Below are 131,292 nucleotides of genomic sequence, written 5' to 3' on the forward strand. Positions count from 1 at the left end.
AAACAAGTTAAATGTCACTATACACTAAAAAGCAGGGGTGTTTCTTCCAAGGTAGCTAAAGACCTGATTTTGCAGCCAATTTTCTATGGCTCTCATTTCATAGAAGGTGATCTCGTTCAGAGAGGTAGGGAGTGACCCTTTCATTGATAGGGACAGAAGGCTCTAGTTTGCAAGAGATCAATGCTCATATATTGTTCGCAGATGAGTAGGACTTGTAGAGGTCATGCGAGGGGATTAGGTCCAAACACTACCCTTGTGTGGAATGGTACCACTATAAGTGCCCAAACTGAGTGTGAGTTAAAGACTGGTGTTGGACTAATGGGAGTCAAGAGAGAGAGGAACCTGAAGACGTTGGCTTCCTGAGTAAAAGGAAATAGTTCATATGCATTCTTCAAGCATTTCAGTTAAAGTTGTAAACAAGCAATTGCTAAGAAAACATTTGACTGCGTCAGAAGGTCATACATCAAACAAGGCACAAAGCTGAAATCTGCTACCTCACACTAGAAAACAACAATACCCTTCCTTGGGTTCATTTCAAGGACTATTTGCCTTCATCTTACTTCCCTGTCAAAGTAAAACTAAAATGAAACTAATTTTAGAAATGTAATTGCTGGAGCAAAAACTAGAATTCATGTAGTTATAGATATGCCAGCTCTTAGCAAATCTATAAAAACTTGAAAAATGTTCAGATAAATAATGATCTTCCTTCTTCAGTCCTTACTCTGCTCACTCCACCCCACCCCACTCCACTCCAGGTGGGGAAAGCAGGAGATGTAAGTACATTCCCTGCTCTTGCTATGCCAGCACTGGTAGCATCCCTCAGAGAGGCAGAATTACCTCTTGGTGTTCTGCAGAGTAAGAGGGAGCCCTTTCCCTTTGCAAAGGATGGCAAGAGCTCTGTCTGTTCAGCAGCATTCCTCTGCACACAGTGTGGCTGAAAAAAAAAATCTCACTGACAATGATTTAATGAAGGCTTTTATCAGCTTAAACCTCAGGCAGGTGAGGGTATTAAAAACATGACATATTGTCAATGTTTAAGTCACAGGCACACAAGAGGCTTGGGGTTTCTATAATGAATTGTCACTGAAGAGAAGGAAGGCGAGTGTGGTATCATAGGGGTAAAGCTGTGACCCAAAGCAGGCAACCAGGAATGATTGTCCATACAAACTGCCTGTAGTTAGGAAGATCTTATCTGCTAAAGAAATGTGGATAAACTCAGCTAAGAATAAGAAGCCTGGTTATCCAGTATTTTCCACCTAGTTCAAAGAGGTGAAGTAGCAGAGATAACTACTCCAGCCTCCTTACAGTATTGGAGAACTAAAGCCTGATGTCTGTTTGGTGCATTTCTAGCTATTTGCCATTCTAATAAAATAAAAATACAGGTTAGACCTGAATACTTAAACATTTACTACTAAATAGTTAAAAATACAGGTAAATGGGGAGAAAAAAATTGCGTCTCCTAATTAGGGACTCTTTTGGACTCAAAGCTCCTCAGCTCTGTATCTTAGTCATGCATTGCCCAAGGCCAAGGCTGTTAAAATATTCTTTTTATTGAATACCCACAACAAAAAAGATGTTGAGGTGTGACGTATTATTCACTGAATTCTGTCTGTCGTTCCTTTTGACTTACCAGCCTTTCACATTCAAACTTTGTTCCATTAAAGCAAGAAAACTTTCAACAGAAAACTTTGGAATTTATTATAGTACAGGTTAGGTGTGAGAATTTCATTACATTGGCTGCGATCCCACTTGCGTGAGGGATTAGCTGAGGCTGAGACATAACAATGCAGCCTCACCCCTGTTTAAATTACTGAAGTCTCCGATTCAAAATGTCAGTTTCACAAATGGAAAGAGTACTGCAAGGAGGTGAAAACTCGACATGGGGACTTGGAATTACCTTTGGCAATTCATTTTCTCGTTTATTCTGTGTAAGTTAAAATCTATTTGATTTTTTACTATTGCTATATATTTAGAGGATAGCCTTGAGATGCATTTGAAATGATAATCTAAGGAAGGGCTGGATGGCTAAAAAACAATGTAAAATGCAATAGCATGTAATATTTATGGTTAAAATTTATTTTTTTTTAATTTCTCTTGAATGTGTAGTTTTTCAGCAGTTACTTTAGTAGAAATATAAAGCTGTAAGTAGATAAAAGAATGAGAGCAAAGTATTTGGAAAACTCTTAGCTAAAAGATGAAACATGCAGTCTTTGACCAGATTTTATGAATCTTATAGCCTTGGGCTTGGTTATGAGACCAATGAATGATCTATTTTGCCAGTTTTCCTCCCCTGAGAGACTTTTTAGGAAAAGACTCATAAGAAAGCATGGACTAGGTTGTATTAATTGTGCTGTGTTCTCACTGTACTGCAAGAGTTTTTTGAAATAACATCTAGAAATTCAGAGGGCTGCATTATTTCATTCTTAGCGTCCAGTTTAATGCCATTCAACGCAGACAAGTATAAGTTTCTTGAGTGATCAGTATTTGCTCATATTAATCCAAAGGATACGAGCACAGGGTTTTACAATTCAAGCTGCACTGGGACACAGAAAATGTATTAGTTTGTAGGAGGAATTTTGCAAAATATGCATTGTTACATATTTTACAGGCTTTTATGTATACACCAGATGATATGAAAATACCACTTTGATTTTACAGGTAAATAGAGTCAAAAGAAGTTAATTAATGTGGTTCTTAAAAATTTGATAGAGCTACTCCAGTATACCCTCTCTGAGAATACTTTAAGTTTTATACAGCCAAAACCAAAGACCCAGGATAATAACTAAGGGTTGCTCAAGAGTAATATTAACATGAGACAGAAGACTATGGCTGTGTTTTAAGTAGAAGCAGAACCACTCCTCAAAATCAAGGTTAAATTACTCGAGCAAGTAAATGAAACGAGCCTGAATTAGCCTGAGTATTAAATCACACTGGAAAAAGGATTTGATTTTCTCTTTAACGAAATACCGGGATTGTTAGAGATGTTGTCATTGTTACACTTATGAACTAAAGTAGTTATGATTTATTCATAGAGATACAGGTAAACAAAGGAAAACAATGACTTTTTCCCATGTATGATTTATATCAACATAAAGATATGCACAGAAAAAGCTTTTGCTCCTGACTGACAGCCAGTAAATAAAAGACATAATTGCTTTGCAAAAAAAAAAAAAGAAAATAATAAAGCATACAAAAAAAAATGAGGAGAAAATGATGTAGTAAAAAGCGTTCAGTTCATTATTAACTTTCCTTGTTAATACTCTAGACATGTCAGTCTAGAGAGATCATCGAATCATAGAATCGTTTAGGTTGGAAAACACCTTTAAGATCATTGAGTCCAACCGTAAACCCAACACTGCCAAGTCCAGAAGTAAAACATGTCCCTAAGTCTGCAAGAAATTATACTTAGAGGAAGAAAAAATCATAAAAAATTGAAAACTGTGGAATAGAAACATCAAAGCATATAATAAAGCAGTGTAAATATCTAATATGATATAGAAAAAAATTATTACTGGGAAATAAGTAACGTAAAGAGCTACTTAAACCTCTGCAAATGAAGAGAGGAAATAGCACAGAAATCTCAACGTTACTTAAGGAGTAGCAAAGAAAGCATGTAACAGTAAAAAATGATGGAAAGGAAAAAAATGCAAATGAGAAATAGAAATGATAACGTAATCAAACAAAAAAAAAAATATCTGGTAAAGTATAGAAATACTTCATATAATTACAGGGCAATTAACGACAACGCAAAGTACTGAAATGGGAATTGGTAATCTCACAAAAAAACCCCTGCAAAACTCCTCAGCTGCCGCTCCCAGCCCGCAGCCAAGCAGCACCAGCGGCACCACTGAGGAAGCCTTGGCCGCCACATCCCACCCCTCCACGGTACTCGCGTCCTCCGCTCCGTCCTCCACTCCTGACGTTACGAGCGTTGGGTCAGGCGCTGTGACGGTAGCAACCACGAAGCACAGCCCATCTCCCAGCACGCCCAGCCCCAAGCCATCGGCTTCCGCCTCCGGCACGGCCCCGGCCTCAGACACCACCGAGGCCAGCCTTTGGTCCTCCAGAGCCCTCTCGCAGGGGCAGGGCATGGTGGAGGGAAGGACCACTTCATCTCCCACGGGGAGCTCCTCTCCTGCCACGGCGGCGGCCTCTGCGGCTAGCCATGCCACGACTGCTCTTGGCGAAGGGCAAAGTCCCATCACGACCAAGGGGAGCAGCCTGACGACAGAGCCCAATGCCGAGACGTCCCTTTCCCTATCATCTGCCACATCTATGGTGACCCCACCCGCAACAACGATGGCAGGCGGAGAAGGGCAGACGGAGACTGCGGCCACCACGCCAACTCGGGAAGGGGGCTCACTCGGGGTGTCGGCCCGGAGCGAGGCCACCAGCCCCACCTTCCTGACACAGAAGCCCCACGCCACGGCCACCAGCACGGGCACAGCCAGGAGCAGTGCTGCCTCCGTGTCTCCTGGGCCCAGCTTGGCAGCGAGCAGCCACTTCTCCTCGTCTCCTGCGGGCTCCTCAGCTGCCGCTCCCAGCCCGCAGCCAAGCAGCACCAGCGGCACCACTGAGGAAGCCTTGGCCGCCACATCCCACCCCTCCACGGTACTCGCGTCCTCCGCTCCGTCCTCCACTCCTGACGTTACGAGCGTTGGGTCAGGCGCTGTGACGGTAGCAACCACGAAGCACAGCCCATCTCCCAGCACGCCCAGCCCCAAGCCATCGGCTTCCGCCTCCGGCACGGCCCCGGCCTCAGACACCACCGAGGCCAGCCTTTGGTCCTCCAGAGCCCTCTCGCAGGGGCAGGGCATGGTGGAGGGAAGGACCACTTCATCTCCCACGGGGAGCTCCTCTCCTGCCACGGCGGCGGCCTCTGCGGCTAGCCATGCCACGACTGCTCTTGGCGAAGGGCAAAGTCCCATCACGACCAAGGGGAGCAGCCTGACGACAGAGCCCAATGCCGAGACGTCCCTTTCCCTATCATCTGCCACATCTATGGTGACCCCACCCGCAACAACGATGGCAGGCGGAGAAGGGCAGACGGAGACTGCGGCCACCACGCCAACTCGGGAAGGGGGCTCACTCGGGGTGTCGGCCCGGAGCGAGGCCACCAGCCCCACCTTCCTGACACAGAAGCCCCACGCCACGGCCACCAGCACGGGCACAGCCAGGAGCAGTGCTGCCTCCGTGTCTCCTGGGCCCAGCTTGGCAGCGAGCAGCCACTTCTCCTCGTCTCCTGCGGGCTCCTCAGCTGCCGCTCCCAGCCCGGGGCCAAGCAGCACCAGCGGCACCACTGAGGAAGCCTTGGCCGCCACATCCCACCCCTCCACGGTACTCGCGTCCTCCGCTCCGTCCTCCACTCCTGACGTTACGAGCGTTGGGTCAGGCGCTGTGACGGTAGCAACCACGAAGCACAGCCCATCTCCCAGCACGCCCAGCCCCAAGCCATCGGCTTCCGCCTCCGGCACGGCCCCGGCCTCAGACACCACCGAGGCCAGCCTTTGGTCCTCCAGAGCCCTCTCGCAGGGGCAGGGCATGGTGGAGGGAAGGACCACTTCATCTCCCACGGGGAGCTCCTCTCCTGCCACGGCGGCGGCCTCTGCGGCTAGCCATGCCACGACTGCTCTTGGCGAAGGGCAAAGTCCCATCACGACCAAGGGGAGCAGCCTGACGACAGAGCCCAATGCCGAGACGTCCCTTTCCCTATCATCTGCCACATCTATGGTGACCCCACCCGCAACAACGATGGCAGGCGGAGAAGGGCAGACGGAGACTGCGGCCACCACGCCAACTCGGGAAGGGGGCTCACTCGGGGTGTCGGCCCGGAGCGAGGCCACCAGCCCCACCTTCCTGACACAGAAGCCCCACGCCACGGCCACCAGCACGGGCACAGCCAGGAGCAGTGCTGCCTCCGTGTCTCCTGGGCCCAGCTTGGCAGCGAGCAGCCACTTCTCCTCGTCTCCTGCGGGCTCCTCAGCTGCCGCTCCCAGCCCGGGGCCAAGCAGCACCAGCGGCACCACTGAGGAAGCCTTGGCCGCCACATCCCACCCCTCCACGGTACTCGCGTCCTCCGCTCCGTCCTCCACTCCTGACGTTACGAGCGTTGGGTCAGGCGCTGTGACGGTAGCAACCACGAAGCACAGCCCATCTCCCAGCACGCCCAGCCCCAAGCCATCGGCTTCCGCCTCCGGCACGGCCCCGGCCTCAGACACCACCGAGGCCAGCCTTTGGTCCTCCAGAGCCCTCTCGCAGGGGCAGGGCATGGTGGAGGGAAGGACCACTTCATCTCCCACGGGGAGCTCCTCTCCTGCCACGGCGGCGGCCTCTGCGGCTAGCCATGCCACGACTGCTCTTGGCGAAGGGCAAAGTCCCATCACGACCAAGGGGAGCAGCCTGACGACAGAGCCCAATGCCGAGACGTCCCTTTCCCTATCATCTGCCACATCTATGGTGACCCCACCCGCAACAACGATGGCAGGCGGAGAAGGGCAGACGGAGACTGCGGCCACCACGCCAACTCGGGAAGGGGGCTCACTCGGGGTGTCGGCCCGGAGCGAGGCCACCAGCCCCACCTTCCTGACACAGAAGCCCCACGCCACGGCCACCAGCACGGGCACAGCCAGGAGCAGTGCTGCCTCCGTGTCTCCTGGGCCCAGCTTGGCAGCGAGCAGCCACTTCTCCTCGTCTCCTGCGGGCTCCTCAGCTGCCGCTCCCAGCCCGCAGCCAAGCAGCACCAGCGGCACCACTGAGGAAGCCTTGGCCGCCACATCCCACCCCTCCACGGTACTCGCGTCCTCCGCTCCGTCCTCCACTCCTGACGTTACGAGCGTTGGGTCAGGCGCTGTGACGGTAGCAACCACGAAGCACAGCCCATCTCCCAGCACGCCCAGCCCCAAGCCATCGGCTTCCGCCTCCGGCACGGCCCCGGCCTCAGACACCACCGAGGCCAGCCTTTGGTCCTCCAGAGCCCTCTCGCAGGGGCAGGGCATGGTGGAGGGAAGGACCACTTCATCTCCCACGGGGAGCTCCTCTCCTGCCACGGCGGCGGCCTCTGCGGCTAGCCATGCCACGACTGCTCTTGGCGAAGGGCAAAGTCCCATCACGACCAAGGGGAGCAGCCTGACGACAGAGCCCAATGCCGAGACGTCCCTTTCCCTATCATCTGCCACATCTATGGTGACCCCACCCGCAACAACGATGGCAGGCGGAGAAGGGCAGACGGAGACTGCGGCCACCACGCCAACTCGGGAAGGGGGCTCACTCGGGGTGTCGGCCCGGAGCGAGGCCACCAGCCCCACCTTCCTGACACAGAAGCCCCACGCCACGGCCACCAGCACGGGCACAGCCAGGAGCAGTGCTGCCTCCGTGTCTCCTGGGCCCAGCTTGGCAGCGAGCAGCCACTTCTCCTCGTCTCCTGCGGGCTCCTCAGCTGCCGCTCCCAGCCCGCAGCCAAGCAGCACCAGCGGCACCACTGAGGAAGCCTTGGCCGCCACATCCCACCCCTCCACGGTACTCGCGTCCTCCGCTCCGTCCTCCACTCCTGACGTTACGAGCGTTGGGTCAGGCGCTGTGACGGTAGCAACCACGAAGCACAGCCCATCTCCCAGCACGCCCAGCCCCAAGCCATCGGCTTCCGCCTCCGGCACGGCCCCGGCCTCAGACACCACCGAGGCCAGCCTTTGGTCCTCCAGAGCCCTCTCGCAGGGGCAGGGCATGGTGGAGGGAAGGACCACTTCATCTCCCACGGGGAGCTCCTCTCCTGCCACGGCGGCGGCCTCTGCGGCTAGCCATGCCACGACTGCTCTTGGCGAAGGGCAAAGTCCCATCACGACCAAGGGGAGCAGCCTGACGACAGAGCCCAATGCCGAGACGTCCCTTTCCCTATCATCTGCCACATCTATGGTGACCCCACCCGCAACAACGATGGCAGGCGGAGAAGGGCAGACGGAGACTGCGGCCACCACGCCAACTCGGGAAGGGGGCTCACTCGGGGTGTCGGCCCGGAGCGAGGCCACCAGCCCCACCTTCCTGACACAGAAGCCCCACGCCACGGCCACCAGCACGGGCACAGCCAGGAGCAGTGCTGCCTCCGTGTCTCCTGGGCCCAGCTTGGCAGCGAGCAGCCACTTCTCCTCGTCTCCTGCGGGCTCCTCAGCTGCCGCTCCCAGCCCGCAGCCAAGCAGCACCAGCGGCACCACTGAGGAAGCCTTGGCCGCCACATCCCACCCCTCCACGGTACTCGCGTCCTCCGCTCCGTCCTCCACTCCTGACGTTACGAGCGTTGGGTCAGGCGCTGTGACGGTAGCAACCACGAAGCACAGCCCATCTCCCAGCACGCCCAGCCCCAAGCCATCGGCTTCCGCCTCCGGCACGGCCCCGGCCTCAGACACCACCGAGGCCAGCCTTTGGTCCTCCAGAGCCCTCTCGCAGGGGCAGGGCATGGTGGAGGGAAGGACCACTTCATCTCCCACGGGGAGCTCCTCTCCTGCCACGGCGGCGGCCTCTGCGGCTAGCCATGCCACGACTGCTCTTGGCGAAGGGCAAAGTCCCATCACGACCAAGGGGAGCAGCCTGACGACAGAGCCCAATGCCGAGACGTCCCTTTCCCTATCATCTGCCACATCTATGGTGACCCCACCCGCAACAACGATGGCAGGCGGAGAAGGGCAGACGGAGACTGCGGCCACCACGCCAACTCGGGAAGGGGGCTCACTCGGGGTGTCGGCCCGGAGCGAGGCCACCAGCCCCACCTTCCTGACACAGAAGCCCCACGCCACGGCCACCAGCACGGGCACAGCCAGGAGCAGTGCTGCCTCCGTGTCTCCTGGGCCCAGCTTGGCAGCGAGCAGCCACTTCTCCTCGTCTCCTGCGGGCTCCTCAGCTGCCGCTCCCAGCCCGCAGCCAAGCAGCACCAGCGGCACCACTGAGGAAGCCTTGGCCGCCACATCCCACCCCTCCACGGTACTCGCGTCCTCCGCTCCGTCCTCCACTCCTGACGTTACGAGCGTTGGGTCAGGCGCTGTGACGGTAGCAACCACGAAGCACAGCCCATCTCCCAGCACGCCCAGCCCCAAGCCATCGGCTTCCGCCTCCGGCACGGCCCCGGCCTCAGACACCACCGAGGCCAGCCTTTGGTCCTCCAGAGCCCTCTCGCAGGGGCAGGGCATGGTGGAGGGAAGGACCACTTCATCTCCCACGGGGAGCTCCTCTCCTGCCACGGCGGCGGCCTCTGCGGCTAGCCATGCCACGACTGCTCTTGGCGAAGGGCAAAGTCCCATCACGACCAAGGGGAGCAGCCTGACGACAGAGCCCAATGCCGAGACGTCCCTTTCCCTATCATCTGCCACATCTATGGTGACCCCACCCGCAACAACGATGGCAGGCGGAGAAGGGCAGACGGAGACTGCGGCCACCACGCCAACTCGGGAAGGGGGCTCACTCGGGGTGTCGGCCCGGAGCGAGGCCACCAGCCCCACCTTCCTGACACAGAAGCCCCACGCCACGGCCACCAGCACGGGCACAGCCAGGAGCAGTGCTGCCTCCGTGTCTCCTGGGCCCAGCTTGGCAGCGAGCAGCCACTTCTCCTCGTCTCCTGCGGGCTCCTCAGCTGCCGCTCCCAGCCCGCAGCCAAGCAGCACCAGCGGCACCACTGAGGAAGCCTTGGCCGCCACATCCCACCCCTCCACGGTACTCGCGTCCTCCGCTCCGTCCTCCACTCCTGACGTTACGAGCGTTGGGTCAGGCGCTGTGACGGTAGCAACCACGAAGCACAGCCCATCTCCCAGCACGCCCAGCCCCAAGCCATCGGCTTCCGCCTCCGGCACGGCCCCGGCCTCAGACACCACCGAGGCCAGCCTTTGGTCCTCCAGAGCCCTCTCGCAGGGGCAGGGCATGGTGGAGGGAAGGACCACTTCATCTCCCACGGGGAGCTCCTCTCCTGCCACGGCGGCGGCCTCTGCGGCTAGCCATGCCACGACTGCTCTTGGCGAAGGGCAAAGTCCCATCACGACCAAGGGGAGCAGCCTGACGACAGAGCCCAATGCCGAGACGTCCCTTTCCCTATCATCTGCCACATCTATGGTGACCCCACCCGCAACAACGATGGCAGGCGGAGAAGGGCAGACGGAGACTGCGGCCACCACGCCAACTCGGGAAGGGGGCTCACTCGGGGTGTCGGCCCGGAGCGAGGCCACCAGCCCCACCTTCCTGACACAGAAGCCCCACGCCACGGCCACCAGCACGGGCACAGCCAGGAGCAGTGCTGCCTCCGTGTCTCCTGGGCCCAGCTTGGCAGCGAGCAGCCACTTCTCCTCGTCTCCTGCGGGCTCCTCAGCTGCCGCTCCCAGCCCGGGGCCAAGCAGCACCAGCGGCACCACTGAGGAAGCCTTGGCCGCCACATCCCACCCCTCCACGGTACTCGCGTCCTCCGCTCCGTCCTCCACTCCTGACGTTACGAGCGTTGGGTCAGGCGCTGTGACGGTAGCAACCACGAAGCACAGCCCATCTCCCAGCACGCCCAGCCCCAAGCCATCGGCTTCCGCCTCCGGCACGGCCCCGGCCTCAGACACCACCGAGGCCAGCCTTTGGTCCTCCAGAGCCCTCTCGCAGGGGCAGGGCATGGTGGAGGGAAGGACCACTTCATCTCCCACGGGGAGCTCCTCTCCTGCCACGGCGGCGGCCTCTGCGGCTAGCCATGCCACGACTGCTCTTGGCGAAGGGCAAAGTCCCATCACGACCAAGGGGAGCAGCCTGACGACAGAGCCCAATGCCGAGACGTCCCTTTCCCTATCATCTGCCACATCTATGGTGACCCCACCCGCAACAACGATGGCAGGCGGAGAAGGGCAGACGGAGACTGCGGCCACCACGCCAACTCGGGAAGGGGGCTCACTCGGGGTGTCGGCCCGGAGCGAGGCCACCAGCCCCACCTTCCTGACACAGAAGCCCCACGCCACGGCCACCAGCACGGGCACAGCCAGGAGCAGTGCTGCCTCCGTGTCTCCTGGGCCCAGCTTGGCAGCGAGCAGCCACTTCTCCTCGTCTCCTGCGGGCTCCTCAGCTGCCGCTCCCAGCCCGCAGCCAAGCAGCACCAGCGGCACCACTGAGGAAGCCTTGGCCGCCACATCCCACCCCTCCACGGTACTCGCGTCCTCCGCTCCGTCCTCCACTCCTGACGTTACGAGCGTTGGGTCAGGCGCTGTGACGGTAGCAACCACGAAGCACAGCCCATCTCCCAGCACGCCCAGCCCCAAGCCATCGGCTTCCGCCTCCGGCACGGCCCCGGCCTCAGACACCACCGAGGCCAGCCTTTGGTCCTCCAGAGCCCTCTCGCAGGGGCAGGGCATGGTGGAGGGAAGGACCACTTCATCTCCCACGGGGAGCTCCTCTCCTGCCACGGCGGCGGCCTCTGCGGCTAGCCATGCCACGACTGCTCTTGGCGAAGGGCAAAGTCCCATCACGACCAAGGGGAGCAGCCTGACGACAGAGCCCAATGCCGAGACGTCCCTTTCCCTATCATCTGCCACATCTATGGTGACCCCACCCGCAACAACGATGGCAGGCGGAGAAGGGCAGACGGAGACTGCGGCCACCACGCCAACTCGGGAAGGGGGCTCACTCGGGGTGTCGGCCCGGAGCGAGGCCACCAGCCCCACCTTCCTGACACAGAAGCCCCACGCCACAGCCACCAGCACGGGCACAGCCAGGAGCAGTGCTGCCTCCGTGTCTCCTGGGCCCAGCTTGGCAGCGAGCAGCCACTTCTCCTCGTCTCCTGCGGGCTCCTCAGCTGCCGCTCCCAGCCCGCAGCCAAGCAGCACCAGCGGCACCACTGAGGAAGCCTTGGCCGCCACATCCCACCCCTCCACGGTACTCGCGTCCTCCGCTCCGTCCTCCACTCCTGACGTTACGAGCGTTGGGTCAGGCGCTGTGACGGTAGCAACCACGAAGCACAGCCCATCTCCCAGCACGCCCAGCCCCAAGCCATCGGCTTCCGCCTCCGGCACGGCCCCGGCCTCAGACACCACCGAGGCCAGCCTTTGGTCCTCCAGAGCCCTCTCGCAGGGGCAGGGCATGGTGGAGGGAAGGACCACTTCATCTCCCACGGGGAGCTCCTCTCCTGCCACGGCGGCGGCCTCTGCGGCTAGCCATGCCACGACTGCTCTTGGCGAAGGGCAAAGTCCCATCACGACCAAGGGGAGCAGCCTGACGACAGAGCCCAATGCCGAGACGTCCCTTTCCCTATCATCTGCCACATCTATGGTGACCCCACCCGCAACAACGATGGCAGGCGGAGAAGGGCAGACGGAGACTGCGGCCACCACGCCAACTCGGGAAGGGGGCTCACTCGGGGTGTCGGCCCGGAGCGAGGCCACCAGCCCCACCTTCCTGACACAGAAGCCCCACGCCACGGCCACCAGCACGGGCACAGCCAGGAGCAGTGCTGCCTCCGTGTCTCCTGGGCCCAGCTTGGCAGCGAGCAGCCACTTCTCCTCGTCTCCTGCGGGCTCCTCAGCTGCCGCTCCCAGCCCGCAGCCAAGCAGCACCAGCGGCACCACTGAGGAAGCCTTGGCCGCCACATCCCACCCCTCCACGGTACTCGCGTCCTCCGCTCCGTCCTCCACTCCTGACGTTACGAGCGTTGGGTCAGGCGCTGTGACGGTAGCAACCACGAAGCACAGCCCATCTCCCAGCACGCCCAGCCCCAAGCCATCGGCTTCCGCCTCCGGCACGGCCCCGGCCTCAGACACCACCGAGGCCAGCCTTTGGTCCTCCAGAGCCCTCTCGCAGGGGCAGGGCATGGTGGAGGGAAGGACCACTTCATCTCCCACGGGGAGCTCCTCTCCTGCCACGGCGGCGGCCTCTGCGGCTAGCCATGCCACGACTGCTCTTGGCGAAGGGCAAAGTCCCATCACGACCAAGGGGAGCAGCCTGACGACAGAGCCCAATGCCGAGACGTCCCTTTCCCTATCATCTGCCACATCTATGGTGACCCCACCCGCAACAACGATGGCAGGCGGAGAAGGGCAGACGGAGACTGCGGCCACCACGCCAACTCGGGAAGGGGGCTCACTCGGGGTGTCGGCCCGGAGCGAGGCCACCAGCCCCACCTTCCTGACACAGAAGCCCCACGCCACGGCCACCAGCACGGGCACAGCCAGGAGCAGTGCTGCCTCCGTGTCTCCTGGGCCCAGCTTGGCAGCGAGCAGCCACTTCTCCTCGTCTCCTGCGGGCTCCTCAGCTGCCGCTCCCAGCCCGCAGCCAAGCAGCACCAGCGGCACCACTGAGGAAGCCTTGGCCGCCACATCCCACCCCTCCACGGTACTCGCGTCCTCCGCTCCGTCCTCCACTCCTGACGTTACGAGCGTTGGGTCAGGCGCTGTGACGGTAGCAACCACGAAGCACAGCCCATCTCACAGCACGCCCAGCCCCAAGCCATCGGCTTCCGCCTCCGGCACGGCCCCGGCCTCAGACACCACCGAGGCCAGCCTTTGGTCCTCCAGAGCCCTCTCGCAGGGGCAGGGCATGGTGGAGGGAAGGACCACTTCATCTCCCACGGGGAGCTCCTCTCCTGCCACGGCGGCGGCCTCTGCGGCTAGCCATGCCACGACTGCTCTTGGCGAAGGGCAAAGTCCCATCACGACCAAGGGGAGCAGCCTGACGACAGAGCCCAATGCCGAGACGTCCCTTTCCCTATCATCTGCCACATCTATGGTGACCCCACCCGCAACAACGATGGCAGGCGGAGAAGGGCAGACGGAGACTGCGGCCACCACGCCAACTCGGGAAGGGGGCTCACTCGGGGTGTCGGCCCGGAGCGAGGCCACCAGCCCCACCTTCCTGACACAGAAGCCCCACGCCACGGCCACCAGCACGGGCACAGCCAGGAGCAGTGCTGCCTCCGTGTCTCCTGGGCCCAGCTTGGCAGCGAGCAGCCACTTCTCCTCGTCTCCTGCGGGCTCCTCAGCTGCCGCTCCCAGCCCGCAGCCAAGCAGCACCAGCGGCACCACTGAGGAAGCCTTGGCCGCCACATCCCACCCCTCCACGGTACTCGCGTCCTCCGCTCCGTCCTCCACTCCTGACGTTACGAGCGTTGGGTCAGGCGCTGTGACGGTAGCAACCACGAAGCACAGCCCATCTCCCAGCACGCCCAGCCCCAAGCCATCGGCTTCCGCCTCCGGCACGGCCCTGGCCTCAGACACCACCGAGGCCAGCCTTTGGTCCTCCAGAGCCCTCTCGCAGGGGCAGGGCATGGTGGAGGGAAGGACCACTTCATCTCCCACGGGGAGCTCCTCTCCTGCCACGGCGGCGGCCTCTGCGGCTAGCCATGCCACGACTGCTCTTGGCGAAGGGCAAAGTCCCATCACGACCAAGGGGAGCAGCCTGACGACAGAGCCCAATGCCGAGACGTCCCTTTCCCTATCATCTGCCACATCTATGGTGACCCCACCCGCAACAACGATGGCAGGCGGAGAAGGGCAGACGGAGACTGCGGCCACCACGCCAACTCGGGAAGGGGGCTCACTCGGGGTGTCGGCCCGGAGCGAGGCCACCAGCCCCACCTTCCTGACACAGAAGCCCCACGCCACGGCCACCAGCACGGGCACAGCCAGGAGCAGTGCTGCCTCCGTGTCTCCTGGGCCCAGCTTGGCAGCGAGCAGCCACTTCTCCTCGTCTCCTGCGGGCTCCTCAGCTGCCGCTCCCAGCCCGCAGCCAAGCAGCACCAGCGGCACCACTGAGGAAGCCTTGGCCGCCACATCCCACCCCTCCACGGTACTCGCGTCCTCCGCTCCGTCCTCCACTCCTGACGTTACGAGCGTTGGGTCAGGCGCTGTGACGGTAGCAACCACGAAGCACAGCCCATCTCCCAGCACGCCCAGCCCCAAGCCATCGGCTTCCGCCTCCGGCACGGCCCCGGCCTCAGACACCACCGAGGCCAGCCTTTGGTCCTCCAGAGCCCTCTCGCAGGGGCAGGGCATGGTGGAGGGAAGGACCACTTCATCTCCCACGGGGAGCTCCTCTCCTGCCACGGCGGCGGCCTCTGCGGCTAGCCATGCCACGACTGCTCTTGGCGAAGGGCAAAGTCCCATCACGACCAAGGGGAGCAGCCTGACGACAGAGCCCAATGCCGAGACGTCCCTTTCCCTATCATCTGCCACATCTATGGTGACCCCACCCGCAACAACGATGGCAGGCGGAGAAGGGCAGACGGAGACTGCGGCCACCACGCCAACTCGGGAAGGGGGCTCACTCGGGGTGTCGGCCCGGAGCGAGGCCACCAGCCCCACCTTCCTGACACAGAAGCCCCACGCCACGGCCACCAGCACGGGCACAGCCAGGAGCAGTGCTGCCTCCGTGTCTCCTGGGCCCAGCTTGGCAGCGAGCAGCCACTTCTCCTCGTCTCCTGCGGGCTCCTCAGCTGCCGCTCCCAGCCCGCAGCCAAGCAGCACCAGCGGCACCACTGAGGAAGCCTTGGCCGCCACATCCCACCCCTCCACGGTACTCGCGTCCTCCGCTCCGTCCTCCACTCCTGACGTTACGAGCGTTGGGTCAGGCGCTGTGACGGTAGCAACCACGAAGCACAGCCCATCTCCCAGCACGCCCAGCCCCAAGCCATCGGCTTCCGCCTCCGGCACGGCCCCGGCCTCAGACACCACCGAGGCCAGCCTTTGGTCCTCCAGAGCCCTCTCGCAGGGGCAGGGCATGGTGGAGGGAAGGACCACTTCATCTCCCACGGGGAGCTCCTCTCCTGCCACGGCGGCGGCCTCTGCGGCTAGCCATGCCACGACTGCTCTTGGCGAAGGGCAAAGTCCCATCACGACCAAGGGGAGCAGCCTGACGACAGAGCCCAATGCCGAGACGTCCCTTTCCCTATCATCTGCCACATCTATGGTGACCCCACCCGCAACAACGATGGCAGGCGGAGAAGGGCAGACGGAGACTGCGGCCACCACGCCAACTCGGGAAGGGGGCTCACTCGGGGTGTCGGCCCGGAGCGAGGCCACCAGCCCCACCTTCCTGACACAGAAGCCCCACGCCACGGCCACCAGCACGGGCACAGCCAGGAGCAGTGCTGCCTCCGTGTCTCCTGGGCCCAGCTTGGCAGCGAGCAGCCACTTCTCCTCGTCTCCTGCGGGCTCCTCAGCTGCCGCTCCCAGCCCGCAGCCAAGCAGCACCAGCGGCACCACTGAGGAAGCCTTGGCCGCCACATCCCACCCCTCCACGGTACTCGCGTCCTCCGCTCCGTCCTCCACTCCTGACGTTACGAGCGTTGGGTCAGGCGCTGTGACGGTAGCAACCACGAAGCACAGCCCATCTCCCAGCACGCCCAGCCCCAAGCCATCGGCTTCCGCCTCCGGCACGGCCCCGGCCTCAGACACCACCGAGGCCAGCCTTTGGTCCTCCAGAGCCCTCTCGCAGGGGCAGGGCATGGTGGAGGGAAGGACCACTTCATCTCCCACGGGGAGCTCGTCTCCTGCCACGGCGGCGGCCTCTGCGGCTAGCCATGCCACGACTGCTCTTGGCGAAGGGCAAAGTCCCATCACGACCAAGGGGAGCAGCCTGACGACAGAGCCCAATGCCGAGACGTCCCTTTCCCTATCATCTGCCACATCTATGGTGACCCCACCCGCAACAACGATGGCAGGCGGAGAAGGGCAGACGGAGACTGCGGCCACCACGCCAACTCGGGAAGGGGGCTCACTCGGGGTGTCGGCCCGGAGCGAGGCCACCAGCCCCACCTTCCTGACACAGAAGCCCCACGCCACAGCCACCAGCACGGGCACAGCCAGGAGCAGTGCTGCCTCCGTGTCTCCTGGGCCCAGCTTGGCAGCGAGCAGCCACTTCTCCTCGTCTCCTGCGGGCTCCTCAGCTGCCGCTCCCAGCCCGCAGCCAAGCAGCACCAGCGGCACCACTGAGGAAGCCTTGGCCGCCACATCCCACCCCTCCACGGTACTCGCGTCCTCCGCTCCGTCCTCCACTCCTGACGTTACGAGCGTTGGGTCAGGCGCTGTGACGGTAGCAACCACGAAGCACAGCCCATCTCCCAGCACGCCCAGCCCCAAGCCATCGGCTTCCGCCTCCGGCACGGCCCCGGCCTCAGACACCACCGAGGCCAGCCTTTGGTCCTCCAGAGCCCTCTCGCAGGGGCAGGGCATGGTGGAGGGAAGGACCACTTCATCTCCCACGGGGAGCTCCTCTCCTGCCACGGCGGCGGCCTCTGCGGCTAGCCATGCCACGACTGCTCTTGGCGAAGGGCAAAGTCCCATCACGACCAAGGGGAGCAGCCTGACGACAGAGCCCAATGCCGAGACGTCCCTTTCCCTATCATCTGCCACATCTATGGTGACCCCACCCGCAACAACGATGGCAGGCGGAGAAGGGCAGACGGAGACTGCGGCCACCACGCCAACTCGGGAAGGGGGCTCACTCGGGGTGTCGGCCCGGAGCGAGGCCACCAGCCCCACCTTCCTGACACAGAAGCCCCACGCCACGGCCACCAGCACGGGCACAGCCAGGAGCAGTGCTGCCTCCGTGTCTCCTGGGCCCAGCTTGGCAGCGAGCAGCCACTTCTCCTCGTCTCCTGCGGGCTCCTCAGCTGCCGCTCCCAGCCCGCAGCCAAGCAGCACCAGCGGCACCACTGAGGAAGCCTTGGCCGCCACATCCCACCCCTCCACGGTACTCGCGTCCTCCGCTCCGTCCTCCACTCCTGACGTTACGAGCGTTGGGTCAGGCGCTGTGACGGTAGCAACCACGAAGCACAGCCCATCTCACAGCACGCCCAGCCCCAAGCCATCGGCTTCCGCCTCCGGCACGGCCCCGGCCTCAGACACCACCGAGGCCAGCCTTTGGTCCTCCAGAGCCCTCTCGCAGGGGCAGGGCATGGTGGAGGGAAGGACCACTTCATCTCCCACGGGGAGCTCCTCTCCTGCCACGGCGGCGGCCTCTGCGGCTAGCCATGCCACGACTGCTCTTGGCGAAGGGCAAAGTCCCATCACGACCAAGGGGAGCAGCCTGACGACAGAGCCCAATGCCGAGACGTCCCTTTCCCTATCATCTGCCACATCTATGGTGACCCCACCCGCAACAACGATGGCAGGCGGAGAAGGGCAGACGGAGACTGCGGCCACCACGCCAACTCGGGAAGGGGGCTCACTCGGGGTGTCGGCCCGGAGCGAGGCCACCAGCCCCACCTTCCTGACACAGAAGCCCCACGCCACGGCCACCAGCACGGGCACAGCCAGGAGCAGTGCTGCCTCCGTGTCTCCTGGGCCCAGCTTGGCAGCGAGCAGCCACTTCTCCTCGTCTCCTGCGGGCTCCTCAGCTGCCGCTCCCAGCCCGCAGCCAAGCAGCACCAGCGGCACCACTGAGGAAGCCTTGGCCGCCACATCCCACCCCTCCACGGTACTCGCGTCCTCCGCTCCGTCCTCCACTCCTGACGTTACGAGCGTTGGGTCAGGCGCTGTGACGGTAGCAACCACGAAGCACAGCCCATCTCCCAGCACGCCCAGCCCCAAGCCATCGGCTTCCGCCTCCGGCACGGCCCCGGCCTCAGACACCACCGAGGCCAGCCTTTGGTCCTCCAGAGCCCTCTCGCAGGGGCAGGGCATGGTGGAGGGAAGGACCACTTCATCTCCCACGGGGAGCTCGTCTCCTGCCACGGCGGCGGCCTCTGCGGCTAGCCATGCCACGACTGCTCTTGGCGAAGGGCAAAGTCCCATCACGACCAAGGGGAGCAGCCTGACGACAGAGCCCAATGCCGAGACGTCCCTTTCCCTATCATCTGCCACATCTATGGTGACCCCACCCGCAACAACGATGGCAGGCGGAGAAGGGCGGACGGAGACTGCGGCCACCACGCCAACTCGGGAAGGGGGCTCACTCGGGGTGTCGGCCCGGAGCGAGGCCACCAGCCCCACCTTCCTGACACAGAAGCCCCACGCCACAGCCACCAGCACGGGCACAGCCAGGAGCAGTGCTGCCTCCGTGTCTCCTGGGCCCAGCTTGGCAGCGAGCAGCCACTTCTCCTCGTCTCCTGCGGGCTCCTCAGCTGCCGCTCCCAGCCCGCAGCCAAGCAGCACCAGCGGCACCACTGAGGAAGCCTTGGCCGCCACATCCCACCCCTCCACGGTACTCGCGTCCTCCGCTCCGTCCTCCACTCCTGACGTTACGAGCGTTGGGTCAGGCGCTGTGACGGTAGCAACCACGAAGCACAGCCCATCTCCCAGCACGCCCAGCCCCAAGCCATCGGCTTCCGCCTCCGGCACGGCCCCGGCCTCAGACACCACCGAGGCCAGCCTTTGGTCCTCCAGAGCCCTCTCGCAGGGGCAGGGCATGGTGGAGGGAAGGACCACTTCATCTCCCACGGGGAGCTCCTCTCCTGCCACGGCGGCGGCCTCTGCGGCTAGCCATGCCACGACTGCTCTTGGCGAAGGGCAAAGTCCCATCACGACCAAGGGGAGCAGCCTGACGACAGAGCCCAATGCCGAGACGTCCCTTTCCCTATCATCTGCCACATCTATGGTGACCCCACCCGCAACAACGATGGCAGGCGGAGAAGGGCAGACGGAGACTGCGGCCACCACGCCAACTCGGGAAGGGGGCTCACTCGGGGTGTCGGCCCGGAGCGAGGCCACCAGCCCCACCTTCCTGACACAGAAGCCCCACGCCACGGCCACCAGCACGGGCACAGCCAGGAGCAGTGCTGCCTCCGTGTCTCCTGGGCCCAGCTTGGCAGCGAGCAGCCACTTCTCCTCGTCTCCTGCGGGCTCCTCAGCTGCCGCTCCCAGCCCGCAGCCAAGCAGCACCAGCGGCACCACTGAGGAAGCCTTGGCCGCCACATCCCACCCCTCCACGGTACTCGCGTCCTCCGCTCCGTCCTCCACTCCTGACGTTACGAGCGTTGGGTCAGGCGCTGTGACGGTAGCAACCACGAAGCACAGCCCATCTCACAGCACGCCCAGCCCCAAGCCATCGGCTTCCGCCTCCGGCACGGCCCCGGCCTCAGACACCACCGAGGCCAGCCTTTGGTCCTCCAGAGCCCTCTCGCAGGGGCAGGGCATGGTGGAGGGAAGGACCACTTCATCTCCCACGGGGAGCTCCTCTCCTGCCACGGCGGCGGCCTCTGCGGCTAGCCATGCCACGACTGCTCTTGGCGAAGGGCAAAGTCCCATCACGACCAAGGGGAGCAGCCTGACGACAGAGCCCAATGCCGAGACGTCCCTTTCCCTATCATCTGCCACATCTATGGTGACCCCACCCGCAACAACGATGGCAGGCGGAGAAGGGCAGACGGAGACTGCGGCCACCACGCCAACTCGGGAAGGGGGCTCACTCGGGGTGTCGGCCCGGAGCGAGGCCACCAGCCCCACCTTCCTGACACAGAAGCCCCACGCCACGGCCACCAGCACGGGCACAGCCAGGAGCAGTGCTGCCTCCGTGTCTCCTGGGCCCAGCTTGGCAGCGAGCAGCCACTTCTCCTCGTCTCCTGCGGGCTCCTCAGCTGCCGCTCCCAGCCCGCAGCCAAGCAGCACCAGCGGCACCACTGAGGAAGCCTTGGCCGCCACATCCCACCCCTCCACGGTACTCGCGTCCTCCGCTCCGTCCTCCACTCCTGACGTTACGAGCGTTGGGTCAGGCGCTGTGACGGTAGCAACCACGAAGCACAGCCCATCTCCCAGCACGCCCAGCCCCAAGCCATCGGCTTCCGCCTCCGGCACGGCCCCTGCCTCATCTACAGTGACCCGATCTGTTACATTTTTTAAGAAATCTACAGCAGTTAATCATTTTACTACAAGTTGCTGTGAGTATTTTTAGACGTTGTACTTTGTTGTTTTTTTTATCGTTAGGGGAAGTGACTTTTTTTTACATTTATTCTTTTTTTCCTTTTGTAATTTTGACTGTTTAGTGCTTGAATTCTAATTTGGAATTTTATACAGGAATATGATTCACTGCTTCTACATACATTTCTCAAAATCTGCCTCTCTAATCTGCAGTTGTATTCCAAATGGCTCATCTTGTGTTTATGCATTGCGATTTTCTGCAGTAGTTATATGCTGTGAAGTTATGTTTCATACATGTAGTTATCTTATTGTGAACTGTAATTCTTCGTGTTGTTTATTTGAGTTTTTTTAATTTGATATGATGCAATAGTAATGGCTGTTCCTTCTATTGGAGAATTCTTTCAAATTTATTCATTCTAACTCAGTCCTTGATTTTTTCAGGTGTAATTATTTTCTAGTATATCTTTATTTTTTTCCAAGTGGCTATCTGCTGATTTCAAAGAATATGAGGCAGTGAGTTTTAATGATTTTTTGATGCTTAATAAAGTAGAGAAAAGACAAAAGGAGAATAATGCAACCTTTTTCTATTTTACACCAAAAAAAAAAAAAAATGAGGATATGCTTTCAATTTTTAGAGCATAATTGTATTCTTCTTGTTTTAATTCAAATCCGATTGGTTAAGTCTACACTGATTTGGAGTCGTAGTGCTCTTATGGAATTCAATAGGAGATATGCATATGCATGAAAAGGTGTAACTTTGTTTTTCACACTTTTATTAAAAAATTGTATAGGCTTCAAATTTTCCATGGGCAGTCAGTTTTGCATTAATACTTTATACCTTAAAGACACAGAAACTATAACTACATGCCTGACAGGAATTTCCTTTTTGCTTTTTAGTTCCTGTCACTTTCTCCATACAGCTGGAAGAGGTGACCAGCACAATGATACAGTTCAGCTGGAAACCTGAAGGTGGCACAAGAGATGGTCCTTACAGAGTGCGTCTGTGGGAAGGCTCTAGAGAGATGCAAAATAGAAGCCTAAATGAAACAAGCACTGCATTTGAAAATCTACTTTCTGATAATGAATATCAAATATCCGTGGATGTTTCAACTTGCTCTAAGAATGTCAGTACCTCCTTGACAGTTCGGACAGGTATTTCCTTGGGAACCTTTATTTTTTTCCATTAGCAGACTAACACATGCATGGCCTGAAGATGGAGACTTTTTCATTGAGCACCTACCTAGACATGAATAAGCTATATACTGAAACAAATAGGCAAAGGGAGGCCAAACTTTCATTTAAAGCCAGGCCTCAAATTTTTCTTGGGGCTGAGATCCAAAGCCTCCCTTGTCCTCCCGCCAAATTCAAAACTTTACTGAACCAAAACCACAGTGATTCAACATGCCAGTCTCTCCCAGCTCCACACTTTTGACTTCCCAAGCCTGCTGCTGCATCTTCACATGCAAGTTGCGCCCACTTTTGGGTTCCCAGTCACATACCAGCCAGTAGGTTTAAAGCCATAATCCTCCTGTAGACACTTACCCTAGGAAAGCTCAGAGTCCTGCACCTTTTACTGCCTGTTCATTTTGCAAATCCCAGCTTCTTTGTCAGTAGAAGCAGCATCTGCAGTATGGCAAATGCTTACAGTAGAATATACCAGTGTAGCTAAATTCACAAGTGAAATACCTATTCTATTATCTGGAGTCTTGCCCTGTCCTCCCATGGGACAGCATCTGTGATTCTGGGAGCAACTGTGTCTGGTACATGAAGTGACACGTTGGAAGGAGCAGCGTGAATGCACTGCAGGTCAAGGGCAGGCCTCTTGCAGGGACTGATGTTTGAAGCTGCCTTGCTGTGGGGCACATAGCCCAAGGTTACAGTGGTCCTTCCCGTCCACATCATGTAGCAGCTTGTCCTCTTCCTTCAGAGACACATCAAGTAAAAGGTGATGAATGCAGTGGTCAGTAATGGTACAGAGTATTTATGAGATATATTGTGGCCAGCTGTGGTGCAGGGAGTTAACCTGTCTGCATTCACCTGTGGTCTGCTCTTATCCTTAGAAGTACTTAGCTGAGGAACCATTTTTAAACAATACTTTGGTTGGTTACTCTGTCTTTAATATCTCCACAGCTGCTGAAGTCTTCAACGGAACCACTAGGATTACCAGTAAAGATTTCATACCTGAATATCAGAACAAATCAAGTACAGCATTTAAGGACTTTGAAACTAAGTTCATTAAGGAGGTATTTTTCTTCGGAATTCTAAACAAAATTTATTTTCTGTTGCATTCTTCATAATCTAAATAATCATGAGGGTCTGGGTATGAATAATCTTAAATGTGGGGAGGAAAGATTTTGTGATGGTTAGAAACAAAACAGTACTTATTTAGGCCTTACTTCTCAATATATTGTGGTCCTCTGAGGCCCTGGTTTAAATGAAATTCTGCCTGGGAGTTACACATGTTCCTCTACTATAAGAGGTGCTTCCAAATGAATTATGGCCAGCATATTGCCCTAACAACTCTTGATGTTGAAGGAGAAAAATAGATAACTTATACCTTTTACCTTGCAGATCGAAAAACATCTGCCACAGAAGATCCTAGAATTAATAAAGGGGAAAAAAATGCGTATTGTAATTAATAGCATCAAGAATGGCAGTGTGATTGTATTCTTCAACATTGTGTTGGATATAGGAGAAAATATAACAAAACCAGAGATTTCAGATGCTTTTACAGATGCCCTTAACACGAGTACAGTATTGCAAGTTGATCTTACAAAGACTGTTATAGAAGGTATGAATTTGTTCATCACTTTGAATTCAAGCAGTAGTGTATATTTCACTCATGGTAACATCCAGTGAAATGGGATTTAGGTGGGGAAAGGCAATTGCAAGTAGTATTCTGCATATCTCTTTTTCCAATGCTGATCTACACCCTTGTTCTTTTTCTGTTTTCTTTAACTTCACTGTAGCAAGGAACAGTTGTCAGCCAGGATTAAATGGCTGTTCCCAACATGCCACCTGCACTGCTGAAGGAGCCACTTATTCCTGTCAATGCAACAAAGGATTCACAGACAATAGTCCCCAAGTTCCAGGGAGAGTTTGTCAGCAAAAGCAGAATCTACCTTCACGTAACTGCGTTTTGTTTTTTGTTTTGTTTTGTTTTTCTTTAAAAGAAAAAAGTCTTAAAAATTTGCATATAAGGTCTTTTCTCTCCCCTGACCCTCCCTCAGCTAATAGTTCATTATGATTACTTACACTGGCATTTGATGGGTGAGACTGAATACTATAGTTAATTATTTAGGAAAACAATGGAAACATATTTTCTGGGCTTGTTTTTTCAAAGCTGTTTATGAAAATAAATAGCACAGACTTGGTGAAACTTTAAAAGAAATTCTATTCACTGACTCCAGATTGCTATTTTACAGAACAAATGACTACAGTCCTTCCAAAAAGTGCTACAGCTAGATTTACAAGATCCACAGCTAATTCTGTTTTCACTACCACATTTGCACCAGCGCCTTGCAGTAAGTAAATATTTGATATTGAATACTAGAATAAAAATTATCCAAGATGACATTAAAATCAGATACAATATTCTTGTGCATCAGTCATATCAGTTATGAAGTAAAATCTCTGAATAGAATTTCAGAAAGGGAAGCCTGAGAGAACCACTACATAATTCCACAAATATCAGTCAAGGCATTTTCTACACCTTGGTAAAGACCTCCTGGACCCAGTAAGATTCCACTGGGTGCCTGCCTCCAGTGATAAACCACTGTGATAGGTGATTTTTCTTAATGTTATTATGAAGTACATTTATTAAAAGCCTATCTACTGCTCTGAACTTAGGGTTTACTGGTGGTGTTTTAGTAATCCATCCTCCTGATCATATCAGTATGAGTCAAATAGGGGTCCACCTCAGACCAGTCTTCAGAGCAGCTGCCTTGCCTGTGGTGAGAAAAACTAGAAGCAAGTAGAATGTCACTCATTTGTGTTTTGGAGCCATTGAATGAAGTACATTAATGCATGATTTACATCTATAGAGCCAACAGTTTATTTCTGCTCTTGTGGAAGAATGAGGTGGAAGGCTGAAATCAGCTCTAAGGAAACTCAAAAAAATTTATATTGGTTTAATTTGTATTTTTTTTACTTCAATATTAAATGTGTAGAATTGCAAAAGTGAAATGAACCGCCCTCAGCTCTATGAAACTTTTCACTTTGCAGTGCCAGCGTCCATCAAAGTTCAGAATGTGACTGGCGAAGCAATACAATTCAGCTGGACCGGTGGCAGGAGAGGAAGCCTCTACACTGTCTCCCTCATGGATGGAAACCAGGAGATAAATAAAACAACTACAAAAGAGACAAAAACTGTATTTAAACATTTACTTCCCGGTCATGTATACACAGTGTCTGTGGCAGTATTATATTGTGCTGAGAACAGCTGGACTTCAGTTCGGGTCCGAACAGGTATTTCCTTGATCATGTTGTCATTTCTTTTTAAATAATATACTCTCAGAATACCTTTTTACAATATAATTTAGATTTGATTTCATAGACTATTCTTCCTGTAAGTTGTCTTTGTTTATCTGACTCATCTCCTTACTTGGATAGGACTACTTGGATTAAACAGGAGTTTGCAAGAGTAAGTGCATATTCTGTAAAATTTCTGACCATGCTGTATTGTTGAACCATATATTTCTATACAAAAGTCAGGATATTTTGGTTGTACATTTAACAGGAAATATTCTGGTAATGTGAAGTTTAGGTTGTACGTGCTTTTGCGAATGCAAGCAGTCCTTAATTGTCATTGTTAACTTTTTAATTTCATCTTAGCATATAGACATGAAGACAGACTGCTTAATTGTGTCACTGTACTAATGCATAAAAAGCAGAACACATACTTTATTTTTTCTCAAAATTTCAGGTAAACCTGGAAAGTATCTTTTGGGAAATACACACTCCTGGGTGCTTACATCCTTTCCCTCAGCCAAATGCTTTTGACTAAATTTTTCATATCGTGCCTCCGAGGTGACATTGTTTTCTTTACAAGCCATGTAGGGACTGCACATATAACCTAGATCCAACATTTTAGCATCCATGGCACTCAATAGGACCTTCTTAGTTGAAATGTCTGTGCATTTATAGTCATCGTGTCATGGGTATATCTGCAAAAAATGTTGCAAGTGGACAGGAACTTGCTTTTCTTGAAAAATCTTCCTCTGCCCACCTCTGCCCACACCAAAGCCCTTAGAGCAGTGCTGTGCCTGAGATCCATACCTGCCTCTTAACAAGGTTTACAATGAGTGGTCTGTGAAGTATAGCTATGTAGCCATAAGGTAAAAAATATGGAGGGTTCTTACCAACTCAACTTATAAGGCATCTTGAGAGGCCTTAGGCATTTTCCCTCCACTATTCCAAATGAAAAGCGGTTTCAGAATTGCAATGCTCAGATGTTCTGAAAACATTTATCAAATAGCCAGCCTAAAAGTATCTGTGGCAAATGCATATTCATTTGCTTTTGTGCTAACACTGTTCTCTTGTTTAAATACTCCCCTTTCTTCCTTTTCTCATATTTTTCTCTCTCTCCCTGATATAACTATAAACTTTTCTACAGGCAGTGCTCTCACCCTTTCTCTGCTAGACTAGACAAGCCATTCTTTCGTAATTTCCTTTCCTAAGAATTCTTCTTCTCTGCTTTGGAGGCCCCCACCACTCATCTCTAATAGAAGTCACCCTTCTTGAGTGTGGGTAACTGGGATTACACACAGCCATCCAGTCAAGGTTGTAAATGTGCGCATTAGTATTCTCATCTCTACTGGAAATGTGCGGAACTATGTATCATAGGACAACACATGCTTTTTTCATAGCTGCATCACAGCTGTGATCAGCTCAGGCACTGAAGTCCTTTTCTCTTTAATGCTTGTGCTGCTGGGTTAGAGAAGACATTTTTATTATTGATCCCCAAATGCACAACTTTCAGGGAATTTCATCCCAGTGCTAACTGCTTCAGCCTTAGCTTCATCCAGTTCTTTCTGGAGGATATCTCAATTCTCCCCTGTGTTAATGACTTGATAACTTCATGCCAGCAACAAATTTTATGAGGAAACTCCTGCATTTTCTGGCAAGATCTATAATGGAAATGTTGAACAAGTTCTACACCCAGACTGATGCTCAAGGAACACCACATGTAATATCCCTCTAAAGCAAGGTTTCTTCTTTTAAAGCTACCCATTGCCATCTCCACATTAGCCAATTCCTTTAGATGAATCTTTTCCAACTAAAAATTTACCATTTGGTGCTCTATAATACTGCTTTTCTATCATTGGAAGAGATCTGAAAGTCAACTTGTCAAAGGAATCTACTAGGTTATTTCAGCATGATTCACTTTTGAAAAAAATGTATTGCACTTTATCATGCTTTCTCAGTGGCTGAGAAAATTTTCATGATTTCATTTAATATTCTTTGAAAGATTCTACTTGCCTTTCGTCAATTATTACTTTCTTCCAGCATTTCTTGACCTCTAAAATATAACTGTCTTTCTTGCAATCCTTTTTTCAGTTCTCTAGGGGACTGTCTGATTATTTTCAAAACTCTTCTAGGGCAATTATTCTAGCAGTTAAATGTGGGGTTCCTTCTTATGGATTTACCATCTTTCTTAGGCTTTATGACCACAGACCCAAACAATTCTCATCATAATTTCCATTCAAATCTTTCAATACTTCCATCTACTGGTTTTCATTTATTAATTTCCATATTAAAAAAAAAATAATTGTTTCCTTTTGTAACCTGAAACCATCTGCCTTACCAGAAAAGTGCTTGTGAGCTAATTAAAAAGAGCAATAAAGTCCAAGTCATCTGGATTTTATGAAGAATTAAAGATTATGTTCAATTCTGTGAGGAGAACTAGAGTTATACCCAATGAACTAACCATATAAAAACTGTAGTACCACCCTTTACTACTGTTTTCACCCATTATAAATAATTCATATTAGCCAGTCCAGACAAGCATACTGAGATTTTGAGACTCCATGATGCATATTGCTTTCAAATGAAATTGTAAGTGACTTTTACCTCTGAAAACTCTATCTAGTTTACCTGACTTGGACAACCACGTAACAGCACAACCTGTATCTTTAACTCTTATAAGAAATTAGAGTTCTCAATATTATTTCAGTAAAGTTCTCAAATACCACCTACCCACCCACCACCTGCCCTGTTTCATATGCTCCATTTTTATAATCTGCAGTTCTAAATTCTCACTGGGCAAAAGGAACTGCTGCTTAGGTGATTCCTTGGCCATGATTAAATGCTTTCACCTATTTCATCATTTTCTAGAAACAAACATACATGCACAGAGGCAGTCATCTTGATTTTTTATTTATTTTGCAGATCCTGGTTCCTGCTTCAACAGAACTGAGTTTTGCTTACCACAAAATACTGGCTGTCCTGACTTAAAATACATTGTATGCTCATGTAAGTTTTATAGAATCTTAAAATTTGTTTATTCGTACGTATGGGGTATTATTTCTACAATATAGTGTCTTTCATAAGTATTTTGCCATCAGCTTTGCTATGTCAATTCACATAGCATCTGAAGTTCACGCTTCTTTGGTAAGGAAGCTGCCTTCCTCAAACTTCAGTGTCAGCTTCCAGCTCTATTTTTAGTCTGGAGTTTTCTATGCAAAGCAGACTTCTTTTGGCTCAGGGCTCAGCCACCTACTCGGGAGGATTTAAACATACTCAGTGCTCAGATACTTGCAGAATCTAACAGGCTGATCTTGCTTCTGCTGAAATCAATGGGAGAGTGGCTGTTGAATTAGGGAGTGGGATGCACCCTGAATAATGTAGGAATGATTAACAAGTTGTGAAGATTGTGATGGCTGACAGATTTGAAGAGGAAGAGATTCAACTCTGAAGGTTCAGAAGTTAGTGCACGAGACAAATGATACACTTTCTTATTATTTTATTAGTTTCTTTTTTTGTCAATTAGTGTTTTAAATACATGAGATAAAAAAGTCCAAAAAGCAATTGCGGAGTGACATCCTGGGATTCACCTAATTGTTTCACTTTTTTTTTTTTTTCCAGATTACCAAGCATTTGCCTGCAGTGTTTTGTTAAAAAGCCAGACATTTAATCATACACTTTATAACTCTGATAGTGAAGGCTACAAAACAATGTCTGAAAGTATCAAAACCGAAGTAAGTTGCTGCAATCTTCTTTGTCATCATGAATGAACTAAGAGAAGTTTTGCAATTAGCAACATCAGTCTCATAGATTCATTGTAAAATGAAGATTATGACAGGAGAAAATGATAATCCCTCCTTGATAAAACAGTACAGGAAGCACAAGAACTGTCTTGACTGGAGGACAGAAATCAAGTTGTCCAGTGAGAAGGGGTATCTTCCCTAACTCTTCCTTGAATGTAAGATATTTAGTGAAAGGCACTTTAAAATTCTCTTTTTATAAGCATGGTAGCGGTTGCAGGAGTGCAGAAAGTATCAAGGGGTCCATATCAGGGAGGAATTGAGGAGAAAAACTGGAAGCTTAGAGACAGTGGGTGAGCCTAGTAAAGCTGACATGCAGAAGCAGCATTCTGCCACTCAGCTGTCTTTAGCAGGATGTTAAAAAAAAGACTAATAATTTACACACCTCTCAGGAATCCTGATATATATAGGCCTGTTGAAAATGTAAAACTATTGTAAGATTGGGGTAGAACACTTTTAAATAACATAGAAAATTATTTTTAGTGTGATTATCATACCTTTTAGCTAGGAAGCTCCACAGATTTCATAAGCAGTAATTAATTTGTTCTCGCAACACCAACTCAGAGGCAACCTTGTCTTATGACTGCTACCATCTCCATTTCATGGACAGAAAATTTACTGTAGTGAATTTAAAAGGCTTCCTCCAATCCGACTGAATGCAACAGGAACCCTATTACTGTCTTTTAATAAGCTTTCACTCAGGCCTTGTGCAACATTCCGGCATGACTGTTACCACACTTTTCTTTAAAAAATGGCAAAATCAAAAAGAGTCTGTACAAACATGACTGAAAATGTAGTCAATTTCTGTGTTGGTTTTTTTATATTCAAATTGAATATTGAACTATTTATTTTAAATTCTACAGTACTACTACACTGTGGTTATAGTTTTGAAATTTTACATTTCCACCTGCATAGGCCAGGTTTCCTATTTAGACTGCTCATTGTGGTGCTTGGAGTCTCTGGCCAGAGAACTCAATGCAACATGTAGTTTGGGGTGGGGGGTTGTTCCATAGAGAAAGATGGAAGTAGACAACTGAGCAGTGATTCAGAACAAGGTTCATTATTATCTATGAAAAATAGTATTCTTTCAGACTTTTCTAGTAAAATATCATATTAGCCACAGTAAGAAGATACCTTTTCCTTAGTGGGTTGAATCAAACACCTAATTTTCTGTAAAGATTAGTCTTGACAGAAATGTTTCAACCAGTCTTGCTTGGAAGGGAGGACTGCTTGTTCTTGCCGTATATCCACATGAAAACACTGGGCATGGCTGTAGTTTGGAGACATCTATGTAAACCTGAAATCATTCCAATTGGTGTAATGGGATTACATTTAATTTATGCCAGAATGATTGAGAGACAAACCAGATCATTATCTTTCTTTGCATATGTATTCTGTAACATCATGATTTTGATAATCTCATGATAGAAACATTTTATCTGTTCTAAACCTCTAAGGTCAAGTTCTGTGCTGGTAGGGGGTGTGTGACCATGCTTGAGGTTTAGTTGTACATGTTAAAAAAGCTAGAAGACACTGAAGATAACTTTAGAACTGTGAGGTGCACTTTGTATATTCCAAATTTTGTACAGCTGGGGTCCCATATGAGTTTGTAGCCTGTGGATGAGGATAACTGGTTTCAATGCATTATTCATTGATAACTAGCTAAACAGATTACTGCTTTGGAAGTCAAGCTTTGATTTCATATTTTCAGTCACAGACCATGCATTGTTCTGGAATCTTCCTTCAGTAAGTTTTTTAGTAGTATAGACAAAAATTACTGTCATTATTCATTTATTTGTTATTCCAAAATAATTACCCTGAAAAAATAAGTGCAGAAAATTAATATCCTAATGTGTTTATGCTGATATGTGTATGATGTGTGCATTCCTGCTCTGCCTCAGTTGACTGACACATGGAACAAATATCAATTCCAATTTACACAGGTTGTTAGAGAAATGCGCATTAAACTGAAAGATGACCACTTCGATATCATTATGCTTGGATTCAGACCTGGGAGTGTGATTGCTTATTTTATTTCTCTACTGCAAAACCAAGAGCCCATTGATGTGAATATTATTCAGTCACACTTAAGTCAAATATTGAAGAGCAAGTTTGGTGACGAAACTGAAGTAACTGTAAAATGTAAGTGATGTTGAAACAGCTTCTGTGTCATGGCATGGGGGTTAAAGGGTCAGATCTCCTGCTCTTCACAAAAACTGATAAATTAACTTCTCTCTTTTAAGAAATTCAAGTATTTCAGACAACCTATTTAAACATTCACAAAATGCATAGTCCAGATATCATGTAGATTATGGATCTATTTTAAAGAGCCATTACACATACCAAGTTCCAAACTCAAAGGATGGGTTCTGTTCACAGAAAAGGAGGGCTAGATGAGCTTGTTGCAGCATGCATCACCTTTGTACCCACCACCCTGATCCTAAAAGATTTGCTTTCACTGGAGAAGGGGACGAGACGACTTTTTCTGTTGTGGTATCTGCAATACTTCTCTATGGACAGAGATGTGATGGAAGGGTTTACCTCTTCTGTTGGACAACCCTCGAAAACATTTGGCCCCTGCTTCCTTGGCCAGAGGTCGTGGGGATTTAGCAACCCAAAGTACTGCAGAGATGTGGAGAGGCTGAGAGGAAAAGTAGAAATTGTGCAGAAGGATATTAATCCAAAATATGTATTAATACCCTCTCTTTGTGGGTACTGGCTAGCACTATAATTTAGTCTGTGTGCCTTTCCACCATTACTACAATGCATCTTTACCACAGAGATGAGGTATGCTTTCATGTGCTACAAGCCTTTTTTTGACTTTATCTGTCAATCAGGGAGCTTTCTGGTTTTGGCCCATCAGTTTAGAGACTCTGATTTCAGTGGACTGTCTCATGGAGCAACACATGGGTAGGCGTGAGTACAGCTGGCAGACCAGGTCCCAATTAATTTCACAAAGTTGCTTGTGCAAGTATAAGGAGGACTGTGAAGGTTAAATTATAAACAGCTCCATTTCATGGCCCTTTTTCACACTTTGGAATGACTCTTTGTTGAGGTACAGGCCAGAGTTCTCTCCTCCTAGAACCTTCCAGATACTTTCCACAGAGAAAATCCTCAGAGCTACTGATTATGGATGTCACCAGTATATCACAAGGACCTTCAGAGAGAGAGGGGCCCATAAAATTTTCTAGTTAACAAACCTTTACTACATACAAAAACATTGTTAATATTATTCAGAAGTTTTGAAGCTTCCAAACAGTAAAATGCATCTGTCACTTAGGGCACCAAGCTTTCTTATTACTGTTTCTAGTTCACATTTCTAAAGTGTGTTTTAAATTTCCAGCTCTGACTGCTCAGTCATCAACTGGAAAAAGTTCCAGCTGGAAAGTGGCAGTGATTGTCCTTGGAGTTTTACTCGGAGTTGCATTAGTGCTGATTCTTCTGGTATCATTGGTTTACATCTACATGAAGAAAAGATCAGGTAAATATTTGGTTGAAACCAAAGGACTCCTGGGAAATTTCTTCTACAAGCAATTATAATATAGGCTATCAGTTTCATTTACGTATTTTGGGTAAGGAGAAAAATTAATATATATGTCTTAGAATTCTATGTTAATTGTTTAGGTTAACTTCAGATAACTCTACCCTCTCCTTCCCAATGTCCATCACAAAATTCCTGAGCTCCTGAAAACCTCTGATGAATCATCCTTTTAATATTGCTCTCAGGTGTGGAGTAGGAAGTTTTTCCCATTGTACATGTGGTCGAGTAAGGCACTGAGAAACTTCTGTTCCGACTGTCCTTTATAGGTATTGCAATGATTTTTAACTATAAAGAGAGACAGCATCTGAACTCTTTTATAAGTTGACACAGTAAATGGAGTGACTGCTATAGGTAGCAGGTCACCTGTACGCACAGCTCAGCCCAGAGTCATCCTGTTGGGCTTTATGCACTTCGCCAAGGGTGATTCACCTCACCTGAGATTTTTATCACCATATGAAGATGCCTCTTTTTCTCCAGTGACTGCAGAATGACCCCAGGGTAATTAGTGTTTTAGCACCGACAAAAGGTTAATTTGGCCTGAAGTATTTTACTCATCTATGTATGCCTGTCAAAAACGGTTGGTTGGGCAAGGGCGTGTCATATAGTGCCATTTGCCTTTGGTAATCACAAAGCAGAGTCTGCTAAAAGCAACCTGAAGAATCCTGTGGCATTGACCAGACCTTTGCTTTAAAGCAATGAAAAGAAATGGCTTTCGTGGCTCTTAGCTGCAGTCCTGCTGAAGTTACAGTCTGCTTCTCCTGTGGTGTATTTATTCTGCTTGGAACATGTTGTTGAACAAATGATAAAGGTCAGTATATTGCTGTACATATTTTGAGCAGGATTTATGTATTTAATCTCAAACAAGTTCTCCCTGTGTCTGTATATGTTGTCTGTATGCCTATGCTCAGCATTCACGTTGAGGCACTGAATATCCTGTGACATTGACGACGCCCTGGCTCATGCCCCTCCCCAAACAGTTCAGGCCCTTTGTCTTTGCGGATTATGTTATGGTTAGTTGGCATGGGTTAGAGTAAGGACGTGTCCAGAACTGTAGCATGGTGTGGGACACCAGGAGACAAAGAATCTCAGCAGAGTGGTGGTGCACAAGCAACTCTCTTGTCCTCTGGGTGCAGCTAGTGTTATTTTTTTTATACTGCCTTTCCTGCACTAAAGTGTGGGTCCTGGAGGAACCCTGCCAATGACCATGGTTAAGCAGAAGGGTGAAGACATCTTATGTGCTGGCATTACTGCAGAAAGGCTGATTTAGTTCAGGTTGTATCATCACCCTGATGAGGGAAGTCCCATCCAGCCTTGCTCCTTTGTCCTTGGCCTAGCAGCAGTGTCACTGTGTGAGGCCAATGGGCTGTTCTGGTTGAGAAGGGAAGGCTGTGTGGGTACCTAGGGTGTCTTTGCACACAAAGTTGTGTCAGTGGTTTATGTTTTCTGTCTGGAATATTTATATTATTTTTGCAGGGACCTATGAAAGAGGGGTCTTGAGCATGCCTTGCTCTCCCTTTCCTTCCATGTAGTATCAGCTTGGTTGTCCTTCTGCTCAGATTTGGGTTATGGAGTTACAGCTCTCCTCACTGCTGGGAAGTCAGTGTGATTAATATTTGTTAAACCTACTTTATGTGGGTTTTAAACATAGCTAGTTCCTATATTCACTGAGCCCTCATTTGATAATATATTCTGTCAGTAAATGCAAGTTCTCCAGTGAGCTACGTGTTAAAAATACAAATGTGCGCTCTTGCTTATGTTAATTCTGTTTTCCTTCTTTTTTGGGGGGTCTACTTTGAATAGCAAACTCATTGTTAGTAAAACCTTTCTGATGTCCTTGCAAATAATGTTGAAATAAAGACCATGTACAGCAGGCTTGTACTATGGAATCCTGGGACTTGTTCATGTAGAATATATTTAAACTCTCTGAAAGAAAAGAAAAAGTGGTATTTTAAATGATTTTCTCAAAAATGCTTTACAAATAAAATCTCTATTTTTACAATTTTGCATTCTGAAGGCATCTGCTGTTCTTATTTTGTCATGTAATTTGGAGCCTCTTCTACCTGCAGGAGGGGAGGGTGGCCAGTACTATCAACAACAGAGCTAACTTTGGTCCAGTATACAGTTAGATAGAGGCATGGTGTCTTCGAGCTAGCTTAAATAAGAGAAGCTAGATCTAATGGATCTAGCCTTATTTTTTTCATATATTCCTGTTACGGTTTGAAGAACCCACAACAATTTGTTGTCCTTTAGACAAGAGAAACTTGAGCTGCTCTGGCTTCAAGACATAGGGATGAGCTGGTGTCTGAACAGCAGAACTGCACAAGTCTGGTCTCCTAGGGGCTGGCTTCCTGCATGCTCTATACCCCATCACCACAGTAACGCACCTTCCCACCTTCACGACCTCCCCTGCCCCCAGTGCATGGTCATTCCACGGTGCCAGCTTTTCTCTCACAGTGCCTCCAGTTTTGCCTCTTCCTCCTCAAAGTGTTTGGCTATGCAAGAGTTGGTATAGTCTGGGTAATGGTTGAGCTTTTCCTTAGTGCACGTAGTATTAAAAGCCTCTGACTTTCACCATTTTTCAGTGACCTCAGTACACTTGACACCTCTGAGCCTCTCTCTGGAGGCATCTGCATTGTTTCAAGTTTAGTCGCAATTGGCCAACGTTTGCAAAAGTTTTTTTTGGAAAGTCAACAGCTGAATAGACAGATGGGCTGGTAGACCGATTGTCAGCTCAGCCACACAAGTCTTGTCTCCTTAGACGCATAAACTAAACAACACCTTGCTAAACATTAGTTTGGGAGTTACACAGTGCCCCCAAAGTTTTCAAGCACATCTCCCATGCTGGGGATCTCTCATGCCATCGGCAGCAGGGCTGCTGTCGAGCCCGCTGGGCAGCCTGGATGTGAGAGGAACCGAGCCAACAAGGGTTACTGGGTATCATGGTTTTGACTGGATTGACCAATCAGAATGACATATGGCTCCTCCCTCCCCCCTCTAAGAAAAAGAGGAGAGGAAGAGATAAAAGAGATTTATGAGTTTAGAAAAAACTAAATTACTTTAATGAAAATATTAATAAATAATGAAATAATAAATAATAAGAAGAAAAGAAAAGAAAAAAAAGGAAAAAAAAAAGTATACAGTATATACAAAACCGTATCAAGCTCCCAGGATGACAATCACGTCACCAGCAGGCACAGGGAAGAGTCCCAGACTGGACTCAGTGATGGACAGGAGTTGGATTCTGGATTGGAGTCAGGAATGCTTGGATTGGGATCAACGGCAGACAAATAGACAGGGTCCTCCTCGGACGACGGCCATTGAAGAAAGAGAATTGACCCGTTGATCCCTCAGCTTTTATACTGAGCATGATGCAGATGGGATGGAATACCCTGTTGGTCACTTTTGGGTCACTTGTCCTGTCCGTTCCTCCCTACAGGTGTGACCCCTCTCTGCTTTTCCACTTCTGACCCTCCAAAGGGGCAAACAACAAAGTTACCTGACCTTGGTTGTTATAGCAATAAGTATAAGGAAGGGCCTCTCTGCATACCATTCCTTGGTATAATCAGGTCTTATCACTCTGAGAGTGAACAGTTTCTGAACAATATGCTTTAATTTCAGAGTTTAGTTAGTTGGAAGAGGCCCAGCTAAAAAAGTAAAATTACTGAACAGAAAATTAGTTCTGTTTTACCTCAAACCAGGACACTGGGGCCATCATCCTCTGGGATGTAGCACCATACTTGGCCCTTGAGTGCTATTGTTGTTTCCCATCTGAGAAGAAACCTGGAACTCTCCTGCCTCGTGTTTCACTAAAGCCTGATGTAAGCGCCTCAGCCCTCTATATAGGTTTTATCACCTCACTTTGATATAGGTGGTCAGAGTCTCTCATCAGTTATATGGTATATCACACAGGAAGAGAGAAAAGTGTTTTCAGACAGAAGGAATTTTGCAGATACTGGTGCAGAGGGGAGGAGGGTTCTGGGACAGCTCACCTGTGAGACTGATGGAATTTCCAGCCCAGGGGGATTCTCTACAACGCAGCAAAAATTAGAGGTAAATTGCTTAAGTTCACAAATGTGGAAGATAATAAACTAAGCAATAAGTGGAAATTTAAAAATGTTAGAAAGCATATATTGTAGAACAGCGTGAAACGTGTTAGTCTGAAAGTAGAACACTGACCGGGGCACACCAACCGTAGCTTAATAGATCACCCATTTTTTGTAGAGACAGGAGGAATGTAGCCAGATAATAAGTTTTGCTTATGTGAACCTCTGCAAGATGTGCCCTCCGAGTCTTTGAGCTGGCATTCAAATGAGAGTATCAGATAAGGTTCACCACATCTGTTAAACTTCTACCCTGTTTTGCAACAGTTCGAAGATTTGGATGTTCCCTTTCTTGGAAGCGTTAGCCTTCCTGCCTCTGGAGGGGCTCATGGTGTGCTATTTTTCCCATGAGTGTCAGTAGTATAAGCATCTAGAGAAACGTTTCCACTTGCTATGTAGAGAATTGCTATGTTGGTTCTGAAGACAAGACCCACCAACCCAGTATTCCAGCTCCAACACTTTTCAGATAACAGGAAATCTCTCCGTGGGTGTCATCCTATGGTGTGCTGTTCAAGTTTTCAGCTAGCTTTTAAGCGATAGTCACTTAAGCTACTGTTCCCCCCATGCATGTTGTGATCAAGGCCAAGGTCCTAGGAAATATTGTGTTCTGTTCTTGTTGATACCGATAGCAATCTGCCAGCTGACTTCCTGGTGAGATTGAGGCCCCAGCCAGCCTCTGGCCTCTGTCATGTCCTGTGATGGCCCTGGAACCAGTGAGGTGAGATTCAAGTCTTCCGGGGATTTTTAAATAACCTTCCTTTTCCACAATTTATTATTCCAGTTGCTGTCAATAACCAAAAGCTTTTCTCCAACTTCATGAGTAAGTTATTAGATGTTGTGATAAAAATGATGGTGCTACGAAACCAGGACTGGTGCATTGCATTGCTATGGTCACAGGCAGTTCAGGACTAGATCTAGCCATGCTGTGGGAGAGCAGTTTGTGCAGTCACCATCTTCTATCCAACCGGGATTATGTGGGCTATGCCAGGAATTTCTCTTAGTGCTCTTATCATTGTAGACGCATGAGAGAGGGTGGGAACTACACCTTCTTTAGGAGGGAGGAGCAAAGCAATAGGACATGCTCTCAGACTGAACTACAGAGGCCTAGGAAACACCAGGAATGTCATTTCTCTCCTCCAGCCTGTGATCCGGGTGCCAGAGGAACAGGAGGAACTGGCTGATGAACACAGGGAAGCAAGCCACCAGGCCAGAAGTTCCCTCTGCAGGGTCTCTAATTTGTGCTGAAACAGACACTGAAGCGAGACACTGAAAGATCTGAAGGCACTCAAGTTAGATAAAATAGCAACAAGAGGGGTCAAAGCTGCAGATGATCTAAGGCAATAGAATAGCAATGTGCCTTACCCAAGTTGACATGCTAGCTTACCTGTTCCCAAACAGCAAGAAAATGCGTAGGACTTCAGGATATCCTAAGTATATATTGACCTATAGACTAAGGAGTGCACGCATGCCCTCAGTATGGCCTGGGAAAATGAACTGCAGGATTTGGGTCTGGGTAGGACCTTGGCAGCTGGTGCCAGGGAGCACGCACAAAACATGCATGAGACATCAGACAGCCAGTCCCTCAGGCCCACATTACCCGCACACGATGTTGCCTGGCTTGACTAAGGACGGTGGCTAGTCCTTATGATTGACTTTGTAATAAAAAAACTGCTGACATCTGCTTTAAAGTGTAATAGTGTGGAAATAATCTAGCAATAGGAATACTACCATTGGTAATCCAAGCAGACCTGCATTACTCTTACTCATCTTTATGAGAGCTGCATTGTCCCAGCGCATTGCATTCTGGAGACCCAAATCAATAACATACCTGTTTAGCTACCATTAACCAGCTCAAGCTGGTGCATCTGCCTGCTGGAAACCCAGTTTCCACTTTAAGAGCAGAGCCAGACAGCACTGCTGCTGAAAAGGGGGTGGGTTTAAATATTTTTACTGTATAAACTTGCCCATCTGCCAGTTCTTTCCAGTGCTAACTGGTTCTCTTAAGAACTCAGTTTCCAAACGTTCCAGAAATTTAGGGCTCAACTTGTGGTTAGAAAGCTTGCAGAGAGAAACTGGGATGTGGCCAGCTCACATCCACTTGGCTGTCTCATGGCCCCAGTTAAAAATTTGCCCTGAGCAACTGAAGCTCTTTTGTGCTGCAGGTCGCATCTCCCTTCAATTACTCTTGCTGTCTGGGGGACACCTGATCTTTCGACAGTCATATATATGTGAATTTGTGCTAGAAATTATATCAATAATAGGTGTTTTAATTCAGAGAAATATAAATTTTTGTTACTGGTGTTGTAAATGGTCTTTTCCAAGCTCGCTGTGATCCTGTGCTGGCAGCAACGTTAGCACAGGTCAGGCAGGATGATAAACAACTCGGGATGCTTTTAGGAAGACTTGGTCCTGCCAGGGATTCACGACATTGCCTTCATGACCATCAAGTCACTGAAGACAAGTTCAGCTTGCTTTTCTGCAGTTCTTGTGCTCTTCCAGTTTGGCTTGAGTTATTGCAGTGAGCCAGCGCAGTGTGTGATCCCACAACAGATGTGTACAGTCAAGCAGAAAATCTAAAGGGTTAATTACGAAAGGGTAGGTGTGTGTGGGTAGACTTCAAAGCTACTTTAGTGGCAATTATTCCCTCTCCTACAATTCCAACTTCATAAATAAAGGGTATTTTTTAATGATGAGACTGAATGAGTATAATGCTACACCTGAGCTTCCAAAAGTCTTGTTGATACCTTGATTGGACATGAATGGAAAACTGTTCATAGAATCACAGAATCATAGAATTGTCTAGGTTGGAAGGGACCTTTAACATCATCTAGTCCAACCATCAACCTAACTCTGTTAAAAAAAGCCCATCCCTAAGGACGTATCAGATCAAGAAAATGCTGCACTGTGCAGCAGTAGCCACAAGATGGTGCTCCCTGTATTTGTATCAGCTGCTCCAAGCCCTAAATGCACTAAAATCTTCAATAATTCCTGAATTTTCGTCTCAGCCTGCAGGACAGGGCAACCTGGAAACTCACCTCCCTCTCAATGGCTTTTGCAGTTCTTAAGTGCACTTCAGTCCTGTCTTAAAACCACGCAAGTGTCTTCTTTTCTGGCACGTGAGATGGCATAAGAGTTGGAAAATGAATAAACTTCATCACTCTGAAGGTGTGACATGGAGCAAAGAGATGCTGGACAGGCAACGGGAGGTTCTGCTGTCTGCAGGTCACCTTGGCTGTGCCCTGGCAGCAGACTCTGTGGCCATGCTGTCACAGGCACGAAGAGCCATGCAGGTCTCTAGTTCCACATGCAGTTAAGCTCATGGGGGAATTACAGTCCAAAAAGGAAGGGATAAAGGTGTCTGTGGCAATCTCAGTGTGATCCTACCTCTCTCTTCGAGCACCTGAATACCAGCTTAAAGCATAGCCCTAAACCCTGTGAAAACACTCAGAGAAAAAAGGTTGGACTTGTTTCCTCCCCACATTCCTCTTCTGCTGGCTTTTGTGTCCTCTGGGTTGGTGCAAGGTGAAGTGGTAATGGAGGGTGGCACGTCAGGAACACACGAAGCCAGTGCAGCAGCCAGGGAGCAAGAAGCAGTCACTTGCAGCCTGAGGCAAGGGACTGATGTGTTCGCTGGACTTGGCCACTGCTGTTGTGGCAATGCAAATCACTAACTCGCTTGTCACTGTGGGCCAGCATTGACAGCAGCTCCTAAACTTTTATTTGTCTCATTGCAACAATAAGCATCCTATTCTTCTGATTAAAAGGTTAATTGGACATAAAGTACATTCAAAATCTTAATTTGATTTCTCTTCTCACATTCAGAAGGCTTATGTAGCGTATGGACTCTTCATCTTTTCAGCTGTTCCTCATGGAAATTTTACATCGGATGCACCAAATCAGCAACTTACGTAGATGAATATTAAAAAAGATATAATTTTACAAGCATGGCCAAATTATCTGTGTAAAAAACACCCTTTGAATCAAAACTTAATTAAATATTAACCCTCGGCTAATTAAAAAATGTGATATTCCAACTGTCATTTTCCTTAACTGCCACTATGATCATGTCACATGTCCAACCATTCCCCTTGTCTAAGGAAATGGACAGCTGCAGAGTGCCAGCTAGCAGTGAGCTTGCTTGCTCTTGAGTATCACAGCCTGAACATCGCGCCATTAGCTTTTAAATCCTAATTAGCATTTAAGGAAAAGATCTTTCTCCTTCACTTCTGCTGAATGGTGCCCAAATCTGTGACTGGTACTCACTGAAGTCACCCCTGGAAGAAGGAAATAAGAATGCATGATTGATAATACATGGCCACAGGAGGCTATCTGCTTGCCTCCAGTTTGTCTCTTGGCTTTTCTTTATGTCTTTCCAGAAGAAGTGGACTCGGGAAGAGCAGGTCACCCTTGGCCGGGGGGCGGGCTGGGGGTTGCCACTTAGTAGGGCTGCCTGGGAGGAGGAAGCCCTCCCTACAGGACCATGACTTTATCCCTTCCCAGAGATGCAGCTGTATTTGCTGTGTGACGTTGCGAGAGGGCCATTTGTCTTTCGTTGAGCTGGTCTCTGTTGTCAACAGAGAAAAATGAGCACTTTCAGGACATGATTCATCTGCCCTGTTTTAGGTGTCTACTTCAGATGAGATGAAACCACCCAGAAATGCCTGTTTCTCTCTGCTGACTCTGAAGGGAACCCAGAGCAACACTAACTCCTAGACACCTACACTATAAGACAGCTGTAGGTGCTCAGAAGAAAACTCCTCATAACTTTCATGCCTTGGAAGAAAGTGCCAGCTTCGTCCATCATGTCAACACCTGGTGAGGTGGGTCAGCAGATCTGGGGCATCATAGGCCTGGGCAGGGCATTATATTGGGTCATGGAGAAAGAACAGCAATTTTTGCAAGCATGGGGAGTTCCGCAGCAGCAGCACCTAACTGGGAGCCCGTGGCTCTACAGGCACACAGCTGGCACACGAATTTTTCTCTCTTTTCCCATAGGGTCTACTTACCACAGTGCCTTTCATGACTGGTGTCTTTCCCACCTCTTCCCTTCAACTGTAACTGGGATGTAATTCTCACTAACATGACTTTGGCCTTGGAGGAAGACCTGTGGGATAGGATATACATCCCTCGTGTCTTTCTACCCCATATCTCTCTCACCATGCCTGCCAGAACACATCTTCATCCCAACATGCACACACTGGAAAAGATGTGCAGTGGCACAAGCGCACTATTGCACCTGCCCTTGCCTCCATTGCAGAGCCGCTGCCTCCCGTCCTATGCAGCTTGCATGTAGACCTGCAGCCAGGTCATAGCATCATAGCCTGGTTAGAGCTGGAAGGGGCCTTAAAGATCATCTAGTTCCAACCACCTTGCCCTGGGCAAAAAATAAAAAAAAAAAGCCCCACCCAACCTGGCTTTGAACATGTGTATCAGCACTGACTGGGCAACCCAGGACCTAATGAAGGTATGTGTTTATGCAGATTACGTAGGAGGAGTGAGGAAGACAGCAAAAAAGGACTAAAGCGAAGACAAGCTGAACATTCCTTAAATGCTAACCTGTCAGTGTATACTGCTAGGGCTAAGGAAACTAGTTGAGGAGAGTTGTGACTGCTTCACTCCTTCATGACAGATCACTACCCATCCAGCCTTGCAAACTCGTTGCGCCTGATGCACGGGGTACCCCAGAGCAGTGAGGAAGCAGGGATGTGTTATTACCCTGCAAGCCTGACAGGAAACACCTGTTCTGATTCTCCCTGCTAGCAACCCGCCTGCCTCAGAAAAGCAAGCTGGCAGCGGTGGATGCCTCATCCGGTAGCGTGATGGGAAGCAGATAAACCCCTCCTCCTCTTCTTTTATATTTTGTATGGGCACGAAGCCTGGTGGTTGGCCTGTTACTAATAACGAGTGTGGTCACACTGCTCTGTGAACAGTTTCCTTAATTCTAGCAAAAAGCACTGAAATATTACGTTAGAAGAGAGAGTGGATTTGCAGCTTATGCCATACTTGAGAACTCCCTTTTCCTTGAGTTGCTCAGTCTCATGTTAGTAACTGGTTCCTGCTTCACTGTAACAATTCTGCATTTGCTGGGTTGTCCTTAGTGCCTTTTTGCAACACGACGGTGCAAATGTGTGCAAGGTGCATTTACAGTTCACTTAGAGGAAAATATGGTCTATGCTGTCACTGCCAAAAAAAAAAAAACCTAGCAAAGGAAGCTCTCAGGTCACTGTAAAGGGTAATCTGATTTTATTCCACTTGTGCAATGTCAGAAGTGATTGATATCTTACATATGAGGAAATGGAGTTTCCTGCTTTGTCCTACAGCTTGTGTTGCGATTGTCTCTGCCTCATTCTCTTTTATTAAATGATCTCTCCATGGGTAGCTGGGAACAGTCTCCCTTTTCATTCTCTACATTGTACAATGTGGTTTGTAATTATTTCATGATGACTTTCATCAGTCATTCTTACATTAAGGTTACGAACATCACATTTAGTGATTTATTTATTTTTTTAGTTGACTACTTAGCTCTTAATAGAGTTGAGAGGCTTAAAAGAGAGTGCAATGGCTATTCAATTTTGGAATTACCTCTGACAGAGTACACAAACAGTTGTCATTTTTTCAGATCAAAAGCATTATACGCTGGAAAACTGCCAAAGTCAAACAGCTCTGCAGGAACCTGCTTGTTTTCCTGTCAGCTCTTTCAGTCTCTGGCTGGGGAGGCTGCAAGTCTCGGCCTTCAACCCACTGTGCCAGCGAGGCTAGTGGGGAGCTAGGTGGTGAAAACTTCCATCCATGACTTGCCTGAAGGTTCTTTTTTCCCCAAACCCTCTTCTCCTCTTCACCTTTCTTTCCCAACAAAAAACTAGTAGACTGCTATAAAACTGGAAGTGTATCTTGAATAAAATGATGCTGAGGCATTTCCATCCACCCTGGGGTTACATTGTCATGTCCATCAGGCCTGACCTCTTCTACTCAGAAAAGTTACCTGAGACAAGTTTGAAGAATTCTTACGTTAGTTCGGGATGCCCAGGTGTATGGTCTTGCCCTTATGCCACTGAGCATAGGTTATACCATGAGCATACACATGCATGGTTGCAAGGAGCTCCTCACCAAGGGTGCTCTACACCTGGAAAGTCCAGATGTCCACAGTGCATACACAGGTGACCTGGAAAGTAGATCTGAATGATTCAAAATGGAAAAAGGAAACATAGGGATGCTTACTGTCCATGCACTACACAGAGTGCACCTTGGTGGAAATCAGAGTTAGAAAGATTCTAACATGGGAGACACGCTGTATTCTGCAGCTGTCAGTAGTGAGCCAAAGCTGGAATTTTTAAAAGTACCAATTTGGTAACATTTAAAAGCATTGTGTCCGAAATAGAGTAGCTAGGTACTTTCTGTCTCACTGGATTGGAAGCCAGTGGTTGCTGAGGGACCACTGATGCCAGTCTGCCTGTTTACAAACAAGGCAACAAGAGAAGAGTCCCAGTAGTGCTCTGTATATGGGACAGACCCACTATGAATCTGCCATGACTCATAGCACTGTAGAAAATAGCAGAGTAATTTAAAAAATTTGGAAAGGAGCTGCACGGGTGTGAGCAAATCCATGAAGACAAAGAAGTATTTTTTAGGCCCTTAGGACGGAAGATGATGCTGCATAGCACTTGCTGGCACTAAACTTGTAAATCATTGGCCTGGATAGTTTACAGCCATGATTCCTAAAAATATCTCTACAGAGGACTTTGATGACGTTGAATAAAACCTGGAGTCCCAGGGAAACTTCATTGTTCCTAAAAATGTTGCACCAGAATTCAGAAAAGCCTGGAGGAACGGCTGGATTAGGTTGGAGTCTGTGACACTAGCTTAAGGCAAAATAATAGAACGGCTTTAATAATGAACTATAATATCAAACATGATGCATAATGCCATGTGCTGAGATGACTGTCCTTTTCTGACTGCCCTAGCCAGATCAGCTCTTTTCTATGAGCAGGTACCAGCCTGATTTATGAAAACATATGCTACAGTTATGATATGATATAGTTACATTTTTGTGAGGTTTGACTTTGTAACCTACAAACCTAACAATCTGTCCGATACTGTACAATACTATAAAATAAGAGAAATAATTTAGCAACTGGTAAACTAACATACCTCAAGGTAGTCATCCCTGGGGAAGCTTCTAATGGGCATGTTTTGATTAAGATTCCACTGAAGATAGTGTTAGTCTTGAAATGATTAAATATTTGCATCGGTGATTCAGAAGTAAATATAACTCCTCTGCTGATTAAGGTGTGTGACTTATGCAGAATGGTAAACAAAGAGGCTAGAACTGTTGCATACAATCATCTTGACTTCTTGATAAGCTTGACCCACTTAAGCGAAATGTATTTAAGTAGTTGACTGCAGATACACTTTTAGGAATAAGGAATGAAGGTCATGCCTACAGAATAGGATGCTGTATCCCAGCAGGAATGGACTCAGAAAAGGATTTGGCAATCGAAGGATAAGCAAACCAGCATGAGCTCCCACAGTTGTGCTGTGGCCAAAAAGGTTAATGGGATGCTTGGATTAACAGCGCATAAGCAGGGCAGAAGTAAGGTAATGTTAGCTCTGAACATGGCATTAGTGGGATCAACGCTGGAATGCTACATGGAGTTTTGGCATCAACTGCTCTATAAAAAGAGGCTGAAAAGGTATAAAAAAGAGCCACAAATTATTAGATGGCAAGAGAAACTGCCTTATAGGGAGCCCTAAAGGGTTCAGTGTATTTAGCTTATCAAAAAGAAGACTGGATGCAACTTGTCTAAGTATCCACGTTCTTGGGACAGAGGGAGGGAGAAGTACCAAACCGTGAACAGCTTTTTAACCTGGTTAATTACACATGTAAACAAATAGTTTGAAAACTGGGGTAGACACATAAATACTCTACACATTATTTTACAGCAAATGACTAACTGGTGGAATAAACTATGAAAGGTAACTTTGCCCTTCTTTGATTTGGTACCTTCAAATAAAGCCCGAATACCTGCCCAGAAGAGAGCTGAACGTTACTGACTCCCATAGAGAGTAACTGAGCATGACTGAAGGACCAGTGACATACGAGGGACCAGACTAGCAGATATGACCTCTTAGTCTGACATGTATCAGTCTATCAATGGCCAAATATGTATGAATTAGAAAAGGCTCATCGGGAAAGGCTTTCATGTCAGGCCTGTGGACCGACCAAGGAAGTCAGGCACTACTGAATGCTGTGGCTGTGAGGTCTGTGAAGGTGCCAAATTATTTGCAGGGTTCTCAAGCCTCTATTAGCTGTGCCAGGGACTCCAAGGAGCTCCTCTCTCCAAACTGATAGGCCGTCACTCTGATAACCATGACAAATTGGAGTGTAGTTCAGGGCCTGCAGTTTGGCTCCCTCATGGGTAATGACAGCTCTGCTTCCTTGGGAGGCTTCCCGGTGACCAGGCACCTTTTGCAGAGTGCATCACACTTGTTTCTCATTTCTAGATGTAATTTTGGACAAAAGCATTACCAAGTACAAGTAACAAGCAAACAAGCATGTACTAAGCTTACCAGCTCCTGGGACGCTCCTTTCACGGAATCATGGAATCACGGAATTCTCACAGTTGGAAGGGACCTCTAGAGATCATCTAGTCCAACTCCCCTGCTAAAGCAGGATTGCCCAAAGCACATTACTCAGGACTGCATCCAGGCGGGTCTTGAAAATCTCCAGAGAAGGGGACTCCACAACCTCCCTGGGCAGCCTGTTCCAGTGCTCTGTCACCCTCACCGTAAAGAAGTTTCTCCTCATATTTAAATGGAACTTCCTATGTTCCAGCTTGTGCCCGTTGCCCCTCGTCCTATCACTGGAAACCACTGAAAAGAGTCCAGCTCCATCATCCTTCAACCCACCCTTTAGGTAATTGTAAACATAGATGAGGTCTCCCCTCAGCCTTCTCTGCTCCAGGCTAAAGAGTCCCAGCTCTTTGAGCCTTTCCTCATAAGGGAGATGCTCCAATCCCTTAATCATCTTAGTTGCCCTATGTTGGACTCTCTCCAGTAGTTCCCTGTCTCTCTTGAACTGGGGAGCCCAGAACTGGACACAATATTCCAGTTGTGGTCTCACCAGTGCAGAGTAGAGGGGGAGAATGACCTCCCTCGACCTACTGGCCACACTATTCCCTATGCAGCCCAGGATTCCATTGGCCCTCTTGGCAACAAGGGCACATTGCTGGCTCATGGAAAGTTTGCTGTCCACCAGGACTCCCAGATCCTTCTCCTCAATAGTGCCTTCCAGAAGATCTACCCCTAACTTATATTGGTGCCTGGGGTTCTTCCTCCCCAGGTGCAGGACTCCACATTTGCCCTTGTTGAACCTCATTAGGTTCTTTTCTGCCCAGCTCTCCAGCCTGTTCAGGTCACACTGGATGGTGGCACAGCCCTCTGGAGTGTCGGCCAGCCCTCCCAGTTTGGTATCATCAGTGAACTTGCTGAGGATACACTCTATCCCCTCATCCAGGTCATTGATTTCTCCATGTCGTCCTGGTAGGTGGCTGATACAAGTGTGTTGGTGCTTTGTTCTGCTGTCAGTCTCATGTGGGTACTGGAAGGAGTGAGTGGGACAACTTTTCCAATGCCTCGTTGATAACTATACTGTTTTGGGGACTTTTGTAACTTTCTTTGCCTGAGCTCAAGCAGAACACACAACTTCACTATGAGACTGAGACTCCAGAAGACTGTTTTTGTTTCCTAGGAATCTCCCAGGGATTTCTGTGCTGCAGGAAATAAATGTATACATCTGCAGGGAGCGTGGAGGGAGGATCATGTCATTTATAAAATTTATGTTTGAGATGTGCCAGGTGGCATGGCCATGTGGAATAACTGAAGTTTCTCTTGTGAGTCACACATCTCTCAGAAATAATCTAAAATCCCAAATCTTCTGCACTTCTGCTGCCAAGCATGTACAAAACCACCTGAAGTGGACAGGGTTGGGAAAAGGACTGGTTTTCCTTACGATGTGGACAGTTAAGAGTGCTTTCTGGCAGCACAGTAACTGCTCTGCCTGACCTGGAGCAGGGAGGTTGAATCAGAGACTTCTAGCCTTTGTAGAAGAGCTGTATATTCTGGGGAAAAACTCCTACCTTCATGAAGTTGTTCCACTTCGCACAGAAACCAAAGGGGAGGGGGCATTGACATCCCTTCCCCAGCTAGTGTTTAGTAGTGTTTTCAAAGCAGAACAACTGCAAGGGGAGAAACACCCAACTCTTTCCCCACAGAATACTTAATTTCAGTGGCTCAGATCTTGTCCTCTCCCCACGGGCCAGTCCAAAACCTTTCTTGAAACCAAGAAGAGGCTGAATTTGAAGTCTGCTTTTCAGCACTAGGGTGAGTGCTCGGTAGCAGGGCTATTGGGTCTTACAGGACAGGTTCTGTTTGCAGCTTTTGGTGAGAAAACAAAAACTGAGTTGGTGTCATGGCTGAGAATCCCCTTTGGAAAAAGCTTTCAGGGACTAAGTCCAAGTCCTCCAGGCATGAGCCTTTCCTTGGCATGTCCTTCTGCCTAACTTTTCCTGCTGATGCCTGTGTATCCCTTTCCCAGGTGCTTAAGTCTCTCCCTTGGCACTGTACAGGGAGCTTAAGCTGGCAAAGGATTTCAGAAGATTGGTGCCATGTCTAATTTTCAAGTTGCCTTGTGAAGTGAGACTCCAGTCTCTCCATCAGACTGTGAGAGTATTTTCTCCACCCAATCTGCTCACGATAGTGTTGCTAAAGTTTTCCCCACTGGCTATCGCTACATGAGTTCTACCACTTGCTCCCTTGTGCCCAGACCCTGAGGCTACAATCTGGGAAGGTGCAGTCTAGGGAGACATGACACCTAAAATCCAGCTGCTCTTAGCTGTGATTTCCAGCCGTTAGTCTGAGCAATGTGTCCACATGTCTGGTTATAACGAGGGCAGTATGATTTGAGAGGGGCTGCACTGTAGGAGTACAGAAATACATCTGAAACAGCCTCTGTGTTGGGGATCTTTTCCCTCGAGCCCTTGTCTGCTTCCAGCATGATATATGGGTGACAGAAAAATTTTCTATTTCTCCTCTCATGATAACTGAGGGAAAGTAAATTTACTGTAAGCATGCTATGTTGACATCAACTGAAAGTAGTGAGTTCATATAAATTATGCTCAGTCTCTCACAAAATAACTCTATTTGTTCACGCAGGAAGACTGATGATGTGTTTTCTTGCTCCCTCCTAGCATGTCCTGGGATCAGCTAGCTATGGCAACTGAGGGTTAATCAGATATAGACTAATGGACCACCATCTCTTGCAGAACTAATCCATCGCACTATTACTTCTTTCCAGTGTTCCCCCTCAGCTTTCTTGAGCCAAAATGCTCAGACAAATAACCCCTTTGCATCTAAGTGAGTGCTGCACACCCTACTGATTCCCACGAGTACAATAGAGAGTAGCCACAGAAATGAATTGCAGCTAAAACTGGTCAGAAATAGGTTGGCATATTGCTCTTGAATTTCTTGCCTTTGGATCTCAGAAGAGGGACATTTGAGTACCCAGACATAAACATATTGATAAACTCTCATGTAAAATAAACATGTGAAACCTCTTGTGTTATTCCTGGAAATGTTAGTTGAAGACAAAAGTGGCATAAGAACACAGCTTTGGTGGTATCTGTCTCCGTAACACTGGCCATGGAGATTCCAAGTTAGGTGGAGCCAGAATCCATCCCAAATCAAGGTAGATATTCAAGAAGGAAAGATTGAATTTTCTTTTGGGGATGCCCATTTCTCTCCACTGACTGAAAAAGAGTCTGCATGACTAGCTTAGACACCAATTTTCTAGGCAGCTAAAATTAGAGATGAATCCCACCCATTATACAGAGTATATCTAACCTGAAAGGAATGACTGATTATGTTCTTCAATATTAAATAGAGCTGAAGGCAGATCTGTTTAAACTGACTGATCATATTCTTCTCAAATAGCGTTATGTGAGTATTTCCAGTATAGATAGGGAAGTATTAATGTCATGTACAAAAAGACATGACAAAATTGAGAGGGGTTACAACTGTTGTTCCAATAAATAGGGAAGGGGAACAACAGGAAGAGAGAAGAAAAATGTGATCTAAGTCAGGGATTTATTGTATTTTATCATAGAATGGTTTGGGTTGGAAGGGACCTTAAAGATCATCTAGTTCCAACCCCCCTGGAACTAGTAAGATGCTTCTTCAAATTTCCAGCCCATTGCCAAAAAGTACTGGAATAGTCTTTTTAGTTGGAGACTGGGCACAAAGCTGCTAGTAACTTCCTAGTAGTAACGGAAAGTTTGATGTGCCACTGGTAGTTTGTTCGATGTATCACCTGAAAGTAATATGTATGTCGATGTCTTTCAAGTCCTAATACATGGGAACTTACACAGAGAACAATATCTCTTCAGTTAAAATGATTCTCTTCCAGTAAGATACTTATTTTTTCCCACACTATTCTTTCCTTTCCTCTGTCCTTTTTTTTACCAAGCACAATGAAGACTCACAGCTACTGGCTGCCAGAAACCCAGGCTCTCAGCCTTTCTCAGGATCAGACAGTAAGTTTTTTCTCACTTCATCTTTAGGCTGTTCAAACCTATCGATATTCTTCCCACTCTTATTTCACTAAACCTATGGAAATAATTGTGGTAGGGCATAAGAAGAGAGAAAACATATGTCAGAAACCATCCAAAACAGTGTGTGTTTTCAAATGGCAAAGCGACACTGTCTGGAATAAGCTGTTGTTGTTGTGTTTTTATTTAGGTCAATTATTGCGTGAGCATTTCACAGTGGGATATATTTCTTTGTGCTCTCAGCTCCTTTGACTTTTTAGGTAGATTTAGAAACATAATTCTGAAATGAAAACCCCAAGTGTTTTTCTTTGATAAATGTGTGGGGTTTTTTTTAAAAAAGGACATTTTTGTCAAAAGCTCCTTAAATCTTTTCCACAGAATTCCTTAAACTCTGCCCAGACGAGATTAAATTAACAGCAAGTTGCAAATAATTAAAGGCAAGGTATTTTTTAAATTAAAAATCCATCTAAAATATTTTGCCTTTTATAGTTAATACTTTATTTTTCTCATCTGCCTCTTCCATGCTTCTCAGTTGAACTTTTCCTATGTGTTGTATCTCAGCAGTTAAGTCCATGCCGGCCTCTGTATTTCCCCAGGCTATGCCACTTCTGTGTGTGAACTAGTTCTTGCACAGAGACACTGGAGCTATCAGTACTGCACTAAAATGCCTCCTGGGGCTGGGCTGTAAATCTGCCCTCTCCTGCCATTGGTGTGTTTCTACTTTGCCCTGCCCTTCTCAGTGCACTTCTGCTTGCGATGTCCTTTTTCTTTCCTGTGGGCTGTACCAGTCTACTGTCTGTAATGCTTACCCTGCTGCTACTACTATTCCCTTATCTATTTTAGGAGTCAGAGTTTTGTCCCTGCCTGCTTGTCCTCACCTTCATTTGTAGCTTCTGTAGCTTCCTTTTTTTTTTTTTTTTCTGTCCTGGATTTTTTTTAACACGGTTTTATATCTCTCTTTTCTTTTTTTTTTTTTTTTTTTCCCACAGAGTTGTGTTCTTGATCATTTTGTCTGCAGGGACCAGGGGATCACCTGTAACGTTAATGGAAGAGTTAATGAGGGAATGTAGGAATGCAGAAGACACTGCTATTTTTAGCATGCTTCATCTTATGTAATAATTTTTTCCCTGTGTGGTATCAAAATAGATACCAAATAGAAGTTGGTTTCTGAGAAGCCTGTTTTATGTCTCTGTGTTTTACACCGAGAAGATCATGAAGCTCCCTTAGATACTGACACCGTGGCCACCGTGAAAAAAAAAGTCCTTGGGATCAGGTTGTGTATTCTTGCTCAGGCAACACTCCTGCGGAAGGCGACAGGAGCAGTGCTTGAGGCTGCAAGGGTCAAGCCATCACTTGCCTTCGCATTCCACCTAACGCTTGTGTCTCCGTGCCGCCTCATACAGCCAAGGGTAGTTTTCATGTACATCATTAAAAGCCGTATGGCTAACGAGCGAGGGGCAATACCATAACGGGACGTGGTGGGCATCACGGGCAGCCCTGCAGCCCACAGGCAGCGCGTGCCTTCCTGCAAAGGGCTGGCTCCTGGAAGGCGCTGTTCAGCCCTTCGTCCCGTAAGCTGCTTACGGACGCAGCTCAAACTTTTGTTTGTGCAGCAGATTTCAGGGCTGTAAATTTAAGTTCCATTGCAACCTTTATGTTGTTTTCCTTGCTTTCCTCCGGAGCCTTTAAGAAGCTAAAACACAGGAGAATAAGCGCTGTGCTGAGTCTGTATGGCAACACTCACTGAGGTCAGGGCATCTCCTGCTGTCTCTCTGCATGTGATGTCTTTATGCAGTTTGGTTTACCCCTTAAACACCTTAAACATATACAGTAGTATTTCACCACCCTTTTCAGATCCTGTAGGGAGATAACGCAGCCTTCTCAGTGTTTTTAAGGGAAAATAAAGGAGACAAGCTTGAATAAATTGTAGGTGCTATAGACACATGCTCCGTATCAAGTTATTTGAAACCCTGGACCCACACTGGAAGAATGCTCCGTAATTTCTCTTTATTCCTAATATAAAGAGATAATGGTATTTCAAACTTCTCCTCAAACACAGTTCAAGCCTCCAACAAGGACTCCTGGATGGACACATCCATGTTTGGTCTCGTATTCCACAGCAGGTAGGCATTTCTTCCTCAATACATGAATTATAAGTAAATAATTTTCTGCTACGTCTAGAGACTGAATCCAAGGTCAAGCTCAGTGAATCTCCACACTCTATTCCTTGGCAATAGGATGTAGTGGATGGTAAAAGTTTGTATGTTTCCAAGGGGGGTGTCTTCTCTAATGGAGGAGATATCTACCAAGGGTTATTAGCACATTCAGGAGTGACAACTACGTCAGGAAGTCCTTAAGCCAAAACCAGCTGCTGGCTGGGAGAGCATCAGGGAGACATCTGATACAAGCCAGCCCTGTGCTTAAGCTCTTCTTTGAGCATCCATCTCCTGGCCACTGCCAGGAAGGAGGATACTGTGGGAGATGGGCCCCCATCTGACCCAGCACAGATGGTTCTGTGCAGCAGTTCCCTCTGCGGTGCTGTGCCGCCTGTGGTAAACAACCTTCCACAGCTCAGCAAGGATAAAATACTTACCTGCCTTCCAGGGGCTTTGTGAAGATTACCTCGGTGTCTGTAGAATGCTACGTGAGCACCAAGTGTTATGGCAAGGTCCCTGGGTAGAAGATTCCTCACGATTGCGAACTTGTGTATATAATGTTTGGTAGACGCTGTGAATCCAATTCTCAGGCCCTTGCTATAATTTATCCCCTCTTCCTGCTGCTTCCAGAGGAACAGAGAAGCCCCAGCACACGTTAAAGAGGCCCAGTGGGTACGTGACTGCAGAGGCACTTCAGATGGTTGGTAGGTCTTCTCGTATCTGGCTTCTTGGTGAGCTGGCTGGGTAGAACCTTCTGCTAGCAAGTAGCATGGATAGTGAAGGTAACTCAAAACTTAGTCACGGATCTAGATTCAAGTCAGCAATGCCAACACAACCCTAATGGCATGTGAACACCACCCACTGCACATCATGGGTGGCTCAGGCCCTGTCTTTGCAGGACCTCGCTGAAATCCAGGCTTGAGAAGACCAAAGATGGAAACGCAATGACAACCTTCCTTTCTCTCCATCTCGGAACCACAGCGGCTTGCTCACCTTATAAACTGATGGCATGCAAGTCCCAAGGCCAGAACAGCCATTTCCTACTTGTGCCGGTGGGATGGCACAAGGTGCAACCAGATGGTGCTTCGATTCCTCTTCTCCTGGGTGAACGCCATCCCTCTGGGAGCTCATCAGGAAGCCAGGCCGTGCCAGTCCGGAGTGTGGAGGCCATGTGTTATGGTTTGAGAAACCCGTAACAATTTATTGTCATTTAGACAATTACTCTATCACCTGATGACCCCTCCTCACCTGGGATGTGGAATCGGTAAAACAAGGAAACATGAGGGTTGAAATATAAATAGATTTAATAGGATAAGACTAAATAATTAACAATAATATTAAAGAACCAGTATTGATCCCGATACTAATATAAGATATACAAGAGTTATACTCAGCCAATTCTATCAGCAGGAAGCTGTGCTCCTCCAGCAGCAGACAGCAAATGTGAGATTCAGGAGGAAAGGAACGGCTCAGGGGGTCCAGCAAAAGGGCAAGAAGTTCTCTGGACCACCGCCATCAAGGGAGAGAGAACTACATAGAAAAATTTCTAATTTATATTAAATGTGATGGTCGTGGTATGAAATAACCCTGTTGGCCAGCTTGGGTCAAGTGCCGAGGTCTCGCTCCTCCTCATCCCCACACCTGGCAAGGCTCAAAACCACTGAGACCTTGAATCCCACATAGCCTAGCTGGCTATGAAGTAAATATTTTCACAAATTCAGACACTGGAGTCTCCCAAAAGTGCAGTTTTCGCCAGCATTAGAAGATAAATTAGTCCTGTGTGCTCAAACCAGGACACCACGCCCGGCAGCTCTCAGGGATGCTCCTACCTCCAGCGCCCGCTCCCCTGGAGAAGCGTCCGCCGCCTTGTTTCGGCGACAGGCAAAGAAACCCAGGGCCACCCCGGTGCCCACAGCGGGGGTCACGCTGCCCACGCCTCCCCCCGGCGTCCCGGTGGGCTGGGGTCCCCCGGCCGGCTCCCCTGAGCCGCTCGGCGGGGGCGGGCGGGGGCCGGCTGGGAGGCGGCCCCGGGGCGGCGGGAGGCCGCTCCCTCGCTCGCCCGCCTGCCTCCCGCAGCCAGTCTGAGCGGAGAGGCGGCTCTCGGGGGCTCGGCGCGGCGCCGGCGGAACGGGAGCCGCCGCCAGCAGCCGGGCGGGCAGCGGGGGCACATGGCATGTCTGATGGCGGCTTTCTCCCTGGGCACCGCTTTGGTAAGGCGGGGGTCGCGGCGAAGGTTGGTGGGGAGGGGGACACGGAACGGAGAGAGGGGTCCGCGGGACTCCTTCCCCGTCTCCCTGAGGGAAAACCGGGTCCGGTCGGTGGTGCCGGGGCAGATTCCCGCCGGGGGTGGTGGGGGTCAGCCCCCCCCCGCGCTGGGCGGCTGGGCTGTGTTGAGGGGGGCGGCGGGGCTTGACCGCTGGTTACCTCCGGGCTGTGGCTGATGCCGATGGGATTAGCGGCGGCTCCGAGCATGCTCCCTGCGCCGCTGCGCCCCGCCGCTTTCCAAACAGATTTGCGGAGAGAACCGTAACCTTTGCATAACGCCCGGGGAGGGGGCGGAGGGGGGGGGACGGCCGGGGACACGGCCGGGGAAGGAGCGGGCAGAGCCAGCGGGACCGTCCTGCCGGGGTGAGAGGGCGGCCGTGCCCGCTGGGAGCCCCGGGAGCGGTCCGGCTCCTCGCGGGGGGAATAATAGCGGCTCTAGGGGCAATAAAGCTGGGGGGGTGGTGGGGAGGCTGAAATGGAGAGGGGTTGGTTGGTGTTGGTGGACACAGGAAGGGAGTTGGGGGGGTGTTTGAGGAGCTGTTCCGCAGGGCTCTGGTAAGTCTGTGGCTGGGGTAGCCACGGGAGTTGCCCACCTCTTCGGGAGCAGGGGTGATCCCACGACTGGGAGCCATCTCCACCAGCCCGGGAGCTCTCCTTACCCCTGGGATGCGCCCCCTCCCTGGTCCCTGGTAGGGGTGACCTTGCCCACAGCAGGTGGCCCCTGCGGGGACATCCTTGTCCACAGCAGGTGGTCTGTGGGGAGGGGAATCCTTGTCCATAGCAGGTGGTCCCTGCGGGGACATCCTTGTCCATAGCAGGTGGTCCATGGGGAGGGGGATCCTTGCCCATAGCAGGTGGCCCCTGTAGCTGGCGGGGGGGGGGGTTCCTTGCCCATAGCAGGTGGCCCCTTTGGAAGGGGGCAGGAGGGGGGCATCTTCTCCCACAGCAGGTGGTCCCTGGGGGGAGGGAGACATGTGATGGAGAGCTGGGATGATTCTATCACCGTCTGCTGAGAACAGGCATTTCAGTCCACTGGGTGATTGAAATGGTTTGTTTAATGTCCCAGGAACAAAAGTCTCTGTAGTCCCAGATGATTAAGTAGGCAGAGACAAGGACCTTGTCCAAAGGATGTTTCTTTTCAAATTGATCTGAACTGGAGAAGCTCTGGCTGTCCCCTGGATACTCAAGGTGACCTGCTCGTTGAGAGTTAGTTTTTGGATTATACCCTCTGATGTGGGAAGGTGCTCAGTGGTTCCTCTGAACCACACAGTTTATGAGTGCCAAAGTAAGCTTTGGAAACATTCAGGAAAGAATGTTGTTAACTCACCTTCTCTTATTTTTTAGGGAAGAGGGAGGTTCCTTTACTGTAATTGTTCAGTTCCAAGGTGTTTTACATTACTCTTGTTATGTTCAAATTACATGCTGTTACAGGCAACTATTTAAGAAATGGGGAGTAAGTGTTACTGGATACCTGACCTCTGAGTAAGTTTAGAGCACAATTAAAATAGCTTTCTTGAGGAAATGTGGTAAGCAGAGCTGATTTTTACATCCAGAACTTGCTATGTAGTGGTTATGTAGGCCTTTAAAAAATGTTTTTCATCAGCATCCATAACAAGTGACTGATCTGAGCAGCATGGCTTTTGCAACATAAGTGGGAAGACCACTAACCATGACTGAGAGGGTGAAAATGGCGCAGTGAAAAGGGGGCAATGTGACTTCTTAGTTGCATTGGAGGGCAAGTAGAGGGAGACAGTGGCATGCCCTACAAGTCTTTATTTGAGGGTGTTCAACACTGATGCCTTGAAAATTAATGCAGCACATCTGGTTTCCAAGAGATACCTTTGGGGATGTGAACATTGTTGGGCAAATGTGACAGTATAGAAAGGCTAGCACATATGCAGCTACAGAAGTCTTTTCCAGTACAGATCTGCCTTAAAAATGCTACATTTTCTACTAGACAGCTCTGCAGATGTTTGGCCCTGCTTATGACATACAACAAACAGCCTCTGAACTGCTCAAAATTCTGTTTAGCTGAAGAAAACAGCTAAACAGTTTTGATTTTTTTACTGTTTGTAAACAGTTTTTGATTGTTTTACTTCTAGTTTTAAACACATCGTGTTGATCTTGGTGCAAGGTGCCCATGCAGGTAAAAAGAACGGAAAAAGTTTGGATTTTGTGTGCAGAATTAAAAAAGAAGAGAAGGGCAGGTGGCAGGCCATTGTCATGGAAGAGGAAGGGAAAGAGATTCAGTCCAAAAAATGACAAGTGGAATTGCACCGAGTGCTATGGTGAGCACAGTATAGTAAGAGGTATGGCTGTAGGCATCAAGTGTTGACCTTACAGTGTCAGCGGTGCAAGTCCTGGAGCAAGGTTTAATATGTTTATGTGGCTGATAAGATTTCCATTAGAATTCACTGTGAAGCAAGGAAAGCGTGCAAGGGTTTTGGGTGGAAATCGCTGTGCTTTCCTGACAGACCTCTCAGAAAGAAGCTGTACTGTTCCAGGTTGAAAAGTCTCCAGAACTATCAATGCAGGAGCAAATAAGGCACAAAATAGTACATTTCAGAATTTGCGGAAATATAACTTATGCGATTTCACATTTACAGAATTATATTCTGATCCAAAGGAGTAAGAGCTCTTAGACTTTTTGAGTGGTTGTCTTTTGAAATGTCTGCACAAATAATAGTTCAGCTATCTCCCTTCCCCCTTCAGCGCTGTCCCAATACAAGCACTGGAATTAGAGTAACTAGAACCAAATTCTTTCAGTGCATGAGAAACCAAATACAATGGGGACTGAACTTAAAAATGTTGTATTAATCTGGTGCAAGAGCTGCTCTGTTCTGAAGATAGTAATGTGCTGTGTATATACCCTTGGAGGGGAAAGTGGTACTAAAGGAACTGCCCTTTGTGGCCTGCAAGTGCAAGAGCTCTTTTACCTCTTCTGTCGAGGCACTGGCAGAGCAAACAAAAGGTTGTTTTATTTTTTTTCCCTTTCACCTTGCAGCGCATTACTGTGCTGGATTCTTGTGTTATTTAAATAATAATAATTCTTCTAGTGCAGAAGGTTTTGAAATTTGTTCCTAAACTAAAGTCTGTGAACTTTGTCCTTTCTCCAACTTTTCCCCTCTAGAACGGCAGCAATTCTGCTTGTACCATGGCTGAGCCAAAGTCAGTGTGTGTTTCAGTGGATGAAGTAGTCTCAAATGGCACAGATAACCAAGATGTTCGACTGATGAATGGACATTTAAAAAAGGTGGACAATACTCTGACAGAAGCTCATCGTTTCTCCTACCTACCCCGCAGACCAGCTGTGAATATCGAGTTTAAAGAACTGTCATACTCTATCCAAGAAGGACCATGGTGGAGGAAGAAGGGTGAGGAAAACTTAATGTTTTGGCTAATGTAGAAATGTTATTGCCCGTGTGAGTGGTCATGATAGTTGGAATGAGTCTGTTGTGGGTGGCGAAGCAAAGTGAGTAAAGGGACTGTGTTTCCACAGTTGCTTTTTGCTTGGCTTCTTGATACACCCACTGCCCCACAGTCGGCACTGGGGAACTTTCCTGGAGCCTGTTGCAGTGGGGTGTATGGCCCCTTGCACTCCAAGAAACTGTAGATGCAGTAGTTCGTACAACTGCTTATTTTTGCCTCCCGATTCTAAAGTATCTGAAGTAAATATAGTATTGCTGTGCTGCCAAATATCTGTCCTGTGATCTTGCGTGTCTACAATACATGGCTGAGGGTGGGTAGAGCATGCAGTAGTTTAAAGGTGGGGGTGGGGGGAAAGAGGATGCTTTTTTTACTTTTGTGATTGGTTGTTTTGTGAAATGTCTGGAATGGTATTTTTGCAGTAGCCTTTCAGAACAGTGAGCATCTCAGAATTTCAGAAGGCCTTTGAAACCAGGATAAAAATTACTCTCTTAAAATGTTGTGTTTGGAAATAAATACTGCGAGCTATAGGAATATCAGCCCATCCATGTATCTTGGTGTTCTACGATGCGTCTCTCTAAGCTTACCATTTCTTTTAATTGACGAAATCACTGGCTACTGCTAGGACTGAATCTTGAGGTTTAGTCAAGGACCAGGATGCTCTTGCTAGCTACTTGGCTAATAATACACAGGATGCTCTTGCTAGCTACTTGGCTAATAATACACAGCAAAGAGTTCGCAGCCTACAACACAGGGCACACCAAAATGATACAAATATTGAATGCCTCTCAAGGAAGTGAAGTGTTACCACTTTGCTGTCACAATCCAGTTTCACTTATAGCTGGTTCCGAGACAATGACAATTCTTCTGTTGCTGTTTTACTGATGGGAATAAGGAGGGCATATTCAGCTCTCTTCTTCATATGCTCTTGGTCTATTCCAGTTCTGAAAGGTGGGTGTAAAGTGGCTGTGTCCTTTTTCATCTGCTTTGCATCCATTCTTTTTATACCTTCATCTGCTTTGTGTAGCCTTGTGTTTCCTAGAGAGTTTTTGGTTTTTTTGTGTGTGTGTGACTATAGTCATCTCTGAAAGGAAAACTAGGTTGTGCAGTAAATTCCTGCTTGCGGAAAGAAGTAAGCCCAAGAGAAAATACTGAAATCTTCAGGAGAATTTTGTGTACTAAAGGACATAATTGCTTTTCCTCAAGGAATTCTTGCTTAGTATTGTAAATTGGTATGGTTGTGTGCTTTAGTTCTTTTAAGAGATAAGCCCATGCCAATGCACTGCTCACCTGAGCCATACTTGATACCCGCACTTGCTCCGAATCTGTAAATCCACTGGCTTAAAGGTTCCTCTTGAAATTGTTTCACAATGTACGTTGCTGCTGTCTGGAAATTGTGTTGTTATCACAACACCAAGGCTTCAATAGTCTAAAAATGCATGGTATGAAAAATACTGGATGTATGATCATGGAAGTGCTACTGTATGTGGACAGCCTGTGCATACAGTTATTCATTTGTTGAAGGATGTGCAAACTTAAGGCGCTAATGGGTTTTTCAACATCAAAACTGCATGTGCACACACCTGCATTCTTATAGTTCTTTATTAAAATTGCATTTAACCGTACTGTCCATAGGAGGACAACTTGGTTTGGCAGCAACTTTCAAAATTAATCTTTATCAGAATTATTTTTTATCTTATCAGAACAAACTAAAACATTGATGTCTTTTTTTTTTTTTCTCCCAAGAAATGGAACTGTGCCAGCATCTCATGTAAGGTTTAAGAACTTGAGGTTTTTAACCGAGTCTCTTTGTTGTTGGCCGAAAATGATCAAGGGGTTCTAGACCAAAAACCTCTGTCCACATTTGCTGACGTGTCTGAGTGACTTGGCTTGACAAAATGGCGCATCCTGACAAATGGACGTGATCTATCTGGACTTCAGTAAAGCCTTTGACATGGTCCCTCACAACATCCTGCTTGCCACACTGGAGGAATACGGATTTGATGGGTGGACTGTTCAGTGGATAAGGAATTGGCTGGATGGTTGCACCCAGAGGGTGGTACTCAATGGCTTGAAGTCCAGGACAAGTGGTGTCCCTCAAGGGTCCGTGCTGGGACTGGTACTGTTTAACATTTTTATCAATGACATAGAGGGATTGAGAGCACCATCAGCAAGTTTGCAGATGACACCAAGCTGTGTGGTGTTGTCGATACACCAGAGGGACGGGATGTCATTCAGAGGGACCTGGACAGGCTGGAGAGGTGGGCCCAGATGAACCTCATGAGGTTCAACAAAAGCAAGTGCAGGATTCTGCACCTGGGCCGAAACAATCCTCGGTATAAATACAGACTGAGGGATGAGGTATTAGAAAGCAGCCCTGAGGAAAGGGACTTGGGGGTGCTGATGGACGAGAAGCTGGACATGAGCAGGCAATGTGACTTGCAGCCCGGAAGGCCAATCACATCCTGGGCTGCATCAAAAGAAGTGTGCCAGCAGATCCAGAGAGGTGATTCTGCCACTTTACTCTGCTCTGGTGAGACCTCACCTGGAGTACTGTGTGCAGGTCTGGAGCCCTCAATATAGAAAGGACGTGGACCTGATGGAGCGGGTCCAGAGGAGGGCCACCAAAATGATCAGGGGGCTGGAGCACCTCTCTTATGAGGACAGGCTGAGGGAGCTGGGGTTGTTCAGCTTGGAGAAAAGGAGGCTCCGGGGAGACCTCATAGCAGCCTTCCAGTACCTGAGGGGGGCCTACAGGAAGGCTGGGGAGGGTCTGTTTACAAAGGCCTGCAGTGACAGGACGAGGGGCAATGGTTTTAAGTTGGAGAAGGGGAGATTTAGATTGGATATTAGGAAAAAGTTCTTTACTATGAGGGTGGTGGAACACTGGAACAGGTTGCCCAGGGAGGTGGTTGAGACCCCTTCCCTTGAGATATTCAAGGTGAAGCTCGACGAGGGCCTGGGCAACCTCATCTAGTTGGGGGTGTCCCCGCTGACTGCGGGGAGGTTGGACTAGATGACCTTTGGAGGTCCCTTCCGGCCTGGACCGATCTATGAATCTATGACTATGAAATTGCTCTGCTGCTGAAAAGGACCAGTTGCGGTATTTAGCTCTAGGGCATGGCTGGCTATGACTGTGTCACTGAGTTTGAAGGAGGAGATTAAACTTTTTTGGCTATCTCTGAGCAGTTTATATTCTCCTCACCTGGTCTTGCACCATATGTCTTTCCTTGGACCACTAAGGACAGCCTCTGAGTGGCCATGAGGCATGCTGTCTGCCAGCAGGTCTTGGCGCTCTTCTAGCCAAGGATCTTAAAAAAGACTTGGGGGGGTTTACAGTGGATGCCAAGCTGAATATGAGCCAAAGTGTACTCTCACTGCAAGTAAGGCAAACCACAAGATAAGCTACCTTTGGAGCACCTGGCCAGATGGATGCAAGTTGTTATCCTTCTCAACATCGGTAAGAGCACAGCTGGAATAGTGTATCCAGTTTTTGGCTCTCCAGATCAACAGAGAGATTGGGAAGCTGGAAAGGGTCTGTCAGAGGGGTAAAAAATTGGTCAGGGGACCAACGAGGAGAGGCTGAGGGAGCTGGGCTTGTTCCGTCTAGTAAAAGGGAAGCTGTGGGGTGATCTCAGTCTGGCGTAAAACTACTTAGAAGGCAGTTATAAAGGCAGTGGAGCCAAACTCTTGTTGGTAGTGCCAGATGATAGACTAAAGCCAATGGCCACATATTGCAGGTTGGGTGGCTTATGATGAACGTTAGAAAATATCTGTTCACCAGGAGGTTGGTGCAACACTGGGACAGATCAGCCAGAGACAGTTTTGCTTTCCCCATGTCAGGGGGTGTAGAAGATTTGGCTGGGCAGTACCACGGGTGACCTGATGTTGTGTAGGTGATCGTCTTGCTTTGAGCAGAAGGCTGGACTAAGCGACCTCCAAAGGTCCTTTCCAAGCAGCACTTCTATGATTCAGTGAATTGCTAGCCAGATTACAGAAACCTTCTATAAACAAACTTTCCTCCCAGTCATGTTCCCTACTCCAGGGACTGAGCCAATGTATTACTTTTAATAGAAAGGGTTTTCCATTAAAGAAATAGAAAACTGAATTGTCTAAATTGTCTCAAATGAAGGTAAGGACTGAACTGTCAGATTCCTTCAGTTGTTTTAGTGGTTCTGCAATAGAAGTGTTTGTGTCCAATTTGAGATATCTCTGTTTAAAACTGATGGGCTTGTAGATAAATATGTTACACTTAACTGCAATGGGTTTTAATCTGGCTCTGCTCAACAAAAGGGCAATACTGTGTCTTGAAACACTGGTGGTTGTTCCATCTCGACACTCCTTGTGGGTTCCCTGTGCTAAAAGGATCTGTCATCAACATAATGTGAAATTTTTAAATTGACTTTTTTATGAGAAGTGTAGCAGAAAACATATTCCTGAAGGTACAAAGTCCAGTGTAGGAAATGCAAGTGATTTTTTAAAAACAGTAAACTTGTATGCACAAGCTGAAAAAGAGTAATAAAATGGAAGGTGTTTCTCAGTGCTGGTCATGGCAATAAGGGATAAGGGATGCTGTTATGAAAATGTGCCTTTTAAATTAATGGTGTTTCTATTCTGAAACGGAGCTTGGAAAAAAAAATCTGCTATTTCTACATCTTTCTCCATGACTGTAATGAATTAGTTAAAACCTTTCATGAGTGTTGGATCACAAAGGGAGAAGTATAGTTTCCTTGCAAAGGCAATTTGTGGCAGAATGTTGAAGAGGAATTCAACTAAGGAGCAACAACAAAAATGTACTCCCTTCAGTAAAAATGGTATTGTGAAGTAATGTTAAGATTAGGCTCTAAATTAACAAAAGGAGGAGTAATTATTAATGCTGCCATTGTGTTCTGTACTTAGCTGTATTTTTCAGACAATGAAAGTCATGGTATGTAACACCATTTACTTTTAATTAAAAGCACAAAGCAACATGAATTTGCATTGCTTGTCAACAGCAAAGCAGCTAAATAAGCCATCACAGACTTCAAATTAGAATTTTTCATTGATTTGTGTCAGCCTTAAAGTGCCTAATTTATCTATTAAATCTCATTTTCTCTTTAAAAATAAAGATAGGATTTTCATTCTCAGATTTATATGATAAATGCTGTTCTACTCATTTTAATGAGGTTTTATCGAATTCATAGCAAAGATTGGTGTGACTCTGGACCTGATTCATTCATGGTGTAATTCCTTTTGAAGTCAATGGTAGTAACAGGGAAGGAATCTGGTAGGCGAGTCCTCGATCAAAGCAGCTGTATCTGACCCATTCCGTTCAGTAGGAGTTCTTCCAATATGGGAATTTGGAAAAGATTATAGAGATAAAAGTTTTAGAAGGTCTCAGATGACTTTGGCACTTTCCCCATATAGCTCCCCATAAAGCTTTTGGGGGATTAGTCAAATGGTAGAATTAACTTTTGGAGGAAAGAGATTGATAAGCGACTTAATCCAGATCTTGTGAGGGTAAGGATCTTCCAGAACCAAAAACGTGTCTTGATCTTTGAATCCAGCCTTTGTTCAAGGATGTTCCAGGGGTCTCCTGCAGTCAGCAAGGTTCCAGATTCACGTTAAGGGAATCCTGCCCCTGCAGGACTGCTGGGGCAGAGACAGTGGGTTGTAAGATTAAGACGAACTGGCAAAGCCAAAAAAAAGGAAACTTCAGAACACAAAGAAATAGTAGGGGCGCTTAGTCCGAGAATGCCTTCTCCTTTCTTTGAGGATGAGGGAGCTGGTTGGCTTGGAGGGGAAGAAAACGAGGAGAGTCCTTGGTTAGATCCAGTGTGGGCTTCTTAAATGAGGAAAAGCCATATCTACAGAGCTTCAGAACAAACTGTGGCAAAAATTTCAGTGTCTTGTCACGAAGCCATTTATCTAAGAGTTGAGAGAGAGAGATCTGAAAGTGGAACTTATCTTGGCTTTTGAGCTGTCTGTTTAAACTGCAGGTTGCAATGCAAACCACAAAAACGTCGTTTTACCAGTTTATAGAAAAAATTGGTTTTACCAGTTTATAGAAAAAATGTAGACACGTAGATTTTAATTCTAGGACTGCCTAAAAACTGCAAGAGGATTTCAGAGTAAAGTCGGTGCCTTAGCTTTCTGCCGTTTTTGCTGAAAGCACCATAAAGTAATCTGAATAGAATGAGTGGTCTGGGGATAAAATTATGGATAGTCCCAAATAGGAGAGGACACAAAATACTTTGGAGCCTTTTGTCTTGGTCAAATTCATTCAGCTTCACTTTGAAAAGATACATACATTTTATATATCCACCAAAGGACACTTGTCCTATTGTTTCTAGGTGGTTTTGTTATAACATAGGATAGAAATGGAAATGCTGTTCCAATATAACATCGCGTGCATTCAGGAAGAAAGTAGTAATAAATTTGCTTTCAAAACTCCAGAATAACTCAGGGATTACTTCTTTTTTTTTTTTTCTCATACTTTTCAGTATTCATGGTTAATTAGGCAACATTTTAGTTGGAAATTTCTCCGTTGTTATTTTTAGGACCATAATGACTCATTTGTGCTGCGTTCGAGTGTAAGTTCTGGTAGGATTTGGTCTTTAGTAACCTCTGAGGGAACGGGCTCCAGCCGGTCAAAATGTGGTGGGTATTTTTGTGGAGCAGTTTAGTAGCAATACAGAAATTCGTGCTCAGCAGAAAATGCGATATTTCTGTTATTTTGCGTTTGTTCTAATGGCTCAGGCCCTGTGGAAACAAACCAGCCAGAGAGGTACTTTCTTTTCTCACAAGACCGTTGCTTCGTAGCTTTGAGATTCAGCAGATTAAACAGCAGGAGTGGAAGGAGGAGAACGAAGGACCTTGCTTATTCTGGATGGCTCCCTCACGTCCGACAGGGAAATAAGGAGTCTTTGGGAGGTTGTTTGATATTCATGAAATGCAAAAAGTGCCTGTCGCAGTCCGAGATAGTGTCATCAGAACAGCTAGATACCCACATTTCAGCTAGGAGGTCTGTATATTATGTTAATACTGACCTCTGCATAAGATGGAAACAACCCACTGTCAAATCGTGGGCAGGGATTTAAACAGGCTGGGTTTCGCCAATTTGCTTTGCTGCTCTGTTACGAATTAGTTCTGGTTACCTGCGCTTGGACAGACCTGTTTCTTTCTTATTTAGTTCGGCTTTTTTTTTTTTTTCTTTTTTTTTTTTTTTTTTTTGGCTACATTCTTTCTGTGACTTGATTTGAAAGATTTCACACACACCCCCCACACCCCCCTCCTTCCCGCCGGAGATATCCAAAGACCCAAATGAAAAAGGGGGAGGGGAGCGGAGGGGAGGATTTGCCCTAAATTATTTGCTAATCCTGGCTAGAGGAGTCGGAAAAAAGCCTGTCCTCATCCCCAGCAGGTGCAGTGCGGTAGAGGTGCCGCAGGCAGAGCCCCGGCGCTGGCCCGGCGCGGTTACTGGCGGGCGATGCACTGCAGTAACCCCGCCGGTGATGGCGGTGCTCTGGCCCCGCCGCCCGGGCCCTGGTTGGCTGCTCCAGGCGCTGTTGTTGCTAAGATGGGAGGAAAAAGATGCAGAACAGTCAAGAGCAAAACCCACTTTGCGAGAGATTTGGGTTTTGGGTTTTTTTTTTGTTTTTTTTTTTTTTCTTTTTCCCGTTTTTTTTTTTTTTTTCTTTTGCCTTCCTCCGACAGATGGGTTGTATTGTTTTCCTTCGTGGTTGGTTTTTTTTTTTTTTTTTTTTTTTTTTTTTTGCCTGCTGTGTCTGAGAGCGTGTTTTCATCTCGGAGAGCAGGATGTATGCAAATTGAGATCCATATGTTAGAAAGAATAAACGAGTTAAGCTGGTTGGAGTGAAGGGCGATACTAGTAAAAAGCTCTTTAAGCAACCGGTTTGCGCATTCGCTTTCAGTGAGTTGAAATGTTAGCGAACTTAACGAAAATGAAACATGAGTTTGAGCAGAGGATTTCCAAATGTGTGTTTCAACCTTGATAAAATCCGTGCAGTTTTTCTTTTAACACTTAAGCTGTCTCAAGATGGTGAAAACATACTGAATAGTCACTGTTACTGGAATAGTTCAGAGTTCTATTAAGTGACTTATAACTCTTCCTAGCATCCTCTTGCATGGATTGTTATGAACTAGAGGTTATTTGGGATAAGTCTTGGTCAGCCCCTTTGTGCGATCTTTCTACTGTTTCCCAGCTGAATATGACAGCTGAACATGACTTTACTTCAGCGTTACTTATTTTCCTCCATGCGGAATCCAGTGTTATTGTTGTGGGTTTGTTTGGGGTTTTTTTTTGTGCCTGGAGCTCTTTTTTGGAAATGTGTCTGAGTTTGACTCAGTGTGTTTTGGTCACTGAGTCTTTGTGTGAGTAGAACACATTTTTCTTCTTTCTCTTTGCCATATTGTTTGTTAAAACTAAACATAGCAACGACCTGACTGTTTCTCATTCTAGGTAATGTTTTAATACAATAAATTTTATTAGTTCCTCTTGGGAAAACTTGTGGCCAAGGAAGGAAGTTTTAGAGAGATACCAATTAAAACATTTAAGAATTCATACGCCAGGGAAGCGGTGATGGCTGTGGTGCCAACGAGCCGTTGGGAGTTTGAGCTGTGGTCCCCACTGTTTCCATCTCACAGTAAGCATGTGTTGGGGGCTGGCTGTAACTCACCCTGACAGTCCTCCACTACAACCTTCTGTACACTGAGTGGGATTTGATGAAGTGCTTTGCTGTCCTCTGCCCATATACAGCCTTGTCTTGCTCAAGGTGTTGAGGGAGGTAGAGACAGCATGCACCAGCATATGGGGGTGCTTTTTTTGCATTTCAAAGTAGAATTCAGTTCACAGTCTGGAGATCTCTGAAGGAAGATGAAGCAAGAGTCATTTTGCAATTGAAGGCTTCAGCCATCAGATGGTTGATCAGGGTTCTCCATAGCCTCAGTAAAAGGAAAGAGGAATCTCAAAAGCAAGCAAGAATAGAAGGTAGTTCAAGAGTAAAAGTGCTGTTAGAGTCCATTTTCACTTGTGTATTTACATGCCATTTTGGGAGGTGCCTTCTGGAGGCCTGTGGGGTCTAAAGTTACCTGCTTACTAAGGCAGGTCTTTTGTTCTCAGGGGATTTAATATCTCAGAGTTCAGCTCTGTATTCTCTAAGAAATTAATTGCTTCACACTTCCCTGTAGCATTGTTCTTGTAGGTAAACTGGTTGGCTTTGGAAAGGCAGAGTTCAGGGCACATGATACTACTCAAAATGTGGCGGACCCTGACAAGGAATACTCAGCTGCATTATAATTTACAACTGTACCAGTTAAACTGATGGATACCTTTTTCCTCTATTAGAAAACAGTGTTTGGTTTTACTATTAAAATTAACATCTCAAGACTTACTCCAAACAACACGCAAGGAGAATCCCAGCAAAATTTAAATGATAGTTTAGCACATGGGAATGAACTGATCTGAATTTAAAATTAAAGCATTGCAAACTGAAGGGTGGGTGTTCAGTCTCGAGATGGATGTCCTTGAGGCAACCCTAAATGCATCAGCCAAGCCTTATCCCCAGAACCTCTGTGACTTGCACACTCTTGAGGTGCATAAGGATGTATGTCTAAAACAAGACTGAGTTTTTGACAAAAATAAGCTGGGAGTTTAGGTTAGTTTGCCATTATATGCAGTCAGAGAACCTGGCCCCGTGTCCCTTCTCTGACAGAAAGTAGAGCAGAGTGCTTGGGGAAGAGTTCAAGTGTAGGCAAGTGTATAGTAGTGTTTCCCTGCGTTTTTGCAGCTCAGAGGTTTCCTGAACTAGGTACGGTATCTTTGTGTTTACTAGTTCTCAGTGGATTTTTTTCTTTTGTAAAGTCATTCACTTGCTCTCTGAACCTAAGCAAGCTTTTGGTGTTCATGCTGTCACCTCACTATTTGCGTCCTTTTTCAAACCATTCAGGAGTTAGGTGAATGGCAAATAGCCCAATAAAGATTCCCTAAGACTCAGGGGTTAGCTTTCTTCATTGATTGACCACTGACCTCCTACTCTTTTGTTTCCTGTTGCTTTATCTGCTTTCTCACTTATTTGATAACCGGCCATTTATCTTCCTGTCAGATTCATTTATTTAAGAACTTTAATGTAAGACCTTGTTGAAACATGACATCCATGGCAAAAAAATGGCCCTCTTTTTTTAGGTATTACTTCAAAAAGACATCAGATGCGTTTTATATTACCAAGTTTTGTACCAGAGACTTCTGCACAAGATCTGTCTTTTTTCTCTATCAAAAGCATTGGAACAGTAACAAGATGAGATGGTGGTGGTTCAGGTTGCCTGCCCACTGTGCTGGCTTTGAACCTGGAAGCTAGCAATTTTTGTTTAAAAGCGTTGGTACAGAGGACAGCAAAACCACCAGAGCTTACTTAGACTATACCATGTGGAAAACTTAGTTCTCTAGTATGAAGGTAATTTCCAAGCACAGCTTTAGTGCTTAGGACTGGAAGAGTCCTCCTCATCAAGCCCAGGACCAAGCTGTAGCAGGCGCCACCTTCTTGATATCAAAGCCTATGTTAATGAGGAAATGGAAAGACTGAGGGTCCCCAAATCTGTCCAAATGTTGCCACATTTTCACCAACTTTTAAATACATGAAAAGAAGTTATGGTATAATAAAATATGTATGGAAGAACTGCTGCCCTTTTTAACCAATTCTTTAACTTATTCATCCCCAAAACAACATGTTAAGTATGATGGAAAAGGATCACAGCACATATGTAGAACACCAGGCAATTTTGGTTGTTTTCAGTAACTATTTGAATCTCAATAGCTTCTTACAAGTAGATGTTCTTATATATTTAATTTGTTCCTCAAATAATTATCAGGAGGTCTGTTGAAATATCCCATTGGTGATGATTCAGATGTTTGAAAATGGCTCCCTTGTGAATTATGTGCTTTAGTGCAGACGTTGGATTTAATTTGGCCTTTGGATGCTTTGTCTCTTAGAATTGAAGATTTTAGAATGGATATTTGACACAGAACGTAAGTGGTAGTATAAAATATAGAAGGACTAGTGCTGTGTAAGTGTCTCTGAAATAAGGAAAAAATAATTCTGCCTAGGAGATGGTGTCGCTGGAGATGCATGCTGCAATATGTCTTAAGTCACGCTGTGGGAACTTTTGTAGCTGCATTTCCCGATTGGACTTTCTTGTGGCCGTTAGGCTTGTATTCTCATTTACAGTTCATTTAGACTTTGCTGATTTCAGGGGGAGAAACAGATGCACTTTGAAGACTTAATTCTCTTTAGAGAGGATAGGGATGAAGCCATCCAAATTCTTATCAGAACGAAGTATGTGGAATTACATAATCGTCAAACTGAGTTAACCGCGTGTTTGTTTGTTCGTTTTTCGTTACGTATCTGTTCCAAAGAAAAATAAATGTCAAAGACCTTGGCTTTACAAGATAATTTACCATCTGCCTCTCATCTAGTATCTGCAGCCTACATCTTTTGTATAAGAATCATATTTCTTCCTGCTTTGCATATTTAGAATAATAACAAATGTTGTTTATAATTGCAGTACATCTGCTACAGGAGAGAGGAGAAGATGGAACATGCAGTGGTCAGGTTCCTGGGTAGATGAGGATAAGACCTCTGCTCTGTCTCTTGCTGATCTTCAGAGGGCAGCCTTTTATGCCAGACGAGAAGACGGGAATTTCAAATGAAGTGATGCACCTAGTTAATATGAAATTTGAAGAAAAAAAATATAAATCTGAAGATTATAATACTCTTGTTAAGCAATGGAGTTAAATTCTGCCCTGTTGCATCTGTTTTGTGCTTGTGGAAGTAGTCAGGTGGATGAGGCTGCACCAAGAAAGCATGGCTAGTATAATTTTTTTAGTCATGATCCAGTTATTACCTCAAGTGCTTTGGAAATTAAACACTCTAATAGCAGCAGCATGACAGGACGAGAATTGGTAAATGAATGCACAATTAAAAGGAAGGGGATTGAAGGTAAATATTTGCTATTAGAAGAAGGGCAGCTATTTTTTCTGGGTCAGAAAGCCATGAACTTCAACCAGCTTGTTGACTATGAATATTGAGGCCCAACTGTCTAAAATAACTATTTGAGGCTCATAAATCTCAAGCCTGTGGGTGGCTGTCTGGGACTGAGTTCCTCTTCCTTCTCCCTTGGAGAGGTGAAGGTCATATGCTGCCACCAGAGAAAGCTGAGCATCGGAAAGACAAGGATGAATGTGGAGGGGTGCATCTGTGCACAGCTGGCCATGAAAAGTTACTCTCTTGGGTTTTGGTTTTGACCCTGAATCTTGAAGAATTATTTGAAGGAGAGTTTGCGCCAGAGGAGCCAATTGATAATAGATAAATACTGAGTGTGCAGATGCTGGATCAGAGACCTTTCTGAAAACCAGTTGGGTCAGATCTGTTTTGTAATCAGAACTGTTGAGTTTTTCACACAAGTTAACAAGAGTTTCTAATTGTGGTGATTGTAAAACAAGACTGTTGGTAGTAGCTGAATCTGGTGGGGCTTCAGGTCCCACAGGGATTCCTCCTACTCCAGCCCAATTGGTACTTGGCAGCCTTGGTTCTGTATTTACAGGTCCAGTTAGTAATGAGGCAGGGCATGTATTCCTAACAGGCACACACTACTTGTCCATACATGCCATACACTCAGCCAGCCGTATGGACCAGCAGAAGGATGGTCCACACAAGGACGGACCAACCTGGGGGTTGGTCTCTTCTCCCAAGTCACAGGCAACAGGACAAGAGGAAATGGCCTCAAGCTGCACCAGGGGAGGTTTAGATTGGGTATTAGGAAAAATTTTTACACTGAAGGGTTTATTAAGCCTTGGAATGGGCTGCCCAGGGAAGTGGTTGAGGCACCATCCCTTGGAGGTGTTCAAACAATGGGTTGACATAGAGCTTAGTGACATGGTTTAGTGACTTTTTTTTTATCAGAGTTAGGTTGATGGTTGGACTAGATGATCTTAAAGGTCCCTTCCAACCTAGACAATTCTATGATTCTAAGGATGGAACTGCCTTTATGGCACGCACTTAAATACAGGTGACACTTGTGCAAACGTGACCACCACTGATGGCTCACTGCCATTCCTTCCTGCTGGCTGCTTGTGGGTTGCACACATACACAAGGCAGGTCTCGCCACCAGTGGGTTTTGGACACTGACAATCCATTCACTCCTGCCTCCTCCAGTTGTTGGCAGCTGGACCTACAAGCCCTCAGGTCTGCATCCTCTCGCTCAAGTAGTGAGCATGTCATGGTATTTGTTAGCACTCAGGGACAGGGGCTGGCAGAGAGTGCATTCATGTGGTAGATAATTGGGAATAGTGTTTAGGAGGAGTACAGGTTGGACTGCGGTGATCAGAGGCAGGGCTTGGTCAGGCAGGTGTACTGACCAGCTGCCTGTTCACGTGCCTCTGGCTCCTTTAATCCCCTTTCCCGTCTGTTTTCTCAGGTTGTTCCTTCTCAGTCCTTGACCCATCCCTTTCCCTGCCTTTGGTAATTCCCTTAAATGTCCTGTGATAATATTTCTGACTCTCCGTAATTCCCATAGCCACCCCATGGCTGGTTTTATGCCATCCCAGACTTCTGTTCCCCCTGCACGACGCAGCAAGTCCTATTCCCCTGCAGGCCATCGCCCACTCTTGCCTGTACCGCATTCCAGGGAGACAGTCTCCCTGTTGACACGTCTTGATGGGCTTTCCTCCAGGAACAGTGGTCCTGTCCTTTTCCTTTGAGCGTCTTCGGAGTGGCTGATTCAGGAGGCTGCGTTTGGACTGGGTAGCTGAGTACGGTTGGTCCTCTAAGCCTCAACTCGGTCTCCGTGCTCAATGTGACTGGCCTTTCATTACATAACTGAGCAAAGACCATTTTTAGACTTTCTTGGCTGATTTGATTTTTTTTTTCTATACTTTCTATTTAAAAATAAATCAAAGTGCTTGGCCAGTCACTTGTTTACACCGGTGGAAAGTTTCCCCGTGATACAAATCATCATTGAAGGGGAACTCACAAAAGACAGGTTGACATAGTGCTTAGTGACATGGTTTAGTGATGGTTTTTTATCAGTTAGGTTGATGGTTGGACTAGCTGATCTTAACGGTCCCTTTCAACCTAGCCAATTCTATGATTTTTACCCTCTCATGTGAAAGTTTCAGGAAAGCTGTGAGTAATTGCAAACAGGGAATCGAGTTGCTGCCACTTGTGATTATAATAAATCAGGTTCTGCTGTCTCAAAGGCTGAGTTATGACTATTTGTGCGAGCTGCTGTATCAAAAATAGTCAGAGAAGCTTGACAGGCATTCCTGAAGAAGGTTGACTATTTGATTTCTTGTTTGGGAGAAAGACGATGTAAACTTCAAGGAGAAATACTGAAGTAGTCGCAAGTCTGTGAGCCCTGGGATTACTGTAAGACTGGGTGTTTGTAGAGAACAACTGTGTCCTGTCCAGTAGTAGTATGACATCTGGGGACACCAAAAGAAGGATGAAACTTCAGAATATGCATAATAGCAGTTAACATATTTTGTCTTTAGCCTGCAAACAGAAGTATTAACATCAGTCTCCTGAATCCCATATACTCTAAATATGTCATGTACACATTATAAAACCAAGCAAGCAAATTAAAGCAGGCCTTCCCTTACAGAGCGTGGCTGCAGCATTTTAACACTCGGCATTTGATTCTTATTGACAGGTAGTAAAAATGAACTCCCCACACAAAGTGACTTGGGGCAAAAGGTGGCACACATTCTGCGGTAAATAAAACTAACTTCGAAGCCAACCTACAGCTCATCTCAGATGTTCATACTATGCCACTTTAAGAGTACAGGGCCAAATGAACCTTGAAATCACCGCGATGACATAATGGATAGAGTTTACCCAAGGAACAGGTATTGACAGGCTGTCAGGAGTGTTGTCTTATGATAGAAGATTTTGGACCAAATTCACCCCTGATATAAATTGACTGAAATTAATAAAGCTTGCTGAAACAAGAGTATGGCCTACTACCTGAAAGACACTTTTTCACTCGTTAGTATGGTTTACTGCTAAAACTGTGTTCTAAAAAATACAGAAGCTAATGCAGTTCATGTGAAATGTCAGTGTTGAATGTCAACCAATATGCTGTTTGGGCCAGACTAGACTTTTGACTACCAGGCTAATAAAGCAAAGGCCATCTATTTCCCACTCCCTCCCATCACCCACAGTTTTAATCTAAGAAAACTTGTCCTGACTTGGATTCCAACTCCCGTCCAGATACTCAGCATTACAAATGAGAGAGTACAAAGCATGTTTATAGGGTGGTGGAAATGTGTCAACATCATCCAATCCAATCCATCATCATCCAATACAGGCATGTCTGAAAGCATTGGAGGCCCTCCTGTCAGAGTGTAAAGAGTAACGTATTGCTTCTTACCAAGATTACTATATTTCCTTTTTAGTCATCTATGAATATTTTCTGTGTAAATTGTCTTCATAGATAAATACATTCAATATAATGTGTATGTATGTAGATCTAATACATTTATACAGATATGTGTAATTATAAGTCTGTGAGTATATATACATACATATTATCTCTGTTTTCATATAGATATGTGTATATATGCACATACGCCCCTACGCTCAGGTATATTTATTTATGTACAAAAGCTGGCTGCGTATCACTATAACAAATATTTTGAAGATAACATGTTTGTAGAGGTGTATATTCCTCCTCCTTTTCAGCAACAAGATGATATAATTATAGAAAAGCAGTAACAACCTGATTTTTTAAAATGAAAAGCAAAAGAATAGCGGTTGCTTAGAAGTGGTTCAAGTCTGTTGCTACTGGATTAACAGCATAACAAGCTAAAATAGCAGGAAAAATGACCGTGAAATGGAAGCTGTTTTATCATCCACCTGAATACCAGTGGTGTAAAGAACAGTATGAAGAAAAGACAGCATTTTGCTGATGCTTTTCAGTAGGGACTTACTGCATTACATAAGTTGAGTAATTTTCTGCTCTGAGTCATTTCTCTCGTAATCAGATTGCTTGCGCTTTGTTCTTGGTTTTTGTTTTTTTTTTTGAAGTTGTAAGAAAGAATGGGTTGGAGCTCTCATGTGTATCAATGGTGGGTTCAGTGCATACATGTTTGGGCAAATTTGCCTGGTTATAACTGCTGACATCATTGTCTGAATTTCCTTCTCTATTACCTGAGCATTATTGCAACTCACTTTCCTGTGCTGGTTGTAAAGGAGGGTATGCTTACATGCTAGTAAATGTGTGCTACTTCTGTTTGTTTGAATAGTGGTTTGCTGGTGACCGAAAACCGGAATGGGTGTGTATCTTTGGGTGCAGAAGGAAAATACCACAATTTTATGTAAAATAACGGGAGCATACGACACATGCTGTGATTTTCAAGAGCCAATGAGAGAATCATACAGTAGTTTGAGTTGGAAGGGACCTTTAAAGTTCATTGAGTCCACCCACCATGCAATGAACAGGGACATCTTCAATTAGATCAGGTTGCTCAGAGCCCCATCCAGCCTGACACTGAACGTTTCCAGGGATGGGGCATCTACCACCTCTCTGGGCAACCTGTTCCAGTGTTTCACCACCCTCATTGTAAAAAATGTCTTCCTTATATCTAGTCTAAATCAACCCTCTTTTAGCTTAAAGCCATCACCCCTTGTTCTATTGCAACAGGCTCTGCTAATACGTTTGTCCCCGTCTTTCTTATAAGCCCCCTTTAAGTACTGGAAGCACGCAGTAAGTCTCCCTGGAGCCTTCTCTTCTCCAGGCTGAACAACCCCAACTCTCTCAGCCTGTCTTCATAGGAGAGGTGCTCTAGCCCTCTGATCATCTTTGTGGCTCTCTGGACCTGTTCCAACAGGTCAGTGTCTTTCCTGTGCTGAGGGCTCCAGAGCTGGATGCAGTACTCCAGGTGGGGTCTCACCAGGGTGGAATAGAGGGGCAGAATCACCTCTCTCAACCTGCTGGCCACACTGCTTTTGATGCAGCCCAGGATGCGGTTAACTTTCTTGGCTGCAAACGCATATTGTCGGCTGATGTCCAGCTTTTCATCCACCAGTACCCCCAAGTCCTTCACCTCAGGGCTGCTCTCAATCTCTTTATCTCACAGCTTGTATTGATACTAGGGATTGCCCCGCTCCAGGTGCAGGACCTTGCACTTGGCCTCACTTCATGAGGTTCACGTGTTCCTACTTCTCAGGCTTGTCCAGGTCCCTCTGGATGGCATCCTGTCCCTCAGGCTTGTCAACCGCACCACTCAGCTTAGTGTCGTCAGCAAACTTGCTGAGGGTGCACTTGATCCCACTGTCTATGTCATTGATGAAGATACTGAACAGTACTGGTCCCAGTATGGACCCCTGAGGGACACTTCTCACAGATCTCCATGTGGATATTGAGCCAGTGACCACTACTTTTTGGATGCGACCATCCAAGCAATTCCTCATCCACCAGACAGTCCACCCATCAAATCCATATCTCTCCAATTCAGAGAGAAGGATGTTGTGGGGGAACGTGTCAAAGGCCTTACAGAAGTCCGGATAGAAGACCTCCGTAGCTCTTCCCTTTTCTAGTGATGTAGTGACTCCATGAGAGAAGGCCACTGGCTTGATCAGCCAGGACTTGCCCTTGGTGAAGCCCTGATGGCTGTCTCTAATCACCTATGCCTTAGCATTGCTTCTAGGAGGATCTGTTCCATGATCATCCCAGGCACAGAAGTGAGACTGAGAAATTGGTAGTTCCCAGGATCCTCCTTTCTACCCTTTTTGAAAATAGGTGCAATGTTTCGCTTTTTCCAATTACCAGGGACTTTATGTGACTGCCATGACTTTTCACATATCACGGAGAGTGGCTTGGCAACTACATCAGCCAATTCCCCCAGGACTCGGATGCATCTCATCAGGTCCCATAGACTTCTGTATGTTCAGGTTCCTCAGGTGATCATGAACCTGATCTTCTCTTACAGTAGGAGGGACTTTGCTCTTCCAGTCTCAGTCTTGCAGTCCATCCACTCAAGAGGTGTAGGAAGGGGAATATGGTAGAAATGTTCTTCTGGCGGATTTTCTTGAGGGCTAGAAATGTCCCTTGACTGCACTGGGGAAGGCAAATAACAGCGCCCAAGATCTGCAAATGGACAGCACTGCCCATACTCAGCTCTGTCCACACAGTGGTGGACATTTGCCTTCCCTGGGCACCTCTGATGTGGGGAAGGCAAAGAGCTGTTCAGGGCATTGTCTGATTCTGGTCAGCCTCAAGAGTACACACACTGTCTACACCTTACAACCTGTCGTATTTGGGGTGTGAGTGGGAGTGCTCCGTGGTCTCTTTTTTACAGAGATGAGGGGAGTGGGATAGGGGTTGTCATCGTCTTTTTCGCTCACCACACTGGAACTAATACACCTCAGGATTTGTGTGGATTGCTCAGTGCGTTTTAAAAGATTGTCTCTCCTGTCTCCTCTTGTCCAGCTCTCCTAATCATCCACACTTGTAGCCATTCTGTGCAAGTGCTGGCACTAAAACACATAGGAAAAAGTGGCTCCAAATGCTTCCAGGGTGTTTACAACTGTACACAAGGAAAGGAGATTGAAGATAAAGTCAAGATTAACCTCTCCTTTTGTATCGCAGTATCATTATCTAATTAGATCAGAAGCAGAGCCCTGCGGCTTAGTCAGTATTAGAGCGTAGGCACCCATTTCAGGAGGGAGCCTTTGAGAAGAGCAATCTTCAGCCGTCCACCTACACCATTTTCTTTGCGGCTTTGCAAAATGGAAAAAATGACAGATGTAAACCTCCCCAAAAGCAGTTGCATGTTCCCCTTATACACATTGCCTTCAAAGTGACTTCTGTCCCCCTGAACCACTAACTCTTTGACAATCCCGGTGGGTGACCCTTGTCTTTGCTGTCCCTGGGCTGCTGGGACGAGACAGAATAGCTCCAGTGGAATTCAGTGTGTCAGACCCTGAGGAGAGGGTCTGCTGGTTTCAAATCACCCATGCTATTTTATTGCAGGCACAGGTAACCTTTATCAGGGAATTGGAGCCGTGGTTCAGATAAGCTGGAGGGAGAGGGGATGGGAGGGAGCAGGGAATTCTTCCCATTTGTCAGAAGAGGTCCTTTACCTGAACAAGAACTCTTGTCACCCAGTAGTTGCTCTGCCTTACTGTAGAAAATGGCCAAGATTGCCTAAATATATGGAGATACTGCAGTTGGGGCTGTTGCTACGCCATTCATAGGTCCTGTTCTTGGGGTTTATATATGTTGGGACTTATGCCTGATCTGTGATTTTGGTTCTGTATCAGTTGCAAAATGACCCTCTGCTTTAGGTTTGGCAAACATCCCCCTAGAAGAGCACTTTGTGTGCAGTTTGCCCAAGCATTCTTCTAACATAACAGATGGTGGGACTTTTGTGGGCAAAGCCCAAGTGGGTTCGACTAAGTTCTGAGTGTACCACTCTATATAAAACTAATCCTGGTGCGCTTTGGATCCTTGTAGGAAAACATACTGTAGCAAACCCTTTCATTGTATTGGGACAATTTATCATTAGCAAATAAATGGAGAGTGTGGGATAGAAGAATGGAGTAGATCTGTCCCTGCTCCAAGATCTTAATATTCAATATCAGTTGACTAGGAACATGGGACTATGAATCTGACCAAGGCATGTTGTAACAATAACAACCACCATAAAATACAGAAGAACTCTCACAAATATTACAAATAGAGAAGTGGAAACTCGTAGGTTAGGGGCAGGTAGCAGAGCTTGAAAGCAGTTTGTTGGGTTTACTCAAGTCTTCATTGGAAGTGGAGTGGTGACTCAAGTTTTAATGCGTACATACAGAAATTTTAAAAAGTAGTAATATTTTCAGAGTGTTGTGATCTGATGACAGAGCAATGTTCTGTACTTGTGCCATTACCTGGGTTGTTGCAGCCCCTGTCAGCATAATGTAATCTCACCTGTTGGCACAAAGACACAGGTGGTGCATTCACCGCTTCCACATAATGATCAAAAGCATTTAGCTAGTGCTGAAGACCAGCAATGTTAGAGGTGAGCTTATTTTTCCATTTGCACGCAGGCTACAGCTGTCATTGCTTTCTCTTGCATTTCTCACATACATTTAGAAAAACTTGCGTGCGAACTTTGAACTTGTGCATCTCCTGTATAGCACTGAGTGCACTGCCCGAAGAAGGACTGTCTGTGGCCCAGCAGACTACAATTGCTGTATCGCTGTGTGTAATGAAGCTGCTCACCTCACAATGAGATTTTGTATTAGGTATATCAGATCCTTTTAAAACCATGGATTGCATGAGTGGTTATACCTAATAGACAGCAGGCCACATTTTCCCTTAGGCATCTCATAGCAACGAGAGCCAGGCATGAGAGTCTGATTCATCTGAGTCCATGTGGGCTTCTTCTGTGTAAGAGGCTGTGCCCAGCAACCTAGGCTCTCATTACAGCCGAGAGATTTCACTCATGGTCAATGGAGTATAGTTACTTCAACAAGCCAAACAAATGACTCCTTCTGCACATTTACTAGGAGGAACAGCAGTGGTGGGGTGGCCCTGGGCAGCAGTTGAGCACCCACACAGCTGCTCTGTGTCCCCCACCAGAATAGGGGAGAGAATCAGAAGAGCAAAAGCTGAAAACTTGTGGATCGAGGTAAGGGCAGTTTAATAAGTGAATCAAAGCTATGCACACAAGCAAGGTGAAATAAGGAGTTTATTCACTGCTGCCCATCAGCAGGCAGATGTTTAGCTACTTTCTGAAAAGCGGGTCCTCGGCACATGGAAGAGTCACTTGGGAAGATAGATGCCGTAGCCCCAAACATCCCCCCTGCCCGTCTCTTTTCCCCAGCTTTTATTGCTGAGCATGATGTCGTATGGTATGGGATATCCCTTCGGTAAGCTGTCTCGGCTTCTTGAGCACCCCAGCTTACTCTAAAAAAAAGAAAGCCTTGACTCTGTGCAAGCACTGCTCAGCAATAGCCAAAACACAGTGTGTTATCAACATTGTTTTTGTCACAGATCCAAAACATGGCACCATATCAGCTGCTCTGAAGAAAATTAACTCCATCCTAGCCAGACCCAGTAGAAAAGCTCACATGTGAATGTTTACGTTGTAGTTGTTTGCAGATGGTTAAAACAAATCCCTCCCTGAGTTTTTGAGTTCCTGATACGTCAGTATTCCTATGTGGAAGGTTTCCACGTTCCAGTCTTTGAGTCTTGCGATACTGCTGTATGCCTACATTTTCATGAATCCCCGCTTTCGATCCCTCAGCCTGTGTCACCTACTGAACTAGCACAAATGTGTGCTGCTGTATTGATTTTAGTGGTTCCATGCTGTTCTACAGGAACTGAGTCTGGAGACTGCCTGTGGTCTTCAGGATCAAAGCATGTGTTTTGAGGTGACATGAATATTGTTCTAATGGTGTCTCTTCATTATTTCATTTAAAGTAACAGCATTTGCGAGGAAATGTAAGTAATTTGCGAGTAAACAGCCTGGACTCTTATCTCCCTTTTTCTTTCCTGTGTGTACTGCTGTGTTAATAGGTAGCATAGATAAATGTCTTACAGAAGTATGTTAAACATAGGTAGACCAGTCATATAGAAGTCATACAGTAAGAGAGTAAAGAAACCTCAAGAGACAAGTCAGATTTAATTTTCTAGTAACATATCCAGCCAGCATCGTTTTGAAATGTTATTGTCAGTTTAGTTGGTGTTCAGGAAAAAATGGAAACACGTTGTCTTGACTTCGGAAAACAAATGTACTTTGGAATATGGTTTACAGGGACATCTAATTAAAAGGATGTGGGAAGACCAACACTCTATATGTGAGTCTCTCTTACTAGTGATATACATGAGTCATCAGACCATTAGCATAGCTAATTTCTTTTGATGGACTTCCAATTTGTGGAGGAAGCAACTGCTTTCACTACCAAATTTTTCCTGTCCCTATAGACCAGTTGGATCAGTCAACGTCCAGCTTAAGTCTCTCCATAGTTTACCCCTTGCCTTTTCATTGAACAGTTGAATAGCATAACTGTAAAGAAGGACAAGAAGTGTCAAAAGAAGTTACAGGTGTTACTGGGAAATGAACCAATGCAGAGATAAAGTATAAGTGAAAGGACTGTTAACAGAGAGGGTCTCCTGATGAGCCTATAATGAAAATCCCTCAGGAAAATTTCAATATCCTATTTTTGTTGGAAGATGGTAGTGCATCAGAGTAGAAATGCTGTTTCTTTGCTACATTTTTCTAACTGCCTTTTCATGGAGGTTTGTTAGGTCAAGGACTTTCTAGTTCAGAAGAGAGAAAACCCAGTTGGGCTGATGACCAGGCACCTGAAAATGTAAGAGACCTAAGTTGGAATTCTTGGTCTGACTGAAGGACTTAGACTTGGTTCATGCTCATCTCAGTGTGTCCCACTGGCCTCTGGAATGACATGTTAGTGGTTTGTAAAAAAACCAACCAAACAAAAAGTCTGCCACCAAAACTCAAAGTTGAGTTTTCTCTCTGCCTCAGAATAGAGAACAAAATGGAAACTAAGGTGGAAATCATGCTTTTGTGAAATGAATTACTGCATCCCAACTTGCTTTACTAATAATTTCGTAGATAATTCTGAAAAGGCAGGATTTCCAAAATGCTGAATGATTCTGTTGCCTTGTTTTAGCATGTCCTGAACTTGTGAATTAAAGTTCATTAGCCTTTTTTTTCAAATTTCAAATAATTTTAACGTGCACATTTGAAATTTTTTTTAGTATGTGAAATAAAAGTCAATTTGATGATACTTGCAATCTAAGTGCAGCTGTCAAATCGTTATTTCTGTTTTGTGTGTGAAATGTCAAAGAGTTTTCCTCTTGAAAAGTCTCATCTTTACACGGGACATACTATTGATAAAACATTTAACTGCTTAGGATATAGGGTTAGCAGCAAGAGTCAAGCTTTGTTGGTGCTACTCTTAGCAGCTTCAGCTAATCCATAATATAAAATGTAGGTCAGCTGGAGCTTTTTAAAACAGATGGAAATTTAGTAGTTTATGGTAGTTCAATGGATGTACATCCCCACAAGGCTGCCAACTTCTCCAGTTCCGAATTGCCAAAAAAGCAGAAATCAGACTGCTGAAAGACGCTCATTCTAACTCATTTTCATTCCAGAAGCAGCAGTGCCCTGTGCAGTGGGTTTTGTTTGTAACATATTCAGCACTGACATGCTACAGAAGATGATAATTAGTTCAGTGGTGTTTAGAGGATTTTATATTTAGTTTGCTGACAACGAAAAGTATTTTAATTTGGGCAACTTCGTTAGTGTAAATATTCAAGAAGAGAGATAAAAACACAGTTGTTCTAAGTAAAATGCAAGAACTGGAGGTAAACTAGGGTTTATTTCTGCCCACACTTCAGGTTTTCCTGTATTTTTACAGTCAGGATCATAGGTTATATCTGTTACTAGATTAGTGCTAGAATAAAGTAAATATATAGTCCTGTGTTTCTATTTCGTGAAAGTCTTGGGAATGTTGAGGAGAAATGGGAAGAATCAGTATGTCTATTTCTGAAAACAGAAATCTACCAGCACCCGTGTTTCATATGGCTGGCCACAGGGATGTCCTGCTGCTTTAGGGGCTTCTTCAGTCTTAGCAGTTGTTCTGAACGTGACTCTTCCTCTCATTCACTGAGCTCTTTAAGTTTTGAAGGCCAATCGCTGAAGTTTCTATCTGTGTCTCTGCTCCCGAGTGTATGTAGCAGAACTAAGGACTCAGTGCATGAGTTTAAAATTTACTTGTTAAAACACTTCTGATATTTGCCTCCGTGTGCGTTTCAAAGTGTCTTCCTGGCTCCAAGCGTTCCTCAGCCTGCTTGCGGGAGAGAATGGGATGGGAGCAGTGAGAACGCGAGGAGGTGGAAGTGCTTCCTACAATTTGCAGTGCAGAATTGGTTTGAGAGGGTGGGAAGAGGCAGGGGAAGGATGTGCAGGAAGTTGTTCAGAAGGTCAGATGGCCGAGGTGCTCGGCAGCTGCCCATTCTTCAGAGGAAGTTCCTGCAACAAACTGTCCTCGCTATTGCAGTTGAATAGGAGTGCTGTGAAAAACTGCTTTTTGTTTGGAGTCAAACATAGTGTATTTTGAGTGATTGAAGCTGACTTGTGAAATGTGATTTTTTTTAAAAGTCAAACACTGTGGCAGCTTTTAAATTGCAGTGACCAGGACTGAAAACATTTTCCAAAATCCAAGAAACGTGGCTCGCTATGTCTGTAAGGACTAGGGACAAAATGTTGTCTTGTGAGCATTTAAATCACTGTAGAAGCCTGTGTCTTAAACAACAACTCTTGTTTCTAATAGTCTGGGAAAAGGTACTTTTTTTTCCTGTTCAGGAGAGATTTCCTCACATTCCAGTTTAACATAGAGTTTGTGATAAAGATGTACACAGAAGTATTAGGGAAAGCTTTTCTTTACACAGCAAGCTCTGCAGGCTAGATATTGCCGTCAGGCCCAGCTTGGAGGAAAGTGATGCTAGATAACTTCAGCTGCTTCTGCTGGAACTCTAGAAAGCCCCAGTGCCTTCCCTCTCTAGCCCTTCCACAGGTAGGTAGGAGGAGAGAGCCAAAGTTTCACTTTTGCTTTTTTTCCCTTCCCGCTTTCTTGCTCTGTGTGTGCGTGTGGGTGGGGAGAGGCTGGGAGGAGGAAGGAAGAGCGCAGCAGTTAAAAATGTGGTGACTCTGAACATCAACACAGGAGCCCCAGGGTAGGCTTCTTGGAGGGATGAAGGGTTTCTGTCTCCCTTGCTGCAGAGAGACTCAGCTGGATCTGCACTTGGAAATGAAGGCAGATGGGGCAGTTCAGTTCATAACTGCGGCTGGGCTGTTATGGAATATCTCCTATTCGAAATTTTTTTCAAAAGGGAAGAGATGTTGGGAAGGGTTCTGGTTTTCTCTGTTTGTAAGACTGAATAATACTATTTGTACTTTGAGGTATAAAGGTACTGCAATTATGAGAAATTGCTTTCTGCCTGACTGGCATACGTAAACAGCTTTCATCTCTGAATGTATGTATCAGGCTCGTGACTTCAGTTTGTCATTCGAGGGAATGTGTCAGCCTTTTGATTTCAAATTGTGTTGGCTCTTCTTTTGTCAGGAAAGACCTTTCTTGCGTGCTTAAGTAACAGAAACAAAGGCAATTAAAAAAAGGCAGCAGAAAGCAATTATCAAACAAGGATTAGGCTGTGGATATTGCTTTGAAAAGACATTTCCACTAGATTCAGAAGAAAGATGAAGCTGTGCGTCATTCATACATGGGTGTTTTTTTCCCCTTTAATGTTTCCTAAGGGTTGAAGATAAATTAGGGTAGCTATTTTCTGTGCAGGCAAAGTACAAGCTATGCCCCAGATCTCCAAATGCTTCAACATGTAAATACTGCTTCTGAAGCCATCAGGTCTTGTTGCAAGTACAGATTTATTTGCATTCATGTTCGAAGGTTACTTTCGTTCATTGACCTATTTAATTGTCATTCCCTATCCTCAGTTGCAGGCATATGGCTCCATGTGCATGCGTATGGCAGATGAACAGCTTTAGCTCTCTCAGGCAGAAACATTCAACAGAGAAACCGACAAGAACTGAATCTTGCCGTGGATGTATCTGATTAGAATTAACAGGCAGGAGCCGTATATAATTGTCATCATCCTGTAAACCTCCGAGGAAGGCTGTAACCTTGCTGTAGGACCGGATGAAAGGAGCTATGCAGGAAAGGTGAATACAAGGAGAGGCTCAGAGCAGCTCTTCCAGTAGGACTAGTATCAACCAATATGAGGTATTTCTTCGCAAGAAGGGTGTCTAGGAGTTACCTGGGCCTGTTACTGGCTCAGGTTGCATCAACGGGTCACTTAGGTACTTCAGCTCTGCTTGATCGTAGCCGTAAAGAGCATAACCTTTAGGTGGGGGCTGGCATGAACCCCATTCATCTCACAGCACGGTGGGGAGGTGTCATCAATAGTTGCAGGAGGAAGGAGGTGTGCCCATGATGCTGCTGACTCCTGTTCTGCTCCTCCGTGCTGTTGGAGGAATGCATGTTTCAAGAAAGTCTGTAAATTCCCTGTCCGCCTGCAAGCACTTCAGCCTCCTGTTACTTGCTGGAATGGGTTCTGTGTACGTAAAAGCTGTCTTGTTTATAGAGAAACATTGCCTGGTCAGGAGATGTGATACAGCCAGACAAGGTGAGTGAGGTTGTATAGTCTCTTACTTCAAACTCCGAATTAGGGGGCTGCAGAGCTTGCAGCCTAACAGACTGTCATATCTAATTAGTTTTTTCTGAAGAAAAGCAGTATTCAGATACTAAAATAATGCAATGAGCAGCCTGCACAATAGAGAAAGAGCGTGGTGCATGCAGCTCTTATTTCCAAATTTCAAAAGAGTGAAATCTTTACTTAGTGAGGACTTTTTTTGTTTGACTACACAACGTGGACTGTCAGACCCAATGTCTTGCATAAGTTTAATATCTAGTCCAGGGATCTGACAGTACAATGAAATTAAAGGGACTTTTCACTTTCTTTATAATCTACAGTTTGGTTTAAGATTCTCCCTCTGCTAGAACTCAATTCCTCATCTGGATTGCTATCTTCTCTTCAACACATTCTCTTTTATTATGCAACATGGCCTACAGTAAGTAGGGATTTCATGTCATAAATCTTGGCTTGGGGACTTATGATCTGCCTTTAGGCTCCAGTTTACTGGATGCTTTACTGACTTGCCACAGAAGGAAGTTAGCTGATACGTTTAACACAAAGGAAGCGCACTGATAGAAGTCAAATCTTAGGCAACCACACAAACAAAATTCAAAAACTGCTTTAAAGTTTATTCTTAAACATTTAACTTTTGATTAAGGTCTAATCTTCCAAAGCACATTTAGATTTTTCAAGCTCTGGTTAAGTTTGAACCAAGAGCTACCAATGCAGTGCTGTGTTCTTGAGCTAGTAGATAGCTTGAAGCAAAAATCCATAGAGTTTTGAACTGTCCCCAGTTAACAGAGTGCAAAGTAAGTCCTAAATACTAATGGTAAAGTAAAAACACAATTTGTGATACATTTGTACATCCTGAACATGGGCAGGATGCTCTTCTTGATATGTTTCGTAGGAAGCATCTGAACGTGTGGAGTGCCAATCCAACTTGAAGATTTTTCAGTATGCAATTTGTGTGCTTAATTACTGCAATCGTGCAAGTGAGTGACCACAATCAAATTGACATTTAAAAAACCACAGAAAACTCCTTTATATCCATTTTATTTGTGACTGATATGAAAATCAGCCATGATTTTGTTGGCAAAGGATGAGATTTGTCACAGCATCTAGGGGTTTGGTGTCTAGTCTAAGCTAATTGTCCTGACCTCCCACTATAGTTAAGAGAAAGATGCACTTCCAGAGGGTTATTTATCCCTTCCCAGAAAAGGAATGCAAAATAGGTAGAATTAATTACCTGTTAGATGTGCCTGTTTCTCTCTATCAGTAACTTATGGGTCCTAAACAATTAATTTAGGTTAAATGGCAAACTTTGGGACGTATAAAATAAAGTAGATTGAATGCTACAAGGCTTGTAGTGAGCATGGGCTAAGCTCTCCATCTGAGTTATGAATAATCCGTCCCATGATCACTAAGTGGGAAATCGGCTGTGGATCAAGAGCAGTATGTTTAAGAAGGCCTGGTTGCGGGCTATATTAAGAAATGCAGTTTAGTCCGCCACAAAGAGCGAGCTTTGCTGCCCAGGGCGAATTCTTTTGTTTTTTCTTTCCCTTTTCCTTTTCCTTTTCCTTTTCCTTTTCCTTTTCCTTTTCCTTTCCCTTTCCCTTTCCCTTTCCCTTTGCCTTTTTCTCTTTTCCTTTCCCTTTCCCTTTGCCTTTTTCTCTTTTCCTTTCCCTTTCCCTTTCCCTTTCCCTTTTCCTTCCCTTTGCCTTTCCCTTTGCCTTTTTCTCTTTTCCTTTCCCTTTCCCTTTCCCTTTGCCTTTTTCTCTTTTCCTTTTCCTTTTCCTTTTCCGTTTTCTTTTTCTCTTTCTCTTTCCCTCTGTAAAGCATGAAAGACTTACTGTGTTTTTAGGTTGAGAGGAATGGATTCCCCATTTCTGAGTTGGAAAAGACTTTAAGGTAAAGGAATTCGATTTGGTTACTTCAAGCACTTGCTAAGCTTTTCTGCCCTCTCTGTCCTGATGTTTTGGTGCCTGGCATGCTGTTTTATAGACATTTACATAACGAAGGTGATTTCTCTGAGGCAAGGTACAAGAATGCATTACAATTGTAAATTCCATTAATTGTCCTAAAGCAGGGCTCAGAGCTTAGACAATGGAAAATCCTGTTGTTCTAAGTCCCTGAGAGACATGTGAATATAATAGAAATATATGGATGTGTGGATTCTAAAGCTAAAGTGGAAAAATAAAAAGGTTTATTCCCTTGTGATACACAAATGATGGTGGAATCCCTGAGCCAATGACCTGTGAGTTTACATATAGGTTGTATTTGGTAGACAGTTTAACCTTAAACATGTTTATTATTTCTAGTGTGACTCTGCCCTCCAGGCTTCACAGAGGTACAGTTAATTAGGGAAGTTCCTATTATTAAAGCAATATATTTATTCACTCTGTCAGGAAAGCTGTTTCTGTCCCACATTTTTTCTGGAAGTGAAAAGATGCCTCTTCCCAAGTGTCGGTAACTGTAACTCACTTTAAACTTAAGCCTCTTTAAACTCAGGATCTTGGGAAAGAAATGTCCATTTAAATAATCCCCATCAAGAGTTGTTTTTTTTTAATTCAGGATATTTAAATAATTACCAACTGATACAGACAATCCTTCTCATCTGAGAATTTACAAACTCTTAGACATTAACACACCCTGTCTATACCACTGAGAGGAGAGCATTCTGTACTCATGCAGTGAGTGGGCAACACGATGCTCTGGCTGGTTAATAGCGGAATTAGAAATACATGGAAAACGTTTGCCTGACAATATGCCAATGTATGCAGACACGCTGGCTTAGAACTAACTTTGATTTAGGTGAAAAGCCTAAGTATCTTCATCTTATTGTTGGGAAGTGATTTAATTTTTGTTTTATACTAAAATAAAGCAAACAAGGAGTCCAGTTTGGAATGAAATGGTTTGAATGGCCCAGCACGAATTGTGCATAAGGGTTAATTTCATTTAACTGTAAGCCCCATTTGTATTTCAGAATGGACAAGAAAAGGTATCTCAAGGGACGGATTCCTGGGTGACACAAACTGCTGGATGGTCCCTAGCTGCCGAAGGGGCCGTCCCAGCTCCTTACCTTGCTTGTGACCTGCACAGTCTTGTCCTGGCGGTGACAGTCCTGCAGCTGAAAAAAACAAGTCCTCTTTGTTCTTAATTTCCCAGGAACGGTTTCCAGGTGGACGGGCTTGCTGTCCTCACTGGTTGTGTCGGTGCACTTGAAGACCGTCTCAGGGAAAGTGATGGGAAGGTGTCCTGGGAAGAAAGGGCAGAATAACAGTGCCCACTTCAGTAATAACTTCATCTTCTATTGCTGTAAGCTGCTTCTGAAACTATATGCTCCAGATAGCCCCAAACCCACAAACTGGGCCACCACCTTGCAATAGCTACTAGTCACTCCGCACTTCTCCTGGTGTGTGTACGACTATCATGTTTACATGTACAAACTGGATGGCTGTGTGGCTGCTGAGTTGTAAAATGGAACTGTAAATCATCAGGAACTAATTTATATGCACAATTACGTTATTTATGTGCAAGTAAGAAGAACCTGCACCTCTTCTCATGTGCAAACAGACTATGGGGTCGTGACCGTGTGCTCCAGAAAGTAGCACAATAAATGCAAGATATTTACTGTCACTGCCCTCGGTGCTCTGCAGCGCCAACCTGCTGGGCTGCTGTAAGTGCGTACTTGCTCCTGGGGCTTAGGAAGGTGCTCACGCAGTGCAGGGTCGGGGCAGAGGAAATAAAGCACCAGGAGACCGAGAGAGACTCCACGGGACTGCGATATGGGGTAGCTTTCTCCAGGAACTTCACAGGAATCTCTGTGCTGCTGCTTCTTGCTTACCCCTCCCCTGCGGGGATAAAACTCGGTTAGATGAAGCAGGTCGGTGTAGTCTCTAGCAGTAAACATGTAGACGTTTTGCTATGACAGTGGCTTCTTCTCAGGAAGGAGAACAAGGGCTGAGATGCAGGAAGTGAATAATAGATTGAGGAGAATGAGACAAGAGGAGTTTTTGTTCATATATTTACATCTAGGTGTACGGAAAAGACTTTTTGCTGGTGTAAAAATGATAAAGAAATATGTTGCCTAGATAATGTATTTTTACATCTACAAATGTTTCTAGTGTAAATCTGGCCTTCAGCTGTTATCTCTGCGTGTGTGTGTGTTTCTCGTCTTGTGCTTCTCTGTCGAGTTTCTGCCAGCATTCCCCAGCTGTTCAGTTTTCTGATATAAATCTAAAGAGTCTACAAATGAAATGTCTGCCAGATATCATGAGGATGGTTTCCATGTCTGGATGGACCTCTGCAAGCTCGCTCTTTCACGCTTAAGTCACTAATTTTCCTTTTAATATGACACATGACCTGTTTAGTTTGTTTTTTCCCTTACTTGTGTTGTTGCACAGCAGGTGATGAAGGGAATGGTCGTTAGCCATGGAAGTGTGGGTATGGTGGGTCTGGGGGCAGCAGCAAAGTCATAGATTTGCTAGGAGCATTTTTCCATAATAGAGGGCTCCCTACTTCTGCTTCATGGAGAAAGGTGTGGATGTGGCACCTTGATTCCCCTTCCCTTATTCAGGTTTTGTGGTTGAGAATTCCCTGGACTTTGGCATACTTTTTTTTGATTGAAAGGAGATGAGAGGACAATTAAGCCTATAAGTTTTAGAATAGAATAGGAATATCCAATGGAGTTTCTTTAATGGAATAGAGTCAGTATACAGTGCCAAGAGGTGGCTGTGGTTTCTCCTCATGATTTAACGAGCAATTTGATTGATGGTACTGTAAACGAATTGTGTATTTAAATTTAAATTGCTGCTTAAAAGGTATGTTGCTTGTTAAAGGTATTAAAATGAGGCAGGTCAGTAATACAGTACTTACCAGAGTGTCTTCTATATTTCCAGCTGGATGTTTCTAAGCAGTAATAAATCACATCCCATTTAAAAAAGCAGCACAAAAAGACAAAATATAGTACTTGTATAAAAAATTTTAATAAAGAAATGATGCAGTTCTACCTGGCTGCAGGTAGGAAGTGTGGAAAGAGCAGGCTATGTTGCCTTTGATTCTGACTTTTAAGTGCAAAATGCTGCTTATTTTGTGATTGGTTTTCAGTCATTTATAATTTTGCCAAACTCTGAGCTGAAATTTCCTATGTTACCTATTTGCTATAGTGAATTTTCTGATAAACCTTTGAGCAATTCCGTGCCAGTGGTACTTCCAGAGTGCCAACAGCTATTTCCTACCTTCAGAAGAGCTTGTGGTAACAGAAACAGTTCAGATCTATTGGGAAGGGCAAATCCTGCTCTAATTGCAGCGAGCTGGGAAAGCCTGCTGTGCTCACCTGGGACCTGAGACGGGTTCTTGGTGCCTATTGGTGGATGCAGAATTAGGCTATGACGCCTAGAAACTTCTAGGATTCCGTATGACATTTCTCCGAGTACCGCATGAGTGTGTTATTGGCAATGAAATGCAAATGAATGAAGCATTTTAGTCAAAAACCTAGAGATGGTATTTACCTGAGGAAATTCACTGTAAGGGTAGGAGTGAGTTTTGGTTGTGTTTTTTTGGTGCCGATTCAGACACATTCTGAAGCATGCGCTCCAACCCTAAGCATGGGGAGGGGGTGGCTTGCTTCTTACCAGATTAATCATAATTATTGTGAGAATGATAAAAGAAAATCTCCCCAGAAATCCTTGTAGAATCCACAAGGAAGCAGATAAATCCATCAACGCATTTCTCCCTTGCTGAACCCATTAGCAAAAATTTTGGTGACTTGAGCAACAGGAGCTCCCCTGCTATCTTCATCAGTACAAGAGGTCACCCTCGATCAGCTCGTTAAACAAGGGGCTGCTGTGGGGCTTTGTGCTGCAGCCAGGCGGGGAGGGAAATCCACCTCTTGAATGGGAGTCTGTTCAGGCCAGTCATGTGTTCCTGGCTGTGAATTTCGTCTAATATCACAGTGCCTGGAGTTTGCTTTCCATGGGAAATCCTAGCAGGGGAAAATGAAACACATTTTGCTTCTCCGGGAGAAACAGTGGAACTCTGGAATGTAACGTGAGGTGAAATTAACACCAAAAGTTTTTACATTGCTTGAATTTTCTCTTTCAGTTTTGATTTCATAGTTTTTGCATTCTGTTTTTAGTGGGTTGGACAGAGAAAGTTGCTGAGTGCTTGTTCTGGTTGGTGATGGTACATTAATGTCCTGTTGACAAATTCGTATTTTAAGTAGTTCTTGAAAGCTGGTATTTGGATTCCCATGGGCATCAGCCCCTAAATATCACATAATCACAGAATCTTCTTGGTTGGAAGGGACCTTTGAGATCATCGAGTCCAACCACAAAAAAACCCCAACAAAACAAAAAAAACCAACACACAAACAACAAAAGACCAAACACCAAAAAACAAAACAAAACCAAAAATCACACAAAACAAACACCCACAACCACACACCGCACCTACCCACAAACAGACACAAACCAACAATCTCGGGCAGTGGAGCATGCCCTGAAGTGCCATGTCTACACGTTTCTTAAATACCTCCAGGGATGGCGACTCCATCACCTCCCCGGGCAGGCTGTTCCAGTGCCTGACCACTCTCTCAGTAAAGTAATTCTTCCTAATATCTAATCTAATCCTCCCCTGCCGCAACTTCAGACCATTTCCTCTGGTCCTGTCATTATTCACTTGGGAGAAGAGCCCAACACCCACCTCTCTACACCCTCCTTTCAGGTAGTTGTAGAGGGCAATGAGGTCCCCCCTCAGCCTCCTCTTCTCAAACTAAACATGCCCAGTTCCCTCAGCCTCTCCTCATATGACTTGTTCTCTAGACCCCTCACCAGCTTGGTGGCTCTCCTCTGGACACGCTGCAGCAGCTCAATGTCCTTCCTGCAGTGGGAGGCCCAGAACTGAACACAGCACTCGAGGTGAGGCCTCACCAGGGCTGAGTACAGAGGCACGATCACTTCCCTACTCCTGCTGGCCACGCTGTTCCTGATACAGGCCAGGATGCCGTTGGCCTTCTTGGGCACCTGGGCACACTGCTGGCTCATGTTAAGCCGGCTGTCCACCAACACCCCCAGGTCCTTTTCTGCTGGGCAGCTTTCCAGCCACTCTTCCCCAAGCCTGTAGCGTTGCCTGGGGTTGTTGTGACCAAAATGCAGGACCCGGCACTTGGCCTTATTAAACCTCATCCCATTGGCCTTGGCCCATTGATCCAACCTGTCCAGGTCCCTCTGTAGAGCCTGCCGACCCTCGAGCAGATCAACACTCCCACCTAGCTTGGTGTCATCTGCAAACTTACTGAGGGTGCACTCAATCCCCTTATCTAGATCATCAATAAAGATATTAAACAAGAGTGGCCCCAAGACTGAGCCCTGAGGGACACCACTGGTGACTGGCCACCAACTGGATTTCACCCCATTAATTACAACTCTCTGGGCACGGCCATCCAGCCAGTTTTTTACCCAGTGAAGAGTACACTTGTCTATACCATGATTCGCCAGCTTCTCCAGGAGAACGCTGTGGGGGATGGTGTCAAAGGCCTTACCAAAGTTCAGGTAGACAACGACCACAGCCTTCCCCGCATTGAGAAGGCATTTATTTTCAAGGATGAGGTTGCAGTAACTCCAGGAGGGGACCCTGGAAAACTGAAAGGATGTAAGCTATTTTCCGTGGGAAATCAGAGCATTTTGAAGAGAAATGCCTGAAAATCATGATGCTAAACCGATCTTGATGTAAGTCCCATCCAACAGGAGACAGCCACTGTGGTGCTTGAACTGAGTGGCCCAGAATATACATCAGGCTTGGGGTGAGTTCCCTGTGAGATTCAGCCTTTCATTAAAAGCTGGGGTACTGAAACTCCTTGCTGTATGTATGGATCATGAACTGGTCATCTAAGGAAAATGAGGTAGGCCAGGTAAACCAGGAGTGAAGGTGGTTAGAAATTCCTAATATACGGCAGATGGATGTGAAACAGTCCCTGTACTGTAAGAATGTAATCCCCTCCAAATGCATAATCTGTTTCTCGTGAAAGACATGTGGCCCAATATAGAAGTTTTAGGTCAACTGATTCAGTTAAAGATTAGCCTCAATATTCTGAAAGAGCAGACTGTAGTTACTTATGGTCTTTAATTCCTTATAAACGATTATACTGGGCACCACGCTACAGCTACAGTGTCGAATCTTTTTGTGGGTTTGCTAAATTAACCTTTGTAATAGAAAGGCTTATTATGTGCTTCCAGTCAAAAGAAGAAGTGGTTTTGAGTTTGTAGTAACTTAAAATGCCAATGATTGGGATCCTGATCTAAAATTCATAGTTTTTTCTATTTCTTCTTAAATCGTATTCCTCTACTGTTTTGCAAATGAGTTGCAGAGATGTGTCCCGCTCTGATTTAACACGGTGTGCAGGATACTTAAAATGGAAATCTGCATCAGAGGGGCGGAAACAAGTGGAGGTAACGAGGGGGAAGATATTGCAATTAAAGATAAACTGATTATCATTTGTGAAATGATGTTTGGAAAAGTGACTTTAATGGATGAAATGTTAAATCTCGCAGTCATATATAGTGAGAGGAAAGGCTTCCGTTTTAGGCAATTGTGTATATGTTGAGACATGTTTTCAGATGATGAGCATGTATTTTACCTCCTTCAGTGTTCATGGCTGTACACATTATTTACGCTTCCCTATAAGTTGATCTCGGCACTCATGATGGGCTGACTGTTACGGAACTCTGACAAGAACCCTTTGCCCTGGAAATCTGGGTCAGAACAAGCCCATACAATAGAAATTGTTGTAGTGAAGTTGCCATGTGATGTTCTGTCATGTTGAACTGCCTTGTGGGGCAGACAGAATAGAGACAGACACCAGTGAGTACTTAAGCCTGTGCACTACATGTGGAACTCAGTGAAGGAAATCCTGTCCCAGTGGAAGTTAATGACAGGCCAACGTGGCCAGCCTTCAACCAGTGTGACAAAGAGTTTCCCAGCTGGATGTAACTTGTGTGTGTGGTGGGTGTGTGCGTAATGCAAATAAATGGCAGTAAAGTCTGGTGTTTGAGTCCCTTACAAATTCCATATGAGGCTCGGGAGGTAGCTGGTTTTCATTACACTTAAGGGATAGTATAAAGTACTTTGTCTCTATAGATCCCATTAAGTAAATACCATCATGTGTGAAAGGCCTTATCTCTTCCTTGCGCTTTTCCTTCAAATGTTGATTTCCAAAAGGTGGTGACATTGGCATGAAGGACAAGCTTGTTAGACCTTGTCAGTGCACCATGGATTTCTCTCTTCGAAGTAGTTGTTCCTTTCAATAGATTGTCGTTGCTTTTGTTCTTAGGGCTTGCTCCATAAACAGGCAGTGTAAATACACTGCTGTTTTCATACCCATGATATCTTACAGCTTCCAAAACAAGTTTTTCTTTCAGGTCCAGGACAAAATTTTAGAGTGAAAAATTACTGGCCTGTTTAAAAATGGCACTCGAGCAAGCTGTTATTTTGGTACATTTGGTCAGTTACATTTTCTAGGACATTTGCCATGAAAATGGCAGAACCAAATATTTCTAGAGAGACATTTTGAGGCTACTGCTTTCCTCCTGGGCTGGGGAATGCTTGGAGAAGAGTATTGGCTGTGGATTTGGGAGGTCCCATGGCAGCATGACATTAATGTATTTTTGTGCAAAAGTTTGCTCTCTGTGGCATTGAAAGGGTGTGAATGGAGACTAGAGATTACATTTACATTTTTGTAAAGAGAATGCTAAGCGGGGATGAAGGAAACCAAGAAATGAAGGAGTTAGGAAGAAAGAGAAGATAATCCACCATTCTTTTTCTAGGAGCTTGCAGACAAGGTGGATTTTTTTACAGCATTTAAGTGTTCCAGCTACAACTTATGCTAATGATAATTACAACGTTGGGGTAGTTTACATCAGGTGGATAAATGCATATACACCAGTATGGCAAAATGGATTGCCAAATCCCAACACTGCATGTAGATTGATCTTCCACCCTTCTGTTTTGGTTTTAATTTAATTACAGAAACATTTTCAATACATGAGATTGTTTGTTGACACCTTATTTAAATTTTTTTTGATTATTAGAAGTTTTAACTAAAAGCACTGGTAATTAAATTGAAATAAGCAAACAAACTAATAAAAGGGAAAGAGATCCTGAAAAGTTTAAATGTCGATCAGGGCTCTCTCCACGCTCCTCACCCGGTTGTTACGCCTTAAAATGGGAATCAGGCAGGACAAAGTGTATACAACTAAGTAAAAATCTGGAATTCTCATTGGAGTCCAATTTTCTTACACATAGAGTAACATGGAGTCTGGGGCTTTAAAATAAGGTTCACTGGCCAAGGTAATTTATTAAGGAATAAGGTGAGATATTAAGTTGGTGTTGTGGTTCTAGAACACTAGAAAACCTTTGCCTGAGGAGATACTTATTGTGGCATGATATTGTGAAGTGGATTAAGCTAAATGGGAAAAAAAACCCTGTATGTTCTTAATCTGGAATAAGCATTTCCCTAGGAATTATTTTACAGAAATACTGTGGTCAGTCTCACTGCCTAGACAAGCCTTTATGGTTCTTATGATAAGAAAGCCTTCATGATAAGAGAATGAAGAAGATTGTCTTTTCCTGTAGGTCTCCTTTTGCTGTGTTTCTTGTCATACCTCTTCTAGCAGGGAATGAACAAATGGATAGGGCTTTGGTTTTTAGATCATGGCTATTACTCTCCAAGGAGTTGTTGTTTTAGTGAGAGGGCAGAACTTTGGCACTGAAGCTGCAGTAATTGGAGGGTGGTCTGTTCCAAGGCTGTGGACTTACATTAGCTGTGGAGTATTAGATATGGTAATGGAGACACCAGCGTCCCAGTAGAATACTCTGAGAAGACACTTAGCAAATGGCAGCAAAGTTTCTTAGCCCTGTTTGAAAATTTTCCTAGAGTAAATCAAGAGCGTGCAATCCTGTAATCCCACGATACCACTTGTGTAGTGAGAGGAGGCTGCTGCTCTCAGTCAGAATTTGGCTTTTGATAGTTTTTACAGTGTGCTGATCTTAGCATCAGCCTCTTAGTAGGTACCTGCTAATGCCTCTTTGTCATCATTGTTTAGAGGAAATAAACTTCCATTGCCCACCAGACGTGACTGTGAAAGGTTTGGTGAACTTTTCTTTCTTCTTTCAGGTTATAAGACCCTTTTGAAAGGAATTTCAGGGAAGTTCAGCAGTGGAGAACTTGTTGCAATTATGGGGCCTTCAGGAGCTGGGAAGTCAACGCTCATGAACATTCTAGCAGGATACAGGTCAGTAACAATGAAAATCCTAAGTAAGATAAGATCACCTAGCTTGATAGCTTCTTGGAGACAACAGCAGAAGAAATCTTGCCCATTGTTTATAGAAAACAGGTTCTCAGATTTTGAATTAGATTCTTATTGCTTATATTTTTTTCCATTTTTCCTGTTCTAGTCACTTAGGATTTGTCTGTTAACAAGTCAGATCCAAAAATAGGAAGCAATTTAAAGTCCAAAACACACAAAAATTTCTCCTTTCTAGCTGTGTAACAAATCTGACTCAGTGTCTTATGTTTGTGGTATTTTTAAATCACATTTTATAAGCACTTGAAAAAAATGACCCTTCTTAGTCGCTGCTTTCATAATGTTGATGCCTCCTTGACCAAACTGCGATGTGTGAAGTGACTGTGGTTCATCTTCCTGAATCCCCTGTTGTATGGCCAAATACAAAGTGTCTCTGTAGTGTTGTCATTAGGGCATAAGGAACAGGATAAAGAAACCTAGAAAAAAGTACTTGAATAGCTTAGTGTTTTTTCAGACATTCATATAAGACAGCACACATTTTGTCCTAACTTCGAGTCAAAATTTTCAGTGAAATTGCATGAAGCCTCTTATGAAAGAGAGCATAATCATGAAATAAATTAGTTTCTATTCAGTGTGTCAGTTTTATTCCATACTGGGCAATAATTACCTAAGAATTGCACATACTGAGGGCTGTGGCAGTACAAGTGAGGGCAAGATTCACCCCTGGTTATATTCTTGGTTCATTTCAGAGAGACGGGAATGAAAGGAGAAATTCTCATCAACGGACAGCCTCGTGATCTGCGTTCTTTTCGCAAAGTTTCCTGCTACATCATGCAAGATGACATGCTGCTTCCTCATCTGACTGTCCAGGAAGCTATGATGGTGAGCTTTGTGTCTGTCTCTAATTTATTTGGCTGGGAGAAAATGGAAAAATCTTTGTGTATTGTGCACATTTTCTAACTCCTGGTAATGCCACGAACCGTTATCTCTATTTGATCCCACTCAATGAAAGTGCGTGGACTTCGATGATGCCTTGACTTCCATTTCAGGCTCATCCTTCTAGGGGTTGTCTGAGATTCTTTAGCTTTATTGTTTTCAATTTGTGACCAGCATTATGATTTGGAAGAAAAATCTAATGCCTGTACTTTGTAGACCTCTCAGAGAATGGAACCTACAGTTCTGCACAGAATGAGCCTTTGACCATCTTTTTTCTTGGATGGTGGTTGAATAAGCTTGTCTCTCCCTTTCTCCCAACGTTCCATGTTCCAACTGCAAAGTGCCGTTTTGACTTGAGCATGGTCTCTTGGCTACTTCTACTCTAGTAGTGGCTATGCTAAAAACACGAGACTCACATCTTCCTCTCAAGCTCTGACTGCAGAATGGACTTTCTTTCTAATGCACTTTTTGTAAGATGCTTGAGTGATTGCTTAAGCCAGATTATACTCAGTTACCTACTGCACAGGCATATGTGATGCTTGTAATTTGAACATTATAGTTCCACTTAAACTTCCCTGAGACTGGGTTGAAAGAGGTTGTTTAAATGGTACGTTGGGATGTTGTGCCTGAGACAGCCATTGTAACTGGTTCTTGTGCTGCAGACTGTTTCAAAATCAAATTCCATTGTATTGCATTCCAGGTATCTGCACATCTGAAACTTCAAGAGAAAGATGAAGGCAGAAGAGAAATGGTATGTATACTGTCCATCAAACAGAGTTTTGGGGGATGCCCAAGAGGTCCATGAAGTGAGTTCCAGAAAGCGGACATTTTTATCTAACATTGAATTGCATTGGACTTGAAATGATGGAATAAATCAAAATGTCAAAGGTAACAGGTATCATTAGGAAGGAATGTTTACTGCAGTCTCTGTGAAAGTTGCTTTCAGTATGCGACTGAGTAGATAATTGTAAAAGATCTACTGAAATTAATTCACAGGTTTTGTAGGATTCCATTTAATGTGCCTTAGCACCTTAGATTGTCGAATATGCACGTCTTAGGGCTTAGGCATCTTGCGTGTGGAGAAATAAATCAGTCACGTGGCAACAGTGAGTGTAGGCCTTAATTTTTCCAAGGACTAATGAAAAGCTCAGCAGTTCTGAGCTTCTGTCCTTGTGTTTGGAAGTGTTGGTCCTTATGACTATGCTGGTGGGCATATTGTTGCACTGAACAAGTTAATGCAGTTGCAGTTAAGATACAGATTAACGTATTTTGAAGCCGTGTTGAGTGACTGAGGTTTGGATGAGTAGGAATCTAGGCTAAAACATGCACCTATCTTTTTCAAAACACTGGGAATGAGTTGCACAATTTACTTATGCACATTTGCTGCACTGTCCTGCTTCTGCCTGCGGCTGACTTACAACTTTTCTGAGTGGATGAGAAGTCCTGGTGTGTTTTTGTCCATGTAGACCTATAACCCAGCTGGACCTGCAGTAGGAAGTGTGCTTCTCTCACCCATCCGATTGCCACGATTCCTGCCCATCATTTGATCTGACACAGGGCTATCCTTTTAAAGATGGCTCCTGATGTATTAGCTTGTGTGTGAAGCGGCTATCCGACTGAATTTGTTTACCTCAGTTATACTTTAAAGGGCTGGAAATGTGTCCCTTCTACACATTTCTTTTCATTTAAAGTGTCTGGGCCTATGTATTCCTAAGGACACTCAGAGCTCAGGCTCTGCTCACGTGGAGTTACCAGAGCATGCCGAAGCCTAGGAGTGGAACAGTTTGGTGCTGCACAGCGTGTTTCAAAACCATATATGCCCAAGGAGTGGGAGGATAATGCCTGCAGCTAAATATAAATAAAGGAAACATGGCACTGGTGAAAGCAGAGATGGTTCTCGTTGTTGAGAGAGTTGTGATAAGTGAGATAGCTCAGAAAGTGGAGGTGTTTTGACTGGCCTCAAGCTATGTTGCAGTCCAGCATAAGACAGCACCACCAAGGAGGCAGTAGGATGTCCCATACACTGCCTCCCCAAGGAGGAAGCCTCTGTTATATGACGGTTATGCTGAGGGCTAATAGTGCTCATGTGATAACATGGCCCCGTAGCTAACATTGAGATTTACCTTCCAAGAAAGCTGGCTGCTCCTTCTACCTCTGTTAGGGACATGTATATGACTCTGGCCAAGTCTGCTACTGGCTTAGCAACTCATATGTCCCACCAATGTAAAGGGAGTTACTGTTGATATAGGAAGCTATACCATTTTGCTTTGCTTACTCCTGTAAAATTCAAGCTTTGAGCTTTCCGTGATTTTTTAGTGTTCTTTTTCATAAATAGAAGGGTGAGATTTTTGTTTTGGTGCATTTTGTGCTCCCAGGGGCATTCACTGAGTACACCCTCCATGGGCAAATCAGGAAATCATGCAGGTGACTGGAAGAAGCCACTTTGCAGGACTCAACTGAAACCAAGTTGTACAGGAGGAAGGAGGAGATGAGGGGACACAGGAGTGGAAGTGGAGCATGGACATAAGAAATTTGTGGCCAGAACATGAGGCTTCCTGCTCTTCCCCAGATGCCAATATCATTTTTTGTATCTGATGGAGGCCTAAACTTGACTTGTTGGACTTAACCATTTCAGAGGACTCTTTTAAAAGGCACCTCTGGCAATAGCTGGCATGTGATTCTTAGGCAGATTTTTATAAAGGAAAAGGTGAAACTGCTTCAGTCCCACCTGGTGAAAAGCAGGTGGGACTTCCCCTTCCCCTGAAATGTGAAAACTATGGCAAGTTTAAAAGTAGAGCGCCATTTGTCCATATTTATTTCCAAATTGGAACATTTGGTATTTCTTCAGTCTCAGAACCCTTGAAAATCAGAAAGAGCTCCAGAGAGGGAAACTTACAGGAATCAACATGTGTTTGATAGCTTAAGATTGCTTTGATTCTCTCAAATACTTTCTTAAATATGCTCAACAGATTTTTTTTTTTATTGGAAAATGTGTTTGTGTGGAAACAGCTGTTAATTTTATTTGTACTTTTAAAGTCTTAATTCATTTACACTTTAGTGTAAGTTAGGCCAAGCAAGTTAATTCACTTGTTCACACTGTCACTGTAATTACAAACAACTCTTTGAGGAAAAAACTGTGCTGTATGCCTTTATTCAACACGTATTAGAAGGGCAGTAATTTTCTGCTTAGTGTTACTGGCTTGTTCTGGACTAGATAATTTATTTTATTGTTGTAAATTGTAAGGTGTTTATCACAGATAAATTTTATTAATGTATGCACTTGTGCTAGCAAGATTACGAATGCTTGCTCAAAACAGGGAGAAGTGGAAAATCTCCAGTGAACCGTACCTTATGTTTCCAGTTTACCTAGATTGTGCTGCCCATGTCATGTAGCATCCTTCCTACAGATAAAGGGAAGGAGGTATTTGTCATAGAATCGTTTAGGTTGGAAAAGACCTTTAAGATCATCAGGTCCAACTGTTAATCTAGCACTGCCAAGTCCACCACTGAACTATGTGCCTAAGTGCCACATGTACATATCTTTCATATACCTCCAGGGTATTTAACCATTCAACCATTTCCCTGGAGAGCCTGTTCCAAAGCTTGATAAGCCTTTCAGTGAAGAAATTTCTCCCAATATCCAACCTAAACCTCTCCTGGTGCAACTTGAGGCCGTTTCCTTTTGTCCTATTGCCTGTTACTTGGGAGAAGAGACCAACCCCCACCTCGCTACAGCCTCCTTTTAGGTAGTTGTAGAGAGCAATAAGGTCTCCCCTCAGCCTCCTCTTCTGCAGGCTAAACAACCCCAGTTCCTTCAGCTGCTGTTCATAAGACTTATTCTCTAGACCCTTCACCAGCTGTGTTGCCCTTCTCTGGACACGGTCCAGCACCTCAATGTCTTTCTTGTCGTGAGGAGCCCGAAACTGACCACAGTATTTGAGGTGGGGCCTCACCAGTGCCAAGTACAGGGGGACAGTCACTTCCCTAGTTCTGCTGGCCACACTGTTTCTGATACAAGCCAGGATGCTATTGTCTTTCTTGGCCGTCTGGGCACACTGCTGGCTCATATTCAGCCAGCTGTTGACCAACACCCCCAGGTCTTTTTCCAATAGACAGCTTTCCAGCCTCTCTTCCCCAGGCCTGTAGCATTGCATGGGGCTGTTGTGAACCAAGTACAAGACCCGGCACTTGGCTGTGATGAACTTCATACAATTGGCCTTGGCCCATCAATCCAGCCTGTCCAGATCCCTCTGTAGACCCATCCTACTTTCAAGCAGATCAACACTCCCGCTGAAGTTGGTGTCTTATGGGGGCTTCATTCTACTCCCCATCCCTGTCTTCCAGCTCAGGGGGCTGGGTACCCAAGGAACAACTGGTCTTACTATTAAAGACTGAAGCAAAGAAGGCATTAAGTACCTCAGTCTTTCCCTCATCCTTTGTCACTATGTTTGCCCCTACATCCAATAAAGGAGATCCAAGAATCTCCTTGGCCCTCCTTTTGCTCCTAACATCTATAGAAACATTTTTTAATGTCTTTTACAGCAGTAGCCAGGTTAAGTTCTAGTTGGGCTTTGGCCCTTCTAATTTTCTCCCTGCATAACCTCACAATATCCTTCTAGTCCTGCTAAGTTGCCTGGCCCCTCTTCTAAAGGCCATAAACTCTACTTTTTTTCCTGAGTTCCAGCCAAATTTTGGCTGGTGCTTCTCTCTGAGAACGAGAGTTGATGGGTTTTGTTCTCTTTGTTCGTCCCTCTGAATGAGAGAGGTAGCTAACCAGTGTTTATTCTTCTAATTGCTTGAGCAATGTAGCTTGAATTCAGCCATTTTTATATCTGCATTTTTACTGATGCCGAAGAGCTATTTTCCTCATATAGGGCTACCAGGCTAGATCTACAATCACTGAAACAGAAAAATTCTTAGCAGCTGGGATTATTCTTCTTTTGCTCCAAAGACCCTGGGACAAGCTGTGCCCTTCCTGAGGCTGTGCCTTGGGGAAATCCCAAACATCTGAGAGTACGTGTGCAACTGAATTGGCTTTGAGGAGAATGAAAACACTTCAAATCAATGGCCATACTTGAAAGAGTAGACTGTGAAGAACAGATGAGATGAGAGCAGGTCATTGCTCTGTCAAAACCACTGATTTTTGTTGTACATTTTTCCAGTCCCTTGTAAATACAGCCTAAAAGTTCTATGGGAAGAAGCTTCTTGGTTTCACTGTACAGTAACTCCTCACATACTGCAAAGCTCTTCTGATGTCAGTGCCATATCTGAGGGGTGCTGTAGAGGAACTGATTTCCACTCCATTTTCATAAGCAAGCCTTGTGAAAAATGAGGCAGGTCATGTAGGATGAACAAACAGAATTTGGGTCAAAATAGTCAATGGTAGGCTGTGAAGCCCATTGAATAACATCTAATAAATGTTTAAGATCCACCTTTCCTACATTAGATGGAAAAAGGCTTCAGTGTGTGGATGGTGAAACAATGTCATGAGCTAGTTTGCTTTCTCCATGAAGATCAGTAAAGAGGCTTTCTTTTGTGCTAACAAATTTAAATGACATACATTGTTGTGTTCCCTCTAGGTAAAGGAAATCTTGACAGCCCTCGGTTTGCTGACGTGTGCCAATACGAGGACTGGCAGTCTTTCTGGAGGCCAGAGAAAGCGTCTTGCCATTGCTTTGGAGCTGGTGAACAATCCTCCTGTCATGTTTTTTGATGAACCAACCAGGTACTTCAAGGCCAAAAATTAAAGGTAGACAAATATCACTTTACATTGTAGAACAGCGCTGCAGGAAGGTTATTCACCTCTAAGTTCTTGGAAAAGGCTCATTTTGTATTGCCTGTAAGTACTGAATAAGGCCCCAAGGAATAATTTGATTTGGGTACTTAGTGCCTTGGGTCACTGCTGTAACCACTGGACCATGGGACTATAAATAAATTTTAAGGGAGACACAAACTGAAACAGGAAGGAAGAGAGGAAATTAGTTTCATATTGTGGCATGAGTTTTCTTCTTCAAGCAAAGATAACTTGAATATAAGCATTTTAAAGTGTGACTTTAAATAATGAATGTAGCATATTTAGAATCAAATTCTGTGATCAGTCTAGGAGGAGGCTGGGAAAGCTATGAATATGTGTCTATTCATTAAAGTTGGGAACATTTAAATCTGTAGTCCTAAAATGTAGAAGTCCCTGAAGGCAGCTTTGAGAATACTCCTAGTTTTCATTCTCAGGCATGCTTCCAACTTAATTAAAAGACTGATGAAGAAATACAAGCATAAGGTTGGCATATGATAAAATTAAACTGCTACAGAGAAAATTTATAAAAGGATAATAGTGGGAGACAGAAGTAGCAAATACATGTGCTAGTTTTGTGTGGTGCCTATGGACCTGTGGATAACAAACAACTTCCTTCCTTTTATTCAGTGGCTTGGATAGTGCATCATGTTTTCAAGTTGTCTCTTTGATGAAGGCTTTGGCCCAGGGCGGCAGATCCATCATTTGCACGATTCACCAGCCTAGTGCTAAACTGTTTGAGTTGTTTGATCAGGTATGATTCTCAAACTCTTTCTCATTACGTGTGGTTTAAGTAGGTTACCCTTTCAAGGCTACGTTCTCTGAGTAAAAACATGAATAATTCTAGTCTATGGTTCCAAATCAAATAAAGACATTAAATAATAAGAGCAAAATATACTTTTTTATTATTTTTTTTTTCTTCTTCTCTGCCCATTTCCATTATTTAAATGTAATGGTTTTAAAGAATCTGGCTAGTATGTTTGTGAAACCACGATTATCACACTTGTGATTTTCATGCCTTCACCCAGCACTGCTTCTGGGCACAGGGCTGTCAGTAAAGTAAAGGAAAGGTTATTTAGAGCAAGAGAGCTTTAGTGCTGCGTTGTTGCTACTACACATTCTCATCCTAGCTACACAGGTGTAAATTCAGAAGAGTTATTCGTATGAAATAATAATAATTGAAATGAAGTCAGTTGGAAATATTTTCTCCAACCTAACAACAGGATTTGAACCATACAGGTTTAGGTTACATTTAAATATACTTCTTGGGAGATCTAAATGAGACATGTGAGAGCTAAGAGAAAACCCACAACACCATAGGTGAAAAAGCTCTTGCAGATTGCCAGTCTGGCAAGGAGGTTTATTTAAAGTCAACAGCGTGGCTAAAAGTAAGAATAGTCAAGCTGTTTCCCATTGCTGTGCTGTTCCACCTCTCCTTCCATTCCTACATTCACAAGCCTTGTCTCCCAACCTAAAATATCTATAACGTGTGGAAATTAGATGGCTTGGCTGTTAACAGTTTCTTGCCTATTTTCAGCACGTGTCTAGGGCTGGAATTAGTCTGCTTCTGTGTTAATGTGCTTTTAAGTCTGGAGTGAATATTTGCAGAATTCAAACCTTAAGCATTTAGTTTTCCATTAGTTATAATTGCATGCAAAGGTAGTTCTAAGCGGTGACAAATCTTGCCAAGGATGTTCTTCCCACAGGGACAAGAAGAGGTCATTAGGTTCATTGGTTGCTGTCATACAGGTAGCAGTTTCAAATATTTTTATGCTAGTTCACATTTTTCTTTTTTTCTTTTCTTTGCCTTGTTTTTCAGCTCTATGTTTTAAGTCAAGGTCAATGCATTTACCGTGGGAAGGTGGTAAACCTAGTCCCTTACTTGAGAGATTTGGGTTTGAATTGTCCAACCTACCACAATCCAGCAGATTTTGGTAAGGACAATTTGAATAGTTTATTTATTTAATTTATTTTGTATTTGATTAGCACCCTAAGGGTAATGGGGGCCATGGTGTGTTTTATACTTTTGTACTTATATACATATGTCAGTGCATACATACATGTACCTAAATTAAAAATCAAATTATTCCAATTTTTTCTAAGTAATTTGAATGCCATCTAGTGGTAAAATTTAGTGAATATTTCTCTCTGATGGAAGTCAACGTCCAGGAAATGAAAGATAAAACACATTACTTAGTGTTTCATAGTAATTAATCTTAGTGGCTTTTCAAAGAGGCTCCAGTATTCTGGTGTTTTATCTTGAATAATACCACTGTGGTATTGTACAGCTAATAGCATTGAGGGTTTTTTCATTGTGGTTTCTTAATTCCAAAGAAGCAGTAAGAACCACAAAAATAGACTTTTGTAATTTTTTATTACCAAGAGTATCTCATATTCACCCCCTTTGCCCTAAAGTAGTTCATTTAACTTCTGGGATGAAGAGAACTCTCTGAAGATTTATAGAAAGATACATTTAAATTATGTGTGTATACATAGGAATTTGCATGTGGCATTTTAGAGCCTATTTTAGGCAAAACTCCTCTTTCTGTCCGTACAACAGAATCAAGGGGATCTAATAATAAGGCTTGTAACTAGTCAGTACTGTAAACAAGTAACTTTCTGGTTTTTGTAGTTATGGAGGTGGCATCTGGTGAATATGGAGACCAGAATGGCCGGCTGGTAAGGGCAGTACGGGAGAGGATGTGTGACACAGACTACAAGAGAGATGTTGGTGGTGAGAATGAGTTGAATCCCTTCCTCTGGCACCGGCCCTCTGAAGAGGTATTTTGTTTATCACCACTAAAGGGCATGGCTGGAGGCTGGGGGCAGGGGGAGGAAGAGCATTTAAATCCTTGGTCAATGGAGGAGGTTTCTGGGCACATTCAGCTGATGAGAGTGGGGTTTTGTGAATGAAAACTAAGCAAGATACTGCAAAGAAAGAAGTTTATTCTTTTATGTGTTTCCGCAGGATTCCTCCTCCACAGAAGGCTGCCACAGCTTCTCCGCCAGCTGCCTAACCCAGTTCTGTATCCTCTTCAAAAGAACTTTTCTCACCATCATGAGGGATTCGGTAAGACTGCCTCTATAATAACTATTGTAGCCAAAGTGTCTATCCAGTTGGTTGTGAGGTAGTGTAACACGCATTAAAGGTCCTGTCCAACAGCTCATGCACTTTAGATTTTACAGAATTTCAAAGGAAAGGGACTGATCTTTCAGCCTTGCTGTTAATTGTACCATCTTCATTGTGAACAACAGTTTTCTTCAGAGGAACTCAGAAGATCTAGGCTAAAAGCCTGCATCCCCTCTGTGCTGGCAAATCCCTTATGTAGTTATTTTTCCTGCTGAAAAGTAAGTGGGAAGTTGTATTGATGTGTCACAAAATAAATTTTTCCAGAAAATTCAGGGTGGCTGAGATGATTATTTCGGTGTGGTATCAGATTAATACTTGAAATTTTTCTTTTTCCTTGTGAAACAGAAAATCAATAAATAAAAATTTTGCTTCTTTGAAAAGGGAGCATATCTGTTTTCATACATTTAAAATCAAGATGGAGTAAGTATCATAATGAAACTCTTCATTCCCAAGGAAGAAAATATAACTTTCACCTTTTTTTCATAAAAATAAACATGCCCACTTCAAAATCCCAGGTCCTGCAGGTTTCATATAAATTCACTAAATGTTGTGGCTGCCTAGTTTGCATTAGCAAAATGCAATGGGACTTCTTTTTTTTTTTTACTCAGGAAAGTTTTTCTTATCTCTAAGTAGCTCAGTTGTTTGTGAATTTAAGAGATAGGACTATTTACATTGTCTGATTGATGCTTTGCAATGTCATCTGGATAGGATTGTCCCTTCATTAACAGGCCTTAGTTAAGGAGATCGAGTTTCCTCAGATAGACCTTATGTGCACACCTGTCCAAGGGACTCACCCATGTACAGTATAATTCGTACTAGTTGGCCGAGTGCTTTTCTCCATGGCAAATTTGCAATTTGATGAATCTGAGTAGGGTTATCTGCTGCTTTTTCTGCAGCAGATCTGGAAGGTTTTCAGTGCTTTACATGAGAGGCAGAAAAGGCAATGTATACATTACTATATATTAATGTATTAATTTGACATACCTGTCCTGCGAAAAGGGGAAAGCCAGACAATGTATCTATAATGGTGGGCACATGGTGGATTCTGATGAGGTTGTTTGGAAACCAAAAGCAGTTGAGCCACGTGGAGTTCAGCATGTGTGAGCTTCACAAGCTTACCCTTGTGAAAGGGTAAGCTGAGCTTCACTGAGCTCCAGATGCTGCATCTTCACTGATTTTGCTCTACACCCAGGCGGGTACCTTTTTAGGACACTTATCGTTTGCAGTGTAGACATGCCCACGCAGAACTACAGGCCTGGAAGAAACCTACTGGACCATTGTGTCCAGGCCTCTGCTGTCAGAAAACCACAGTACTCCTTCCCTTTCAGAAAGGGAAACACGATATTGAATGCCATAGTAAAAACAATCAACTGTTTTCCCCACTGCTCTGGATGGGAAGATATGGCAGAACTGTTCAATTCTAGTGGCTGCAAAGCATCTTCTTATTTCCAGACCACATATATTGCAGCCATTTGTTGTTTTGCTAGCATATTTCTTTGTCATAAGTTGTTCTTCTCCCTTGCTGTTTTACATTACAGTGCATTTGTCATTCAAGGATTAATTCAGTTGTTGAATTTTGCCTTCCTGCAATCTGGTATAGTTTGCACATCTGGTCTAGGACCAAATATTTGGTCAAAAATAAATTGACATTTTCATGTGGGAGGCCTGTTGTAATCCGAAGCATACATACAGCTTCACGTTCTCCATGTTGCTCAACTAGCTGATCAGAATGTCTCTGGTACACGTGGAGAACATATCTCAGAGGTTTGCAAGCACTAACCATGGATGATACAGTCCTCTCCTCATCTCCACCAAGGGGAAACTATAGATTGAAGAACAGTGTTGTTTTTGAGATTTTTTTTCCTGCTCAACTGTAAAGGCTTGCAGTTCCAAATTTTATTATTTCTTTTGTTCTTCCATACCTCTTGTAGGAATACTTTATTGCAGAGAAGGCACAAAAAGCTGATTTATGCCTAAGTTAGTTTCATCTATACAAGCTTGCAATAACTTTTCTGCCTGACTCTGCTCTGGGAATTTTATCTCTTAGTCAGAGAGAAAGTCTGCTTCTCCTGATGAATGAGGGCAATGACTCCATGACGTTGTCAGACAGTAAAATTTCAGGTTGCAGCATTTGCAGTTTCTGCCTGTGTTTACAGGAAGAAATTTTCTGTTCTGTGGTAGCTGTGTGTCTGATTCACTCTGGAAAGCTCATTACAGTAAGTTTTCCTTAGCTGAAGCTTAGTTTGCTGGTAGGAAGCGAACAATTCTATATAAGTTCTTCTGGACATAACTCCTTTTCCGCAATCTGATTTCAGTCATATTGCCATTGTTTTTGAGCCCAGACTTTCTGATCAGAAATACTACTCTTTCCGTGCCTGTAGGTCCTGACACACTTGCGTATCACCTCACACATTGGCATTGGACTGCTCATCGGCTTGCTCTACTTAGGCATTGGCAATGAAGCTAAGAAAGTCCTCAGCAACTCCGGCTTCCTCTTTTTTTCCATGTTGTTTCTTATGTTTGCCGCGCTCATGCCAACTGTCCTTACATGTAAGTACCAGTCATACTGTTATATCAATGGACAAGGAGATTGCAGTAAGCTGGGAGGGTGTTGTAATGTATCTCTTCCATATAAGAAACATTTGGCTTGCGCTTCTACTTCTGAGACAGGCATGGGCATAAATCTTGCACTCCCTGAACTGCCACGTAGAGGCAAACAGAGGTAGGATTGTCCAGTGGCACCTCTCTCTCCCCAGTTTTGCCAGTGTTTCTCAATGCCAACAGTTCACTATTACAGTCCTGGACTGGATAGAGTTAATTTTCTTTCTAGAAGCTGCTGTGACTTGGCTTTGGCATGGGAAGAACGTTGAGGAATGTTGATAACACATATTTAGTTGTTGCTAGGTAATGTTTATATTAGTCACGGACTTCTGCTTCCCGTAGAAGCTGGGAGGGAGCATAGACAGAACAAGCTGGTGAAAAGAATATTCCATACCATCATGCCCAGTATATAAATGGGGGTTGGCCAGGAGGCAAGGATCCACAGTCACTGCTTGGGACGGGCTGGGCAAGCAATTGTCAGATGGTGACAGCAACTTGTGTTGTATCACTTTGTTTTGTATATTCTTTTACCTTTATTATTATTATTGCTATTTTCTGTTACTGTTCTATTAAACTGTCGTTATCTCAGCCTATGAGATTTTTTTTTCATTTCCCCTCCTTTTCTCCTCCTCCTCCCTACACTACTGGGGGCAGAGGAGGAGGAATGAGCGAGCCGTTGCATGGTCCTAGCTGCTGGCTGGGATTAAATCACGACAGACTTTTAAGTTGTGACTCCTGCATGAGGTCAGTGTATTCATGTGGTATCAGAAGCAAACTCCTGCAGTATGGACTGTTCCGTACTTTCTTTGGGAGCACTCTTACTTTACATTCTCTGTTGGATCAAAAGGAACAACCAGGTTCTTTAAGTTCTAATACCATTTTTTTCTCAAAAAAACACTTTGAGGGAGGTTCAGATCATCTGAGTAGACTGATGCATATCCTAGGCAGTGAGCAACTCTCAGGGCTGTCCTCTTACATTTCATTACAAATCATTGAAACTATTGCTGGTCTGTCAAAGGCTTCCAAGTTCCAGTCCCACTATGAGACTGCAGCAGTTCAGGATTAGATATGGATAAACTGTTATTATGTGCAAGAATACTTCACACTGACAAGCTAACAGACTTACTAATATGTGTTCTCTGCAGTTCCTCTTGAGATGGGAGTATTTCTTAGGGAGCATCTGAACTACTGGTACAGCTTGAAAGCCTACTATCTCGCCAAAACCATGGCTGATGTTCCTTTTCAGGTATATGCTCTACTCTTCGATAAAACAAGAACCATTTAAGTTCATGGCAAGTCCACTTGGCAGGAAGATTAGTACTGGTATTTTATCCATCTGAATAGTGGTGAAACTATTCACATATGTGTGCTGAAGCTTCTGGTCCAAATCAGAAGCACCCTAAGAGTAAACAGCGGGACTTCACAAAAGCCAAGACCTGACCCAATATTTTTTCATAACCAGAAGACCATCTTTGCTTATTTGCAAAAGGGGAATTGAAAAGGGCTGTAAGTCAAAGGGATCTGTTTTCTAATGCCCAAGATAGAGGTCATGGTCTGTGGCAGACATATTTATTCTCTTCTGCCATGCCTGTCATGTAATAGAAAGGCTGAAAGGTGTGGTTTAACTAGGACTCCCCATGTTTTTAGCTTAAAGTAACAGTGAATGTTCAGCTTTAATGGACTAATTCCAAGCATAATCTCCTTGCAGATCATGTTTCCTGTGGCTTACTGCAGCATCGTGTACTGGATGACTTCACAGCCCTCTGACGCACTCCGATTTGTCCTCTTCGCAGCCTTGGGAACCATGACATCCCTGGTGGCTCAGTCACTGGGTCTTCTCATAGGCGCAGCCTCTACATCCCTCCAGGTACTGATGGTGTTTTGTGATCTCACAGGAACCCTGCTGTCTCCTAACACTGACTGCTTACTGTGACTGTTGCTGTGGCCCCAAGACATTTGCTGAGAGATGACAGGCAAAAAGTTGTCTTGGTCTGATATAGCTACTTGATGCTTCCCACTAGCATCAACTTCAACAGCATGTACACACACTGGATGTGAGGCTCTGATGTTCTTTCCCCATCTGAGTGGGATTGTGCCTGCCTCTGCTGCCTCTGCTTGAGATGGTTGTTGCTTGCTACTCATCCCAGGCTGAGCAGGTCTTAGAAACTGCAGGACCGATGCATTCCTATGCACCTACAAAGTGGAGGTAGACAGTGAAGATCAGTAGTTCAGGAGGGGGTTCTTCCATACACATACAAAAAGGTTGCAGCAGGTGAGGTAGGAAAAGGCTTGCCCAGAAACTAAACCTCTGCAGAGGGAGGGAGAGAAGCAGAGTGACTGCCACGCTGGGAGCTGGTTGTGTAACTCCGTGCTGCCTCCTGGCAGCAGGAGTGCTGAGGTGACAGTTCCACAGCAGAACTGATGATAATGGCATTAATATGCACTGACGCTATCAAGATTTCTGTAGTAGAAGACTTGATTCCCTCTCTGTGCCACCCTCTGGAGACAAGCGTAGACCTCTTGTGTGACCCCTGTGCTTCTGCTCTTGCCAGAGATACCTGTATGGCCCTTTGCCCTGAAGGGAATACAGAGGAAAGGCTGGAGTTGGCCCAAAATCTGTCTTCCTCAACCAAAGCAACCCAGCTGGACATGTTCCTTATCCTCTTCATCAAATTTTAGGACCAGTTGAAGCTACTGTTTATGTGGGTTAATGAGGAGGGAGGTCTGTGTGTCACCAGCTGGGGGTGAGTGAGAAAGGGTAGTATTTAGGAAGAGGAATCTCATTCTCAGAGAAGCAAGGGAATCACAGTGCCCATCTTACCCTGTAAACTTCTTGGTGGGTTCAAGTCCCTCGGAGGACAGATACCAGCACAGCATCATCATCAGCTAGTAGCAGGATTTAGGAAGAGGAGACTTATAACTTTTCCTTCATTAACAGCATCTGACTTCCCCCTCACACGAAACCTTGTCCATAAAATTTAATAATGTCATGGTATTTCGAACTGTTGTAGTTTTGAGGAGTAGCATTATCAGAAGACCTTGAGTGGCATTGCTCCCCACTGCCTAAGAGAGTAGGTTTTCACTGCCTATTTGTGTTTGCACAGAACAGAGGACTTCCCATATGGAAAGTGTGCTCTTTTAAAGACTGATTTCCTCACTGGAGGTCAGGACATCAAATTAAAGAACACGTTAATTTTTACTTTTTTCTCTGGCTATCTGACAAGAGACTGTCTATTCCTTGTCTTCACAGGTGGCCACTTTTGTGGGCCCAGTTACTGCCATCCCAGTGCTTCTGTTCTCTGGGTTTTTTGTCAGCTTTGATACCATCCCAACATACCTCCAGTGGATGTCCTACATTTCCTATGTCAGGTACTTCTAGGGAGGCCATTAACCTCCCATCTTGGAAATGCTGGGTTTTTTGCTGTTGTTTGCTTGATTGATTATTTTGGGTGCCAAAGAGTCTTACAGAGTATAAGAGTATAAACATACATGTGATGTAGATCGCATTATCTCACTACATTTTGTGTTGTATATGATAGGAAATAGATAGGAACATTCAGTACAGATTATCAGCCACAAGTCTATATCAGTCTCCTTGAACTCAGTGGGAATGGACAGCACGCAAATGTCCCTGGATTTTGCAATAGTGGATTTCTGAAATAATAGGGACAGTATGCCCAACTGATAAGTTGATGCCACCACCTCATTTTGGAAGAAAATGTATAAATCACTGCAGCATCTTAGGGGGACTTGTTGGATAAAGACCTGTTTTTAAATTTTGCAGTAGCACTGCCACAAGAGGCACAGGATTTGTGTCATCTGTAATCTTAAATAGTGGTTTAAGAACCATAGGCACCTTATATCCTATCTACGCCTGTCACTCTCGCTGTCTGAGACAGCTGTCTTAAGATGGGATAATTGTCATCAGGAAACTTTTGAGAGCTAGCACAGAGGGATAGTTTAGACTAGACACTTAAAACGTTTATAGCTGAAATTAGTTGAGGTGAATTTTCCCATCCCCATTTTCCCCACCCTCGCCAAGCTGCACTATTACTGAGAACACCCAAGCTAAAATATCCTCTCATTTGGCAAGTAAGGTCTTACACAGAGACCTTTCAAAGATTTAAGAGACCACACGCCCTGAATTACTAGCTGGAATTCCAGATGAGGCCTTAAGCAACTGTCTAGCCTGTATGGGGTCTCCTGAAGCTGGAGGGAGCTGTCATACACAAGGGACCCATGATGGTGTATCTGCTTGCAAAGTCAAATCCAAAGTGCACCAAGTGCCAGGGGAGACACAGGAACTGCATTGTCAGTGAAACTATGGCACATGGAAGGAAAGGGAAGAGACATTCTAGACTGTGCCAGTTTTAATATGTTTCTGACTTCAAACAATAATTGTATCCCTGTTGCTTACTTTCAAAAAATGGAATTAATGATGTCACTTTCATAAGGAGAATTTTTGAATATGAGCTGAAAGTAGTCTGCTTTGTATTTTAATGTTTTTCTTTGGAGAAATTGCACTATACACTAACTGGAAGCAGTTAAAGGCAAAACTTCTGCCCTTGTTCAATCTTATGTAAAATGGCAGTGACATGTAATTTACTTGATTGTAACTGGGATAGAATTTGCCCTGAGACACATGTGTCAACAATATTGAACCCCTCGGTATTTCCAGCCGAGCTCTCACAGAGATTGTATTGCTGGTGGAGTACTTCAAAACAGATCATCGGGACTTTTCCTTGTAATCCATCCTTCTTCTTTTCAGATACGGCTTCGAAGGAGTTATTCTCTCCATCTATGGACTGGATCGAGAAGATCTGCATTGTGACAAAGATGATACTTGCCATTTTCAGAAATCAGAGGCCATTCTGAGAGAACTGGATGTAGAAAATGCCAAACTTTACCTGGACTTCATTGTTCTTGGAATTTTCTTCTTCTCTCTGCGCCTAATTGCCTATTTTGTTCTCAGATACAAAATCCGAGCAGAGAGGTAAAGGAAAAACAGCTAAAACGATGCAGTAGGAAGATCTTTAGACACGCAATAGAGTGCACTTGACATTGTCTCACTGTGGCAGGCCAGTCTCCAGTGCCCAGCTAGATGCTGTTATGACCTAGCCCATAGAGAACCACAATGGGATAGTGGACATATAGTGTTAAGCCAATCAGTCCAGTTGGGTTGGGTCATGTTTTCATTACACTTTCTAGCTTTAACTAGGAAGAAGAAATAGAAGGGAATTTTACACCGCAGAATATCAATACCGAGGCAGTGTAACTGTAATAAAAAACCTGGCTGCAGGAGTTCTCCTTATGAAAACCGATTTCATGATAAGGTAATACAAGTCCTGGTAGCCAGAATAGTATAATGTCATCTATAGGTGACAAGGTAATGAGATGAAAAATGGGGAAAGCAAAGAAATAGGATTCTCTCATCTTTTTAAATTCAGAGTTTCATCTTTGCAGTTTTCTATGTATTACTTTGCAATACTTTTCCACAGAATTGCCCCTTCTGGCCAAAAGTCTGTAAATGTATTAATAAGGTAAAGATATCTTTTTAATACGGATACTTTTTTAAAAGAAACCGAAAGTGATTCAAGTCATTATTTTTGTTTCTGTCTAAATTTAGAACTCTGGTGCTTTGCTTGTCGAGCTGGTCTCATATCTGAAAATTGTAATGATAGGAGGAAAAGGCAGATTCTGAGTCTGTACTAAACCTGTGGTCCATATTTGGAAACAACAATAGATAGCACAGGCAGTCAGACATGTTCAAGCTGTCGCTGAACGAATGAAAAACATTCTTTTTCAGTGTCTTTTAAATCCTCAATATTTGTGATATTTAAAATACTAACTCGGCTCATTGTCTATATGATCTACCTCCTGCGAATGAAAAAATCAAAGCACTCCAAGGCTCATTTTTTTTCTTAAACTGTGAAAGCAGAATCTATCCCTAAAGCCTGAGCGATTGTTAAATCCTGACGGAGTGCAAGAGCTATCCACAGCTCAAAGCTTGGTTATTGTGTTAAAACGTGTGACTGCCTCATACGGCAGTGTTCCTTATATCTGCAACACACAACGTGTAGGACTCTCCTCAAAATATACAAATGACCTTGTAATACTGCAGGTCTAATTATGCCAAGCGGTTTTGTTCTCATCCTGAGTTCTACATGCACGACATGGGAACTGATACTAATTGATCTAAAGATTAATGAAACTGTTAAAAGAAGCATGTATTTGTTTTGTGTATCTCACCTTTGTAAACTTGGCAGTGGGAATTCTGGTTCCAAGTTGATGTGAATTTTGGCACTGATTTTCATGGGTTTGGATTTTTGACCCAGAATGAAATTGTGGAGCCCATACTTACGTTGGACGCCTTGGTGAACTTCTGTGCGAATTCCTTTACCTCCTGCCATTACTGTGCATTTACCTTAGTGTTACAGACTTCCAAGTCAGACCTACAAATTCCATAAATGTGTTATTCCTATCAGGATACTGAAGCCTTGTAGATTGGAAGCAGCTCCATGTCAGCAAACCGTTCGGGAGCTCAGCAGCTCATGACAGTAAGGTAGATGAGGAGAGATTTTGGGCATGTGCTGGTCAGCAGCTGTCAACAGTTCAGGCTGTTTTCGAGGACTCCATGGCTACATCTGTACTAGTAAACTACATAGAGCCAGGGCCAGCTCTGTTAGTCCTCAGGCAACTGGGTCTCATAGGAACGGTCCCTGTACTGTACTAACTTCTAAACAGAGCCCAGACATTGTCTGGAAAAGCTCTGGCTGTGATGGGCTGCAGCTCTGCCATTTAGCAGTGAAGACAATTGTTTCCCAGTTTTCCTGGCCCATGCCCAGGCTCTGTTTAGTTTACCAATATATATGTAGACCACATGTATCTGTTAAACTCAGGATGCTTGAATTAAGACCGTGTTCTGGAAGACTTTAAGTCGAGTCACGTAGTTTTGGAAGGTTAGCTGAACTTTTCCTGAAAATAAGTTTGACCTATGAAAGCAAGGTCAGTTGTTGCTGTAGAAGGAAAAAAATCCTTACACAACCTCTTTGCATAATTTTGTTGCTGTTTTTTCAAAAAATGTCCTGGAGACAGTAGAGCTCTTGTACAGTTCTGCAGCTTCCTCAGGCATAATCACAAACATGTATGGGTCTATATGGCTGTCAGATATGAGAAATTAAAATTTTGGCTATTCTAAATAATACTCATAACTGTGAACAGTTTTTAAATAAGTCACAAGCTGAAATCCCTTGGCACAACATGCCTTGATTATTTTAAGACTCTAAAAATATTTGTGAATAAAACAGGTGGTTCAAATGGTATTTGCAAGCAGAGAAAAAACTGCCTTTGCCAAATTACTGTCTTGTTGCACACTGCTGGTCCAGCTGTAGGCTGGCTGGGTAGGAAAGAGTGTGATATCCGTGGCATTAAATACCTTCAGGGTTCATGTTTTGCATTTACCAACACCATTTACCAAATACCACATTGAAAATCCATTGCAGTGTACCAAATGAAGTAACTTGCTGACATTTTGACACTGGTAGCTCATGCAATGACAAAGATGTCTTCTCCTATCTTAGACCAATTTAGCAGTATGAGTTCCTTGGATACTGTCTTGTTATCTGTGTCTATTCCTCTGTTTGTAGACCTCCTTATTTTACCTCTTTAGCCTGCAACAAGTCCTCCTGTACTGTAATTTTGTGTCGTATTACGGTAGCCAAAAGTCTGGTCCTCCACGGGTGTTCCTGAGAAAATGCATGCTCTGGAATATTTTTTGTCACTCCTATTTTTTGTTAGATATGCTTTTTCCCAGCCATTTGCTGGCAGCATTTGGCTCAAAGTTACTATTCTAAGGAACGCTTTCAGACTGTAGAATCCCAGTAAAGGAATAAATGAATTCTTTTGAAACTCAGTGCTACACATAAATGAGATAATCATTCTTTCCCTCCTTAGGTCTAAAATTAACTAATGATATCTCTTTTGCCACTGCTGTGTGACAGAAGTATTTAAAGTCCGTCCCAATTATGTTTTCATATACCGCAAAGATTTTTAACATAGCCTCAACTTGGCTTCTTTCTGTTTTTGTGGAAATAAATTCTAACAGGCTGGTATAAAACACATTCCCAGGTTAATGGACTGAGCATGCATGTGCTGTAGTGGTAAGCAATCGCATTGTGAAGCTCTGGAGGCTTCACGTGGAAGAATAATGAAGCCAGCAAGATTCTAAAGACTTCAAATCCTCACTTTATGTAGCCATATATAAATAGCCATAGACCAGTTAAAATCAATGCCATCATTGCCATTCAAACTAGTCACAATCTGGCTAAAATTTGCATAAGAAGCTAAAGTTTTTTTAAAGGTCTCTTGAAGACTGAATGTATGATTCCTGTTGGGATTGCAGGAAGACTTTAGTGTTATGTTGGCCTCCTTATTTTGTTTCAATTTGTTTTGTGCATGTTGCTTCAGTTACTGTGTGCATCAGTTAAGACTTTATGCGCTTCAAATTTTTTTTTGTCATTTTTCTTTGTGGAAACTTGCATCTAATCCAAAAAACCCTGAAAGTTTTTAAAAAAGGAACGTAAAACATTATTACTTACAACTAAATAAAAGATTTGGAAAACAGATTCTGCTCACATAAGAAATTGAGAAAATTTCATCTTTATGGATCAAAGGGAGTAACAGGAGAATATCTGGTGCTGAAATCCTGTTCACTCCTTAATATTTGGAGCCCAAGATGTCTTTTTTTCCACTAAAGGAGAAGAATGTATATACACATAACAGGGAGAGCTGGTTATGCAAGTGGGAGATAATGAACACTTGAGTCCCAAGTACAGGATGTATCCGATGACTGGCATTTCAGTCTGTTCTTTTGTGTCAAGCTCTATGTTGTCAACAGAAATGTATGTTTCATTAAACATCTGTTTCTAGAAAGCAGCCTGTTACATACTGACCTGTACCTCCCCAGTGATCTTCACAGAGGGAGGTCCTAGCTGTCCTGTTTGCTCAAGACTAGGTGGATGTCTTCTGCTCTAATGGGATCCTTTGAAGCCCTGTTCCAACAAAGTGCTTAAGTATCTTCTCACATCTGCATTGTGAATCAGAGGAATGGCCAATGTCTTTAAGATAAAGTCCAGGCTTAAGTGCTTTGCTGGGTGAGGGCTGTGTTGCGCAGGAAGACTGAGATGCTGGCTGTCTAAACAGACTCAGAGACTCAACTGAAAAATCCACTTGCTTTGGGTTAGTCTCTAGGAGATTACAGCTTTGCAGTGATCTTGAATTAATCTTTTTAAATCACAAAATACTTCTTTTGAGGAGAAGAGGAGAGTGAAAATCAAGCATGGAGATGAGTCTGTATTTTTCTCTATATTTACTGTTGCTTTGCATAATTGCTTTTGTTATCTGCATAGTTTTGTTAAGGAAAAATTAACTTTTTTTTTTTTCTTTCTGTACTAGAAATGCCAATCCAGGACTGCTTTACATTCAAACAATGTCAGCATTTATTTTTTACTTTCCAAACTAAGCAGGAAGGGATCTTAATTAAGTATTTTTCAGTGTTAACTTTTATTGGAATGTGATTTTATTCTTTCATCTCCTGCCCTGCGATGCTCATATTCAGGAATGATGATGATGAGGGGCAGAGGAAGAGAGTTAACGTACAATGGTGATGTTTCCAGAGTTCCTCAGAAAATGCGTGTGAGGAGGGTGCAAACAGCAGGCGTACCTCTTTCTGCAGCCTGATGCACCTTCTTCCACGTTGCCTTTGCTCACCAAGCGTCGGGTCCAGTCTCATCTGGTGGCTGGGTGGGAGAGCGGATCATGCGTGTTTGTCCTGCATGATGCAGGAGAGCCCCCCCAGCACGGCAGGGCTGGTTACCAGCACCTTCACTGGGGACAAGTTAGTTCTGTGGGGAGTGTCTGATACCCGTGGGGTCTGCTCTGGCATTCCTTGATCTTAGTACAGCAGAAGCTGGCTTGGAGCCTTCTTCACAGGGGTTGAGCACGGTCTTTTCTGGCCGAGTCTGCCACTGGTTCTACTGTGGTGTATCCTCATTCAGGGAGGATTTTGAAGGGCATCAGCTGTCTTGGATTGAGTGGGGTGTAAGCACAAGCTCAAATGCTTTCCCAGACAGAACAGTTCTCTTGACCTGTGTTTGTTGTGGTCCAAGCTTTGTGAGTTAGTATGAACACAGTTAAAAAGGACATCAGCTGCAGGAGTGGCAGCAAGGCAGAGCTTCCTTCTGAATGCACAGGTAGAGATCGGGGTGCAGGTGGTCAGCTGCAGCATTGGTCTACTTGTTAGGATCCAGGTGTGGAGTAGGAGGACGTTACGTGCTTGCTGCTTTTAACTATGGATACCGTGATTTGGCCAATGAAATTCAATTCTTTTTCATTCTTTTTCATCATCTGGGTAGTGTTTTTGGAGATGGTTTATCTCAGAACCATAGCTGTCTAAAAACGAGAGTCTCAGTCTCAGTTAATCACCTACTTTCCTCTGCAAAAAGAAAGAAACGGCCATCTCTAGGACAAATGGACCCAAGGTACTTCCATAATTCCCTGAGGTAGGTATTTTTTCTAGTTACTTGAATTCTGGCCTTTACAGTGAGTATTATTATAGCAGTTGCCACATTTGAAGTCACGCCTCTTCCCAGGGCAATGTCATCTGGAGCAGGACTGGATCCTCATTTTGCCAGTGTGTTTGTGCAACAGCCCTGAAGTGGGTAAATTGAAATGTTAGCAGTGTGATTCAGCTTCTTGGACTTACAAGCTGTAGTTTACGCATTTCTTCTGGTTTCCCAAGCTCCTTCTTAAGTTAATGCGGACTAGATAGGCAGCTCCAAAGGCAATCCTTCACACTGAACTTAGCATCTCCTTTTGGATCTTTCCTAGGCATGTATTTTGGGCACTGGCAGAAGATTGGGAATTTGGTAATGTGACAAAAAAGTATGGTTTGCCCTCATGGAGGTATGTAACACTTGCACTGATGATCAAGAGAGCCTAGGAAGGTACCTTAGATAGTCTGCCTACCTGCTCTGGACACGTCAAATTAGAGGAGATGAGCCCATGTACGTCGAAAATTTAGAGCATAAAGCTTTGGCACTTCGACCTTTGGAGCTCAGACCTTTGGGGCTGGAAGTTCAAGCAATTCCTTGCTAAAATGGAAACTTGTTAAAACTGGTCTTACATTGTGGGTACCATAGCACACTTAACAAGTAGATGTGGTAGTTTGTTACCTTGTTTTTGTAGCCCTACTGTAAGTTGGAAAAGGTCTGGACTTCGCCCTGAACTCTTGAGTGTTAGGATTGTTGTTCCCTTTAACATTCAGGCAGGACAGGAAAGATCCCTGCGAAAAGCAAGAATATTAGGAAACATCGAGGCTGATGTTGGCAATATCTAGCCTTAAGCACCTTCAGAGCAGGTTGACTGTGGTGGATAATTGGTCTGTATTTCTGCAGGGAGGATCTCAGTGGTAGCTGAAGAGATACTGCCCTATGCGTTGTTCTTTTTTCTTTGAGAAAATCTTCTCATGTATATCCATTTTCCCACCAGAACAGCCTGGTAGGGTGCAGTCACTCAGGAATTTCTTTCCTTTAGTTCTGTACAGAAAGCCATTTATAAAGTATGATAATAACAACGGCATTTTGAAAAGCCATTGGGAGCTAGACGTAGGCAGAAAATGACCCCATGTCATGTCCTCTGTAGCAGTTTGTGTACAGGCTGATCGTTGCTGTGCCCGTGACATGGGTCCTATTAATCCTGCCACACAGCACTGGCAAGTGCACAAATTAAGTGCTGAGTGTCACCGAAGTTAATCATGAGCTCTGCTATTTGTGGACAGGGGCAGTAGAGTTTTGGGGCGTCAACTCCTACTGTCCTGTTTTCATAATATATAAAGATACTGTTGTAACGGATCCCAGTGAGTGGTTTTTATAACCCCAGATATCGTTCTGCATATTACATGTCCAAAAGTTGCAGGTTGAGCCTGCAGACATAACAAGTTTGCTTTTAATTCTGTGTGTGTATTAGCGTATTCCTGTTTCTGTACACGTTTCACGTAGAGGTTGTGAAGGAGTAATGGTACTGTAGAGCATGAAATCTAGCTTCAGTGCATTTATTATTTTGAAATCTTATAATGAACCATAACTTAATGCAGTTGTCAGATGTAGAACCTTCCTTTAAGAGATTTAGATTTCTGTTGAGACCCATTGCCAGCACAGTAAAACAAAGGGTGACCAGGCAGAATAAGTATCCTTTGGCACAAGAAATCCCCATGGCTCAGCCTGCCAGCCTGCATTCTCTGCATTGTTTATGCCTTCAAGATACATCAAGATTTTGTCAACCCATTTTCTTTCTGGGAGCCTCCATGCAGCTCATCCCATGCTTACCAATTGCTTGCATCCTTATTGCTAGATATTTGTGGTTGCTGTCCACATGGGGTGTAAAATTGAGCTGTTTGGGAACAGCGCGCGGTAGTTGCAAGTGGAGAGATGACTTTTAGACTTTCGTGAGTTACCGAATACCTAATGTGCTGGATCTATGGGTGTGCTTCGCTCTTTCAAGAACAAAAAACTCTAAAACGTCTTTTTAAGCAGATTGCAAGGCAACATGGAAGTCTTTACTTTTAAGGTTCACAGGGTTTTTTTACTTCAGTGGCATCTGTGATGTCTTTTTTTTTCTCCAACCCCACTGTAGCTTATTTTAGTAGCCCATTTAGGATAATTATTATGCAAACTCCTTTCTATTACTTCCAAAAACCACCTTTCCTGGCCTCAATGATAATTGTACCAACCTATACAAATGTGAATTAGTTGTTGAGCAATTAAAAAAAATTGGAAAAAAATGCTCTTAAATTATGGTAAAAGTGAATGAAATTTAAGGAAAAGATTACACCGATGGATCTAAAAAGAAGACAAGTCCTGCAGTGTGGCCAAGCCTTTACCTGTGTGAGTAAAGATTTGTGAAATACCTTATCTGAGTCAGTTGACCTTATTGTGAGATACTGCCCTTGAATCTGTTATTGAATTATTTAACGTTTGTTCTTTTGTTTTTAAAGCAAGAGTCAATGCAAGGTATCATTTTAAATCAGCGTGCTAAAGTGTGCATATTCTGTATATCTAATATGTCATTGTTGTCTCTCGTTTCTGTAATGCATTTGCATTACTATGAATCAATTTTATTATGCTTCTCTAGAGACTACAGCTGCCTGCACGCTGTGATATATTTGCACTGTTGTAGATATATATATATGCATATATATAATTATATTATATAAACCATGTCTTTTTCAGGTTGCTTGTTACCTTTGTAGTTTACGCTTACCGGTACAGTGGACCTGAGTAAAAATGTGGGATGTGGGGCATTCTGATGATATATTATAATAATAGAGAAATCTTTGTATATTTCTGTATACTTAATACCCGTAAGAAGAGATTTGTATGTGCGTTATTTTCCAAACTAGGGCTTTGTTTTCTGAGACTAGAGAACATTTATGATAATGTAACAAAACAAAAAAAAAAATCAAATAAAGTGTTATTATTTTCAGACAGATGCCTTTGTCCCTGTTCTCTCTCAAAGGGAAGTGGCAGGTGCGTTGGTAGTGATGCGTTTTCACTGCCTGCCAGCAAGGACATCAAATTGCCTGTTTGAGATGTACATTGTGGTGGTTTCAGGTAACTCTCAATACAGGCAGGTTGCAGAAATAGGCAGTAAAAATTCTTAAAAACAGTCACATCGGCTCAGAGCAAAGGTCTGTATTGCCCAGTACCTGATGATGAACAATGGGCACAAGCTGGAACATAGGAGGTTTCACTCAAATACGAGAAGAAACTTCTTTACGGTGAGGGTGACAGAGCCCTGGAACAGGCTGCCCAGGGAGGTTGTGGAGTCCCCGTCTCTGGAGATTTTCAAGACCCGCCTGGATGCAGTCCTGAGTAACATGCTCTGACATGCTCTGGGCAATCCTGCTTCGGCAGGGGAGTTGGACTAGATGATCTTTATGGTCCCTTCCAACTCTAAAAATTCAGTGAAATTCAGTGAAATGGCAGCGCACAGGGAAGAGTGGAAGAAAAGGGCAAGCACCAGGGGGTGCTTCCCTGACAAACCCCACGCAGTTTGAGGACATCCTGAGCCAGTGGGATTATCTTTGTGTTTTCTTGCCTTTGATGGATTTTTCTTCCACAGACTTACCTGCTGTTCATCTTGACCATGGTACCTGCAAGTGTTGGCAGAGGTTCCACATGCTCTTGCATTACAGGAGGCAGTAAAGGATCATTCTCTCTTTACTGTCTGCTCGGCACTCTGGAATATATAGGTTTTCTCCTCCCTTGTTCTCAGACGAAGAGAAACCGTTTTATTCTGCCAGTCACAATTCCCCATTCCCCATTTTACAAAATGCTGCTGTTCTCCCTCGTTCAGCCACAACACCCATGCTTTGTTCTTCTGCAGCCCTCTGTGCATTTCTGTCATCATGAAAGGTCTCTTCAGCTAGTTTAAAAAGCCAATATTTTTCCTCCCACGTTTGTCCTGAAGATCCATGTTGTCCAAGAAATGACATGGTTACTACTACTGTGCTTCTGAACAGTCTCCCAAAAATATGGTCCATAAGGCTTTGTCACAGATTGTCACGGAATTGTCAGAGTTGAAAGGGACCTCTAGAGATCATCTAGTCCAACTCCTCTGCTAAAGCAGGATTGCCCAGAGCACATTACTCAGGACTGCATCCAGGTGGGTCTTGAAAATTGCGACTGCGCTTTCCGCTTGCCCTGGTCAGGAAACTAGGGCCCTAAGAACAGCAGTGTCAGAAGAAAGTTTTCACTGCATGTACCCCTTACTTTGCCATATACTTTGTTTGACTGGGTGGGTTTTCGTGCTGTTAAGCTGTCTGCTTGTGTATGGGACTTAAGGTCAAGCCTAGACAACATCGTGGTCCTCGTGCCACCCCTCCTTACCACCACAGCAACAGAAGTACCTGCGTTGGTCACCACGGTTCAAGGGTAACAGCCATTAATTTTTACAAGTTAGTTAAGTGTCCACTCCTAGGTAATGTGAGCAGTGATGCTTAAAGGATAATTACCATAAGGATGCAATAGGATTGCATTTTCAAAACTAACGGCAAGACAGTTTTGTAATAACAGAGATCATACTTTATGTTATGTTTTATAGACCTGTAAATAATACTAGATTGAGGGAATTATGGTCCCAAGAACCAGATGCTTCCCCACGCCAACTGACCATAGATCAGGAAGGGAAGAGACGGAATGGGAGTCCTTCGTAACCCAAGTGGCAACGTAAATTAAATGGTTTACATTACAGTTAATGCTATGAAATAAGCCAGCCATAAACTGCTCATTAGCAACGCTGCAAAATTTAATATTCCTCATGTGCAATTACCATCCACTGTGTACTCCAAATGGATTCATAAAATAGCATTTGAAAATAAATGATGCTTTATGTTGTATTTTCTAATGGCTATCCATTTAAAACATGCTTCGTAATGCGGGTTGAATTCCCAGAATTGCTGGGAAGCTGCTGCAGCAAGAACAATCACCTCTTTCAGCAGGGGAGGATACAAGGATCTGTGCTGTGCCCAGGTGAGCAATGAGCAGCCATCGGGCTGTTGGTCACTAGCACTGACGTCTTGGGAGAGCCTGAACAAAGGGCTTGGCAGGAAAGTGTATGTTGCAAGCTCTATTTACGGCAGAAAAGCTGTCAAGGGCTGGGTTAGTCAAATTGACACTAATTGCAGCCATTTCTTTTTTTAATTTTATTTTAAATTTCATAGCCCCTTTTGGTTTCTTTTCTTTTTTTTTTCTATGCCTTGAAGAGTTTTTTCAAGATCTGTGAATTTTTTTATGCAATGTTAACTTTGTGCGATGGCATTGCTGGATACTTGACGTTTCAGTTTTGTGCCTGTGCCCACACACACACACATAGGAAGGCTGAGAAGGAAGTCATTACTTGATCTTTTCCACATATGGGAAATGTTATCAAAGCATGAAGTTGATCCATTGTCAGCCTCTGACTGCGAAAACACCCCCGATAGTTGCCGTATTTCCCCCCGCTTCTTTCTAGCACATAGTCAATCTCTTGTCCCACCACCAGCTTTTCTGCTCTGCTGGGCAGGTTGAATAAAGCTCCACCTGTTCCTAGGATCCTCCTTGCTCATCCCCACACGCATCTGTAGAGTCAAAATATTAAGTAGATTTCATGGCTTTATCAAGAGTCTTACAGGTGCTTTTTGTCTTTCTCCTGTGTAAGAATCAGAAAGTAGCCCCAAAGTAGTTAGAGAAGAAAAAAAAAGCGACAGCAAAGCTTTTGATTTTGCTCCTTCTGTTTGTTGAAATGGGGCGTAATGCCAAGGTCTGAAAAAGGATAACAAGCAGGGGAAATCCTACTTTGTGGTAGGAAGGAGCATGTGTCCTGGCCGGGCTTTGCTTACCAAATTTATCTTTCATGAAGCTTCCTGCAAACACCACAGACTAAAATAATCAAACGGATGATACCTGCTTTCAAACAGCCATCTCCACTCCTGTGTTTAGTCAGACCCAGCTAACTTCCATGGGCTTCGAACCCTGGGAATCTCCTAGAGTTTCTGCAAAAGTTCAGCAATGAAGGTGTTTGGCTCAGCTGCGGTGAAATGTTTTGATTTGAGGCTTTCAGGGTTTCATTTCAGTTGGGGTATTTCAGTATTAAATCCCTTGAAACTTCTGTTTTTCAAAACAACCTTTTGTTATGCCCGGGGATGGAAGCGCATGCTGAAGGAAGCCTGGGAGACCTAACTTGGAGACGGATTGGGGAGCGAGACCCTGAAAAAGCCTGTCTTTGTCTAGTGTCTTCTCTGAGGGGAATTTCTGGGTACCACAATGGGTATACAAAGAGTGCTCATAAAGCACAAGACGTTATTATAGCTAGATGAATAGATACACCAGTCTCCAGAAGAAAAGAACTTTTTTTTTCTTACCCTGCTCACCTCTGCTGGGCACATAGAAAATTTACCATTGACTTGCAGGGGGAGTAGCACCAAATGGCTGCAAACCCTTCAACAAAACAGCATCCTCTTCTATAGCATCTGTGAGTGGTACTAGTTAGTTCTAGCACTTGAACGTATTACGCATTGCATCACACTTTTTAAAGCAAAGTCTATCTGTTTGGCCATTGTCTTCTAGTACTGAGGACATGTTTGTAGTCTCATCCTCCCATTGTGTACCTGGTGCGCAGGGACCATGCACGCTGTCTTAGGTAACCGGGCAGCTCACTGTTTTGTGTACTGACGGCGGCAGCTTTCAAATGCTTTAGAAGAAGGTTCAGATGGGGAAAAAGAAAACTACACAGTAATAATGGACAGTTCTGCCCAAAGAGGACTTTTGTTTCTGGCAGAGAGCTGCTTGGAAAACCCTCATCCGAAAGCTTCTGAAATTCTCACCTGAATTTTGCTCATAAGGAAGGTTTTGCAACCTGCACCTCAGAGCAGCGATTCCCCTTTTTGGACTCAGCCTGGCAGAGAGGGCAACCTCCTAGAAACTGAATCTAGGTCTTGAGATCATCATTCTGCCTGGTTTTGAGACAGGGAATCAGATTTGGTTCTTGTGTTTTACCTTCTGCTTTCCAAGCTGTTTAGTGGGATCACGGTCAAGTTTTCTAGCTTCAGTTAAGCCAGTAGCTTGTTAGAGACTTGTGGCAGAACCGTGTGATTTAGCTGCTCTCAACAGAGGAAGATTTCAGTTTCTGCATTCTTTTTCACTTCAGTTTAGCACCTTGTCTGAAACCTCCCTTTTGAACAGGAGCTTTGCCAGAGGAGGTGTGTGATAGTAGCTGTAGCGGGAAGCATACCCTTTCCAGAGACATTTGGAAATGTGATCTGAAGTAAGTGGGCACATTAAAATACACATTTTTGGAGGTGTTTTCAGTTATATCCCTTTTTCAGATTGCTACAGGTTTGTTCTTTGTTGCTAGCACCCATCTGCTCTGAGCTCTTTGTCCTAGTTTTCTCCCCTGTTAATTCTCCATGTCAGCCAAATACAGCTTTCCTGCATTGCTTCAAAATCACTGATTTCTGAGACCTTTTCCATGGCTACAATTGCTTTAAAAAACAGTAGAATATCCTCACTCACGGAAGAACCACACAGGCGGTCAATCTGCAACGTCAAATGTTTTCTGTTCAGCCTTATTAGGAGCTGAAGCACTGGTTGCACGCAGCTGTCATGATTACAGGCAGTTTAGGACTACCAGGCATCCGTGATTTCAAACGTCATTCACTATCTGCGCAATAGCCTCATCAGCACAAACGCTTTGTGTCACAGAGAATTGATTCCTGTTATGGTAGCACCTTTGCTGACGAAAATCGTGTAGCTGACCTACTTTGTTTTCCCCTCAGAAAAATATTCAGAACTTTGTTTACTTGTTCAGCACTCGCTGTACGGTGGTGTGGGGATGCAAGCAGAGCTGCAAAGAGGCAAAGGGTGAGTTTTCCTTCGTGCTGCTCATATTTCCTTGTTAAAACTCATTCACATTTGTGACAGCTCTGCATTTTGTTAAAAGAGAAGCCTCATTGTACGCTTATCCTGTACCTCTCCCTAGACAGCCCTTTTGGTCACTGAGGGACAGAGGACTAGATGAACCTCTGAAATGACCCAGTGTGGCCACCCATCAGTCTCAAGGTGTTGTGGGTGCAGTCAGATTTATTTCCATTATGCAAATTAATTGGATAAAGTAACCAGCCCGAAATACTAAAAACAGTTTTAAAGTTTCTGTTTAAATTTCTATTTCTAGTGCTGGGCAGAGCGCCATACAAGCAAAAAGAATGGAAAAAAAAAAAGTTGAAGAAGGGACAGAAAAGGACAGACTTTACACAATCTAATAACATGAAGCCATTTCAATTGCATCAGCTAGTGAAGCTTGTCAATCTATTGACGCAAAATAAATGAATGAACTGCGCATATCTACTTCTGTCTATCTGGCCAGACTGTGGGCTCCAAAATGCAATCTATGCAACCAGCAGCCAGGACACCTCCACTCCTGTGCAGCGGTTTGTCTTTCTTGGGCCTCTGCCACCAGGTCACCTAGGAAAGCTATCATCAATTCAGAGATGTGTGCCAGGGCAGTGGTGTTCCCTGTCTCTGTCTCTCTCCTGTCCCCTGAGTGGCTCCAGCATCAAGAGGCACTGATGGGGAAACCCAAGGAAGGAGAACAGATACGTACATCTGCTTGTGGAGGCATCCTTTGGAGCTGGGTGAGAAGGAGGCCTTTCTGGGCAGTTCAATTTGCTCATCTGAACTAGCCAGATTATTTCCAGCCCAGAGGTGTCTTTTCTCTCTGAGGGCTGTGAGCAGCGCACATGCTGACTGAATCAGGTGGGGGAAACCCACAAAGTGGCCCTGAAGCTGAGGAGATGAAGGTCCCTTCTTCTGTAATCACATCTCTTCAGATCCTGCACACTCTTCTTTAGCGTGCATTCCTGTTTTGGGATCTCACTTTGCTCTACCTTGGCTCTGCCTGCCATCTTCACATCCTCAGCAGCTGTGGCTTTTATTCTGTTTTTTACCAGCTTGTTTTCTCACAAGAAATGTTAATTTTAAGAATTCTAGGCAGGTTTTTTTCAAGTGCATTTGTGTGGGTGTGGATAACAGTCTACAAAGAAAGACCTCAAGCATATACTTAATGTAAATTCCCAGAATAGCCATCGTCCCTTAGGACTTACTGATGATGACAGATCCTTAGGTCATAATTCTTTTTGCTATGAGCAACTAACTCTGGTTTATAACCTCGAATGTCCAGAGCAACTGCATGACCCAGTGCCTTGGCTTATCTTAACACACTGTTGGGGATGGTTTGCTGGTCAGCATACAGCAGTTAGTGGTTTTTGCAGGGGACACCATGCCCAGGCACAGTAAGTGAGCAAGTTCAGCCCTTCACGGTTCATCCCTTTGGAATTAGACTGCTGTCAGTGGGGCTTTCCCACACCATCACTGCTGTTTTTCTCTATGCCGATGTGCAGACCATTCCAACAGACGGGATCATAGAATCATAGAATCATCCAGGTTGGAAGAGACCCTTGGGATCATCGAGTCCAACCATCTACCCTACACTACAAAGTTCTTCCCTATATCATATCCCCCAACACCACATCTAAACGTCTCTTAAACGCATCCAGGGATGGTGACTCAACCACCTCCCTGGGCAGCCTATTCCAATGCCCGACCACTCTTTCTGTGAAAAATTCTTTCCTAATGTTCAGTCTAAACCTACCCTGTTGGAGCTTGAAGCCATTCCCTCTCGTTCTGTCATTAATTACCTGTGCGAAGAGACCAGCACCAACCTCTCTACAGTGTCCTTTCAAGTAGTTGTAGAGAGTTGTAGAGATCAAGCAGTTCCCAGGAGTTTCAGCTGCTGTGCCTTGCCAGGCTGAGTTTCCCTATCAGGTCTTGCAGCAGAGGACCCCACAGTACCACCACTCCCCTTGCTAAGCATAATTTTTCTTGCAAAGCCAAACACAGCCCCGGTACGCTGTGGTGGTGGAAGGTCAGCAGGACCACTGACCTGTGCCTGCCTCACTGACACAGCCCCAGTGGAGAGACACAGGAGGGTGAGACAAGAGTAGTAAGTGGTTATCCATCTGAGCCTGTCCCTGCAAAACACCCACATGCTCCCCTTGCACTCTGTGTTGTACACGTTGGTACATGCCTCTGCAGAAGGAAAAGCCCTTTGGTGAGTATGTGTGGCTCTGTGAGAACTCTGCCCTTGAAGTACACTGACTCGGGCAGCCTAATTTTGGTCCCTGCGGATGATTTCCTGCATTGCTTAGGGTTACTCTTATCAGTGTGGCTGCATTTTCATTCTTTCTCTCAACGAGATGCCTACAAAGGTCCTGTTACCTGATGAACCCACCTAGTTCTTGCACCAAATCTTGCAATGCAGTATTATCATGATTACATTGTGCTTAGGCCTTCCAAATTCACCCAGGCTATACCATCAAACCTTCCTCAGCAAAGACCTTCAGAAGACTTGTCAGTTTATTGCCCATATTACAACCAATACCCTCACATATTCCAATCATATTATTGAGCCTATTCCAAGTGCAAGATAATGAAGTTTTATGAATGACTAATTTTTACCTGCCTGGATAAACTCACTCATCACAAAAGCATACTTGAAGAAATCCCTAAGGAGGGATGCATCCCCACCATTTTCTCTCTCCTTGAACCTGCACAGCTGCTCTTTCCTTCTAAGCCCTGACCATGGCTTGCTGCCATGCCATTCTCGCGTTACCCATTTTGTTCCCAGTGGTGCTCTTAGAGGCTCTTTACTGTGCTCTCACTAGCCAAAGCACAGAAGCATTTGGGCTGCAGTGCCGAACATCAAAGACACCCAGGAGCAAGCAGCCACACTCGCCTGGAGACCAAGAGCTTCTCCAGAGCCTGACGAGATACAGCAGGCTCAATTTCAGGTATAGGTCAGGACTTGTGCCTTTCTTTTAAATACTTTTCCTGAGCATGACCTCCAGGACCCACTTGTGGGGAGGCTGGTTAACAGTGAGAGTGGCCGGTGCTTCAGCTGCAGCTTGGATGAGCAGCTGGAGCCCGTGTTGAGTTAGGCAGGGTGCCCAATGGCTGTCATCTGCCTTCCTGAGCTACTCCGTGCCCCGCTGGTAGCAGCACGGAGGGCTTGGCAGCATCAGGGACACAGTGATGCAGAGAGCAGGAGGGCTCCGAGTCAGATCAGCTCGATGGTCAGCTAACAAAGGTACCCTTCCCTATGTCTCAAGGGGAAAAAAAAAAACAACAAAGCCACAGCTGTAGCTATATAAAGGGAAACTCCGAATATTTTCATTATTCAGAAAGGCGAGTGGCCCACGCCACATATCAGCTCACAAATGCAAGCAGTCACTTGCAAGTGGGAAGTGTAACTAACACAAAGAGCCAAGTGCCATGTTCCTTTCAGAAGTGTTAGTGATTACTCTGTCATCAACGAGTTGCTAAGATGCCAAATTTTCTGGGAAACAGAGAAACACACAGCTTTAAAATAAAGATAACAGAGAACTCACAAATTGTGTCTTAGTTCTTTTATTATGGTGAAAACCTGCACAGTACTAGCCTACTGAAGGAAAAAAAGCTGCAAGTAACTTTTCATCAGGAAGGAGTCAATCCAAGGTAAAAATGATCTAGAAATCATAGCTGTTGCAAACTGTAAAGTCTGAGTTGGGACCTCTGGCTGTTGTTTCTTCTTGGAGTAGGTCCAAAGATCACAAGGTTCTTGATGGAAGTTCCTCTTTTAACAACCTGAGGAGGTAAAGAGGAGAAGCAGATTAGGGGACATATTTTCTCCATAAATTGCACAATGTGTTAGGTAGTGTTTCGTTTAGCTGCAGGACATCAAAAAGGCAATTTTTTAGTAATTGCTTCCTCGCCCCCCCCGCCATCCATACATGTGTTTCCTAACTGCAGTTCAGATCAGTAAAAACAAATTATGGTGAATTGTTTCCAGTACAAAATACACTGTAGGGTGGGTTAGAATTGGCTGAGGCTGTTGGTTATCTACGTTAGATACGCTGAAAGGTCAATCCTCATTAAAAACACAGAAGGAGGGGGACAGAAATTTCCATAAGTTTCATTTGACATTTCTAAAGCAAAGCCTTTTATCTTTTGTGATAAAGTAGATGTGAGTTTGGTAGCTGCACCTCTACCATCACATTAGCTGAGAGCTTGAGCTCACACCTGAGCCCAGACTCCCTGTGCAGTCATGTTGCCCACAAGTCCCTGGCTCAGGTGCATCGGCAACACCCACCCTTTCGTTCAAGAAGTCGGTCTTTTTAGGGTTTAGCCTCCTCTTCCCTGCTCACACCCTGGGTGAGGAAGCTCTGCATCCGCTCCAGGAAGGCAGGGAGACCCCATCCTGCTCAATCCCTCAAGCATGGCCTCCCACCACACCAGGCTGGCAGAGCACACCAAGCCCAGGCACAGCATGGACCCTGCCAGGAGCTGTGGTGCACCCACAGGGACATAGAGGACCATGTCTTGTGCAGAACATTACCTTCCTCCACAGTGCGGTGGTAGAAGCACCAGGGGACACCAGCAGGATGTGCCCTGAAGCAGCATCCCCTCCTTTCGCAGTCCTTAGCTGTGATGCCGGGGAAGCCGCAGTTTATCCTGGCGTAAGGATCGTTGGGACATACTTTCCTAACTGCG

The 131,292-nt window shown here is 45.5% G+C and overlaps 1 protein-coding gene across 3 annotated transcripts; it reads left to right on the forward strand.

Annotated features, from left to right (window-relative positions):
- The first annotated feature begins 54,613 nt into the window (after positions 1–54,613).
- ABCG1 (ATP binding cassette subfamily G member 1) lies at positions 54,614–113,112 on the forward strand. 3 transcript variants are annotated; one of them, XM_074168496.1, is made up of 15 exons: positions 54,614–54,655; positions 57,841–58,084; positions 95,528–95,645; positions 96,407–96,539; positions 97,294–97,344; positions 102,173–102,318; positions 103,015–103,138; positions 104,204–104,318; positions 105,017–105,195; positions 105,353–105,454; positions 107,896–108,064; positions 109,261–109,361; positions 109,824–109,982; positions 111,366–111,484; positions 112,884–113,112. In XM_074168496.1, exons 1-15 carry the CDS (start codon positions 54,614–54,616, stop codon positions 113,110–113,112), a joined length of 2,031 nt encoding a protein of 676 aa, XP_074024597.1. The 3 variants fall into 3 exon arrangements, with proteins under 3 accessions (XP_074024597.1, XP_074024606.1, XP_074024589.1); XM_074168505.1 differs by having other exon boundaries at positions 105,017–105,165; XM_074168488.1 differs by lacking the exon at positions 54,614–54,655 and adding an exon at positions 54,916–55,069 and having other exon boundaries at positions 57,839–58,084; positions 105,017–105,165.
- The last annotated feature ends 18,180 nt before the right edge of the window (positions 113,113–131,292 follow it).

The sequence above is a fragment of the Numenius arquata genome, chromosome 1 (assembly GCF_964106895.1).
Source record: "Numenius arquata chromosome 1, bNumArq3.hap1.1, whole genome shotgun sequence".
Taxonomy (NCBI): domain Eukaryota; kingdom Metazoa; phylum Chordata; class Aves; order Charadriiformes; family Scolopacidae; genus Numenius; species Numenius arquata.

What these genes read in the sequence shown, in the direction of transcription:
- ABCG1 (XM_074168496.1), top strand. Translation starts at nt 54,614, where the DNA reads ATGGCATGTCTGATGGCGGCTTTCTCCCTGGGCACCGCTTTG. An exon ending in CATGCCAACTGTCCTTACAT is followed by an intron (nt 108,065 to 109,260) that starts GTAAGTACCAGT and finishes TGTTCTCTGCAG; the next exon opens with TTCCTCTTGAGATGGGAGTA. An exon ending in CAGCCTCTACATCCCTCCAG is followed by an intron (nt 109,983 to 111,365) that starts GTACTGATGGTG and finishes TTGTCTTCACAG; the next exon opens with GTGGCCACTTTTGTGGGCCC.